Genomic DNA, 130608 nt, shown 5'->3' on the forward strand with positions numbered 1-130608 from the left:
TAATGTTAGAAAGCACTATCAGAGCTATAGGGTTAACACCTAAATATGAGTTGTGTACAAATAAAAGTTACAAAAAAACGAAAATGGTGCAGCCATTCTATTAAGATAACATGGTAACAAGACATAAGAGTATTACTTATTCTGATTGGTTGTTGATACCAGATACCTCATGGATTTTCAGATTAATGAAAAACAAAAATTAAAATGTTCTCATTCCTTTAGAAAACTATTTAGCATTTTTCTATTACCATACTAGTAATTGAAAAACATATTACCAGGCAAGGGATATATGGGTAGATAAATTTCTTTGCCAAATCTTAACTCTTACTTTTGCTATATGACTAATTTCAAATTCTTACTGAATGTCATCGCAAGGGTTTGAACATAGCTTTTTCTTAATTATTTTGGCATTTTGGAATGTACTACCAACCTCAAGCAAGATTAATACACCTTTTCATCTTCTAGGGATGTAAGCCAATCAGGGAATATGTGAGCCAATCAGGGAATATCAACCTCATTTTAGGTTATAGTTATTATAGTGTATTTAAAGATATTTAAACCAATCAGAACCTCGATCATGTAACCAATCATGTAATAATGAAAGGTGCTTACATTTAATTGTATAGTTTGTCCATTTTTTTTTTTATAAAAGAGAGATAGATGAATTCACTTAAAATGGATTTAAATGGTACATTCTGAAAAATGGGTTTACATAAATGAAAGCAACCCAATACACAATAAAACAAAACAAAAATATCTACAGGTTATTTTATGGTCTTCAAAGACAGACCAGTGTCCATACAAAAGAAAACATCCATTTTCAATAGCAGATTTTATTTTGTTCAAATCTAGTTTTCAAACACGACTGAAATCGTCTATTTTATAGAGATATATAATTAACCAAAGTAATTTGTGATATTTCAAACTTCCAGCTTAATATGTTCAAATTGTATACAACTGAAATAATTATGCTTAACTTGAAGAATATGTAGAAAAATTCAGCTGTGCAAAACCTATGTTAAGATGTGAAGATTTTAACGAGTGGAATGGTTCAAACAATGTATTATTTATTAATTCAAATATAGTATTCAAATGTATTAAGTCTTATTATTCTACAATAAGGCAGTATTAATAAATGTATAAAAAGATTAATTCAAATTAAACATTATAATTAGTGACGGATTACTATATAAATCAAATGATTTTGACGGATTATACATATATATTTATATTGCAATACATCTGGTTTGTTCTATACATATATAGCACTTTAACATAATTCATGGTGAATGACGAAAAATTCAATGAAGGATGAAAAACTTGATTTAACATCAATTTAAAAAAAAAAAAATTACATTTATTTTTTTTATTTTTTTTTTATCAGTCCAATTTGATGTCTTATTTGGAAACATAAAACGTCAAAAACAATCAGTTAGTCCAAATAAAAGATTTTTTTTTTTTTAACAAAACGATCATCATTTCTCACGATTTCAACTTTATAGCAACTTTGCAAAAAATGAAGTGATTTTCTTTTAGCAAAAACTTAATTAACATCATTTTTATAATTATTAAGCAGATAAACAATGTCAGGGACATACCATATGGTGTTACCCACATATGAGAGGGTCTGCATGGGGTTTATAGAACAGATAATGTGCAAAAGGTGCTTAATAAAGAGCAAAAAGAAAAGTAACTGTAGAGGGAACTAGACATAAATAAGAAAGAATAGAGAATAATGGGGGAAAAAAATAAAGAATTGGGAAAAAAGTACAAAAAATAAAAGAAAGAAAAGAAAAGGACCCCATCAAAACCCCCCTATGACAGAACATGTTCATGCATTGTAACTGATTATCCGTATGATCTTTTATTGTGTTCCTCCAAATTATGCTAATCAAGTTTTTCATCCGGTTTTAAATGAAAAGCAACTACTCCTGGATAACACTATATATCAATAATAATAAACAAAAAACAAAAACACTTACGACAATATACAGATTGCATCAGATCATACAAACAACCAATACAAAAGGTAGGAAATATACTTATCACACGATCGGAGCACCATCTAACATTTAATCAAAATCATGAGTATAATCTAACTGGCGCCAGTATTTTCTGATTAAATTGTACAATGTTCCTTATGAAGAACGTACCATGTTCCTTATGAAGAACATTGTAACAATATGCGAATCAATACAGTTTCACCTGGATTGGATCATGAAATTTTTTTTCTATGAGCACATGTCCACCAGGAGAATAGAGAGTCTACAGTGTCATTTCTCAATACTTATCTGATTATATTACTTAAAATATGACCAGAAAACACCTAAGTGCATTGACACAAGAAACAATTATTCCTACTTATGGTACTTTCCGATGGTGAAGAATTTTTAATTTACATTGTACTTTTGCATTTGAAAATTAAGTTTCAATTTGTTAAATCGTCAAATTTGCTCTCATTTTCGAACATCTGGAAACAAATTGATAAACATTATTTTACTGTCAATTTTAACTGATTTCAATTATTTTTTGCAGTAAAACAAAAGATTTCGAAGACTTTCACATAACAGTGCATAGAGACAGAATGTTCTACATTAAACACGGGAAGTAGAAAAGTATAAATTTGAACACGGAATACAAACATTTTTACATTATAACACAAATACAAACTAATTCTTACTGAATATTTCTATAATACTAATAACATAAAATTATTGGTTAATATTGTCTCAAGTGGAATATGTTATTGCACAAGCTTCTTGGTGCAATAAATATTGCATTACAGATAATATTTGCCAATATTCTTGCATCAAACCTTTTAACTATTTGACAAAAATTTTAAAATGACAGAAACTCTCTACACTAAACATCAGTCACCCTTTTCAAGCTATTTTAGCACTGGTGCAATAACTTGGAATATCGCATATTACATTTTGGTTACATTTGACATGGTATATAAGTTTCCTATACACAAAATTATGTGATATTACTATATTGGTCAATGAATATATTCATAATTTATTTTAGGCACAAATTGATAGAAAACAAAGATTTGTTGCAATATATCATTTTTCCAAAAAAATATTTATTGCATTATGTTTGTCCCTGAATCTTTTTCCTAATGCAATGTCTGTTATTCAATGTAACATCAAATCAAGCAATTTGATCACTGAATATTTTCAAGGGGGATAACACCCTTTTAGGATGTGGGATTTAAGGGCAAAGGGGGTTGTCAGATATAGGGGATACAAAAAAAAAGAGGTTCTGGGGAAAAAAAGGAAAAACGTTGGAAGTTGGAAAAAAACAAAGAATAGGGGATTTTAGAATTAAGTACCCCACGTCATCCCACAATATATACTATCTTACAGTAATGCAGGTATAGCTACTGAAATGACTCATCCCACAATATATACTATCTTACAGTAATGCAGGTATAGCTACTGAAATGACTAATTTTGTCATTGATTATTTTCATAAATATTTATTCAAATCTTATACATTTGGCAATTAAATATATGTATAATGTATATAAAGTTTTATCAGAGCTTTCCAAACCCAAATGTTAGCAAGCCAGCTGCCTAGAATGAGAATTGTAAAGATTTTTATTGACATTGTTAAAAATTATTATTATCAAAAATTTAAATTAAGTAAAACTAATTTAATAAATGACACCAAAAAGTCATGATAACTGTTCAAGGAGCCCAGTAGGGACCTGTCAATGATGTTGTCATCTTCAAAAGGTCATATAAAGGTCTATACACACACTGACAACAGATATTTTGAAAAACTATGATATCACAGAAAAACACAGAAATGGTAATGCTCCATGATATAAAACTCAATTTCACAGCCAAGTTAACACATTAGTTTATAAAATAGTATACATACAAATAAAGTGAAGGTAAAGATGGAAATTCAACAATTATGAAAGTTTTTTTTTCCAAGTGGAGAGCTTCCAAATGAAGAATAATTAAAGAGGTTCAAAATGCATAGGTTTTATAACAGCTGGACAAAGTAGAAAGTGACCAGACAAGACAGCATTTTTTTTTTTAAATAAAGGTGACCGTCATCACAGTTTAGACTGTTATTCAAAATCCATTGACCATCAGACAAGACAAGGTTTTCTTTTAATAAAGATGACCTTCATTACATGTTAAGAATGTTATTCAAAATCCACTGACCATTGCATTCATTGTGCCATATGCCATTGTATCACGGTTTTATTGTGCATATCACACAGAGGCAATGATTACCATGGTAACAGCACAGACATTTAAAAACCATTACATAAAAAGTTGCTAATTACATAATAGGTCACATGGTTTAGAGTGTTTATCACATGGTTCCATCTATTTTTACAACACATTAAAAAACAGTTATTTGTAGGTTAACATGAGATCAGGTACCAATGTCACATGATTGTTGTCATGGTAATGACATGCATATAGTATGACAGGAATGTAGAAAAGTGAACGGAATGTTTTATAAAGGTGTATTCTCAGATTCTTTGGCAAAACCAACATCACGGAACTGTTCCGTTAGTCTTCGACACTTCTCCTCATACTGTTCTTGTAAACATTTACGCATCTGAAATTAAAACAATATGTCTATCAATACCTATGAAACTGATAAAAACAAGAATGTGTCCATAGTACACTGATACCCCTCTGGCACTATCATTTTCTATGTTCAGTGGACCATGAAATAGGGATCTAATCTATAATTTGGCATGAAAATTAGAAAGATCATATCATAGGAAACATGTGCACTAAGTTTCAAGTTGATTGGAGTTCAACTCCTTCAAAAATACCATGACCAAAAACTTTAACCTGTCAGTATAAAAGTGTATTGTACTGCCAAATGGAAAGTCAGATGCTATTACTTGAGCATGAAGAAGCTTGTGCCCCATATTTTGTAACATCCCACGAAGGCCTAATGCAAATTTTAATCAGTGTTCTATTAACCTTTTTGACAACTCATGCAAGCTTCTGAAACATTTGTAAGCAGTAACAATTCATGAAAAAAACTCAACAAAGATACCTGGCTTATAATTTATGATTTATCATGCCAAAATGTTTTAAAATATTGGTTTAGTATTTCCTATTTTTCTAGCAAACCTTCATAATATTTGATCAAACTAGGACTGAAGCTTTTTTTTATATTTAAAAGATAACAGATTTTTTATTTTTCCCCATAACACTGATCATAGATGGCCTATTCATTAAGTATTTTCCTCCAAACACCTTTTTACATAATGTGGGTTCATTTATTTTCATGGTTTCTAATTTTAGTGGATTGAGGAAACTTGCTTTTTCATGGATATTTGATTTCATGGTCTGGTCAATGTATACATACAAAAAAATAGAAAATTTGTAAATCTTTGAACATTTAAATTCATGGTTCACCTGTTCCCATGAAACCCACAGAAATTGGTATCCAACAAATAATAATTAATCAAAAGTAGTCCATTCAACATACCTCATCTTTTTCCCTTTCTAATTCTTGTCTAACTCTGCCTAAAATTGGTGTTAATTCTTCTTGCTTTGAATTTAGTATTTCTTTCAACTGAAGAAAAAAGTGTCAAAACACAATCATCAAACATGCTAACCATTTTTCAGAAATTTACAAAAAGCAAGTCCTTTTTCAAATTGATATACATTTATATCATATGTGTAACTTGAATATTTATAGATTATCGTTGATCATGTCAATGAGATTGATTTTCTCACTTGAGCCAGAACAGCAAATGTGAGAAAAACAATCAAATTGAGATGAACAAAGATAATCTGTTTATCGATATTTTACCTATGACTACTTTATCATTTTCATGGCAATATCATTAGCAACGCCATGTGCCCCCTTAGTTTCTAGCAATAATTTTTCATATCGCTGGACTCTGCTTAGAAAGGAAATTATCAGTCAGCAAGATAAAAGGAAAATTTTGTAAATAAGTGATAAATCTAACATGTCTAATTATAATATATCATTAATAATAAATTGCATGACATTGTTTTGATAGGTTCTAAGGAATGATCACTTTATAATCATTTTTAACTATCAAGTGTTAAACCTTGAAAGATTAAGATATCTGATCATGCAATCTTTACCCAAAAATTACTAAGGAAGAATTTCTCTCCATTGGTATCAATGTTCATGGTTTTTAGAACATCTTTGTTTTGTTGGTCCCTTATTTAGTTTTAACACATTCAAACTGGATGGGAAAAAAGTGTAAAAGTGTATTGAATTCATAACAGAAGGAAAGGAAGAGCCATGCAAATAAGTAACTTAAATACAAGAATACTTCACAAGTACAATATTAACTGAATTATTTTTTAGTGTTACAAGGAAGTAAGCCCTGTTACAGCCGATTGTATTGAGTGTGTAGGTAAAGGTAATATCTTTGGTTAGCTTGCTTGCTAGCTGAACCGTGAAGTCAATATTAGGTAAGGTTTGCTACCCTCGTTTAGAAGTAGCATAGTCCTACAGACAGATAGATTGGTTATCTGTCAGACTAGTCTACTTTTAAAGAAGGGTGGTTTACCTAACCAAATAATGACTTCATGGCAAGCTTTTCAAATATATTACCTTTACCTTCACACTCAATGCAATTGGCTGTAATGATGGGAAACAAATCCCAGAAATTTGATTCACTACTTCTTACCTTTTCTATTTCATTAACAACCATTTTTATGTGTTTTGATTGAGATTCTCTTTTTGTTCTGTAAAAAAATAAATCAAAATTAATTATATTTTCAACTTTTTAGATACAATTATTACAGTAAAAAACTCACATATTCAACAATTTGGCAGTTGTTAATTTCTCATTATGGAAACTGTTTTACCAAATATTAAAACTATATATATATCTAAAACAGGTTGTAAAGAATTTTTTAGTTCTAACAGCATATAACAAAGGAGTTTTGATACTTACAGCAGATTCCATTGAGTGTGTAGGCAAAGGAAATATCGTTGATTAGCTTGCTTGCTAGCTGAACTGTGAAGTCATTATTAGGTCAATACCCTCCTTTAAAAGTAGAAGTCCAACAGATAACCAATCTATATGTCTGTAGGACTAGGCTACTTCGAGAGGAGGGTAGTATACCTTACCTTATAATGACTTCACAGTTCAGCTAGCAAGCAAGCTAACCAAAGAAATTACCTTTACCTACACATTCAATGGAATTGACTCTAATCGAATCATTTTCATAACATTTCTTGGCCTTTTTGCCAGGTGAGCTAAAATTGATTCTGACCTTTATCCACTTTTGACTTAGACTTTATATACTGAGGATTCATTATTATTCATTGGATACCAATTTTCGTGGATTTTGTGGGTACAGGAAAACCATGAAATTAAGTGTTCAACGAATGACGATTTTACTATAGGTTTGTATGCAGACTTCAGCAAAACTACAAAATCAAATATCCACGAATATGCAAGTTTTCCTTAATCCAAGAAAATTGGTAACCACGAAAATAAATGAATCATTATCCATAGTATACTGACCTTGATAATTCATTTTTGTCCTTGATGGTCTTGGCTAATCTCTTCATCTCCAATTTACTCCTGGTTTCCATTTCTTTCTTCAATTCATCAGAATCCATTTCAAATGTTTCGATAATCTGCTCCACATGATTTTTATGGTTGATATCTAAAAGCATCCTCAATGTGTCATAGATGGGTGTATGATATTTCAAATGAATGTCTAACTCGGCTTTGAACTGGTCTTTACACATATCTACAAAAATTTCTCCTTGTGTCTGTTTTAATTCTTTATGCTGTTGAGAAAAACAAAATTATAAAAAGTATATCAACTATTTCATATCACTACAGTATGTATATTGAAGATAAGGTTATAAAAAGTACTCCTACTTCTAGCCCACCCTAATTTTTCCAAGCCAAAAAAAACATTTTATTTTGTTTTCTGGCTTTTTTCTCTTATAGTTTGCTTTTAGATTTATAGAATACATGTAATAGAAAAAAGAATCAAATATGTATTAAAAATAACAGATCCTTAAGAATCCTAGATTAAATATATATTTGTAGATTTAACCACTGCATCAAGTATGTTAGAGTATGTCTTCACTCGAGACAATTTAATTCTAAAATTCAAACGCCAGTATTGCCAAGCTTTTTGAATATTCCAAATCAAATTGTTAAAAGTGGAGAAATATCATAAAACACAAGATATAGTGGAGGAATCTGTTTCTCTAATGAGTTTTAGACAACAAGTTTTATCTTTCTTTATCAAAGATTTGCAGAAAGTTATGGTCATCTGATGACATCACAAAAAATAATTTATTAGAAATCATGAAAATTTTATGTCATTATTGAATTTGGACCAATCATTTGCCGAGAACAAAGTTTTCTCAAGACATAAGAAATATTTTTTCACATCGATTGAGAAATGTACAAATAGCATGAAAATTAGAGAAAAATAACTAAACATTGCCTAGCCATGAAGCACAGGATTGCATTTATATACAGAAATTACTATACTGTCTTAATAGTTTTATTGATCTTATGAAATTAGTTTTGACACAGCAATTGAATGTTAAACTTTCACAGTCACAATTACAAGTTTTAAGAACAAACCTATAAAAGCATTATACAATCTATACGTTATAAGTTATATAACCTGTGTTTACATAAATATATGTTAGTAAAAGCTCTGGTACTATAGACTAGTAGACACAGCAAAAGTGAACGCTTTCATCTGGGAGAAACTAAATATCACTACAGAATAACTTTACTTTAGGTCAGGGAGAAACTAAATATCACTACTGAATAACTTTACTTTCCATCAGGGAGGAACTAAATATCACTATCGAATATTTTTTTTACTTTATCTTTTTAAATGTCATTTAAACTTGAACTTTCCATGTAACAGATTAACTGCTTACCCTTTCAGAGCAACTGAGTTTTACCTGTGGCAAATCCAGCCCTAACCCTTCCAGAGCACTCAAGTTTTCAAAGTTGATATTCTCAATCTTTAGTTTTCTGTTCAGTATTTGGTGTTTTGACAGTTCCTCTTGTGTATTTTTTTTCATTTTACAATTGTCTTTTCAACTTATTGTTCTGATGGTCACAATACATTTAGCATTTTTTTGTTTTTTTTACATTTGCAAATTATTTGGGTTATTTTTCGTATAAAAAGAAACATAACAATACGGTAATCAATTTTGTTCTTTCTATTCTACAATAAATCTACAGATTCTGAAGTTTTATTAATCTAGGTTGCAATGCCTCATAGTTTTTAAGACAGGTGTTCATAATGTAGAATTGGAACTCAACACTTACATGAAAACTGGTAGACAAGTATAAGTCTGGATATATATTTATAATTTACATACTTATATAGGAAATATATATAAATATGCTGCAGAAAGATAGAAGTATACAGTGAAGTATCAGGGGCGGATCCAGCCATTTTAAAAAGGGGGGGTTCCCAACCCAGAGTAAAGGAGGGGTTCCAGCTATATGCTCCCATTCAAATGCATTGATCGGCCAAAAAAAAGGGGGGTTCCAACCCCCGGAACCCCCCCTCTGGATCCGCGCCTGAGTATGATGATTGTGTCAGAAAGTATCAAATATGTTTGTGTGATCTTTTACAAAATAATCTTTAAACCAAAAACTGTTTCCTGTTAACTATCTGTTAAAGGGTATGGGTGATCTTTTTATAAATAGAAGTACAAGTATAAAAAATTCATTTCTGTCAGAATTGAATGGTGAAATACAGGTATCTCCTCATATATATTACAACCAAAACCATACACATGTTAATTACAAGTCTTCTTGCAATGGTAAATTCAATTTCAATTTTATGTTAGAACCTTTTCAACAATTGTTTAGAGCCAACCTTATCATTGAATAAGATAATATAGAATTTTAGAAAAGTAATTGGCTTCGTTATACATTATTTCTCTAACAAAAATCATTGCTGACACGGATTAGGGCTGCACAACTCCCATGTTATATCAAAGCAAGTATTTTATTGTAACAGTTTCAATTTCAATTTGCCTTTTTGTTTTTCTCTCTCATTTTAATGAGAAACAACAACTAGTTATAACTGGCTTTCATTCTTAATCATGTATATTTCAATTAAAAAATCAAATAAAATATGCATGCAAGACATTCTTTTATATGTTGCATACTGAAGACAAAAAAGGAAACAAATTTTCACTGCATTCAAAGAATTTAAAAAATCTGCCAGCTGCATTCAAAGAAATGAAAAATTCTGTCTGATGCATTCAAAGAATTGATATAAATCTGTCGTCTGCATTCAAAGAATCAAAATAATCTGTAATCTGCATTCCAAAAATTGAAAAAAGAATTCCATCAGTATTCTAAGTTAAACACTCTCAAATTTCAAGCATACAAAAACTTGTAACAAACCATTGAAAACTGATTTAAAAAGCAAGGGGTATGATGGATAGATAGTATATACTATAAAAGAACAGAATAGATATACTATATCTTGGATGATAAATTTATATTCTGAATAAAATCTATATGATTCTCTTTCATGAACTAGATTGTGCATATCTATTTGAAAGTAAAAATGATATTGCATAGATTAGAACTGTTTACCTGTGATTTAAAATTTAGTTTTGATTGTCCCTTATGTATCATTTGCCTCTTTTTTACAAAGTGTCTTGTATTTTTATTGAAATTTGAAATGTAAATCCATTACTTTAAAAGTAGAATTACAAGTATGTGAATCATACATGTGAGCCTATAGTCTTATTTTTGAATCTTCAAATTTTGAAAGGTTCCTTAGACTAAATTTCATAGAACTCTAGCATAAATTTGGATACAAACTTTTTAAAAATTGAAACTCTTCAAAGTTACATATAACCAGAAAACTGTTTAGTCTACAAAAAGATTCATTGGTGACTCTCAAAATTTCCAAAGAAAACATGTTACAATAAAATAATCTCAAATTGAGGAATTGGATCTTCAAAATGAATATTTACATATCAAAAGTTTTACACCCAAAGCAGCTCAATATAATGACGGCTGTAAAATGTCTACATTTTTTAAAAAGTTTTGATTTTCATTCATGTCTATACATTGAATTTAAAACGATCTTTCAGTATCTTACATTAATTTGATCACTACTGGAAACAACTAAATATGCACCAATCATAGTTCATGAGAGAATCCTTAAAAGGTTATAATCAACTGTTATATCTGCTGCAGTAGGTAAAAATCTTCAAGCTAAATATAGGTTTATTTGCTAAAATAAGCCAATCAAAAATCAGGTCAAAGATCAAATTTAGAAAGCTATCACCGTAGAACCTCTGGGTCATTACCTTGCCTTTACGCTGTAAAAGAAAACAAAACAGAGTCAACTCCACATGCATAAACACTAATATATATATATATGTATATATAGCAACGACCTTCAATTTACTCTCCTGAAGGTCATTACAAAGTTTACCTTATAATTATGTTCTTGGACAAGTTTACCATACTGTAAACGATTATTAGTTTCTGCTTCGTCCACAGAAGTGCCCCGTCGTAATGCCTTCTTTACGGACTTGGCATGAGATTTTTCCATTGTATCTTTAGCTTTAACCTGAGATATCATCAATCGCTCCTCTTGTAACTCATGTATTTCTTTCAAGTTTTGTCTGGCCTGTAAGTAATATGCTTTTTATGATTATCTTCCCTTCTTTATTCCCACCACCAGGTTTTAAAGGCATGGAAAAGGATGAAAATGGAGTTTCCTTTATTTTCATATACATTAAACATACTCTTTTCACTTCGACTAGTATAATATTGAGCCAATTATTCAACACCATTTGTCAAACTAAGTTTTTTTTAGCAGTCATTAGAATACTTTTGAAATAGTTATATCATATCCAATGTTTGAAAATCTATAATGGGTAACAAAAGTGTGGTACAAATATATAGCCAAATGTAATTTATCTTGAATCATATATATAAAGAATACTAAAATATTTTGCATTGGGCTCATATTTCATTTAAAAGTTCCTCCTCCTTTAAATCTGATGTTAGCTCTGTATATAGTCCACTAGCCACAGATCACACAAGAGTGCATGTTTGCCTCCAACATCTAAGTTCATAAAACTTAAACTGAAATCCATAAATGTCTGGAAGATTGGCCATTGGTTTGAAGATTGATAGATGAACGAAATCAATGAAAAAATTTGATTGAAATCTTCCATTAAACACAGACATGATCTGTTAACTTACTCACTTTATCTCTGGTTTACATAGGGTGTTTAAAACTGCTCCAATTATCCAGGAGATATGGCAGGAGTTATATTTCAGGATCAGCAAGCTCATACATATATATAACATTATATGACACAAATTTTATATCATTAATTTACTAATCATGTGGCATACTCATAAGATTTACATCACAGGATATTTTTTCATTCATTATACATGATCATATGGGTATTTTTGGTTTTCATTTTTAGAATTTAGTTTTAACCTGCGCCAAATTTAACATATTCCTTTTTCTATTCAAGCTTTTATCTGATTAGATGTAAATTTTGGGTTAAAAATTTCTTTTAAACATAGTTTAATATTTGAAAACTATTTTAGATTAATAATGAACAGTAAGTTACTATTAGATAAGACTTCAAATTGTCACAACTTATCTAATCATTACAATTTATAAGAGATCCCAACAATATAAACATTATGTTGACGTACTAACCTTTTCATTTTTACGATTTAATGCCTCCAATTCTTTATCCCGCTTAGATGTAATTTTCAAGTAAGGCTTTAATGTCTTGAGTTTTTCTATAGAAGTAGGCTCAATTATGGATGGATCTGTAATATTGAACCAATAGTTAAAATACAAAAAGAACACAATAATATTGAAATAATATTCAGTAAAAATGCGAGTGAACTAACACCTTATAATGGTACAAGCTGGTACAGTAATCAGGATGGATATCCAGAAGTATGCTGAGGTTGTCTTAAAACCTTGGAAAAATAATGATACACAAAGACAACAATATCCTGGATTACTGCAAGTAAATTATTTTATTCTGGTCTACATGCTTCACCACTTGCGATGACATCTTCAGTACAATTTAATGTCAATAATGATAGGTAAAAATACTGAAGTATATGACAGTAGCGGATTCAGAACTTTTTGTAAGGGGGGGCTCCAGTCACACTTCAGTGATTCCCTATATAATCAACCAAATGTTCCAGCAAAAAGAGGGGGGCCTGAGCCTCCCAGGCCCCCCTGGAACCGCCTATGCACAAAATGCAGTGCATATGGGGTTACAAAGGTTAATAAGACATTACGTCACAATAATAAGCTAATAATGGAGTTGAGCAGTTTATATAGACCTTCTTTCCCCATTGACAATGATAACAAGAGACTTACCATTGAGTTTACATTTGAACTGCAATCCATTCTCGCTGTTTATACTGGTCATTTGATGTATCGTAACACCTTCTCTTCCTGGAAAACAATAAATACTTTTTTACTTACTAGACAATATTTCTCATCTGAATATTATACAATTACTGTCTTTTGATGAGGTAAATATGCTGTTTTATGACTTGAAAAACTGATATTCACTGAGGTTGAGGGCCGAAGTGAATATCAGTTTTTCAAAAGTCAATTAAACCACATATTTACCGAAACAAAAGACAGTAATTGTTTAATTCCATATCTAAAGAGATTGTGATCAAATTTTTGATATAATATAGGTTTTTGTCACAAAATTAATGTGGTCAAAGATCTAACAAATCTATTGCACAAAAATGTGCAATTGAAGATTTCTTCTTGAAACTTTTCGAAATTCGAAATTTGAATTTTGAAAAAAAAGGAAGCCCTTTGTATTTGTTTGGCTTTTTGAACTATTTTGATCTGAGCGTCACTGATGAGTCTTATGTAGACGAAACGCGCGTCTGGCGTATAAAATTATAATCCTGGTACTTTTGATAACTATTTACACCACTGGGTCGATGCCACTGCTGGTGGACGTTTCGTCCCCGAGGGTATCACCAGCCCAGTAGTCAGCACTTCGGTGTTGACATGAATATCAATTATATGGTCATTTTTATAAATTTTCTGTTTACAAAACTTAGAATTTTTCGAAAAACTAAGGATTTTCTTACCCCAGGAGTAGATTACCTTAGCCGTATTTGGCACAACTTTTTGGAATTTTGGGTCCTTAATGCTCTTCAACTTTGTATTTGATTGGCTTTTTGAACTATTTTGATCTGAGCGTCACTGATGAGTCTTATGTAGACGAGATGCGCGTCTGGCGTATAAAATTATAATCCTGGTACTTTTGATAACTATTTACACCACTGGGTCGATGCCACTGCTGGTGGACGTTTCGTCCCCGAGGGTATCACCAGCCCAGTAGTCAGCACTTCGGTGTTTACATGAATATCAATTATATGGTCATTTTTATAAATTTTCTGTTGACAAAACTTAGAATTTTCGAAAAACTCAGGATTTTCTTACCCCAGGAGTAGATTACCTTAGCCGTATTTGGCACAACTTTTTGGAATTTTGGGTCCTCAATGCTCTTCAACTTTGTATTTGTTTGGCTTTTTGAACTATTTTGATCTGAGTGTCACTGATGAGTCTTATGTAGACGAAACGCGCGTCTGGCGTATAAAATTATAATCCTGGTACTTTTGATAACTATTAAACAAATGGTAAACAAAAAATCCCCCCCCCCCCCCCCCACTTTTTGAAACCCCCTTGGAGCAATAACGTTTACCCTTAAACTCAATTCCATGCTTTCCTTTGTAGTATTGAACCTTGTAGAACAATTTCAGAGAGATCCATACACTTAAACACAAGTTATTGTCATGGTTGTTTGGAAACTAGAAACATGCTTCTTTTTGTCCCTTTTTTGTCCCCTAATTCCTACATATTTTGGGCAATTAACCCAAAACTTAATCCAAGCCTCTCCATTGTTATATAGTACATTGTGGTACAATTTCAGAGAGATCCATACAATTACACACAAGTTATTGTCTGGAAACTAGAGAATGCTTGTTTTGGCCCCTTTTTGGCCCTTAATTTCTAAACTTTGGCCCCATAACCCCTAACATGAATCCTAACCTTCTACTTGTGGTTTTAAACATTGCGGTATAATTTCAGAGCAATTAAAATTCTTGTAATCAAGTTATTATCCTGAAACTAGAAAAATGCTTGTTTTGGGCCCCTAATTCCTAATCGGTTGGGACCATCATTTCCAAAATCAATCCCAACCTTCCTTTTGTGGTATTGAACCTTCTGAAAAAATTTCAAAAAGATCTTTTCACTTAAACTAAAGTTATTATCCAGAAACCGATGTGTCTTCGGACGACGACGACGACAACATCATACCATCCAAAAATTTGTTGGGGTTGTATAAAAAACCTACTAAAATAATACTATTGATATGGAAAAACAGATTTTATCCAAGGATGTAAATTGAGAACGAGAATAATGGGGATATCCAAAATCATGATAGGTTAGTCAGTTATATTATTTTGACTTCTGATTGTATATACCAACTGCTTCCACATGAAACTGAGAAAACATAACATACTCTCTAAGCAAGCATATGATTATTTTTTATGATGTTATTGTCATAAGGTTAAAATAATCTTCACAAAAAAAATTGAAGTGACCTTTTCATACAGTCTTTATGGTAGGAAAAGAATCTTTTAACAAAAGTTCTTAATTTTTTTTTTATTCACACAATTCATTTTTTTAAATTGAAATCAAAGAAAGTGCAACCTTAATTCTAACAAACTATACTGGTACCTGTACTTCCATCACTGTTTATACTGATTTTGGTTGACACTTGCTGGTGATCACCACCACTGAAACGTTTTGCTGTTGGTTCTTTTTTAATGGGGCTACTAGAATTTGTGACAACTTTGGTTGGTGAGGAGGCATTTCCGTTTGACTTAACAACTTCTTCTTTTTCTCCTTCATCATTTGACCCCTAAAAATTATTTTACATAACTTTTTAACTACATTTCTGGTTCTACATAAATTTTATTATATATCAATCTTATATAAGAATCAATCTCCACAAATTCAAAACTGCATACCTGCATCAAGTTAAATATGAATGGAATTCTAAATTATTCCAGTAGAGAGAGATATGATTTGGACAAGATGTCCTTCAACAGTTCAGAGTATTTCTCACAATCTGTTTAGAGGACCACAAACTTATCTTATCCATATAAATTGAGATCAATCTTTCACTGAATTTTACAGCTTTCCTCTATCAAGTTAGAAACTTAAAAAAAAAAAAAATGTTGCTGCCCTGTTTAATACAAAACCTGCAGAATTTAAAGAAAAAATTCATTGAAAGATTGATAACTGTTCATATTCAATGTAGCATTTTCAATTGTATTTGGAACTCAAATTTTGAGAACTATATTACAATATTAAGATGGTACCTAACACTACAGGGAGATAGCTCTGTAAAATCAGCAAAACGTTTTAATTACGTTATGTTGTTAAGGGAATATCAAGCTTCTCAATGATCAAAATAAGTGTTTGTCAAACTGCTATATAACCAGTGTAATTTTTCTGATAAAACGATTGGTTCAAATTTGTTGAAATTTTTATATTTTTGTAGAAGAGTCAAAGTAAATACTTTGTCAAAATTTTAAGAAAATTAAACAAGCCAATTTATTTTAGTCAAAGTGTTGGGTACCACCTTAAAGGTATACAATTTTCCTCTTTGAGACCACCTGTCACAAAGCTTACTTCACAGGTGGTCTCAAAATTTTCTTTTGTTTCACAGTAAGTTTCAATTCTCATTACAAATGATTTTAAACATGCTACATATAACAAGAGGAGGCAGACTTAGAAATAAAGATACAAATGGACTTTATATATAAAAGTGTGTACTGGTACAGATCTGTACATCAGGGTCCTCGGTCATAAAACTTCACTCAGAACTTGGAGTACAAAATTAGTGCTCGAAACACAAAATCCAGTATTTTGATTGGTTGATTTTCGAGTCTGAGTATGGAAATCGTGCTCGAAAGTTTTATGACCGCAAGACCTGGCCTTGAAGGCATAAAACTTTGCCTGGCCTCACGGTCATAAAACTTTCGAGCATGATTTTTGTACTCAGACTCGAAAATCAACCAATCAAATTGCAGGATTTCATGTTTCGAGCATGATTTTTGTGCTCCGAGCACTGAGCAAAGTTTTATGCCTTCAAGGCCTGGTGTATATGATTACATTACAATTGAGTAGCATACAAAATGTGACAGTATTTAACTGTAGTAAGAAGTGATGAATTTCAAATATCATTAGTTAATATCATAGTGAATCAAGAAATACTATAAGGTAGAATACTATACCATATATCTGGATATTTTTCCATCAGGTTTGGTTTTCCAATCAGGGCCTTCAAAGGGCCAGTCAAAATTTTGCCGTGTTCAGAACTTTTGTATAATACAGTTAAATGGATAGTGAAGAAATATTTGTGTAAGATAAAAAGGAAAAATTTGTCAAACATGAAAATTTCCAGATATTCAGCATTTAGATTTCTTCATGATCATGTGATAACATACCTCGTCCAATTCATCAAAGATGGCCAGTTGTTTAGTATGTCTATCAAGTTCTGACAAGTAAGCAATAGGATTTATTAAAGCTGCTGCCAGTACTGTAAAAACGGAAAATAGATCTTCATGCTCATTCCAAATTCAGATATATAAAGTATTGAGGATTCAATTATTTTCATGGGTATCAATTTTTGTGGACTGACAAAATTGTGTTTTTCTGGATACTTGGTTTCATAGATTTGTCAAGGTATGCAAACAAGAGATAAAAAATAAATAATTCATTGAAATCTTAATTTAATGTTAACCTCTACACACAAGTCCAAAAAATTGGTACCCCATGAATATTATTTAATCCACAGTATCTTGAACTTCAGACAGTATCATATATATATATACAAAGGTAATGCATAAGAATTCATAGGAAAATTAAGCTTATTTGCATCAATAGTTTAATGACTTGTTCATACACATGCTGTAGTGAGATTGAGAAAGAGGAGGAATACTATCACTTACTATAATGTCATCATCTAGGTATCTTGATAACATTTTTGTCCTGTTTGTTTTTTTGGATTTAAGCCTTGTAATTGGTGGCGGTGTCTTTGATAAAGGATTGGTTATCCGCATTGCAAAGGCTAAAATACCAGTCAAAACAGCAATATTTTATATTCACAGACAATATATTTATCAAAATCTAATTTAATGGTTTTCACAAACAATTCAGGATTGTAAGGGGTAATCGGCTACAATAACTGATACTTATTATTGTGTATAGATTTTTCATCAAATTAGAGCCTTGCTGAATTATATTTAACAATCAGGAAGGGAAAAAATACAGCCACTTTTAAAGATTCAAAGTAAATCATCTTTGGTGATCTACAATCACAGGGATCTTTCTGCCTGAAATCTTGTCTTGAATGGAAACTTTTATCGGTCAAAATATGTAAATTAAAGGATGGCAAGGAAATTGTGATTGCGACACAAGGTCAATCAGTGTCAATCAGTATTAACCATGTCATTGAACAATCTGATCTTACTGTGACCTAATAACATTAACCTTGTGACATAGGAAGTTTATGGGAAAGTGCACAAATTTGAAAGATCAATGGATCAAATATATTTTATGTACAGCTGCAAAGGGAAATAACTTACATTCCATATCATCAGGAACAAAATCTTTGACACAAATATGTACGAATAATGTTTGCAAATTCAATGGTAAATTAAACTCATTCCTAAGTGGTATATGTCGGTAACCTGCAAAAGAAATAATTTGAATTAAGTCATAATTTTTTCAATAGCGAATATGTTGTCAATAAAAATTGTGAAAAGGTTTTGCTTTCTATTGCAGAGGCAATCCACTATTTTTTATATAGATTAGACCGTTGGTTTTCCCGTTTGAATGGTTTTACACTAGTAATTTTGGGGCCCTTTATAGCTTTTTGTTCGGTGTGAGCCAAGGCTCCGTGTTGAAGGCTGTATCTTGACCTATAATGGTTTACTTTTATAAATTGTTATTTGGATGGAGAGTTGTCTCATTGGCACTCACACCACATCTTCCTAAATCTATAAACAAGAAATACTTGTACATTTTGCATATGGAAATACATTTCAAACTTAACGCATTAAGGAAACTTAACTATTCTCTGAACATAAAATAGCACATAGTTTCTAAATTGCTAGAAAAGATAGCAAAATGTGTTTTTTTTTATTACACAGAAATAATCACAAATATGGATTACCTGGTCTTAGACCTTGTACCGTTAACACTCGGTGTCCCAACATTTTTCCATTCTCTTCATAAACGGCAAGACGTATCACAGCTAAATTTGGTAAGACAACCTGTGAAATAAGATAAATATACAGCTTAGAATAAGCTTTGCAGTGGATTTAGACTTGAAAATATCAAATACTCTGTTCAATTACATTGAAGAGTAACAATTTTAATGCACCAGATGCCAATTTCTACAAGTAATGTCTGTTCTGTGATGCTCATGATCAAATCTTTAGAAATTTAAAACTTTATTCTTCAGCTTAAGAGCTGATATAACCCAAAAGGATCAAAATCCTGGACAAGGAGTAAAAACTAGCAATGCATGAAGGAGGTACAATCCCCAGTTGCAAATGATTTAATGAAGTTCTATCAATGCGAATTTTAACTCTCTGAAACAGAAATATAACAACTGTTTTTAACTAAAAACGTTTAAGATTTTAGAGAAAACCAGATGCTCCACAGGGCGCAGCTTTATACGACCACAGAGGTCGAACCCTGAACAGTTGGGGTAAGTAGGGACACAACATTTAAGCTTGACACAGCTCTGAATTTTGATTGTAATTAAATAGTTGACACAACATAGGTTTCTGACACAGAATGAATGTGGTCTAAGAACTTAAACTTAAAAAACTTAAAATTTTTAAATTGGACATTTACCTATTATGGTCCAATATCCAAAATCTAAATACTTGGTAAGATTCAGCATATCAGAGAACCCCAATTATTCATTTTTTGATAAATCAAACAAAGTTTAATTGTGGACCCTTTTGGCCCCTAATTCCTAAACTGTTTTGACCAAAATCCCAAAATCAATCCAAACCTTCCTTTTGTGGTCATAAGCCTTGTGTTAAAATTTTATAGATTTCTATTTTCTTATACTAAAGTTATCGTGCAAAAACCAAGAAAAATGCTTATTTGGGCCCTTAATTCCTAAACTGTTGGGAACAAAACTCCAAAAATCAATCCCAACCTTCCTTTTATGGTCATAAACCTTGTGTTTAAATTTCATAGATTTCTATTTACTAAAGTTATAGTGCGAAAACCAAATGTCTTCGGCAGACGACGCCAACGTCATACCATAATACGACCAAAAATTGAAAATTTTTGCAGTCGTATAAAAAGAAAAATAGACAAAGTCATCTCTAAGTCTTAATTTCTTACCTTAGAAATATCTTACTTACTTTTTTAAATATAAAAGGGTCTTCATCATACACAGGATTAATTCCATTATTCATAATAGTTTTTGTTTTATATTTTTTCCTGACAGTATCTGTAGGTAAACCATACATATCAACTTCCACATATGTATTTATCTTCTTGTCTGATAACATCTGACCTGATATCACCTACAATGAAAATTATTCAACAGCTAAATTAAGATTGCTGAAACTGTCCCTAAACAATATCAGGGGGGCAAGTGGTTTTAGTAGTCAATCTGTATCACTATACCTGTCAACACTGAGGTTACGAACCCCATATGTGGCAGGTGCATTCAACTCCATTCTTAATTGACAAAGGTTGTCAGTTTTCATGCTGAATGGTTGGCAGTTCCCTCTGCACTCCAACTTCCTCAAATAATAAAATCTAACAGCCAGATGATAGCCAATATGACCAATAGTGCTGAAATTAGCTTAAAACAATTAATAATTCAATATCATCCAAAATCTAAAATTTACCTTAACATAAACTGTTCCTGCCACAATACCATCCACTGTAGACTCAGCAAACGGATCAAACCTTCTATCATGACGTCTCATAAAATCTGGTTTCAATACGTATCCTGACCTATTATTGTATTCAAATATTCCCTGGTTCAATTGCATTGCTAAATCTGTTAAAAGATAAATTTGTATACATTCATCATTAAAGAACAAATAAATAATAATTACAAAATAACCACAGTAATTAAAGCGGGAAAATTAGTGTTTTTCACTGTTTAAGTTTGCTTCTTTTTTTCCGCAGGAGAAATTCTTTCTTATTACTTTTTCAATCATTATTCCACAAATTATATTTTCCAATAATCATACAATAACCCTTATTGTTTCAACATTCTTTCAAATGATGAGAATGCTAGATTTTCCACAACTAAATGACAGCATTTCCTAGGCACATTTCAGATTGCAATACAACTATTCAACAAGATAACACATTGCCACATAAAACAATCTCAAACTCATAATTGAACATATGAGAAAAAGAAGTAGGTGTCTGATAGACTCTAAAAGTGCACACACGTAATGACTCATCACTGTTTAGCTGCTGGCCAAGTATGAAACGTTCTGTCCGAAAATGTGTATACTTTTTCATGTTCATTCTGTATTTGAATATTTGAAGTATTGGCAAAATGGATGTTGGTATGTAAGTAAATTGACATCTTTGATAATATCAACTGGACTAAAATACTCAAAATTTCACTCTCAGATTTATTCCAAACTGAACAGACAAAACTTTGATAAAACAAGAATGTGTCCATAGTACACGGATGCCCCACTTGCACTATAGTTTTCCATGTTCAGTGGACCATGAAATTGGGGTCAAAACTTTAATTTGGAATTAAAATTAGAAAGATCATATCATGGGGAACATGTGTACTAAGTTTGAAGTTGATTGGACTTCAACTTCATCAAAAACTACCTTGACCAAAAACTTAAACCTGAAGTGGGACGAACGGACGCACAGACGAACAAATGGACGGACGGACGGACGGACGGACGGACGAACGAAAGGAGGCACAGATCAGAAAACATAATGCCCCTCTACTATCGTAGGTGGGGCATAAAAAACTTCAAAAAGGTGTCTGGTTTCTTCTATTATAGAACTAAGTTCTCAAAGTTGATGAGAAATAATTTTTTTAATTGTTTCAGGTTAATTGTTTTCAAGTTTATCTTTATTGTGCATATGCTGAATAAGACATACCTAAGGTCTGGAAGTTGAGGGCTACCATTTGACAACCAGCATTCCAAAATATCTGTAATGGTGAATTTTGGTTTATATTTGCTATACATGATATAATCATTTGGTTATACACATAAATGTAATGTTGGCAGTATGATCTAGTGTAGTTTTTATAATGTTAGGTATTCATTCTGAATATTTAAGGCTATAGAATTAATGCATTTATTCCTTTTTTATCCAAAACATATAAAAAAAAAGTCAAAAGCATGTTTAGTGCTGTCAACATCTTTGAACGGTAGACAAATACATAGATTTCTGTGAAAGGGAAATTTTACACACAAGACCATCTATAGGATTGTAATGTTTATGCTAGTTGAATAGTGTTTAATGTTGTGTCGTTGTTCTCCTCTTATATTTAATGCGTTTCCCTCAGTTTTAGTTTGTTACCCCGATTTTGTTTTTTGTCCATGGATTATGAGTTTTGAACAGGGGTATACTACTGTTGCCTTTATTTAATGGTCCAAGTTGTACATTTACAGTGGTCACTAGTTTGCCAACCCTAAAAGTTGTAGGTTTTGTTCCCAACTTGTAACAAGTTTTACTCTGAGCTTAATTGACAAGGAATACAAATTTTCCTGTGATTCTATCTGGGTACTCTGGATTCCAATACAAATAAAAGTTATGGCTATGATCGATATAGCCAAGGGAGCTGAAAGTTGTCTAACACACCAACTAACAAGCATAAACCTTCATAAAAATTGGTTTTGCTGGTCTTGATCTTTTCCACACACATAAATAAAATCATTTGAGATGAACTTTGAGGGATAACTAAATTCAAGTTTACAGGCAAACTACTGTTTTTGTTCATGTTGTAATGTATTATGTTGTAACTGAGTAGCGTTTTGTATTTAATTGTTTTCATTTTCTTTCTTTATGCCCATGGTTTTGTGTTTTTCTCAAAGTGTCTAAGGTATTTACTGTTTCTTTTTTACCTAGACCATTTTGCCATTGAAATAAGATTTTAATTTGACATCTTCATCAGTGTAACTGTCCTAAAATGATGTCATCTAAAACAAAAACAAGGCCTAAAAGTACATTAACTAACATAGAGAAAAACTTACCTGAGGTAAAAAGTTACTGGAGTCTACTCTAGTTCCACGTGGATAAATTCTACTTAACTGACGTTTGTTGTAACTAGTACACAGTTAAGGAAAACAGATGTTTCATAAAATCATCCATGAGACCAAGAGAAGGAACTTGGAAGTCTCAACTATGGATGAATGTCAAATACGGTTTGTACAGTCAAAATGTATATGAAATTCCAATTTGAACTTTTAAAGAATGCAATAATATAAACATACTGCCCTTGGATGAAGATGTTAGGGAAGATTAAAACACAAGAAAAATTATCACCAAAAGACAAAGTTGCACGTCATAATTTTTTCACTGAGTGTGTTTAATCACCCTAACACCTTCATCCAACGGCCTAGGAAACAGAAACCAAAATACAAAATACAGTGATTGGTTAAAAATGTCCTTAACAATAATTATTCAACCAATGTGATGTTGTTTTCATTTTGGTGTATGAACAATGAAATTACCCATTCTTCTTCAGATTATGAAATGGCCAATTATCAAATAATTGTTCTGTGAAATAAATAGAAAAAGTTGAGTATCTGAGTTGAACAGATTAAAGTTCTATGGTGTCATTGTATAATAAGATGCAAAGAAATGATTTCTATGATTTCTATGATTTCAAATTCATTGTAGTATAAGCCTGTTCATGTAAATAGGATACTTGACAAAATCTACAGGGTTTTCTTTCAGTAAACTGGTGGCTTGGGTTTCCACAAATGATGATATCTCATAACTCTTTTGTTTCTCTGGAAAAAATAATTGCGAAATGACACATATGCAAACATATCTGAAAAAACAGTTAACAAGAAAGAAGATAAACCTGATGACACCTAGAACATGTATTAGATTGTCATTAGGGAGGAGATTTTCCTATACTGGTTTAGAGGATTTTGGCAGTCATTGGAACTACTATGTTGCCATGGAAACTACACCAAAAATTTCAAAAATTTCAAATTGCTCCAAATTTAACGAAACTTTACAGTAATGAAGAGCAACATTAGTAGATGTGGAATTTGGCATTAGAATTTCAAAAAATGTCTGCTGTTACCATGGAAACAATGCAAAACAGGTCAAAATGGTTCAAAAACCTTAAAGTGGCATTTACTTTCTTAAAATGGTAGGTCAAATTGATCGAAACTTTGATGGTATGATCCCTCCAATGTACAAATGCGGTATATATATGCCATTAACTTTTGGGAATGGTCTCTGTTGCCATAGGAACCATCAAAAATTTCAAAATGCTCAAAATTTTATGAAACTTTATATGATTGTAGACTGACAAGTCTGGATGAGACTTTTGACGATGGAATTTCCAAAATGGCCACCGTTGCCATGGAAACTGCAAAAATGTAAAAAAAAATTCAAAATGCTTTGGACTTAATGAAACTTGATATTATTGTTAACTGGCATGTATAGATGAGACTTATGACTTTGAAAACTTCAAAATGGCTGCCGTTGCCATGGAAAAGGCAGAAATTAAATTTGTTTTAAAATGCTCTAAATGAACTAAAAAATGTACAGAAAGATGTATAGCCATGTATATTTGTGCATTCAATTTTAAACGTTTTTTTAAATGGCTGCCGCTTAGTGGCAATAGGGGGAAGGGTGACATGCGCTATTGCTTGCAATGGCAATTCTAGTTATTTTTAGAATTAAATGTTGATGGCAAATCTTTCACATTTTTTAGACATGACAATTTAGATTTAGACATATTGTATAGTCACCAGTATATTGTGGAAGACTTCATGTTCACCTCTAGACGTATTTGGTTTATTTTTGTCATTGGGTTGCTGTCTTATTAACATTTGCTTATTTTTTTAAAACATTGTCAAAAACTTGGTTTGATTTTGATGAAATTTTTAATGTTGAACTCATCATTGCCTTCAGTTTTTTTTTATGGTTATTATGAAATATTTTATGACATCTCAGTGGCGGGTCCAGAACTTCCAACGAGAGGGGGGCCCAGGCCCCCCCCCCCCTAGATCCGCCTATGCATCTCATTATTATTTTTGTTTTACTCACTTTCGGATGTATCAAATGAGTGGAAATGAACTGGCTGTATGTAATTAACAAGTTCTGACATTTCTAATCCGGCTTCAGCTTCTCTACCTGCTGTACCCTATGGTAAACAAAAGAAAAATATATATTCAAAGGTTTATATATATTCAAATTATAAATTGTTGACATAGTAATCAAGAAAATTTGTAAGGGTTCCACGGAACCCAGTGTCTCGCCTACTTTTGCTGTTAATTTATAATCACATACTCAACAAAAATGATGAAAAAAATCAATAAAAATATTCCTCTCGATACTATCTTTTGATTGTCAGAAGCTTCTGTCCAAGTTTGGTAAAAATCCAGGCTAGTTCAAGAATCTTAAAAATGTTTTAAAAACTTTAACTGCAGACTGTATGTAATGTTAACTGATAGAAAGTCCATTTATAAGTAAAATACGGAAAAAATTTAATTATTAAAAAAAAAAATTACTTCTGGATACTATCTTATGATTAGAAACATGCTCCTGTCCAAGTTTGGTAAAAATCCAGGATAGTTTAAGAGAGTTATCAAAATTTAAAAAACTTTAACCACAAAGTGAATGTAATAAATGTTTCCTGGCAGAAAAACTAAGTCCATTTATAAGTAAAATACGGAAAAATGCAATTTTATTTTTACAAAATTTACTCCTGGATACTATCTTATAAACATAAACAAGCTTCTGTCAAAGTTTGGTAGAAATCCAGGATAGTTCAATAAAGTTATTAAAATTTCAAAAACTTTAACCACAGAGTGAATATTTGTGGCTGCCGCCGCTGGAATGTAGGATCACTATGTCTCCCCTTAAGCTGACCTATATCCTTGATTTACCATTAGTGGTTCTTAAAGTATTTGAACTATCAAATTATAATATAAAGAAGTTCTAAGATCTACAGGTAAATAAAACAGTACAGCTAAGTCATCTCAATTAACTCACCTTTTCTTCTATATATTTTGCAATTTTTCCGTCCCTTTCACTTTTTACTCCTTCTTCCTCATCAGAATCATATTCACTGTGGTCTGTATCAGACTCCTCCTCAACAGGTCCAATGAATTCATTAGTTGTATCTTGGTCTGGACTTTCTACGCTATTTTCTGGACTCAAACTTGAGTTCCGTCGTCGTTGTTCTTTTTCTTCTCCCTCTTCATATTTTGTTGTACTGTTCTGTTTGCTCACGCGTTCACGTTGTGCTAAAAAAAATTCAGAAATAATTATATGACAGTGAATCAACGTCTGGTGAATCTTCAACAAGATAGATGGTAAATATTGAATATGATAGAATCCTTTAAATGGATGCCTCAGGTATGCAGGGTTATTACCATAAAAAACACAAAATGTGAAAGCTGTTATAAAAACTATACTTTAGGAATCACTGCAGTAATCTAATGAGATCAACATGTTTGGATGCCTAGGTCACTGTCATCACATGTGCAGGATAAAGACAATACAGAAAATTGCTTGAAGTACATACCCCCCCCCCCCCCCCCCCCCCCAAATACAAATTGTAAGAGCAATTTTGTCCACTATTCTAAAGAAAACAATTAATTTAACAATGGCTATGAGCTTGATAAAGCAGGAAAGAAACCAAAAAACCACATTAGAATATATTTGAAGGCCCCTTTGAAGGTTTTGTAGGACTATAAGAACCATCTTTCACGTAAAACCCCCATGGGCATTTTGAAAAGTTGGCAGGTATGGAAGTACAAAATCAGGTAGGTATAAGTTATGTCCCAGTAAAACCATAGTGAGTATAAACAGAAAGTGAAAGTATACATGCATGGAACTTGAACAAGAATGTTGAATAAAATATGAATGTCATTGAAACTAAAATATTGTTGATATTTTTCTACCGGTCTTTTACTTGCCAAAAAAAAAAAGAAGGAACATGTGTTTGTCATCTTGGTTAATGGAACTCCAATATTCAATAAGTTATTATCTAACTGTGTCTTGTTTGTTTTTTTATCCAAATTTATACAGCACTTGATTTGCAATTCCATATCATTGGATAAAACATCAAATGAACAAAATGAAAAAAGCTTAAATGGCCCTTTGTTGCTTAAAATCATAAACTTACCTTTATTATGATGGAAATGTTTCTTCTTATTTTTCACAATAATTTTTCTCATCATCGCACAAGGTGGGGGTAATCCTTCTCCTAACTCAAGCTGAATAAATAAATGCAATATTAGTCACATTCAATAAAGATATAAGTAACAGTATTCAACAGTAAAAAAATATCATATGTTTTATATAAGTTAATAGTCAAGAAATGTGAGTCCAGTCAACAAAATTTTAAGTAATATGAAATAAAAAAAGAAGATGCGGTATGATTGCCAACAAGACAACTAAGACCAAATGACACAGAAATTAATAACTATAGGTCATGGTACAGTCTTCCACAATGAGAAAAGCACATACTGCATAATCAGCTATAAAAGGCCCAAAAACGACAAATGTAAAACAATTCAAACTAGAAAAATTATGTGAGACAACCAGCGATATATAAGCAATATGAAAGGACAACAGCCAATACTGTAAACTTAGACCCCTATACATTATATTATTTATGTTACCCTATCATGGTCATTAAATAACCTATGCTTTCAGTATTTGACCTGTTAGCACCCAAATTCTAGTTCTACAAGTGATTAGACATATAAATAGCAAACTTTTCCTCTACACATGATTCTGAAGGAGGCTAGAGACATAAATTCTACCTATAACTTACAGGATACGCGTCAAGACATTCTGTTAACAACAGGTCTCCAAAAATGTTCCTACAATGGGAAGCCATTTTCGCTTGTTGTTTTGGTCTGTAATGTAGAAAATTAGCCATTAATAATACAGATATTTAAATAGAATCTTTTTTCTAGTTTCTAAAAGTGTCTACTTGAAAATTGTATTTGATATAGTAAAAAACAGGGGGGAAAATCAAGATTTAACTTGCTAATAAACAAATGAACAAACAAACTTTCCTTTTATCATTAAAATTGAAGTCCGCCAACACTAATTGTATATATCTGTCTTTCCTGTATCACCTGACTAGATCTTACTGAAATCAAAACTTAGTGATGACACTTAATGTTTTTTAGATCACAAATCAAATATACTTGTTGAAAAATATCAGTTGTTCAAAACAATCTGAAGCTTTTCAAAGTTTTTTGCTGTGCTCACTCCTTAAAAATATAATACAGCCGCATTTTTGCCTTGTCCCAAGTCGGGAGCCTCTGGCCTCTGGCCTTTGTATTTTATATTTTACATTTATATTTTTCCAAGTTAATTATCACTGGAAAAGTACTCATTTTTGTTCAGAGACCAAATGAAGCACGTCTCCAGGTGGGGGATTTTCTAGCTGTATTGAAGACCCACTGGTGGCCTTCTGCTGTTCTCTGCTCATTGGTTGATTAGTTGTCTCTTTGAAAAATTCCTTGTTTTCATTCTCAATTTTACACTGTGACTTTCCGGCAATTTTTTACAATGCAGAAAACATGATCATCACCCCTTACCACTTCTCTAACAACTTACGAGCAATGATTTTCAAATGATAGTATGACTGGATATTCTGATGTTTTAAAGGCACTTTCAGCTATGGCTTCTATTACTTCCTAGAAAATAAAAGTCATTGCAATCATGAAAATTTGTTTTAAATATATGTCATAAACTTTTATGCTTGAACATGCTTTTAGAATTGACCCTTATAAATTATGCATGTTTTGAACTTTAAGCCGTTATGTATATTTATGTAACCTCCCTAATATTCTTCAGTATTCCACGGACAAACACACTGACAATCAAACTTTCATGGCCATATTATGCATTACACATAAATCTTACAAGATAAACTTGACCTGGTTACAGACTCTTAATATAAACTTGACCTGGTTACAGACTCTTAAGACAATCAATAAGAATTATTTTTTGTTTGTTGTACATGTCATACTGTGTGCATATTCATTATTTATCAGTCATGCTTCTTCAATAATTCCACATTATGTTAAGACATACCTTAAAATAGATTTCTGTGCACATTGTATAGCCATGGGTTATAATTGGTTCCTCATCATTGTTCCTCCCATCCCAACAGTCCAGCTCTATACAGCGACACCCACTCAGTAACACCTGTCGGTACATCTCAGTGGAAGATCTACCAGTCAACTGATGACCTGCACAATATATAAAGATAGCTTTAAATTGAAAGTTTTACTAAATTTTCATTATAAAATGCATTCAAAAAGTAGACTCACAAAGGAACTGTAAAAAGTTACACTTAATGATGTACAGAGATGAAGCTTAGAGCCATTTCTCAAAAATGTGACAGAAATGTGTTATACAGTTATGAACCAGCATACCACTCCTTTTTGAAAGGAGGGAGAGGGATATAAAAAAAAGGGTGCATAGTTTACTCTAGTTGCTCATTACCATGTTCCATGAACCTTGAAATCTTGATGAAAATCTAAATTTTGGTATTTGAATTTTATTAACTTTCCAAAAAAAGATAGATAAATTGTGTATAATTAATTATATTTCTTTTTAAATAAATCCTAAATCCTAAAATCTATTTTATATTACAGCGGATTCCATTGAGTGTGTAGCTAAAGGTAATATAGTTGGTTAGCTTGCTTGTTAGCTGAACCGTGAAGTCATTGTTAGGTTAGGTAAACTACCCTACACTAAGAATAGACAAGTCCAATAGATAACTAATCAACTGTCTGTTGGACTATGCTCCTTTGAAAGGAGGGTAGTATACCTGACCTAATAATGACTTCACGGTTCAGCTTACAAGCAAGCTAACCAAAGATATTACCTTTCCCTAAACGCTCATTGGAATCTGCTGTAATGTTTTTTAATAATTAAACATTGAATAAATTGATCGAAACAGGGATTTCATTATCTTTTATGTTGACTGTCACTTTTCCATTTGTAGGTAGTACTTTACATTATAGTCCATGAAAATCTTGCATAATAATTCAATTCAAGCCCCTACCATTTAGCAGTAAGGGACATATTTTTTGTTCTTCATCATTAAATACCTGTTAAGTACGTATTATGGCTAGAATTGATGAAGTAGTGAGCTAAGGGATGTGTCATTTCTTGACTCAGATCCAACAGTTCTGGAGCTACCACATTGTTCTCTTCTCCCATCAGAAACTTCAGAAATCCCTCTTGGGTCACATTGCCTGTAACCAGAAAAAAAGAAATATGTCAGAGTGAGTTGTCATTTTCATGAATATTTAACATGAAAAATCACTCCTTTTTCATGATCAAGTTAGTATTACTAATGATAACAATATAATAGTAGGAAGAAAGTTGTGAAACAAGCTCTAGGTAGAGAATAATTATGAATATATTGTATTTCTAGATTGTTAATTCAATACATCTGTCAAGAAAAAAAATAAAATCTTAGTGATAATATTATTGCAAATTCTATGTTGCTTAAATGGTGGTCCCTTTCATCTTTTTATAAGTATAAGTTGCAATGGTCATCCTCTTTTTTTAACAGAGAACAACTTAAGAATATGAGACCAAATAAATCCACATCTTTTATAAAAAGAAAAGAATTTAGTGGTTTGAAGTGTAAAATTGCTTGGATTTTTTGGGGGTATTTCCAAAACTTACTAACGCAATTTTACCCTGACTAAACATTCTCCTTTTCAAACCAATAAACCCATAAAACTATTTTATTATAAGATAAATAATTTTTTCGTTACTCCATTTCATGACCTTCATAGGGTTAAAAGATCTGGATTCCAATGTTGCATCTATGTGCAGCCTGTACAGTTAGGTATTTGATCTAAATTCAATATTTTTATCTAACTTGAAAATGCAACTTCCTTATAAAGGCATGGAATATCAAAAATGGATAGTGAAATGCAAGTCCTTCCAAATTCTTGATAGATAATAATAGTCCATCAAAAGTATTCAAAAATTGAAGTGAAGTGTAAGAGGAATAGAGTAGGATTGGGTTTTATCACAAATTGCAGAGAAAATAATTGCAAGTACATTGTAATAGAATTCCGGTGAAAACAATGTGTTTATTCTCACATCACACTTTAATTAAATCCAGAGTTCTTGCTGATTTAACTGGCTTGTCACTTATAAGTTCCTGCAATATTAAACAACCCAATTCAAATTCAAGAAGAAAATTCTTTGACCCCTCTCTATTAAAAGGACCAACAGATTTTTCCATTTGTTGTTTTACTGCTAATTAAAATATGAATCCTTAACTAAATATAACTAAATCCTGACATTCATCAGAAAGGTTAATTTTGAACAGTCCTTGATTGATAGAGAGAATACACAGATTATCAAATTTAATAATACATTGACTTATCCCAAGGCAATATTTCATACTGGACATTAAAATTGCATGACTTTGATAATTCCCTCAAGGCCTTAATCATGCTAACAGATCAATATCTCCCATAATTATTCATCTCTTGCAAACAATGTTTGAAATTTTAGTATATACAGTGAAACCTGACTAAACTGAACCCTTTCGGGACTTGAGATTTTGTTCGGTTTTGGCAGGTATTCGGTTTCATCAGGTTCACAATGCATAAAATGTGATATGATTGGTCTTCAGAACAAGTTTGGATTAGACAGGTTTCTGGTTTATTCAGGGTTCGCTTTAATCAGGTTTCACTGTATACTTTACCTGACGTTGAAGTAGTAATAGCAGATTATATTCAAAGACATTTTACTGGGAAAGCAAGTGGACAAAAAGGATGTGATTTTTTTTTATCTAATCAAGAAAGTTGTTCTTTATTGTTGGGTTGCTATCTCATTGATGCATTCCACATATTTTTAGGGTATTCATTACAACTTAAGTACCAAAATTTGTCAGGTAAAAATGACCATAAGATAGTCAGCTATTGTTTCTGGCCTCTTTGGGTTTCAAGAATAACAGTTGAAGTTTTAATCCAGGAAACCATTAAAATGTTTTAAATTCCAATACAGACCAATTTGCTAAAAATTTATATTTAAATAATAATGACCGCTGTTTGCTACCTGAATTAAATGCACAAAAGTACATGTGTGTCCTCTTTTTTATTGGTAATACAAATCAGACAATAGGATAGTTGGTTAGCATTTCTTTGAATTCTTTTTACACCAATTTTTTACCAGAGAGAAACCATTCCAAAATCATCTTGTCAATAAATGGTAAATAAACCAGTTAGTCACATTTGTGGACCACACAAAAAAAATCTATTTGACCTTGTACCCTTAAACTACAAAGTAATAAACTATTATAACATCCCACTGATATTTGATATCATTTAATATCAAATACTTGTTTTTAAATAATCTACTGATACAGGTCCATTTGTTTTTCTTTCTAAATCTATGATAACAAAAAGAATGATATATAGTGTGTAGAATGTAAATAAAAATATCTAATATTCTTTTTAATAAAGAACCATAAAAATAACTAATCTATAAAAAAAAACCATGAAAATAAAATATGGCAAAATAAAAATGTTATTTATGATGAAAATGAGGAATAAGACCATGCTCCGGTGCTGTATTAAATTCTATACTAATATATGGTGACATTTGACCTTTCAACTTAAAAATTAGATAGAAATTATGAACATTGATAATCAATGCGAATTATTTATCAAACTCACAGCTTACAATACACCCATTTGTCACCATGTATCGCAACTTTCACACACTTAGGTTATGGATATAAGAAGATGTGGTATGAGTGCCAATGACAACTATAAATTCAAGTCACAATTTGTAAAAGAAAGAAAAACCATTACAGGTCAAAGTACAGCCTTTAACAAAGAGCCTTGGCTCACACTGGACAGCAAGCTATAAATGGCCCCAAAATAACTAGTGTAAGACCATTCAAACAGGAAAACTATTGAGAAAGACTTATGAACCATGTTAAATGACAACCACTAAACAACAGGTTCCTTAGGACACTATATGCCTTATAAGACAACAATCCTGCTGTTAATGTGGATGCAATGGGATATCCCATAAAAATGAGGACTGTCATAATTGATTCATAGGAGTATGTTACAAGTCTAAAACTGGTATTGCCTCTTTTTACATTGTTTGAATGTTGTTTGCTTAACTTCCAGTGGCAAATATTTCATGCTTAACAAACTATATAGGAATAAACACAAGAATTGGTAGACTTGGCTGTAAGGTGACCTATAGTTCTGAGTCATTTGGTCTAATGTGGAAAGTTGTCTCATGGCCAATCATACCACTTCATTTAGACTGTACCTCTTATCTAGCATATCAAATATTATAATTTGTTTCTTAATCTAATACAAAGTTTGATTCACAGAGTTCAAACTCAAGACCTTGTAAAATCAGTGTTATTCAAAGTCACGGAAATGGTTGCAAAAGTCTGGTAATATCATCTTAGTTTTGAACAGCTTTTTCGGGGAATGGACTTTTTCAGGGTTTATAGCGATAACTCATGATGGCAAAAATACTATGTATTCAAGAATATGGTGAGGATCAAAGACTGTTCATAGCTTCAAGGAAGAAGGGCTTAAATTGTCCTCAATATCAAGACATTTATTAACCAGATAAAAAAGTGAGGATTGTGACTTCCTGTGAGGTAGGGCAGGATGTATTAAACACAAATTTTTCATCTATTCTAGATGGACAAATCGGGAATGCAGACTATCCTTTAAACCAGATGAGCAAACAGGATGGTGTATTGTAAGACTGTCTAGTCTAAACTCATGCCACATTTAAACATGCCTCTTACCTTCCTCGGCTAAACAATAAATATGATGATGTGAGAAAAAGTGCATAAAAATGAGGTGAATATAAGACAGATTGCACTAAAAAATGAAATGTAAAGATTCACTTTCTTTACAAAAGTTTTTTGATTGAATAACTACAAAGATATAACTTCCAATAAGTGGTTTAAATATGAGAAAAAGATTATTTATTTGTTATATTTATGTTATAAGAAATAGATTTGTATGTCTAGGTTATCCTACATCAGCATCAACTGCACTTTTACAAATAATTTATTTTGTATGCTAATTTTATTTATTTTGTTGTTGTTGACATTACCGATGGCTGTGCATCAAAACTCAAGGACAATTTTTTAGTCATTACTTTTAAGGAAAACTCATAATCTGTTTCAAAATCAAATAAAAAAGTAAAGTACATCATGTGAATTTTAACATAACTCTGTATCATTTCATATGTATCTACCTGAACATTGTTTTCATAATATAAAGTTCCTTCTTTTTGTTTGAGATTTTTAGGCAGAATTATAACAAATAGCATAATATCTTGTTAGTTTTTTCAGAGACCAAATTGCAAATCTTATACTGTACTAGTGTTAATCAACTAAGTTCAATTAATTTGAACCAGATATTATAAATATTTATGTATGGACATTCAAAATATAATTTACAAATTTCTAAAATTTGGTTAAAATTTACATAATTTTAGTTGTAAAATAACTAAAAAACATTAAAATAAATGTAATGCATTAGACAATACTTAAAACTTTAAACACTTATCTGTCAAAATCTAACTCAGCAAATGTTCACAAAATTTAAGGAGACTATATAATACATGTATGCATCTGAATTTATATGAAGTTTAAAAAGGCAATTACTAGACAAATTCAGAATTTTCCTAACCCTGTATAGTCAACATTTCCAATAAACTGCATCTATGCAAAAAATAACATGAGCAGAAAAGACGATTAAAATATGCAATGTAAAATTCACAATGGCATGAAAATTAATAATGATTATTTTCTGTTAGGTAACTTCACATTGGCTTAAAAGTCGCTTTAGCACACAATTCAGTAGTTCTACAAACTATTTTAAAGCTGAATACACACTCAAGATTAGACATCTAACTGCTTCTGTGTAGATTCTATATGTGTAAAACATCAAATCACTACTGCTGAGCAAATCAAAATATTTGTTGAGTCTACTTAATTAACACATGTGCTCAATGTAAATGTACTACTCTTGTACATAATAGATAAATGTGCTATCATGAACCTTTTTTGCATAAAATGTATAGATGTGCTTTAATAAACTGCTTTTGCATAAATGTATGAATGTGCTATTGTGAATTGTTTTTGCATAAACATGTGCTATCATGAATTGCTTTCGCATAATATGTATAAATATGCTATAATGAACTGCTTTTGCATAAAATGTATAAATAACTTTTATGTGCAATTATGAATTGCTTTTTCACAAAATTTATAAATGTGTTATATAATAACTTTTTCACAAAATGTTTAAATGTGTTATAAGGAATTACACATGTACTATCCAAGAAAAATGTATATATGTGCAATTGTAAACTGCTTTTGCACAAAATGTATACAAATGCTATTATGAATTGTGTTTGCATTAAATACATGAATGTGCTATAACAAACTGCTTTTGCACAAAATGTATTAATGTGCTAGAATGAACTGTCTTTGCATGAAATGTATACATATAGATTCTACCACTGCATTGAGTGTGATACGATATTTATCCACTCGAGACAGTTAAATTTTCAAATTTAAAATTTAACTGTCGAGAGTGGATAAATATCGTATTACACGAGATTTGGTGGTAGAATCTGTTTCTCTAATGATTTTCAAACAATACGCAGGCAAACTTATTCCTTCTTTGCGATTGATCTGCAAAAAGATGTGTTCTTTCTATGTGACGTCATCAGGTATGGTCGCCTTTTTTCATGCCGTCATATTAGGAAATTCAGAGGAAAACAAGAAAAGTCGACGTCACAATCGGATTTTAACCAATGAAAAACTGAGATCAAACGAACCACACGTTAATTAAATTTTTTTATACAATGGGTGCAGAAAGGGATAAATTGACGAAGAAGTAGAGAAATATGATATATATATATATATATGCACAAAATGTATAAATGTACCAAAATGAATTGCTTTTATTTTAATTCATACATATGATATAATGAACAACTTTTGCATAAAATGTATCAATGTGCTACATGTATGATGAACTGTCTTTACACAAAGAGTATGAATGTGCTATAATGAACAGCTTTTGCACAAAATGATCAAAAATTCTATTTGAAACTGCTTATCTACTCAGCATGATCTACAGAAGGCTTTTTAAATATTCACGTAAAAATTCACATATATGATATACGGTACTATATACACAAATTTACATTTCACAACTTCACGACTAAACAAACTTTATTGTCTATATATATGATTATTTGTACTATATAGATATAAAATCCATAATGCCATCTCAAAATGACTGCACTTTCAGCTAATACATGTATGTGTATATACCGAACCTATATGCATTTATGATGGAATCAACTAAACTGCTAATCCACATAACAAACATACAAGGTCTATAATAATAACTTTAGCTAAACAGTTGTTTCTAAATATGCTTTCTGGTCAAGTATTTTCAAAAACACAAAGTATATGCTTTTATAAAAATATGTAAATAAGAATTTTCTTACCTCTTTCTGCCATTCCTACTTTTGTTTCATACTTAGATATGTATTCCTGAGCCATTGCCGGTGTACAATGCGGGTACAGAATTTCATTTAGTCTAGGATCCCTTTGTTCTCTATTTAAAAACTGCCAAAACTGATTCACTGTTAAAATTGGCTTTTTCTTTGCACCACTAAAAATGAACAATATAAAAGTTTAATACAAATTCTTATTTGAAAAAGGTTCAATTTTAATAGATAACATGAACCAGTATAAAATAAAAAATGTACTTTTCCAGTTTCAAGCAATTCCTTCGGAGAAAATTCACAAAATTGCAGATGCATTTAAAAAAAAAAATGTATCCTTGTACCCTAATTAAGATTTTGATAAATGTAATTGTGTAGAAGCATGCCTCGTGTGTAAGAGAACAATTCTGTAAAAAAAAATCTTCCAGAATGAAAAGCAATGATAATCAGTACATCATGTTTAAAGGTACTGTGGATTCATTTATTTTTGTGGGTATAAATTTTCATGGTCTGAGGAAAAATTGTATTTCGGTGCTGAGCTGATTTTGTGGTTTTCCAAAAGTCTGCATATAAGCCAAAAGAAATTTTGTATTAAAAATTGGTATTCAACTAATATTCATAAATCCACAGTATATGACATAGGAACCTGTTGATTTGCTTCATAAGTGTTTCTCATATATTGGAAAGATGAGACCTTTGGTGTTCCTGACTGAATTGTCATTTTGGGGCTCCTTAGAGCTTGCTGTTCCGTGTGAGCCAAGGCTATGCGTTAAAGGATGTACTTTGATCTGTAATGGTTTACTTTTTACAAATTGTGACTTGGATGGAGAGTCGTCTCATTGGCACTCATACCACATTTCCTTATTTCTATGTAACAGCATTATAAGTAAAAAAAAAAAAAAAGATCAGCTCAAAATCTATATCTCCCTTTATTCACTCAGGCATAACTGAAAACATGAACTTTTTGATGTGGAATGGGATTGTAATTCATTTCAAAAGGATGGAATGATACCAGAACATAGGTTACACACACTTTAGGCGCGGATCCAGAGGGGAGATTCCTGAGGAATGGAACCCCCCCTTATTTTTGGACGATCAATGCATTTGAATGGAGACATGTAGTTGGTACCCCCCCTTTTGTCCTGGGTTAGGAACCCCCTTTTTAAAATGGCTGGATCTGCCCCTGCACTTAGTGCCCTAGCCACTTAACAGTGGTGCATAAACATAAACATAGATGTCCCACAAATTTTCACTTAAATTTTATGTGTCATAAACACTCTAACTTCATATAAGTAATGTTGTTTTCAAATAAACAATCACATTGATGGACAGTTAATAACTTCAATTTGACCTTGAGTTTATACTGGTTCATGATTTTATCAGATTGTATAACTATATAAACAAGAGAATAAACGAAGAAACATTGTAAATTTATGTAATATATTTTATAATGTATATCAATTTATTTTGAGAAAAGTTTATAACATATACAAAATAGTTTAATATTATGAAATTAAATAAAAGCAACATTTCAGGATCCTGTATTAAAAAAATTAAAACATCTTGAATCAAATAACAGTGGAGTCCAGTTATCAACTTAAACAGGATTTCTTTTTATTATTATATATATTTTTTCTTTATTATCAAAAATGTAATCGTGATCAAGAAATCCCAAAGCAATCATAGATTACTTGTGATAGTGTGATTGTTCACAAAACTATCATGATTACTGGTGATATTGCCACCTTTCACAAAGCTATGATTACTGGTGATATTCTTCACAAAACTATAACAATCTATAATGATTACTCAGGTGATATTTTGGGTGCCCTTCACAAAATAATCTTGATAACAGGTGATATTGTGGCCCTTCATATAACTATAATGATTACTGATGATATTATGGCCCTTCACAAAACTTTCATCATTACTGGTGATGTTGTGATCCTTCACAAACTATCCTTATTACTTGTGATATTGTGATCCTTCACAAACTTTCATGATTACTGGTGATATTGTGACCCTTCACAAACTTTCATGATAACTGGTGATATTGTGACCCTTTACAATACAATCACGATTACTGGTGATATTGTGACCCTTTACAATACAATCATGTTTACTGGTGATATTGTGATCCTTCACAAACTATCCTTATTACTTGTGATATTGTGACCCTTCACAAAATTTTCATGATTACTGGTGATATTGTGACCCTTTACAATACAATCATGATTACTGGTGATATTGTGACCCTTTACAATACAATCATGATTACTGGTGATATTGTGACCCTTCACAAAATTTTCATGATTACTGGTGATATTGTGACCCTTTACAATACAATCATGATTACTGGTGATATTGTGACCCTTTACAATACAATCATGATTACTGGTGATATTGTGACCCTTTACAATACAATCATATTTACTGGTGATATTGTGATCCTTCACAAACTATCCTTATTACTTCTGATATTGTGACCCTTCACAAAATTTTCATGATTACTGGTGATATTGTGACCCTTTACAATACAATCATGATTACTGGTGATATTGTGACCCGTTACAATAAAATCATGATTACTGGTGATATTGTGACCCTTTACAATACAATCATGATTACTGGTGATATTGTGACCCTTTACAATAAAATCATGATTACTGGTGATATTGTGACCCTTTACAATACAATCATGATTACTGGTGATATTGTGACCCTTTACAATACAATCATGATTACTGGTGATATTGTGACCCTTTACAATAAAATCATGATTACTGGTGATATTGTGACCATTCACAAAATTTTCATGATAACAGGTGACATTTTCTTCACAAAACTAATACTAGTGATTCTGATTCTAATGGATTGAATGTTGGTGTTTAACCTCACTTGAACCACTATTGCCTATATAGTTATGGTCAGATTGTATTGGTGGAGAAAGAAACAGAGAGATCACTGACATAAGGCTGTAAAACTGATAAACCTGATATGTGTAGGGTTCAAACTCAGAACCTCATAGTTTACAGGCTAGTGAAACTTTTTTTAAAATTAGCTCTCTCAACTCTCCACCATTTTTACCTTTACAAATTATGACCCCCACCTCCCTTTTCCTAGAATTATGGATCTCCCCACATGACACCAACATTATGACCATCAATCATATCTTAGCCATTTAACATACCTTTCATCAAACACTTTATCAACTTCAGTTCGTCCCACCAATTGTCGGTAAAAGTGAAAGAACATGTCAAAGCTGAATGTATTGGGATCTATCGTTTCGTGCTGCAAAGAGATACATAAAATCATACTTTAGACATTAATCGAGGGCAGGTATATCAACATTATATTACACAATATGAAATTATCACTAACTATTGACGAAAATTATATTGCAGTGTTAATTCATGCAAAAATAAGTTTTGTGAAAATTGTTACAGAAATTAGCATTGTTCTATATTATGTGTCATTTAACTGAAACTGAACTAAAAGTAGGTCAAGTAAAAGTTCAAATCAATGATGATAAACTGAAGAATCTAAATAATTAAACGCTACAGAACAACATATAAAGGATTAGCAGGAGTTGGTCACAGGGGAATCGTTAGGTCCTGACAAATCTGATCCTTTCTAAAAATAACCAGACCTAAAAATGTAGTCACCAGAAAATATAGGATTTTCTTTTTTCTTTCCATAAATTCAGTAAAAGACAATTCAGTTCCTTTGCATTATTTTGCTGCAAATGGTCCACAAATGTGTAAAAAATAATTTGAATTTACTTCAATTTAAAGACAGTGCCTAAAATAAAAACACATTGTTTAATCTGGATCAAAGAATTTCTTTGGATATATTTGAAATTCTTATATGACACTTCAATACATAGATAAAAATACTGTTATTTCAACCCTTGGTTGATACGGTATTTGGCATATCAAGTATTTATAGGTTTTCATATGTCCCCTAAAATTTAGATTTTCTTTCTGTGAGAGGTACAAGATAACAGGATTTTTTCTCAACCCTGTTATCTGACATTTACCTGCTTTGCAAATTCTCCTCCCACCCTTTTGAAAGTATATTTATTTTCAAATAAAAAAGAGACATTCCAGTAGAATGACATGCAAATATTAAAGCAAAAAAATACAAATATTTAAATTAAAAAAACATCACAGAATGTTAACCTGTATATTAAAAGAGAAAAATGAAAAAAAGTTTAGTAGATCAAAGAATATTCAATAAGAGATCGTATGTTTAGACATGCATTAAAACTGAAGTTCTTGTTTGACAAAATAAGATAACCTGGAATCTATTTGTTACAACAAGGATTATTGGACAATAAATTTGTTACGAAAAGGATTATTGGATAATAAAATATAAACGATTTCTAGTTATTACTTCACCTATTATTAAATATACATATGGTTTATTGGTATTTCTCCTGCCAATTAAGGACCTAATGAGTTACAATTACTAAGGATATCCTATATATTATTTCTCTCATGTTTAATACAGCTGAAATTGATATCTCATTTAGACATTGTTGTATTGTAGTAAAATCGTTTTGACATTTACTGGCTTGTAAGCCATGAGTAGGTTTTTAATCAAATCTTTTGTAAGAATACACTTTCGGCAAATAACAAGTTCACGATTGAATGTATTACAGAAATTTTAATATCATTCTTTTGTTTACTTTTCTGAAATCTAACCCTGAGAAAAATCGTAACACTCAGGTCATCGCCATCCAAAAATGCAATACTTAACTCTATTATGTTACCTTGAAGAAAATTGAAAAAAATATTAAAGTTGAAATATTAAAACTTTAATATCATACCAAAGTATCTCAAAGCTTTATGTTGAAATAATCTTCGATATTTACTCTATGTCAAATATGACAACATAGAGCCTTCTCTTAAATTCACATCAAAAGTATTTGCGATAAATTCATGTCCAGCTTTTTGACTAACTATTTCAGTGTACTACAACTGGGATTTCATGAAATTTTTTGTACTTTCCAATGAATTTACTCCTACATTTAAAACAGACAGGAAGATGGTCGCTGACTAAAGTCATGTGACAATATTACTTCTAATGGTGATATCCAAGAGTATTATCAATGTTTACAATTCGATGATATTTCTACGTTTATTTTACTTAGGACAGCAAAAGTTTATGAAAGGCTTTACCATATTTTCGCATATTCTTTCTTAACTTTTTTCTTAGAAACCAACTGTTAAATCATTACATGGTAGCCTTGAATGCATAACACCTTTTCCAAAATTGAACTTTTCTGAAATTATGTTGTATTATGGGAAATTTACATATACTATCTAATTGGTTCAAAAGTTATTTTTCAAAGCTGCTAAGGTAACACAATGCAAATTACATATCAAGGACAGAAGTTGAATTTTGAAATGGTTCAAGGGTGAATAGCATAATCTCATTGTATGGTGGGTCAAAGTGGACATTAAATATAGGGGTAGTAGATTACATTCGTGCAATAAGGTTGCCTGTTACTAAGGTACTTAAGTGTTCTTTCTAAAAGGTTGATATATACCATAGATATATACCATAGTTTGTGGAAATGGATAGTTGGGCAATATGTTTGCATAAAAATATTTTCCCTAAATCATGAAATTTCCTTTTACCCGGTGTCATATGGTATTTTGAACCCCCTAAAAATTGAACCCGGGGTCAAAATACCATGCGGTAAAATGACCCCGGGGTCATTATACCGCATGGTATTTTGACCCCGGGGTCATTTTTCACATATGGTATTTTGAACCCCCCTGCGGTATATTGAACCCCCCTGTTTTTGATAAATAATATTGCAGATAATCTAATTTAAAATTTATTGGCTATTAATTTTTTTAATTTGAGGTCTTTGGTAGGGGGTTCAATATACCGCAGGGGGGTCAAAATACCATGGCTAAGTAAAATTTTCTAAATATCTTTTCCAGCATATTTAATACATACAAACTACTCATTGGAGTATTATAACCATCTTAAGGAGTTAGAATAGCTAGAATGTTTGAAATTTAAGGTCTATAGTAGGGGGTTCAATATACCGTAGGGGGGTCAACATACCATGGCTAAGTAAAATTTTCAAAATATCTTTTCCAGCATATTTAATACATACAAACTACTCATTGGAGTATTATAACCATGTTAAGGAGTTAGAAAAGCTAGAATTTTTGAAATTCAAGGTCTATAGTAGGGGGTTCAATATACCGCAGGGGGGGGCAAAATACCATGGCTAAGTAAAATTTTTAAAATATATTTTTCCAGCATATTTAATACATACAAACTAGTCATTGGAGTATTATAACTATGTTAAAGAGCTAGAATAGCTAGAATTTTTGAAATTCAAGGTCTATAGTAGGGGGTTCAAGATACCGTAGGGGGGTCAAAATACCATAGCTAAGTAAAATTTTCAAAATATATTTTCCAGCATATTTAATACATAAAAACTACTTATTGGAGTATTATAACTATCTTCAGGAGTTAGAATAGATTGAATTTTTGAAATTTAAGGTCTATAGTAGGGGTTTACAATATACCGCAGGGGGGTCAAAATACCATGGCAAGGTAAAATTTTCAAAATATCTTTTCCAGCATATTTAATACATATATACAAACTACTCATTGGAGTATTATAACCATGTTAAGGAGTTAGAATAGCTAGAATTTTTCAAATTCAAGGTCTATAGTAGGGGGTTCAATATACCCCAGGGGGTCAAAATACCATGGCTAAGTAAAATTTTTAAAATATATTTTCCAGCATATTTAATACATACAAACTACTCATTGGAGTATTATAACCATGTTTAGGAGTTAGAAAAGCTAGAATTTTTGAAATTCAAGGTCTATAGTAGGGGGTTCAATATATCGCAGGGGGGTCAAAATACCATGGCTAAGTAAAATTTTTAAAATATATTTACCAGCATATTTAATACATACAAACTACTCATTGGAGTATTATAACTATGTTAAAGAGCTAGAATAGCTAGAATTTTTGAAATTCAAGGTCTATAGTAGGGGGTTCAATATACCGCAGGGGGGTCAAAATACCATAGCTAAGTAAAATTTTCAAAATATATTTTCCAGCATATTTAATACATACAAACTACTTATTGGAGTATTATAACTATCTTCAGGAGTTAGAATAGCTAGAATTTTTCAAATTCAAGGTCTATAGTAGGGGGTTCAATATACCGCAGGGGTGTCAAAATACCATGGCTAAGTAAAATTTTTAAAATATATTTTCCAGCATATTAAATACATACAAACTACTTATTGGAGTATTATAACTATCTTCAGGAGTTAGAATAGATTGAATTTTTGAAATTTAAGGTCTATAGTAGGGGTTTCAATATACCGCAGGGGGGTCAAAATACCATGGCAAGGTAAACTTTTCAAAATATCTTTTCCAGCATATTTAATACATACAAACTACTCATTGGAGTATTATAACCATGTTAAGGAGTTAGAATAGCTAGAATTTTTCAAATTCAAGGTCTATAGTAGGGGGTTCAATATACCGCAGGGGGGTCAAAATACCATGGCTAAGTAAAATTTTTAAAATATATTTTCCAGCATATTTAATACATACAAACTACTTATTGGAGTATTATAACTATCTTCAGGAGTTAGAATAGATTAAATTTTTGAAATTCAAGGTCTATTGTAGGGGGTTCAATATACCGCAGGGGGGTCAAAATACCATGGCTAAGTAAAATTTTCAAAATATCTTTTCCAGCATATTTAATACATACAAACTACTTAATGGAGTATTAAGGAGTTAGAAAAGCTAGAATTTTTGAAATTCAAGGTCTATAGTAGGGGGTTCAATATACCGCAGGGGGGTCAAAATACCATAGCTAAGTAAAATTTTCAAAATATATTTTCCAGCATATTTAATACATACTAACTACTTATTGGAGTATTATAACTATCTTCAGGAGTTAGAATAGATTGAATTTTTGAAATTCAAGGTCTATAGTAGGGGTTTCAATATACTGCAGGGGGGTCAAAATACCATGGCAAGGTAAAATTTTCAAAATATATTTTCCAGCATATTAAATACATACAAACTACTCATTGGAGTATTATAACCATGTTAAGGAGTTAGAAAAGCTAGAATTTTTGAAATTCAAGGTCTATAGTAGGGGGTTCAATATACCGCAGGGGGGTCAAAATACCATGGCTAAGTAAAATTTTTAAAATATATTTTCCAGCATATTTAATACATACAAACTACTCATTGGAGTATTATAACTATGTTAAAGAGCTAGAATAGCTAGAATTTTTGAAATTCAAGGTCTATAGTAGGGGGTTCAATATACCGCAGGGGGGTCAAAATACCATAGCTAAGTAAAATTTTCAAAATATATTTTCCAGCATATTTAATACATACAAACTACTTATTGGAGTATTATAACTATCTTCAGGAGTTAGAATAGATTGAATTTTTGAAATTTAAGGTCTATAGTAGGGGTTTTAATATACCGCAGGGGGGTCAAAATACCATGGCAAGGTAAAATTTTCAAAATATCTTTTCCAGCATATTTAATACATACAAACTACTTATTGGAGTATTATAACCATGTTAAGGAGTTAGAATAGCTAGAATTTTTCAAATTCAAGGTCTATAGTAGGGGGTTCAATATACCGCAGGGGGGGTCAAAATACCATAGCTAAGTAAAATTTTCAAAATATATTTTCCAGCATATTTAATACATACTAACTACTTATTGGAGTATTATAACTATCTTCAGGAGTTAGAATAGATTGAATTTTTGAAATTCAAGGTCTATAGTAGGGGTTTCAATATACTGCAGGGGGGTCAAAATACCATGGCAAGGTAAAATTTTCAAAATATCTTTTCCAGCATATTAAATACATACAAACTACTCATTGGAGTAGTTTAACCATGTTAAGGAGTTAGAAAAGCTAGAATTTTTGAAATTCAAGGTCTATAGTAGGGGTTCAATATACCGCAGGGGGGTCAAAATACCATGGCTAAGTAAAATTTTTAAAATATATTTTCCAGCATATTTAATACATACAAACTACTCATTGGAGTATTATAACTATGTTAAAGAGCTAGAATAGCTAGAATTTTTGAAATTTAAGGTCTATAGTAGGGGTTTCAATATACCGCAGGGGGGTCAAAATACCATGGCAAGGTAAAATTTTCAAAATATCTTTTCCAGCATATTTAATGCATACAAACTACTTATTGGAGTATTATAACTATGTTAAAGAGCTAGAATAGCTAGAATTTTTGAAATTTAAGGTCTATAGTAGGGGTTTCAATATACCGCAGGGGGGTCAAAATACCATGGCTAAGTAAAATTTTAAAATATATTTTCCAGCATATTTGATACATACAAACTACTTATTGGAGTATTATAACTATCTTCAGGAGTTAGAATAGATTGATTTTTTGAAATTCAAGGTCTATAGTGGGGGGTTCAATATACCGCAGGGGGGTCAAAATACCATGGCTTAGTAAAATTTCAAAATTTCTTTTCTATCATGTTTAATACATACAAACTACTTATTGGAGTATTATAACTATGTTAAGGAGTTAGAATAGCTAGAATTTTTGAAATTCAAGGTCTATGGTAGGGGGGTCAATATACAGCAAGGGGGTCAAAATACCATGGCTAAGTAAAATTTTCAAAATATCTTTTCCAGTATGTTAAATACATGCAAACTACTAATTGGAGTATGATTACTATGTTAAGGAATAAGAATAGCTTGAATTTTTCAAATTCAAGGTCTATAGTAGGGGGTTCAATATACCGCAGGGGGGTCAAAATACCATGGCTAAGTAAAATTTTCAAAATATCTTTTCCAGTATGTTTAATACATGCAAACTACTAATTGGAGTATGATTATTATGTCAAGGAGACATAACAGCTAAAATTTTGAAATTTAAGGTCTATAGTAGGGGTTCAATATACTGCAGGGGGGTCAAAATACCATGGCTAAGTAAAATTTTCAAAATTTCTTTTCCAGCATGTTTAATACATACAAACTACTTATTGGAGTATTATAACTATGTTCAGGAGCTAGAATAGATGGAATTTTTGAAATTCAAGGTCTATAGTAGGGGGTTCAATATACCGCAGTGGGTCAAAATACCATGGCTAAGTTAAATTTTCAAAATATATTTTCCAGCATATTTAATACATACAAACTACTCATTGGAGTATTATTACCATGTTAAGGAGAAAGAATAGCTAGAATTTTTGAAATTTAAGGTCTATAGTAGGGGGTTCAATATACAGCAGGGGGGTCAAACAAAATACCATGGCAAAGTAAAATTTTCAAAATATCTTTTCCAGCATATTTAATACATACAAACTACTTATTGGAGTATTTTAACTATGTTAAAGAGCTAGAATAGCTAGAATTTTTGAAATTCAAGGTCTATAGTAGGGGGTTCAATATACTGCAGGGGGGTCAAAATACCATAGCTAAGTAAAATTTTCAAAATAAATTTTCCAGCATATTTAATACATACAAACTACTTATTGGCGTATTATAACTATGTTTAAGAGCTAGAATACTATGTTAAGGAATTAGAATAGCTTGAATTTTTGAAATTCAAAGTCTATGGTAGTGGGTCAAATATACTGCAGTGGGGTCAAAATACCATGGCTAAGTAAAATTTTCAAAATTTATTTTCCAGCATGTTTAATACATACAAACTACTCATTGGAGTATTATTACCATGTTAAGGAGTTAGAATGTCTAGAATTTTCTAACTCCTTTACATAGTAATAATACTCCAATAAGTAGTTTGTATGTATTAAACATGATGGAAAATAAATTTTGAAAATTTTACTTAGCCATGGTATTTTGACCCCACTGCAGTATATTGAACCCCCTACCATAGACCTTGAATTTCAAAAATTCAAGCTATTCTAATTCTTTAACATAGTAATCATACTCCAATAAGTAGTTTGCATGTATTTAACATACTGGAAAAGATATTTTGAAAATTTTACTTAGCCATGGTATTTTGACCCCCCTGCGGTATATTGAACCCCCTACTATAGACCTTGAATTTCAAAAATTCAAGCTATTCTAATTCCTTAACATAGTAATCATACTCCAATAAGTAGTTTGCATGTATTTAACATACTGGAAAAGATATTTTGAAAATTTTACTTAGCCATGGTATTTTGACCCCCCTGCAGTATATTGAACCCCCTACTATAGACCTTGAATTTCAAAAATTCAATCTATTCTAACTCCTTAACATAGTTATAATACTCCAATAAGTAGTTTGTATGTATTAAACATGATAGAAAAGAAATTTTGAAATTTTACTTAGCCATGGTATTTTGACCCCCCTGCGGTATATTGTACCCCCTACTATAGACCTTGAATTTCAAAAATTCAATCTATTCTAGCTCCTTAACATAGTTATAATACTCCAATAAGTAGTTTGTATGTATTAAACATGCTAAAAAATAAATTTTGAAAATTTTACTTAGCCATGGTATTTTGACCCCCTTGCTGTATATTGAACCCCCTACCATATATAGACCTTGAATTTCAAAAATTCTAGCTATTCTAACTCCTTAACATAGTTATAATACTCCAATAAGTAGTTTGTATGTATTAAACATGATAGAAAAGAAATTTTGAAATTTTACTAAGCCATGGTATTTTGACCCCCCCTGCAGTATATTGAACCCCCTACTATAGACCTTGAATTTCAAAAATTCAATCTATTCTAGCTCCTTAACATAGTTATAATACTCCAATAAGTAGTTTGTATGTATTAAACATGCTGGAAAAGAAATTTTGAAAATTTTACTTAGCCATGGTATTTTGACCCCCCTGCAGTATATTGAACCCCTACTATAGACCTTAAATTTCAAAATTTTAGCTGTTATGTCTCCTTGACATAATAATCATACTCCAATTAGTAGTTTGCATGTATTAAACATACTGGAAAAGATATTTTGAAAATTTTACTTAGCCATGGTATTTTGACCCCCCTGCGGTATATTGAACCCCATACTATAGACCTTGAATTTCAAAAATTCAAGCTATTCTAATTCCTTAACATAGTAATCATACTCCAATAAGTAGTTTGCATGTATTTAACATACTGGAAAAGATATTTTGAAAATTTTACTTAGCCATGGTATTTTGACCCCCTTGCTGTATATTGAACCCCCTACCATAGACCTTGAATTTCAAAAATTCTAGCTATTCTAACTCCTTAACATAGTTATAATACTCCAATAAGTAGTTTGTATGTATTAAACATGATAGAAAAGAAATTTTGAAATTTTACTTAGCCATGGTATTTTGACCCCCCTGCGGTATATTGAACCCCCTACTATAGACCTTGAATTTCAAAAATTCAATCTATTCTAGCTCCTTAACATAGTTATAATACTCCAATAAGTAGTTTGCATGTATTTAACATACTGGAAAAGAAATTTTGAAATTACTTAGCCATGGTATTTTGACCCCCCCTGCGGTATATTGAACCCCCTACTATAGACCTTGAATTTCAAAAATTCAAGCTATTCTTATTCCTTAACATAGTAATCATACTCCAATAAGTAGTTTGCATGTATTTAACATACTGGAAAAGATATTTTGAAAATTTTACTTAGCCATGGTATTTTGACCCCCTTGCTGTATATTGAACCCCCTACCATAGACCTTGAATTTCAAAAATTCTAGCTATTCTAGCTCCTTATCATAGTTATAATATTTCAATAAGTAGTTTGTATGTATTAAACATGCTGGAAAAGAAATTTTGAAAATTTTACTTAGCCATGGTATTTTGACCCCCCTGCAGTTTATTGAACCCCCTACTATAGACCTTGAATTTCAAAAATTCAATCTATTCTAGCTCCTTAACATAGTTATCATACTCCAATAAGTAGTTTGCATGTATTTAACATACTGGAAAAGATATTTTGAAAATTTTACTTAGCCATGGTATTTTGACCCCCCTGCGGTATATTGAACCCCCTACTATAGACCTTGAATTTCAAAAATTCAAGCTATTCTTATTCCTTAACATAGTAATCATACTCCAATAAGTAGTTTGCATGTATTTAACATACTGGAAAAGATATTTTGAAAATTTTACTTAGCCATGGTATTTTGATCCCCCTGCGGTATATTGAACCCCCTACTATAGACCTTGAATTTCAAAAATTCAATCTATTCTAGCTCCTTAACATAGTTATAATACTCCAATAAGTAGTTTGTATGTATTAAACATGCTGGAAAAGAAATTTTGAAAATTTTACTAAGCCATGGTATTTTGACCCCCCTGCAGTATATTGAACCCCCTACTATAGACCTTGAATTTCAAAAATTCTAGCTGTTATGACTCCTTGACATAATATTCATACTCCAATTAGTAGTTTGCATGTATTTAACATACTGGAAAATATATTTTGAAAATTTTACTTAGCCATGGTATTTTGACCCCCCTGCGGTATATTGAACCCCCTACTATAGACCTTGAATTTCAAAAATTCTAGCTGTTATGACTCCTTAACATAGTTATAATACTCCAATTAGTAGTTTGCATGTATTTAACATACTGGAAAAGATATTTTGAAAATTTTACTTAGCCATGGTATTTTGACCCCCCTGCGGTATATTGAACCCCCTACTATAGACCTTGAATTTCATAAATTCAAGCTATTCTAATTCCTTAACATAGCAATCATACTTCAATAAGTAGTTTGTATGTATTTAACATACTGGAAAAGATATTTTGAAAATTTTACTTAGCCATGGTATTTTGACCCCCTTGCTGTATATTGAACCCCCTACCATAGACCTTGAATTTCAAAAATTCTAGCTATTCTAACTCCTTAACATAGTTATAATACTCCAATAAGTAGTTTGTATGTATTAAACATGATAGAAAAGAAATTTTGAAATTTTACTTAGCCATGGTATTTTGACCCCCCTGTGGTATATTGAACCCCCTATAGTTTGACTGTCCCTTTGGTATCTTTCGTCCCTCTTCTACTATAGACCTTGAATTTCAAAAGTTCAATCTATTCTTGCTCCTTAACATAGTTATAATACTCCAATAAGTAGTTTGTATGTATTAAACATGCTGGAAAAGAAATTTTGAAAATTTTACTTAGCCATGGTATTTTGACAGTATATTGAACCCCCTACTATAGACCTTGAATTTCAAAAATTCTAGCTGTTATGACTCCTTGACATAATAATCATACTCCAATCAGTAGTTTGCATGTATTTAACATACTGGAAAAGATATTTTGAAAATTTTACTTAGCCATGGTATTTTGACCCCCCTGCGGTATATTGAATCCCCTACTATAGACCTTGAATTTCAAAAATTCAATCTATTCTAGCTCCTTAGTAACATAGTTATAATACTCCAATAAGTAGTTTGTATGTATTAAACATGCTGGAAAAGAAATTTTGAAAATTTTACTCAGTATATTGAACCCCCTACTATAGACCTTGAATTTCAAAAATTCTAGCTTTTCTAACTCCTTAATACTCCATTAAGTAGTTTGTATGTATTAAACATGCTGGAAAAGAAATTTTGAAAATTTTACTTAGCCATGGTATTTTGACCCCCTTCCATGGTATATTGAACCCCCTACTATAGACCTTGAATTTCAAAATTTTAGCTGTTATGTCTCCTTTACATGGTTATTATACTCCAAATAGTAGTTTGAATGTATTAAACATGCTGGAAAAGATGTTTAGAAAATTTCACTTTGCCATGTTATTTTGACCCCCCTACTATACATCTATTGACCTTTAATGCTAAAATATCTAGCTACTGTAACTCTTTTACATATTTATTATACTCCAATAAGTAGAGTGTATTTATCTTAGTAGCTTGAAAAGATGTTTTGAAAATTTTACTTTTTAGATTAACTGAGCCATGGAAATTTGACCCCCTCCCCCTTTTTTACCATGGAGAATTAAAACTTATAATGTCCATCATTCTATATAAATTTTTCAAATTTCAAAGAATTAAAGTGTCCAAGCTACATGGTCTAGTTATAATGCTTTAAGAAGTTTTTTTTATTGAAGTTTTGTTAGTTAAGACTTCAGAGCACTTACTTAAATACCCAGCAAATATTTTTCTTTTAACCAATCATTGAAAATTGACCTCCCCTTCTTGTATTAATGATTTTTAATATTTGATTAGCGTTTATATAATGTTAAATGTTTTATTAATCATCTAGAATGAAAAAAACAGGGGGGTTCAATTTACCATGGGGGTTCAATTTTCCATACAGGGGGGGTTCAATTTACCATGGGGGGGTTCAATATACCATAGCGGTATTTTGACCCCGGGGTCATTTTACCATGGGGTTCAAAATACCATATGACACCGGTACTTCATTACTTGGTTGTAACTACCTGATACCTAAAAAAGTTTGCAAATGAATTCAATATAAAAGGAACAGATATTCGGGTATGTGCAACCCTTATAGGCTTATCATTGACACAGAACCTTGGATGTTATAAATTGTGTTCTTTTTAGTGTTTTACATATAGTGAACCAATGCCTAGAAGATCTTCAATACGATACGGATTCCTAAAGTCTTTACATCTTAATTATTTTGTTGAACAATTAAAACAACATCAAGTCATATCGATGAAACATTATAAAAGTTAATACACAATGTTGGTCAGGAGTACAACACGAAAACGCATTACAATAAACTCCCTTCTCTACAAGGGTGAAATATTCCTTCTGACGGCACAGTTTACATGTCACACAATATGTTAAATGTTTTCTTGTTCTCACACTCTGTTCACAAAAATTCTTATAATAAAAATTTATCGTAAGTTATACAGAAATGTTCATAACTTACAAATATTTTTCTCGTAAGATTTTTTGTGAACTTAGTCGCTGATAAGTAAAACAAACTTACCTTTAGATAAGGAATTTGAAGAAATTTCACAAAAAAGGGGACAAATTTTGTACAATGGAAAATACTCTGATACAAGGATGCATATTGACGCGGGAACGGTACACTAATTAAGGGAATCACATTATGGTCAATAAATAACGAAATACTAATTAAAACAAACTGCATGCTTAGTCAGAGCTACATGGCAGCAATCCCCGTTAAATTTTCTAACACTATCCATAATCTCACTATCAAATACTCTCAGATTTAATGTAATAATTAAAGTAAGATTGAAAGTCTTCCATGCTGACATGCAGTTAGTTTTTTGTTACCTTTATTAATTCGCTATCCATCTGTTAGAGAATAACTAAGTACTATAGAATTATGAGGAGTTTCACATAAATTAAAGGTTACTCCAAAAACCATAAAAATATATCTAATATTACCTAAATACATGTATGAAACTTGTTTTCCCCAAAAAAAAATCATGACAACTAATATTTCTAAGGGGTACACACTTTTTTCACAACAGATTGCTACATAAGCATCACCACAATTGTAAATAACACACCATAACAACCTAATCTAAATATAAAATTCTTTAAAAATTGTTGATGAAGCATGAAATTAAGACCATCATGTCTTTACTTTTTGGCAGGGTAGAAAAAATGCCTTGAATATATTTTCATGCAAAAAATATAACATCAACTTACAAAACATTATTGATAAATTTACATAAAAAGGCCACAATGATTCATATGCCTGATTTATTTATGTCTCCTACAACTTTTCGTGTTTCCAGTTTTTCTAGGTTTACTCACTGTTGAAAGCTATACAATGGTCTGTAGTTGTCAATTTCTTGAGTCATTGTAGAGTTGACACATTGGCAATCATACCACATCTTCTAATTTTAATATTAAGTCTTTCATCTTAAACAAAATTTTATCCTCAAAATTCCTTTGTAATAAGTATAGTGAGCTTTGAGTTATTATTATAGAACAAACAGAATTCAATTAAATTTTTAGTATAAATTTTTAAATATTTAGTAAGAGAGAGAGAAATTCTAAAATTCTAAAACTCTGAACTACATGTATAAGTTTATCACATGTACTCAGTGTCATTATTGCAAAATAGAGAAGGAAGGTTCTGACAAAAATATTTATATCATACTGCAGATTGTTTTGCTCAAGTTTGCATATTTAACCCCTTAAAAGTTAAAACCCTTGGCAGGTAGGTAGGGGTATGTAAAAAAAAGATGAAAAAAAAGTCTGCACACAAAGCCATGGAAAATGTGTACTTAGTTGACCATTTAAATCCGTGGACTAGTTATTCCCTCGAAATCCGCAAAAATTGATACCTCACGAATATGATCAGAAATCTTGATGTCATGTTGAAAAGTATTATATTGATATACCAGGTGTTATTATTTTATCTATATTCAGTTATAATACACTGACATTTCAAATACTCTAGAAAATTGTTTATACTATATGTTCTTCAAACCAAATGCACTTTTGAAAAACTATATAAATAGTGCTTATTTGTTTAATTTACCTGTACTGTTTTAAACATGTGCATATATCTGAATTGATTGGCTGGAAGTTCTTTAAGGTCGAAATATTATCTCAATACAAAAACTTAGGTTCATATAAATCTGCCAAGAAATTATTGGAATAATCTGTGGACACAGATATATGTCTTACCTGCATGATGAAATGATAAAAGATGAGAGTAGAAGAAAAGATAGAAATATTGGTATAAATATTATGGAGAAAAAATAAATAAAAAAATTTGACCTAGAAAATATATTTGTAATTGTTATTGGACAATCAAGTCATTAAATGTTAATTATACTGCACAGCTTAGGTGCATGACCCTACTTGACCTTCACTACACCAGGAAGTTACGGATATTCATATTACAATTGTTGAGTAATCATCATTAGGTATGCTTGATAGAAAAAGTTTGGACAGCAAAAAAAAAAGAATATATTACTTGAACCTACAATGTTGAACCATTAAGAATGTTGAGTCGGTTAATAAAAGTGATGGGTTTTTTTTCTATAAAAATTCAACCTGAAATTATATTGAGTTGATGTCAGAATCAAAAGAAAATTTGCTTAATTTATTTCAGAATGCTAACATTTTGCAGATACAACACATACTCAACATTTATTTCATTTCTTTATTTTTGAGACAGAAGTTATTCAAAAGACTGTAAAAGGTAACTAGATATATGACATTTTTTTAGCGTTTCAAACACAGCTGCTCTGGCTGTCTCAGAGTTCGATGTAATCATAATTTATAAAAGCCAAAACCTCTTTTTTGTCTAGATAGTTTGTTCAACTGCTGAAAATGGTGAAAAAATGAATTCACTTTGGTTTCTGTAAAAACTTCTAGATGGAAATACAACCTTGAATAACAGTTTCAACTAAACATCAACCAAAATACATAAACATTCATGTGTGCTTTGCTACAAACTATACTATACTATACTTTAAATTAGTTATTTCTGGAAGCATTATTAACAGGTGTAAATAAAATGTGTAAATAAAGTATAATAACTATTCTAAGTATGTGATTAAACTATTCTACACATGTAATTGTCAATATTAAAAGCCATACTATGTTAAAGACAAAAGCAATTATGGACATTTGTATAGTCAAATAATAGTAGCACTTATCATGATTTAATTTTCTAATTTTCTATTTTACTCTAAAAATCTATAAATAACTCTTTATCATGTGATTAACTGAAATCATGTGACTACCCATACCTTGCCTGTCTGTATATTAATGGATTCTAAGGCCTTTTCTACTCTTCTCTTGTCATCTCTGTGAGTGGCAAACATTTTCACAATGCTGAAAATGAAATTGTTTTTTTCATAACTATAGTTCACCATGACATAACCAAGAGTTTTTTTTATGACTATAGTTCACCATGACATAACCAAGAGTTTTTTTTATGACTATAGTTCACCATGACATAACCAAGAGTTTTTTTCATAACTATAGTTCACCATGACATAACCAAGAGTTTTTTTCATGACTATAGTTCACCATGACATAACCAAGAGTTTTTTTCATGACTATAGTTCACCATGACATACCAAGAGTTTTTTTTATGACTATAGTTCACCATGACATAACCAAGAGTTTTTGTCATAACTATAGTTCACCATGACATAACCAAGAGTTTTTTTCATGACTATAGTTCACCATGACATAACCAAGAGTTTTTTTATGACTATAGTTCACCATGACATAACCAAGAGTTTTTTTCATAACTATAGTTCACCATGACATAACCAAGAGTTTTTTTCATGACTATAGTTCACCATGACATAACCAAGAGTTTTTTTATGACTATAGTTCACCATGACATAACCAAGAGTTTTTTTCATAACTATAGTTCACCATGACATAACCAAGAGTTTTTTTCATGACTATAGTTCACCATGACATAACCAAGAGTTTTTTTATGACTATAGTTCACCATGACATAACCAAGAGTTTTTTTTATGACTATAGTTCACCATGACATAACCAAGAGTTTTTTTCATGACTATAGTTCACCATGACATAACCAAGAGTTTTTTTCATGACTATAGTTCACCATGACATAACCAAGAGTTTTTTTCATGACTATAGTTCACCATGACATAACCAAGAGTTTTTTTCATGACTATAGTTCACCATGACATAACCAAGAGTTTTTTTCATGACTATAGTTCACCATGACATAACCAAGAGTTTTTTTCATAACTATAGTTCACCATGACATAACCAAGAGTTTTTTTCATGACTATAGTTCACCATGACATAGCCAAGAGTTTTTTCATGACTATAGTTCACCATGACATAGCCAAGAGTTTTGACTGTGGTGGTCAACACCACCAATCTATCAATCAATCATATTCACTATGATAAACATGCTTTCAGGATTCTTTGTAGTGTTGATTTAGTCAACAATCTTGATGGCCTGAGGCATTTACCACTGGCAGATCCAGAAATTTTCATAAGTGGGGGCCCACTGACTGCCTAAGAGGGGGCCCGCTCCAGTCACGCTTCAGTGATTCCCTATATAGGCAACCAAATGTTTTCCTAAAAAGGGGGGGGGGGGGCCCAGGCCCCCTGCCCCTTACCCTAAATCCTCATCTGTTTACATTAGTCTGATTGAGGCATTTCATCTTCTTGACCATGAAAAAAGGTTTTTGCATGATATTGATAAGTCATTTACAGTCAATTGAATTGAGTGTGTAGGTAATGGTAATATATTTGGTTAGCTTGCTTACTAGCTGAACTGTGAAGTCATTTTTAGGTCAGGTAAACTTCCGTCCTTTAATAGTAGACTAGTCCGGCAGATAAACCAATCTATTTGTCTGGACCAGCTACTTCAAAAGGAGGGTAGCATACCTTACCTAATAATGACTTCACGGTTCAGCTGGCAAGCAAGCTAACCAAAGATATTACCTTTACCTTCACATTCAATTCAATCGGCTGTAAATATAGATAATATTAAAATGTACTTACTTTTTAACAGGTATCCTGCCATTAACATCAAGTACATGAGTAATTTTAGTGTGAGCCTTCTCCAAGAATGTTAAAACATTGCAATTGGCTGCTAACAGGTTATAGGCATATAATAACAGTTCATCGCACCAGAGCTAGTCAAAAAATAAAAATTTAAAATTAAAAGAAATGCTTAAGAAAAGAAACTACACAAAATAAAAACATAACATCAGACAGTTAGTTTCCTGGTTTGAATTGTTTTATATTTATCATTAAAGGCCTTTTATAGCATGCTGTAAGGTATGGGATTTGCTCATCGTTGAAGGCAGTACAGATAGTGACCTATAGTTGCTTACTTCATCATTTGATGTCTGCTTGAGAATGTCCTACTCACAATTGTACCAAATCTTCTTTATCTTTATACAATATATAAAACAATATACATGATATAACAAATGAAACCTACAACTATAAAATTTCTCTTATGTGCTATATACTAAAATCATGTTGGCCTTTCAAATGAGAAAGGATAAAAGGTAGATTGTTTTCTGCATCACTTTTATTAAGTTCATGTTGGCTGATAAGAACTATTAATTCTTCCCCAGTATAAAACAGAACTTTTTTGTCATAAGGAGTCATATTAGCAAGCTGTTTATTTAGCGAAAACACAATCACAGAAAGCTTCCATCTTAAAATAAAACAATCATCTTATGGCATAAGCAAGTTGGGTCCGTCTTATAATCTAACTATCATATTATCTCATGAGAGAGTAGTTTCATCTTAGATTCTAACAATTATAATATCTCATGAGTGAGTCCTCTCTATCTTAGAATGTAAGAATCATATTATTTCATGAGAACTGTGTGTTCATCTTATAATTTAACTATCACATTATCTCATGAGAGAGTAGTTTCATCTTAGATTCTAACAATTATTATCACAAGAGGGAGTCATCTCTATCTTAGAATTTGATCATCAGATTATTGCAAAAGAAATCAGTTTCCATGCTAAAATCTGACAATCATATTATCACATGAGAGTCACATTTTTCAAGTAATGCTGAAATTTCTGTATAATGAGCATGATATGAGACTAATATCTTAAAACTCTAAATTTACCTTTGCAGTATCTCTAGATGAACATACAAAGTTGATAAATGAAATACCGGTCATCTCTGATCCATAAGCTACTGTCACAGTCTTATCTTCCACCGGAACATCAGATTGACCGATCATACAAGTATCTTTTAATTTACCCTCCTGCAAAACAATTTTATGACATGTTAATACTTATCTATGGCATTGCAGAAGAAACATTTAAAAGAGGAAACTGGTAGTCCTATGTTCCTAGACATAAGACTCACTGTTGATTCTCTTTTTACATATCATTAATATATACTGAGAACCAAAAATAGGACGGACTGAAAGACAGAAAGAAGGGCAGTCAAGGAAGACATTTAATGCCCCTGCCCCTATTGCTTACAGCATGGGCATAAAAAAATCCACATTGAAGATGATAATGCACATTTGTTGTGAGTTCTACATTGTCTTGCTTGAGTCCCTCTCTCGTCTTTTTACCTCTACAAATAATTATGAAAAGAAATATTCCAATCTCTTTTCACAGCTGCATTACATTTTTTATGAGGAGAAAAAAAAATCTGTATTATTAGCTGAGTATTTTAGGATGTTCCTTGCTTTCAGGAGGGTAAAACATTACTAACAAACCATGAGCATAAATGGAAAATCCAACCTCTTTTAATTATCTTAATTCAAAATTAAAACCTTGAAAGTATGAATAACACGTTTTTTATTGGATTATAATATTCAGCCACAATACCTGTTGTGAGCACCTGAATCTATTAAAAATCATTACAGATACATACTATTGACTATTATACCCTAAAACTCATTCTACCTTTAAATTTCATATCAAATGATGTCTTTTAAGAAAAAAAATTATATTCCAGTCGACTTCGATGTACATTGATAAACATTTTGCTAAATCTTTTCTAAATTGATTTTTCTTAACATTAATAAGACCAAGTGAATGACATAGTTAATCTATAAGATGTAAACTTGAAAGATCTAAGGCAGCCAGAATTTACCGGATTGACTTGCTTGAGCATTACGCTCAACTGCATGTAATATTTACAATGATTAAAAGACAGCATTTAGCGATGTTCTAGAATAAGACTAACTAATAAGCAAAGAAAGACTCAGAATTACTGAAGAACTGCCATTTTTATACAGGTAAAAGTAATAAACTTATAGCTAAGGAATAAGGCGAAGATTTCTGTAAAATGATTCTTAAGAGTGTGATGGATTTACATGAAATTTTCTGACAATGACATTACAATTATATCAAAGTGGGTTTAACTACGAGATATAAAACTAGATGTGTCAAAGCGACACAAATGGCCCCTTCTCAAAAAGTTGAAAAATCTGCAATTTCAATATAAACACATGTGGACAAAAAAAATGATGGTAGTCTCACAAAGCCCGTAATTTCAGCTAAAATTAGCGGAGCAGAAAGAAACTTAAACTTGACCTGTAACTCATCATGTAAACTCACATACCAAAAAACAGCCCAATATCTGAAGGCATTTAGAAAAAAAGTCCGTATAACTTTGATTTTCAGCAATTTCTCATAGTCCAAAGCCCGTAATTTCCACAAAAAATAGTGGAGCGGAACGAAACTAAAACTTGACCTGTAACTCATCATGGTTAACTCACATACCAAAAATCAGCCCAACATCTTAAGGCGTTCAGAAAAAAAGTATGTATAACTGTGATTTTCATCAATTTCTCATAGTCCAAAGCCCGTAATTTCCACAAAAAATAGTGGAGCGGAACGAAACTAAAACTTGACCTGTAACTCATCATGGTTAACTCCAAAGCCCTAAGTCCAAAGCCCATAATTTCGGCAAAAATTAGCAGATCTGTAACTCATCATGGTTAACTCACATACCAAAAATCAGCCCAATATCTGAAGGCGTTTAGATAAAAACTCTGTATAATGGTTTGTTGCGGAATGCCGTAATGACGGAATGACAGAATTACGGAATTACGGAATTACGGAATAACAGAATTTCGGAATTTCGGACAAGGGTTAAACTATATGGCACCGACAACTTCGTTGCGGGGCCATAAAAATATTAAAATAATTATGATGTTTTTTGTTCAATAATTATTGAAAGTGAAACAGTGAAAATAATTCACCAGTTGAAGGACTCCTCCAGGTGCGGGAGTTTTTGCTGCATTAAAGAACCATAGGTGGCCTTCGGCTGTTGTCTGCTCTATGGTCTTGTTGAAGTAAACATTGCTGATTATTCACTTGTAAGGGAATAATTGGACCTCATAGAATCCATATAAATGTTACTTTCAAATTAACCCCTGAGCTAGAGATGGGTTAAGTATACATAAGAATGTTCACTTATAAAAAGAAATATAATGCCACATTTTCACACTTTGAATATTTGATTTTTACTTCAGATTTTTACTTCAGATTTAACTTTGATATGTTAATAAGCAGGCAAACTAACTTTTTCCTAGAATCAGTTTACCTGTTCATTTGAATTTTTGCAAAGTGTATTGTCAAAATGGGGAAAAAAAACAATTCAGGGGAAAGGTTTGATTCCCTTTGCAATAAGACAATTAAGGTTTTTGTTCTCTCCATTGCTTTATATTTTGGCTCTCAAAATTTTGGTAATCTGCCAAGATATGGGTATTTATTAATGAGGAGAAAGTGTAAATAAGACAGCAATCCAACAATACAATTACATTACAAGAGTGCACACGCTGAAATGTCTGTCTCGCCTTCTATACTAACCATTGATATTATGTTGATAGTCCTAAGTATAAATTAAGCTAAGCTTTATTACAACTGTCACATAAACTTAACATTAACCAAGATAACTAAACAAAGACCAATGAACCTTGAAAATGAGGTCAAGGTCAGATGAACCATGCCACGCAGACAAGTACAGCTAACAATGCTTCTATACAACATATATAGTTGACCCATTACTGATAGTTTAAGAAAAATAGACCAAAACACAAAAACTTAACACTGTGCAATGAACCGTGAAAATGAGGTCACGGTCAAATAAAACCTGCGCGACTGACATAAAGATCATAAAATATTTTCATACACCAAATATAGTTGACCTATATATGGTATATGGTATTAGATAAAAAGACCAAAACTCAAAAACTTAACTTTGACCACTGAACCATGAAAATGAGGTCAAGGTCACATGACATCTGCCTGCTAGACATGTATAGCTTACAATCATTCCATACAACAAATATAGTAGACCTATTGCATATAGTATGAGAAAAACAGACCAAAACACAAAAATTTAACTATAACCACTGAACCATGAAAATGAGGTCAAGGCAGGGGTTAAAAAATCCACTAGCCCGACGCCCGGGACTAGATCATTTACGCCTCGGGCAATTAAAATGTGTAATTCGATATGCCCGACGAACTAGTAACAAAAAATATTGACGTTTCCAAAATAGAAAGTGAAAAATCCTTTCATCACTTTTTTATGTTAGCCATTTCGAATCAATTAAGTCATCCAGGATTCCAAGAATTTGATCTGGTTTGTACAGGTCCTGTTGTACATATTTTAAAACTGGAAGAAATAACTCTGGCATGTCTGGGTGGCCTGGTATCATGTGTTGATTGCTATTCTCGTACTTTAAATATCGATTTCTCATACCATGGCTTGGGGTATTGTACATTGCTTATCGTGCCGAGATTTTCAATTAACGGTATTTGGGGGTATGATGTATTGATTGGTATTGACCTGTCTTGTTGCACAGCTCTTGAGCACAAAACCATGCAACAAAGTATTTCTTAATATTTTAGTACGGGAACCCCAGGAATTTCGTCAGTTTCAACACGAAAAACGGTAGATGAAGGGAGTAACGAGGCTGAAAATTCATCCCCCAAAAATGCTAAATACGATAGGGAAAAGCCACGGAAAAAAATAATAGTGTCCAGGACAGCAGAGCTGTCAAGTCTTTAGCGTGAGACTCACACACATGTTCATGCTTATTTTGTGGCATTTTCCTTTGATCTATTGTTTTTTCTCTTTGATCTTTACAATTTGGCCAAAAAATCACGCATTCACTTCCTGAAAAGTTGGCAGAACTGGGACACAATGATTCCCATGGCAAGGTTGGCTGTTGCTGATGTTGCTCTGTGAATATTGCCGTTAGTTGCCCCAAGCACGCCAATAAAAAGTCTGCTTTGAATGTGGGAACAACTAAGTTAGGTTAAGCAACAAAAGAATAAATAACAGATCAACAAAAATTATCAAATACAGTGTATAATGTCTCCTTCAAAACAACGGACACCCACTTTGTATTATGCAACAAACTCTTGATTTTAAAGGCATACTAGGGCTAGCAGGTCAGTTTTGATGGACTAGCAGTTCTTCCAACAGGGCTAGTAAAATCCTGCTGCCAATAAGTCCTGGGCTAGTTAGCTGTAACAAATTTTTTTAACCCCTGCAAGGTCAGATGACACCTGCCAGTTGGACATGTACACCTTACAGTCCTTCCATAGACTGAATATGCTAGCCCTATTGCTTATAGTATCTGAGATATGGACTTGACCACCAAAACTTAACCTTGTTCACTGATCCATGAAATGAGGTCGAGGTCAAGTTAAAACTGTCTGACAGACATGAGGACCTTGCAAGGTACGCACATATCAAATATAGTTATCCTATTACTTATAATAAGAGAGAATTCAACATTACAAAAAATTTGAACTTTTTTTTCAAGTAGTCACTGAACCATGAAAATGAGGTCAAGGTTATTGGACATGTGACTGACGGAAACTTTGTAACATGAAGCATCTATATACAAAGTATGAAGCATCCAGGTCTTCCACCTTCTAAAATATAAAGCTTTTAAGAAGTGAGCTAACACCGCCGGCGCCGCCGCCGCCGCCGCCGGATCACTATCCCTATGTCGAGCTTTCTGCAACAAAAGTTGCAGGCTCGACAAAAAACCCCTATAACGGTCATCTCTGTCTAACGAAAAAACTTCCCTTGTCAAGTCACCCTTTTTTTGTTCCATTGTAGTAATACCTCTGCAATTTTGAACCTCAACTCAACGTTCACCTCTGTACTTAGGTCATTTATCTCTGGTCATGAAATTGACCTTTACATACTGATTGGAACATGCAATGTAAATAAGACATAAAAAAATCACTATTTCTACGGTCATCAACATGAACTAGCTAGTAACACACTGTATTGAAAAAATTAGAATGTCCGCAGTCTAGACAAAAATGAATAATTTAATGGATATGACCAAATATTTGCCATCAACACCATATTCCCTAACTGATATATATCGTGAAGAAAGAGCTGGTGTTGTAACGATTATTTATGATGATCAATTATCTTTCTTTATATGCTAAATGATGCTTGCAATCAATTACATCCTCAATGATTGAGCTAAATGGAAAATTGATGGCTCAAAGTTAAATAATTTGAACTTATTTATTTCTAATTTTCGTCATATTTGTTTATTTTACCGTCTTTTGAGGACAGTTTCAAATTTATAACAGGTACAAATATACAAGCAAATATGAAAACTTTTTTTTTTAATTTTTAGTAGAACTCAACCTTACTGATTCTCATGGACAAATACAATACTTGGTAACCATAAAAAGTACAACTCTATATATTTTTCATGTTTTAGTGGTATTTGACCTGTAAACATGTGACCGGACAATTTTGTACAAATATACACTCTATATTTTCATTTTTTAGTCATGCAATGTATTTGGCAAATATTTAAAATGAAATATAGTTGATTACACAACCATTATCTACTTCACATATTACAAATGAAATCCTGCTAATCGATTATGGCTTTGTCCGAATACCCAACACAAGAGTCAACGACAGCCACTGACAAACTTCCTGAGATAGGACAGGCACTCAGACATCAATTATTAATTCATACATTCCTACATAATTGAAAATAACACTTTATATAAATTGTATGTATCTGAAAGCATCTGGATCTGGAACACTCAAACCAAACGCTTGAAGGGAAAAAACTATGTGAATTCAGTTTTTTTATCCTACATTGAACTTTTGATGTCGTCTCTTAACCTGCATGCATGGCTAAGGTTACTTTTACTTTCACAGATATTTCAGTATGAACTAACTAATACAAAAAAGAAGATTTGGTATGATTGCCAATGAGACAACTATCCACAAAAGACCAAAATGACACAGACATTAACAACTATAGGTCACCGTACGGCCTTCAACAATGAGCGAAACCCTTTATCCATGCATGTTTAAGTTAGCTCAATTCATACAAATACTTAAATATCTATTATTTGCTGAAAGATGCATGATTTGTTTTTGTCATTTGCTTTAATTTCGTATGAAAACAAACTATGTCAAATGCAAGCAACCCAAGATAAAGAATTGAGAGCTGTGGTGTAGTGGTAAGTGCATCGGACAACTTACAGAAAAGTTCCTGGTTCGATTCCCATTCCGGGATGAAAATTTCAAGGACTGAATTTTCAGCTCTCCTTTGACACCATTTGCGAGTATGGTCTTGAGGAAACGATGATCGTCTGTCGGATAAATGGCTGACCCGTGTTAAGAGAGAGCCATATCTCTTGCTTGTTGAAGACACCCTTGTAGATTTCGAAAAAGAGAAGGCTAATGCCGCTACAAGGCAGCACCCGCAAAGTGGAAAGGGGTGCAAAACTTGTTTCCCAATCCACTCTAAATAAATATATTTAAACTAAGATAAAAGAATTATTAGCTCTACCTTCTTAAAGGGGCACTGAGTGAGTAGCTGTCAAATTCATGGTCACAGATTTGACTCAAATTCTCATAGTTGATTTATAACAATGTAAAACATTTATCCAAACTACCAAAAGTCCAAAAGAAACAGTTTACAGAGCATGGGGTAGAGAATATGTAGGTTCGTTTCGTGTGAATTTTAGTCCAGACGCATCTAATTAACTATCGATTTGACCTCAAATGACCATATAAGCGATGTTAACATAATAAAGATATGAATAGATTAAACCAACACGTGCAATTGGATTTTTATAGGTCTGTTTGATTTTATTTTATAGATTAAACATAAATGTTTCTCATTGTTTTTAACCGTATAAGAATGATTTTATATGGATCGAATAAGTAATCAAATGATTAACCGTAGTTTCACTTTCTTTGTTGACATTCTTTTTCTTTAAATAACCAGTACACGTACAATGCATGCGTTGTCAATCTCTAGCTAGGGGTTAACTGAAGTTCACATGAATACGGATTTAATGAGGTCGACTGATTCACTTGCAAGTGAATTAGAAAATATCAATGTTTCTTCGAAATTGAACTATTTTGGTTGCTAAAAGCGAATTATTATTTCACTATTTCACTTTCATTATTGATTTAACAAAAAAAATCTTACTTTAGATTTTTTTATAATCTCGTAGCTAGTACCCCTTTAACAAATCAAAACCATTTTTTTATGGCACGATTATGCTTTAAACTATAGAATATTTTACATTTGAATAAAGTAGTTGACAATATACATCGAAGGATGGATAATTGATATAAATATATAACAGTAAATTATTACTTTATGATAAACACATAGAATAATCATTGAAATTTGATCAATATTTTACGAGCTATCTTTCTTTGAAATTGACGTCTTCACATGCCAGTTTCACTTCTGTGACGTATTATAATTGATTTTACATGAAATGATACTGCTTTCATCTCACTTGACAATTACTGTTGAAGTTTTTACTTTCAGATTTATAATGTCACATTATGTGAACAACATTTATTTTGAAATTATTTAAACATTACAATTGAATACTGCGCTTTATGCAAAATATGACGGTCACTTACTTTCATTTGTAAACTATCAAAAAGCAGCATTCAATAATTCAATTCTATGTTTAAAAGGCCATTGTTTTTTTTGGAGAAAAATAAATAAATAAAAGAAGATGCATGAGATAATCTTAAGTATGTGTTTAGATCAAATTCAGATGATTTGATTGATTGATTTGCTTAATGTAAATGAGGAATCTAAAACCAAGTACTGTATTGAATATATAAGATGCTTAAATTAAAGGATATTAGTGCTATTGGATATTTCTTGTGGATTTTTTTATTTATCTATTTTCGATGATTTGTTTTACTTTTACAACTGATGTTTTAATACTTAGTTTGTGTGTATGTTTAAATGGTTTTTAATTACCATAGTTCATGACAAGGATTTTTACATGAGTATAAAACAAATAGAACTTTAGTTAACACAATGTACAAAAGATTGATTGCTTGTTGGTTGCTTAACGTCCAGTGGCAAATATTTCATGCATATTCAGGACGAGAACAAGTTCACAATAAATACAATAGGTAGGTTGTTGTAATAGAGGCCATCTAGGATGATGGTCGGGGAAATTTGGACTGCCACTGGAAAATGAGGGTATATTGGATAGGAACAGAAATTTTGCCTTGCAACAGGTCACCTACGGACCCCTCAAAGAGTTGTTGCAAGGGTTCTTAACGTGCAAATCGCGTGGCACTCTCTTTACACGAGGCATCGGATTTAACGTCCCCCTTCTGACCGGACGTGACTGCGAACTTGATACATCCTGCACAGCCAAACGGACACCCCACTTCAGCAAGCGTTTTACTGCCGGTCGGGAGAAGACCAAGTGACCATATTTCTATACCCCAGTCACCCTTGGGATGATGTACAAAAGAAGTCAGGTCAATTTCTGACTATGAATTTTGATAAACATCTATCCCAACCTAACTTATGGTGCATATTTGTCTATGTACAATATAATTCATAAATTTAAATCAAAATCGGAAAAATATCATTTCAATACTTTCCAAGGTCGCTTTTAATACATGTCAACATGTAGGTTTTATTTATAAATTTTGACAGGTATTATTTGAGATCAACTGAAACAGTAGACATCAATGTACTATAATTCTTATATGATTTGCATATCTGCAAATACTTGAATTGGATTGGTCAATAAGAATTTTTCTCTTCGTTTACACTTCGATAAACCATGTTTCAGAAACTACTTTCGTAATCTATTCATGCGCGATACACATTCTTGCAGGGATACTGGGATTTTCAGCAAATGAGATAAAAAAACAAATGCATAACAGTTGTTTCTATTCTTATGCATATATAACAAAAAAGAAATAAAATAGACGCACTAAAGTTTCGAAAAATGTATAAAAATAATAATTCCGCGAAAATTCATGAATGATTTGGCAAATTTACGTCATGGCAAAACAAGACGTCATACCAATAAAAACTTTCAAGGGAAATATTATTTCGTTATGTGTACACTTCAAATTCGGATAATATCTCATTGAAATGAAATTTTGGAGGTAGGTGTGATTTTATTTTAATTTCCGTTGCATTTATAGAACATTTTTGGATTTTAGAAAGGCAATATGGCGGCTAACTCCTTAATAAAAAATATTTGGCTAAAGAATTATAAGGATTAAACACATTTTTTCTAGAGGTTATTGATGTGTAAACCAGGCCTCTTACTCACAAACTTTACTTCAGTTTGTGAGTTAATCGCCCCGGTTTACACATCAATAACCTCTAGAAAAAATTTTTGCAATCGTATAAAAATGTGTTTAATCCTATAATAACAGAAATGAGTGTTAATTTTCATATGAAAATGAGTTGAATACACTTTTTGACCTAGGAAATAAGAGTAAAAGGTGTGAAACGGTATAATGCCATCTTTATAATATATATGCCTTACATGGATATTGTATGCCTTACATGGATATTGTGAAAAATAATGTATAATAATTAAAGCAATCCCCACGGCTATTACTGACAAACATTCTATCTACTTAACCAAAGGTTTTTCTAACGATCAATATTGTGTACACATAGACAAAACATTTATTAGTTAATAAGGGTGTGTCATGAACAACAAAAAAGACAAATAATTAAAAACTTCTTTGATACAAAAAATATAATCATCGCTTCCCGAGTCTAAATCAAAATGTAACCATTGATTTCTATTGATATCAAAGATTAAACTCCAGGAATTTTTTCAATATCATAAAATCCTTGATTCCACAACAGTATAAATCATGATCTATCATCACCGTTAATTATATCAATGAACTTGTCTTAGATTTTCAAGATGAGGCAATTTTGGACAAAACTGGGTTATGGACACAATCAATATGACCGAAGACAAAACAAAAAATAATAAATAATAAGTTTAGGCAAAAAAAGAATATAACTTTAACCAAGATTAACAAATTCTACCCACCCGGCATTTTTCAAAAGCGCATTAGTATTATAAGTCATGATCTTTTCCTCGATTTGAAAATTGTATATGTTTTTGAAAAATATATTTTGTCTATAGTTTGTAATAGGAAGGATAAATTTAATTTTGGTCTTTACCACAAACCTCTTCTCTCACCAGCAGGAGTGGGGAAAATGATTTGATCCATTACAAATCTCAATTGAAACAAGGAGGTTTGATGCCTTATACTTGCTAACATCTACGTCAATTGGTCTCATAGGCAATCATACCACATTTTCTTATTTCATAATCCAAAGGTTTTGCATATACAATACATTAACAATGCCCCCTATAGACTGAAATGTTTATATTGGACAAGTTTACACCTAAATTGGATGGAACATATATTGAGCTGGGACTAATGTACAAATGATGAAGATGAAAATATAAAAAAGAAAATGTGTTATGATTGCAAATGAGACAACTCTCCACAAGCATAACAAGAGACCAAATGACACAGAAATTAACAACTATAGGTCACCATACAGCCATTAACAATTAGCAAAGCCCATACTTCATAGTCAGCTATAAAAGGCCCCAATCTTATCCTCAATAGGGCAGAATTTTAATTTTGAGATGCTGATATTATTACAATGTAACAACTGCAGACCATACCAGTCACTAAAGCATAAGGTTTAAATTTCTGCATATGGTTAAATTTAATAGGAATTTTGTTCATCTCCAAGGACACCTGATCCAAATGGATTTTTCCAAACATTAGAAAAAAGGGACAGAGATCTGATATTTTCTATGTCCAATGACCAGATCCCTAAAAATCTTGTATAACGATTAAAATCAAAATTCAATCTATAACTTTGTCCAATATGACCTTTTAACATATATTTTATCAGTTGATCTAGCCATTATAGGTTGTATTTCTGTAAATATTGACAATGCAATTTCCCATAGGAACTCCTTTTACGGCTAAAACTATACCACTTTTACTATGAAGTTTTGAAAAAAATCTTATCCTAGAATTGAAAGTTCATAAACACTACAATTTTTTTCAAAGGTCAGAATATAGGGCTGTGCTGCATATTTTCAATGTGTATATGCCCTGAACTTCTAAGATTTTAAACTAACACTAATGTTCTTAACTACCCCTACCTCGAATGTATTGTTACCACAGATTTCAATATAAACAATATGCCTATGTATATTTACTGGTAACAGTCCCAAGTTATGTCTCTGTGAGATGCAACACAGAGAGCATAACTGGAACCAGTATGTAAACGAAATTAATTTTCTATGAATATTCTATATCTCCCAAAAAGAGCTGTGGTTTGAGAAACAGTTGTATTTACAAAGTACAACCTATAGAAACTAGAGGCTCTTAAGAGCCTGTGTCGCTCACCTTGGTCTATGTGCATATTAAACAAAGGAAACACATGGATTCATGACAAAACTGTGTTTTGGTGATGGTGATGTGTTTGTAGATTTTACTTTACTGAAAATTCTTGCTTTGGGTCAGGTGAGCTAAACTAAAGGCTCTTAAGAGCCTGTGTCGCTCACCTTGGTCTATATGCATATTAAACAAAAGACACAGATGGACTAATGACAAAATTTGTGTTTTGGTGATGAACCATCATGGTGTTGTGTTTGTAGATCTTACTTTACTGAACATTCTTGCTACTTACAACTATATCTATCTATAATGAACTTTGCCCATTAGTTATAGAGGATAATATTTTATTAAAATTAACAAAAATTTACAAAATTTATGAAAATTGTTAAAAATTGACTGTAAAGGGCAATAAAGCTCCTTAAGGGGTCAACTGGCCAATTTGGTCATGTTTGACTTATTTGTAGATCTTACTTTGTTGAACATTATTGCTGTTTACAGTTTATCTCTATCTATATATAATAATATTCAAGATAATAACCAAAAACGGCAAAATTTCTTTAAAAATTACCAATTCAGGGGCAGCAACCCTACAACCAGTTGTCAGATTCATCTAACAATTTCAGGGCAGATAGATCAACAATTTTACTTCCTGTCAGATTTGCTCTAACTGCTTCGGTTTCAGGGTTATAAGCCAAAATCTACATTTTACTCCTATGTTCTATTGTTAGCCATGGCGGCCATCTTAGTTGGTTGGCCGGGTCACCAGACACCTTTTTTAAACTAGATACCCCAATGATGATTGTGGCCAAGTTTGGTAGAAATCCAGTATAGTTTAAGAAAGATATTAAAATTTCAAAAACTTTAACCACAGAGTGAATATTTGTGGACGCCGCCGCTGAAGACGACTAAGGAATGTAGGATTGCTTAGTCTCGCTTTTTCAACTATAGTCAAAGGCTAGACAAAAATGTTTGGGAGTGCAAACCTTATAGTCTTCAAATCAAGGATGATTTTGTCATGATATTCCTTTATCTAAACTTTAAATCTAAACACTTTCAGACCAATCCCAGTCAAAAGTGTCATTTTCTACATTTTAAGTACGAAGTTTATCAATTTTTCAAGGAGCAAAATGATAAAAATCATTTCAATAACAAATAAACAACCATCATTGTTAAAAATGACATGCAGATGTACTAATGTACAATAAAAGATAACCTATATAGAGTATAAAAAAGTAAAATAAAATAGGAGAATAAAAGATTTCATATGACTGTGGCGTCATCATTATTTGTTGGATAAACAATTTTCGTCAATTTTGTGGGTAAAGACAAGCAACAAATTTAAATGTTGAACGAAGTTCAAACTTTCTATAGGCTTGTAAGCTGTAAAGGAAAACACGTGAAATCAAGAATACACAAAAATACAATTTTTCCTCATTCCACAAAAATTGGTACTGATGAAAATAACTTAATCCGCAGTAGATATTCAGAGTATTTGGTCGGCAGAGGCCATTTTAGCGCATTGATAGGACATGTGAGCGAAAAAAAATTGGACGCTTTAGCACCAAAGTAGAACCCATTTTAGTGCCTGATTTTTAACCCATTTTAGCGAAAATTAAATTGTCAATGTCCATTGTAGCGAAATATTTTTTAAACCCATTATAATATATAATAAATTAAAAAAAACTTTAATAGACTCAAATCAGCACAATATAAAACATATGATGTCCATCAAAATATAGCACTAAAGGTCTAAAAGACTTAATCAAATGTTAAAAGTTTGTTCTAGCCTGGAATTTATATCCTAGAGAATGTAGGTACTGGGCTCGTAAAAATGTATACAATGTAAACTTTGCTCCTAATGAACAAACTAAATATGTCATAGCAAAAATAAATAGGTAATTTGGTTTAGTTTTTATTCATAATTAACAAGTGATTTTTCATTTATTCTCAAGATAGATCATTATTGTAATCTACCATAAATTATTATTAAACATTGTACTTCTTAAGTCAATTGAATATTTTATTACTGATCATATTTACAAATGATTTAAAAGTCAATGAGGCAACAAAAAAAACAACCTTCAAACATTCTTATCGTATTTTAAACTGGCTAAGCAAAATAACTGTGAACAATTTATAAATTCAGTAGCAATGTAATAATTGTATCAATTTATTTTCATTAACCTTAATCTTCCTCATATTTAAGGAAGCAATTTGACCCTAGAAGGAAACCCAAAATCTTTTTCAGGGTGTATAAACAGCATACACTAGCCTGTCAACACTGAGGTTGTGATCTTCAACCAAACATTTACCACCTCCACAATACAAGGCATTTCATATTTTTGCCAATCTAAAAATTAAAATGGTTTATGATAAAAAGAAAAAGTTATGGGTTTAATTTACCCACTATGAGTATTGATCTTAGAACAGAAAACACATCGAATGGTCATTTTGGCCGTGGTCGTAACATTTTTTAAACAAACCTTCGGTACTTTTGCATATTTTCCAGTTCGAGTATCACGAATCAATGACATGTCTAAGGATTCCATCTCCTAAAACAAAAAGAGAATAATTATTAACTTTAATGTTATAAAAACATCTGTAATATTGCACTTGTTTCTTGGTCAGCAGAGTCCATAGACAAAAATTGTCTTTTTTTTAATTTAGATCTAAACATATCAGTAACTGCTGGTAGTCCTTTGTTAATTTATATGTCATTGTCATTTTGCTATGTTTCTTTTGTTATCTTTTCTGACATTGGACTCAGACTAATTTTAAACTAAGTTTAACTGTGTGTTTTGCTGTGTGAATGTTTGTCCCAAGTCAGGAGCCTCTGGCCTTTGTTAGTCTTGTATTATTTTAATTTTAGTTTCTTGTGTACAATTTGGAAATTAGTATGGCGTTCATTATCACTGAACTAGTATATATTTGTTTAGGGGCCAGTTGAAGGACGCCTCCGGGTGCGGGAATTTCTCGCTACATTGAAGACCTGTTGGTGACCTTCTGCTGTTGTTGTTTTTTTCTATGGTCGGGTTGTTGTCTCTTTGGCACATTCCCCATTTCCATTCTCAATTTTATTTAGAGGTAATGGGGAGAGTTGAGATCTCACAAACCATGTTTAACACCACCTTGTTGTGCATGTCCCATGTCAGGACCCTCTTGCTTATGTTAGTCTTAAATAATGTTTTTAATTTTAGTTTATTTACATTGTTTGGAGTTAGTGTGACACTCATTTTCACTGAACTAGTACACATTTCTGTTTAGGGACCAGCTGAAGACAAATTCCAGGTGCAGGATTTCCAGGTTGTGTTGAAGACCCCTTTGACTATTTCTGTCCTTTGGTCAGGTTTATGTCTATTTGATACATTCCCTATTTCCATTCTCGATTTCATTTTATGACATTGGTATCACATTTCGGATTAGAAGAAAATCTGTCTCACTAAGGTTCTTATTAGACAGTTTTGATAACTTGATTTGTTTGTTTGTTACTTCATGTCAAGTACATTAAATTTAATCCAGAATCAAAACAAATGAGAATGTTCTAAATTCAGTATATATATTGTTAATCAGATATAAATTTGTCATTCAAGTTTTTAAACTTTTATATAAAATGTTGATTTGATATACATAAGGCATTATTATTGGTTGACAGTTTTATGAATGAATGTTTTTTTAATCAAATACATCTCATATTTAGACATTTTCAGGAACTACTTTTGATCAACCTTTTATATTGAATACACAAACATTTATCTCCCCTTTTTACATGTAAAATAATAGAAAGTGGTAAACCAATTTACACACCATTAACCTACAAAACAACCTCTTTAATTCTTTAATAAATACTAATCGTAAAATAAAACAGAAATCGTGCAATAGTTGACCCCAAAAAACTATCTTAGTTCCCTCTTGACAAGTTAAGTGTGGGTTAAGAATTTTCATTTCCTGCACTTCTCATGTTAAGTTGACAAATTGAACAGTTCCTTTATAGCACTGTGTCAAAAATGACTTTAGATGACAATTGCTAGTTGTTTACATCTGCGTCTGTTGGTCTTTGATGGATTGTTGTCTCATTGGCAATTACACCTCTTTAACTTATTTACATCAATACATATACAATTGTTTATTTTATAAAGGAAAATACAATAAGGCTTAAATTAAAATATTGTTTGTTTGCAGTTTACCGACCGACCCTTGAAAATCCTCCCGACTGTTAAAATTTTATTGCTTTAAATTTGAAGAAATTTTTTTTAATACTTCTATTGACGCGATCCGGAACTTTGGGTCCTTTCCGGAAATGATTTAAAGTCTGGGTCAATTACGCATTTCAAGTTCGGTTTTAGCTTCCCGTCAAGCATCCCAGTGTTCTCCCCAGGCCGTTTTAGCGTCGCGGTACCGCGACGCTATAATTTTTCACCGTGATGCTATAATAATTCCCGCGACGCTATAATTATTTTGAAGATGCTATTTTACTTGTCCTCAATTTTGAACTTTCATCTATTATCGATTATGATCATAAAAATTATATCACCTTTAATTGTAATCCCTTAAAGTCGACACTAAAGGCAATCAAGGACGTATATTAGTATATGTTAGTTATACGTCCTTGAGGCAATTAAGAGATTAAATAGCCAGGTGTTAATTACCCTCAGGGTTTTGTCATTTTAAAAAAAATTTTAAGTTAAGGGAAAACTCCATATATATTTGGAGGTGCTCCTAATTAAAGGAGGCTTATACCAAGAAGAAGAAGAAGAAGATAACTGTTTGGATGCAAATATCCCAAGCTGACACTTGTGACATAACTATTAATACCACGTGTCTGCAATCACCAATTTCGACATGGAAAAATGCAATCACAAAACAATTCGAAATCTACGTTTTGTATTACGAAATTTCAAAGATTGAAACGATTTTAAAAGGTCGTTTATTTGTGCAACTCTCCAAAAAATATTTTCTTTCTCTTCCAGTAATACGAGAGGGAGAATTTTGGTTTTGAGCTAAAATAAGTTTTATACTTCTTTAAAAAGTAATCATAATTGGCTTAAGTTTATGTTTAATCCATTTAATGCTTTAAAAGCGTCTTATTCATTCTCAATCTCTTGGCAAACAATGTTTATTCTCGAACTCATTTTCGTAATTTTTTCTACGCCCGCCATTGCACATTTTTGTGTTAACTACGGATCGGAACCGGACCAGATATGACAAAAATCCGCATTTTAAAAATACATATCATTTTGATGTAAAGATTAGAAACAACTGGGACTAATTCATTGAGTGCCATGAAACAATTAATTTCATAAACATGATAAAAAAAAGTTTTTAAATTGATTTTATTTGCTACTTTTGCTGCTTTATCTTTACTTAATATAATATAAAAATAGTTAATTTTGTGTACTAGATATTTAGTTTTGTATATATACAGGTTGCACTATAATGAACCATTCATTCATTTGACTTATTGTTGGGTAACTGAAACCACATATTTATTTTTATTTGGCACAAGAGGAAAACAATAATTCTGTAACTATAAATGAATAAAGGAAACATAAACTGAACACAACTGATTTTGTGGTTATAATATAATTGTATTCTCAGTTATGAATTGAACAATATAAACTAAAACATAACCAGATGCTCCGCAGGGCGCAGCTTTATACGACCGCAGAGGTTGAACCCTGAACGGTTGGGGCAAGTATGGACACAACATTCAAGCTGGATTCAGCTCTAAATTTGGATTGTGATTAAATAGTTGACAAAGCATAGGTTTCTGACACAGAATGAATGTGGGTCTAATGAACTTAAAAAAAATATGTTTGCCTTTGAACAATTCACTATGCTGTTGAATATTAATCCTCTCAAAAAAATGTTTGAAGAAATTTTCTTTTTATTTATGAAATCTGAAATGAAAAAAATTGACCCCCAAATTTTTTTTTCACATCCCCCTTTCCCTTATTTCAAAACTGATCTCAATTCAAATTTCTAATGAAGTTTGCAACAATAACTACTCATTTAAATACATCATAAAATATTAAAATGTAAAAAAAGTGCTTGTTTTTACTAAATGGTAAAGATTGTTTTAATCTATCAGTTGGTAGTAAAAGTGAATAAACATTGTATATTGTATAAAACAATGATTTAAGTTGATTCAACTACTATTCTGGACAAAGAAAGATAACTCCAATTGAAATCCAATTGGAATTTCTTGCTATTGCACAATATTTTGCAATTATATATTTCTTGCTATTGTGCAATACTGTGCAATTGAAAATATTTGCTATTGCACAATACTGTGCAATTGAAGATTTCTTGCTATTGCACAATACTGTGCAATTGAAGATTTCTTGCTATTGCTGAATACTGTGCAATTGAAAATTTCTTGCTATTGCACAATACTTAATATAATAATTTTGGATCCTGATTTGGACCAACTTGAAAACTGGGCCTATAATCAAAAATCTAAGTACATGTTTAGATTCAGCATATCAAAGAGTCCCAAGAATTCAATTTTTGTTAAAATCAAAATTAGTTTAATTTTGGACCCTTTGGACTTTAATGAAGACCAATTTTAAAACGGGACCAAAAATTAAGAATCTACATACACAGTTAAATTTGGCATATCAAAGAACCCCAATTATTCAATTTTTGATGAAATCAAACAAAGTTTAATTTTGGACCCCGATTTGGACCAACTTGAAAACTGGGCCAATAATAAAAAATCTAAGTACATTTTTAGATTCAGCATATCAAAGAACCCCAAGGATTCAATTTTTGTTAAAATCAAACCAAGTTTAATTTTGGACCCTTTGGACCTTAATGTAGACCAATTTGAAAACGGGACCAAAAATTAAGAATCTACATACACAGTTAGATTCGGCATATCAAAGAACCCCAATTATTCAATTTTTGATGAAATCAAACAAAGTTTAATTTTGGACCCCGATTTGGACCAACTTGAAAACTGGGCCAATAATAAAAAATCTAAGTACATTTTTAGATTCAGCATATCAAAGAACCCCAAGGATTCAATTTTTGTTAAAATCAAACCAAGTTTAATTTTGGACCCTTTGGACCTTAATGTAGACCAATTTGAAAACGGGACCAAAAATTAAGAATCTACATACACAGTTAGATTCGGCATATCAAAGAACCCCAATTATTCAATTTTTGATGAAATCAAACAAAGTTTAATTTTGGACCCTTTGGGCCCTTTATTCCTAAACTGTTGGGACCAAAACTCCCAAAATCAATACCAACCTTCCTTTTGTGGTCATAAACATTGTGTTTAAATTTCATTGATTTCTATTTACTTAAACTAAAGTTATTGTGCAAAAACCAAGGTTATAATGCTTATTTGGGCCCTTTTTTGGCCCCTAATTCCTAAACTGTTGGAACCAAAACTCCCAAAATCAATCCCAACCTTTCTTTAGTGGTCATAAACCTTGTGTCAAAATTTCATAGATTTCTATTAACTTCAACTAAAGTTATAGTGCGAAAACCAAGAAAATGCTTATTTGGGCCCTTTTTGGCCCCTAATTCCTAAAATGTTGGGACCAAAACTCCCAAAATCAATCCCAACCTTCCTTTTGTGGTCATAAACCTTGTGTTTAAATTTCATAGATTTCTATTCACTTTTACTAAAGTTAGAGTGCGAAAACTAAAAGTATTCGGACGCAGGACGACGACGACGACGCAGACGCCAACGTGATAGCAATATACGACGAAAAATTTTTCAAATTTTGCGGTCATATAAAAAGGAAATAGAGCATTAACGCAACGCGACAAATGACATTAAAAAAAAAATACAGTTAATTTTTTTTACGCAAAATGTGATGCTATCCAAAATTTCTGGGGAGAACACTGCATGATCCATGTGACCATTTAATGATAAAGCACATGGAAATTGTTTACAGGTATCCATGAAGTCACGGAGGAGTACTTTACGCTGTAGTCTCGTGTCAATTTTAAGACAAAATAACAAACAAAAAAGTTTATTAGTAAACTGTTTATACAGATTCAGGCACATGTAATGATGTGTGATGATATCATTTACGATGATGCAGCGGATATTCATAACTGACACGATAACCATTCTGTCTCAAACAAATCGGGTACAGAATCTGTGGAGCCTGACTTTATGGAACCAATTTCAGTGGTTAAATAATTCGACAGCTGCTTGAAGTATGGCATATTTTCTACAAATCGTTGTGAAGACGACAAAGATGAAACCACTCCTCTGTGACTTAAATCTTCATGGATATCTCTTAACACGCCTGTACAGAGGAAGGGCTCATTTGAAATGTTAATGGATATAGATCATGCCAAATCAATTAAAGCAACCCTAACTACACAAAGATGTAGAGAAAATGAATGGTTAGCTTGAAAAATAAATATACTCTCTCTATATTAAATCTATTTTCGATTGCAATGAGTATGCTCCTTTAGGATAAGGGGGGCTGCCCCACTCATTGCAATTATTCTCTTTCTTACAATATTAAATATACCCAAACTGTGTGGCCTGTGTGAATTCAATTTAAACATGTCCTTAGGAGCTATGCTGCCAATTTTTTTTATGCATTAAAAACATTTCAGTACAGACCATTTACTTTTAATGGTATGGATTTCACCCAAACTTTAGATTTCTTTGGTTTTCATTAAAGCCTGGCAAAAATATAACCTTATCACATATATATAATTAAATATTGTTAGAAATATGAAAACAGTCGAATGTCTTATTACTTTTTTTTTCAAGTTGCCTTTTTTTTTCAATTGAGGAAGATTCAATGGTTATTTTTTTTTTTTTTTATTAAAAATACACTCTTTAATACATTGTCTTATAAATCTTTAATATCTACATTTATCTGATGAAAATACTCTACTCATGAAAACCTTCTAGGAAATACATGTCTGAATATATTTCTTTAAAACATTTCTAGTCATAATGACATTCCTTGTTTATAAGTGTTCCAGTATTTAATAATTATACCATATTTTATGTCATAAATTGGATAATGACACTATGTTAAAGTTTCAGTTTTGGTTAAAAAGTTTTTTATCTGAAAATGTCTGTTCATTTGATGTTGGTTTTCAGCATGTCCAGTGTTTGTTGTTTTAAAATGGTTTTTTTCTTCACAAGAAACTTGGTTTAGTGAAACTGCTTGTTTAAACTGTATTTTGGCTGATAAAATAAAATATTTTTCCTACCTACCAACCCTTCAGTCTGAAGGTACAGTCAGAAAACTGCAAACAAACATATTTTTAAGGTTGGCCTAAAGTAAATTAATTGATGGAAGACTGGCCCATGTACATTTATAAACTAGAAGGAGACCAGTTAATTAGTAAAGTACAAACAAAAATAGTCCCCCTAAGCATTCAGGATCTTTTTAATCTGATTATTTTGTAACCAGAGGTTAAATATATATTAGTTAATCAATGTGGTAGAAGACAAACTTTTATATTCCAAATAATTGGTTGTAATTTTGAGATGGTTATGAAATTACATAAATAAAGTAAAAAGTCCAACTTTCACTTTGATTTCAAAAGTCAGAAAGGTAAACAATCTTTTTATTAAGATTTTTTTTTAATAAATTAAGAAGAACTGATAGCCCTGTGTGAACAGTGTGGTGAAATATCTGGAATCCATATTCTGGATCCCTGTTCCTGATTTTGATATAGTCTCAACATTTAAAATAATGGGCCAGGTGCAGAATTTTTGGTAGGGGTAAACTAACATGTATTACCATACCTTATTTTGATCTTTCCAGAACAGGATATAGCCATTGGGATCCACTTTCAATGTCACTGGGACCCCAATTGCACTGCTCTGAAAATATAAAAACGAAAACAGTTATGCTAGGAAACATAGCATAAGGTGGCCAAACCTTAAACATTCAATACAATTATTTGAATAAAGTGTATAACAAATAAATATATGGTACAAATGATTCAATAAGGTGCAAAAAGGGAAAATATATTGTATAAGCCTGTTGTTCAGTGGTTAGACCATCAGTTTTCCAGTTTTAATTGTTTGACATTAGTCATTATGGGGCCCTTTAAAGGTTGCTGTTCAGAGTGAGCCAATTCAAGGCCCCATGTTGACAGCCGCACTTTGACTGACATGTATAATTGTTTACTTTTTATACATTGTGACATGGCTGGAGAGTTGTCTCATTTGGCACTGTAGAAATGTTTCAATTAACTGTACTAACTCTTCAGAAAAAAGTATTTAATACAAATTAAAGGATTTCTAACTGGATTACATGTATCATACTAGTCTTTATTACCTCTTTTTAACCAGGTGCTCCGCAGGGCGCAGCCTTATACAACCACAGAGGTCCAACCCTGAACAGTTGGGACAAGTATGGACACAACTTTCAAGCTTGATACAGCTCTGAATTTGGATTGTGATCAAATTTTTGACATAATATGAGTTTCTGACACAAAACAAATGTCAAGATCTTACAAATCTATTGTGCAATATTGTTAAATTAAATGTTTTTGAATTACCTCCCTTACACTGCTTTTAAATTGTCTTTTAAATTGTCCATTGACCAGAAAAACCTGGTGTTCCCCCTTTTTTGGCCCTTTTGCCCCTAATTCCAAAATTGAGCAATAGCCCCCAAAGTCAATTCTTACCATCCCTTCATGGTATGGAAACTTCTGGTATAATTTCAAAGAGATTCATACAAACAAAAATGCTTATTTTTGGCCCATTTTTTGGCTTGATACTGTTGGGACCACAACCCCCAAAATCAATTCCAACCATCCTTTAGTTGTTTTGAACCTTCTGGTAAAAAATTATAGAGATCCATTACTAAAACAAAAGTTATTGTCAGGAAACAAAATGTGTCTTCGGACGACGCAGACGACGACAACATGATACCATTATACAACGCCAAATTTTTTGTTTGCGGTCGTATAAAAACAAATGCAATGACAAAAGACACAGCAATAGAACATTCAAATGAGCTCAAATAACAATCCTCTCGTAGAGAAAAAGCCATGGTAAATACATCTTATTAAAATAACTTCTTAGTTTTCCATTCTAAAGATATCCACATGTATTATTATTTCAATAAGATTGAGAAAAATACTAAAGCTTTATTATGATTGTCTTCATAAGGAAACATTCTCATGGGGAATATCTTATCAAAAATATTATCTTTTTATATCATTGTTAGTGTTATCTTATCATACATTTAGCCTCAAATTGAGGAGATTATATTTTTTTTTAAATTCTGTCCTGTTATGTCAACTGATTGAGTAAGCTAGCTTAAACTAGAAGAAATCTTTTACAGCTGATTGCATTGAGTGTGTAGGTTATGGTAATATCTTTTATTAGCTTGCTTGCTAGCCTTCAGACTAGTCTACTCTTAAAGGAACGTTACCTAATAATGACTTCACGGTTCAGCTAGCAAGCAAGCCAACCAAAGATATTACCTTTACCTACACACTCAGTACAATCGGCTGTAAAATAAAAGAAGAATGTATCTAAGGATACGAATGCCCCAACTCACGTTTGCTTAAATGTGAATATACTATTGGAATGGAGGGAAGGAAGGACAGGATAGAGTGGAAGAAAGAAGATGGAGGGACAGTCAAGGGTAACACTCAATGCCCCCTTTGCATATGGTGACTGGGCATACCAGGTGCTCCACAGGGCGCAGCTTTATACGACCGCAGTGGTCGAACCCTGAACAGTTGGGCAAATTTGGTCACATTATGTTCAAGCTTGATATTGTCTGAATTTGGACTGTGATAAAATTTTTGACATTATATAGGTTTTTGTCACAATATAAATGAGGTCAAAGATCTACCAAATCTATTGCACAATACTGTGCAATTGAAGATTTCTTTTTTAAACTTTTGAAAACAAGCAGTGTAAGGGAGGTAATCAAGTAATCAAACATATATATAATAGTATTCTTTAAATTTTAATTGCATAATTACCTCCCTTACACTGCTTTTAACCTTTAACCAGAAAAACTCTTGTTTTCCCCCTTTTTGCCCCCAATTGATTAATGGTTTGAGCCATACCTCCCCCCCTCCCAATAACCATCCCTTTGTAGTATGAAAACTTGTGGTATAATTTATTTCAGGAAGATTTACAAAAATGCTGTATTTGGACCCCTTTTTTTACCCCTCATTTATTGAAACCCCCCTCCCACCTTGGAGCAAGAACCCTGAAACTCAATTCCAGCCTTTCCTTTATAGTTAGAAACCTTGTAGCATAATTTCAGAGAGATCCATTCACTTAAATCCAAGTTATTGCCTGTAATCTAGAAAAATGCTTCTTTTTTCCCCTTATTCCTATATGTTGTGGAATATTAACACCAAACTAAATGAAAGCCTTCCCTTTGTTATATGGAACCTTGTGGTACAATGTCAGAGAGATCCATACAGTTATTCATGAGTTATTGTCCCGAAACTACAAAAATGCTTGTTTTTGGCCCCTTTTTGGCCCTTAATTCCTAGATTGTTTGCCCCATAACCCTTAAAATAAATCTCAACATTCTACTATATGGTGTGAACATTGTGGTACAATATCAGAGCAATTGAAATACTTATACACAACTTATTGTCCTGAAACTAGATAAATACTTTGGGCTCCTAATTTCTAAACCGTTGGGACCATAACCCCCAAAATCAATCCCAACCTTCCTTTTGTTGTTACAAACATTGTGTAGAAATTTTATCAATTTGTATTTACTTATACTAAAGTTATTATCCGGAAACCATCCGTCTTTGGACAACGCTGACAATGACGACGCCGGACAACAACGACCCAGATGTGATACCAATATACAACCAAAAAGTTTTTAATTTTTGCAGTCGAATAAAAAAGTTAAAACTTGCTACAACTTTAAGCGCAATTCTCATGTGAGGAACTTTATGTCAGTGGTTCTCTTTTGTCACATCTTTATGTTATTTGCCATTTAGTTTGATTGGCAGAACTTTGATAGTGTCAGTTAAATTTATTACAACATTATAGGCTCAGCATTAGAAATTATGTATGAACAACTGCAGTGACTATAGAATTGAAGTCTTGCCAATGTACTTATGACCAACAAGAAGTGCAGCAAATCAAAATCACCGTGAAGGGATCAATAGTTAGGCAGTGTTCTCACCAGGGTCTAATAGCACCATTTTTGTGGTGCTCTCTGAATAGATTATATAATAGAATGTAGTATAAACATGGTGCTATAGATAAATAAATGGAAACAGTTTATCCCAGGCCTAATAGCACCATTGGTGTGTTGCTATCTGAATAGATTATATATAATAGAATGTAGTACACATATTAAGGTGGTGCTATAATTAAAAGGAAACAGTTCTATTTCGAAATCCAATGCATGATACAATTTGACAATACTCTGAGTTAACACCTCCCACTGAATATATACCAATAGTATTTATGACAGTTTATATGAGTAGACACAATGCCGATATCATTACTAATAATTATGAAATCGAATACTATTCTTATATATTTATTAACAATGAACCTCCTTCAGGGCCCAAATAAATCTATATTGATATTTTTTTCCCCGTAACTGATGCTGTTCATGTTACCACTGCTAGAATATATATATTATAAAATAGAGGCCCAAAGGAAGCTGATCCACTTAAAAGATGCTAACCTTACAAAAATTGAGCATTCAAGTGTATATGTGAATGATGTATTGTTTAACCTGTGTTATCCGACACACCGAGGTAGGGACCAGAAAAAATATCAGATTTAGCAGGGTGTTGGAATACTGAAGATTTTTTCTGCAAGGATAGGCAAACTTTGGGACCAGGGAAATGTGTCAGTTAAAGCAGGATGTTGGAATACTCAGGTCAAAAACAGTGGGATTAGGCAGGTTACACTGTATTTCAGTAAGAATCAGAGAGCCTCAGTGGCCTAGAGGTCTTCAGTGATCACTAGCCTCTCTGAATATAAACCCCAAGGTTACAAGTTTGAACCCTGCTTGTAACAAGGTGCATTTGACTCTAATCTTTAAATAAATTGAATTACCAGTTCACAGAAGTTATGTGGTTTTTTAAGGTTCTATTATAATCCTATGTGTTAAGGTTTCAGCAACTACAGAGGCTGTAGTATACAAAATGACTTTAGAATGAATGACCAGATTTTGTGTAACGGTAATCAAGAGATGAATACAGGAGTCCATGCACATTTTAGAAGAAATGAACACAGATACATTTCAATTGTGTATTTTTAAGTCAAATCAACATGACATGAGCGAGAAGATTTGTGAAATTTTATAAACATTGAATAACAACAAACTAACAGTTCAATGGATTTTTAACATTTCTGGTGTTAAAAAAACTTACTCTAAGACAGTCTGATAAACTTTGGTATACTTGTCACTCATAGCATTCTAAAACATACCATAATAAATGGAGATGTGTCTATTACTCAATGGGCAACAGATGCCCAAGGGTGTAAGTATGCTCGATTCAACTTCCATAAAGGGGCATAATTCAAGAACAATTAAAGTGACGCCACCACATCTCAAACTTGATCTATGTTTTGTGGTAATAAGCATTGTGTAAAGTTTTATAACATGATGTGGAGGCAAACTTAAGTTAGAGAACAGAATCCAATTTTGAGACAGAAAGGATAAACAGACAAGGGTAACATTAAATCCCCCCCTAAAGCGGGAGCATTGTAGGATTTGTTGAATATTGTAAGTGTTGAATAAAACAGCAAGAGAGCCGTGGTGTAGTGGTTAGTGCATCGGCCTACTAACACAAAGGTTCCTGGCTCGATTCCCGGTTGGGATGAAAATTTCAGGAACTCAATTTTTGGCTCTCCCTTGACACCATCTGCGAGTATGGTCTTGAGGAAACAATGATCGTCCGTCGGAAGGGGACGATGAATCGCTGACCCGTGTTAAGAGAGAGCCATATCTCTTGCACATTAAAGACACCCTTGTAGATTTCGAAAAAGAGTAGGCTAATGCCGCTACAAGGCAGCACTCGTACCTGCAAAGTGGAAAGGGATTAATATAAGTTGCAAAACCCCAATCCACTATAAATAAATATGTTTAAACTAGAGAGAGAGAGAGAGAGAGAGAAAATGTAATAATACAAACTGATTGATAATGGTACATTATACATGTATATGTACATAGGAAAAGATAATGAGGTAGATTCCCTCTGTGCAACACAGGAAGAGATCAGGAATCAATAAAAAAAAATATCCCCTTGTTTTATCCAAAAAACTATATATGAAATGACTGTATAAATGTCAACTTATGACATATATTTCAATACTAATCATCAAGGCTGTTTGACATTTAACTAATGAAGTAAAACCAATTATCCAAATAATTGTTCTTGTATATATGTCACAAGGCTTGTTTGATTTTATACCTTCTTTTTTTTTGTGTTCTAAATTATTGCAGATGTAATCATGTTTACTAGTTTTTGCAGTCAACTTAACAAAATCTGTTCATGACTCCAGTGGTGTTTGAGGTTTCAAATTAAAGCCAAATCTGCATGAAGTTAAGCCCTTAATTAACTATTGCTTCAGAATATATAGTCATTACCAGTACTACATTTCAAAATCTATACTATGGTAGACTGAGGACTATCACATTATCAAGTTAAGCGAATCTGGGTCAAAACCCTAATTTGATAATCATATATACATGAATTTCAAAAATATAATGAACATGTGTACCAAGTTTCAAGTTGATGTGACCACTTTATTCTACCTTCAACCAAAACTTTTACCCAATATGTGAAGGACTAAGGCTCAGAAAAACAAAAGGATGAAAGGATGGATGCATACAGGAAAACATAACCCCTTGCTATTGAAGGAATGTAGGAAAAAAAGTCACAGAAAAAAGTCACGGAAAAAAAGTCACAAGAAAAAAAGTCTCGGGGAAAAAAATCACAATAAATATTTTGTATGAAAACTGTCATATGATCTGCACATATATATTGGTGAAAAAAAGTCATACATTTTGTATATATTCGTATCTGTACATGTTCATTTGCTTATTGTCTGTGTGTGGGTTTTTTTTCTGCTGTTCATGTGCAAGTATGGTTTTGTGTTTTTTGTACCCCATATATCCTTTTTTTTTATTATAAAATTTAGAATGGAAATAGGGAATGTGTCAAAGAGACAACAACCCGACCATAGAACAGACAACAGCAGAAGTTCACCAACAGGTCTTCAATGTCATTGTAGAGGATTTTTTTTTGTAATGTTACTGATACATGTTTTGTTGTAATTATTTTTGTTTCATATCTTTTTAAATTAGAAGCGAATTAGACAGCTTAGCATATGTTTCTACAAAAGCAAAAAAAACCTGTACAAGCTCGTGAACTGATACATGTTTTGTTGTAATTAGTTTTGTTTCATATCTTTCTTGAATGATGCTAGTTAGACAGCTAAACATATTTTTCTACAAGTCTTATGCTCTTTTGCTTTGGAAATTACACTTAAAATCGCAAAGCAAAAGAAAACCTGTACAATTTCGTGTATTGATATAAAAAAAGAAGATGTGGTATGATTGCCAATGACCCAACTGTCCACAAGAGACCAAAATGACACAGAAATTAACAAATATAGGTCACCTGTACAAGCTTGTGTACTGATACATGTTGAAGTTCTTTTTGTTTCATATCTTTTTTTTTTTATGTATGACCTGTTGATAAGATGGGGCATAAATCTACATTTGGATAAAGAAAAATTTCTGCATATAAGAGATAATGTAAAATATAACTCGCCCAAAAATCTATGTGCAAAAAACTTTTTGATAAATGTGGTTTAAAAACTGGCTCACTCACTGTGAGTTCAAATAATTTAAACAAAACTACAAGATAATATAACTACTGGACAATGTATTATTGGTGATCCTTAAAATATGCATGGGTAACCGTGTATACTGTTATGTAGAAATTTTTACACTTGGGTAATTTCATTTGTTTTGAACTAAATTACATAACATGCATGAAGTCATGCATTTTTCTTTATTTTTTACACAATTACGAAAAAATGCAGACAGCTATTGATTAAGTGGAATTAAATTTGTAAAGGCAAAAAGATAATACAAAGACAGGTAGACCAGTTTAGGAGTACATGTAAAAAAAAGTCAGCTATTCAACTAAGTCATTCAAAGTTCAGACACTGTTATTTTAAACTGATCTTTCCTTTACTCTTACATTTTTGTATACAAGAACAAAAGAATAACACGGATAAAAACCGTGTTATTGTATGGTCTGGATTTAATAAATAAAACCTTCCTGGGGGAGACTCATGTTTAAATTATCAAAATGTTTTCTTTAAACAAGTTTTTGACAAACTTTCTACAAAGAGTCAATGTTTTATCTTTCAATGAAAAACTTAATAGCATAATTTGTAATCTTACTAAGATCACATGTAGACTTTAAAATTTAAAAGCAAGCCAACGGGTAAATAAGCTTTCCATGTGCCGCAAGCTAATTATAACAATCACTCAAGTAGAACCTGTATTAGTAAATATTCATCTTCAAATATGTAAATAATCATTTTAAGAATTAACTGTTTATTTCAAATGTCTGGTGTCGGGAGGAATTTTCTGATTTGTGAGAAAACAAATAATATAAAGTTTAGAACAAATAACTCATTTTCTTCTACAAAAAATATTTTATGGATTCCGTTAACACTTTTGATAGTACCTCTCTGAACCTCCTATAATTTTGATGCAGCACAAACAACATTAAACAACAGGTGCATAAAGCAGTCAGCAAAAAGACTGAACAAAGACCGCAGGCAATATCTATGTTATATTTACATCATCAAACAAATCAATTTTCTCTCTGTTAAGCTTTTATTCAATTTTTTTCATTTAATCCACAATTAGTCTTCTGCACTGATTTTTATTAATGATCTAATGAATTAAGTTGAAGATCATGTTTATATCAGTTATTTCAATTTAATGGCTTGTAATGGCACATAACAAAAAAATGGTGTGATTGCCAATGATATAGCTATACACCAAAGACCAAAGGAAAAAGGATGTAAACAACCATAGGTCGCTGTATATATACGGCCTCCAACAATGAGATACATAATACTCTATATATTTAGTTTATACATGTCAAAAGGCCCTTGGATAACCAAATGTGAGGCAATCAAAATAGAATTACCTGGTGTAATGCAGTTAGATCAAATTTGTAACTGTTACCAATTCATCACTGTAGTTTATTCAAAAGGCAGAAACACTACAAATTGTTCATGTATTATAAGCCAGTCAAGGTCGTTAAAAACTGCCATTTGTTGATTTATTCATGCAGTCAGGATGTAAATGAATAAAAAAACATGCATGTAAAGAGTAGGTTCTACAAAATGCATTGGCGGATCCAGGGGGGGTGTGTGTTCCGGGGGTTGGAACCCCCCCTTTTTTTGGCCGATCAATGCATTTGAATGGGGACATATAGTTGGAACCCTCCCTTTGTCCTGTGCCCTTTTCAAATTGGCTGGATCCGCCACTGAAATGGGTTGACTTAAATGAAGACAGCATACAACAAGGCCTCAGATTTAATGGCCCTTAATAACACTTAGCTCACTCAGTTGGGTTGACGGAAAAAGACAAGATAACTATTATTTTCTACTTCCATTCACCAATGGAGTCAATGCAATAATAAAGAGAACATTGAAATGGATGAACAAGTTTTAGAACTGTGTTTTACTACACAATATATTCTACATGGAATTTAACATGAATGTAGCTGTAAATGTAGTGCCCAATTGTAATGAGAAATACAGCAAAGGGACATAACTCAGAAAATCAAGATGTTGAAAAGACTAATTTATCCGCAAGCTGCAAATCATACAGCAGTCCGTGAATTCGCCGTTTCAGAATCTAATGCATCCTGGGTAATATTTTCAAAAGTGTACACCAAAAAGTCCTGATTGGTTAAAAATGTCATAAACAATGGAAATTTAACCAATGACGTGACGTTATTTTCATTTTGGTGTACGAACAATGAGATTACCCATAGTCCTCTAGTTTCTGAAAAGGCGAATTTATCAGATTTTTAAAACTAACCCATAAACTGCACTTGAATATTTTAAATTGTGTCTTCAATAATTAGCTCATGTGCTATTTGCATTTTGCTTTATTTACACTGATAAAACAGGTAGTACAGTTAGAGCAACAGTCAAACTACTAGCTGTTCAAAGACAAAGAAATACCATTCATCTTCCTAGATAGACAATCATAAACATCGAAAAAAAAATAATCCCCAAATGGTTGAATTAATACTGGCTTTGGTCTCAATTAAAATTGCTATTGATTTTTTTTCTATTTGTGAGCATAAAAATCATATAAACTGAGAAAAAATAGAAAAGTATTGTCTTTCAAATGTCAAATCATCACTGCCAAGGTTAACCATACATAATTCTGTTTGTTATAGTTCAATATCAAAATTTGATCTATGAGTAAACCTAACAACTGTTTAAGTAACAAAATAAATTTACTACACATACTTCGAGATGTCTTGCTTCACTTTGAGAGTCCTCTCAATATTTTTTCAGATTTACCAAAGTAACCACCCATGAACTTTTTGATACAGCAGGTGACAATTTTTTTAAACTTTTAATAAAACAATGAAATACCAAAATATTGGTTAACATGAGTTTGGTATTTGTGGTAACTTGATGCTGATGCTATCATTGAAATTAATTTACTAATGTTTCTCCAAACTATAGGTTAATTTGAAGTTGTCTATAACCCATATATACCACATAGTAAGCTTTAAAAAATACCAAATGTAAAACAATTCAAAGAAAATTAACAGCCTAATTTAAGTATGAAACAATAAAAAAAATTATGGCATACATCAACAAAAGACAATCACTGAATTACATGCTCTCGACTTGGGACAGGCACATACAGAATGTGGCAGGGTACACATATATGCTGGTGGTAGCACAACCTCTCCCAACTGTTACCTGCGACTGTGCATTTGTCATGCAAATATATATATATATATATATATATATATATATATATACAAACAAGTCTAAACAAGTGACAAACCATACAATATATATGCCCACTGGATCTCAGAGTGATAGAGATACATGGTTAATACAAATATTTATATAAGTCTGAAAATTACTCCAAACAGTGTTAGAGTTAGATTTACATACATCTACACACGCTTAAAAAAACATGTGTCTCATGTCTATCTCTAGATTAGCCTTCCGTGACAAGGTAACACTACGACTATTGAAGTTATATTTTAAATATAGCGGATGTGGTCGAGTGGTCTAGAGCGCTGGACATGAGGCTAAGCGATTGGTGCTGTAGTGTATCAAAGGTGTGAGTTCGAATCCCGCTGAGGGACGAACAAAAAATTGTCAGTAGAAAATCTAACTCTAACACTGTTTGGAGTAATTTTCAGACTTATATATATATATATATAGATGTATTATATGTTTGCTTGGTTGTTTTCATTCATACATTTTGTATTTACCAACTCCAAGCCAATAATTCTTGAAAGTGGCTCTGGCTAATGCTAATTTGAATTCTTTAATTGTGATTTATTGATCATTACATTTAGATATATTGATAGAAAGATCATCATTGTAGATGTGATATGATTGCCAACGAGACAACTATCCACCAGATACCAAACGAAGAGGAAGTTTTCAGGAATAGATGAATGTATTGCCCTTCAACAATGAACAACCATTCATTGTAATAATGATGAAAAAAGCTATAAATGTATGACCCTTTCCAGATGGATAATTTGTAATTGTGGGGGCTGAGAGGGTCAGTTGTGATTCAAATAGCATTTTTCTTTAAATAACATGTGGTTTTCAATTTGAGCAACCTGTATTTCTCAAACTTTACAGGTGTAAACAAAATTTCCTGGAAATATATATATAAGAGAAATCATAACTCTTTTACAATTACAACAATAATGAATTATACATACAAATGTATATCATATTTTCATGTTCTCATTCTATTGTCAGGAAACCTTCTATGATGATATGTATCAACTGATTCTTTTCATTTATTAAAAGGGTTTTGTGTTTCAGATTTTCTGTTGTAGTAGTCCTTTTGTCCTTTATTAAAATATTTTTGTTTCTTTCTACAACTGATTCATCAGGCCATTATATTTTCCTGGTGTTGTTGGGAGATCTTCCTGATCTTTTTAAAAAAATGATGACATGCATGTATGTATAATGCTTTTGAATTTGCTGGTCCTATTACATTTGTTGCAAATCTTCCTGTAAGACTGGGGTCCATGGATATTGGATCAAAACAAACTTATTGTAATAAACTTTGTTCATTGTTGAAGGCCATTCAGTGACCTATTGTTGTCAATTTCTGTGTCATTTGGTCTCTTGTGAAGAGTTGTGGCATTGCCAATCACACCACATCTTCTTGTTTATAAATAATTATTTATTCTGACATAATGGATGTTGTGAACATTGATTGTTCTAAAATTCAGTTCCTTTCAAATGTAAAAAGGGTGTTTGTCACTAAAATCAGCCTTATAATTTCCATTGACATCAAGCTTTTGTACATGTACAACACAGATTGTTAAAATCTGGATTTTTCTTTCATGATTAATTTGACCTGTAACTGATTTTTTTTATGTATGAATATTCGAAGTCGCCAATGAATTAGCACCTTATACAATAAGATTTGACAATGTTAATATCATCTACAAGTAGTGTTCTTTTTTTTAATTAAAAACACCAAGCAGTTATCTCCCCTGGGCATAATAGATGCACAGTTATATGATGCTGTATTGCTTAATGTGATGCCATCCGATTTTCTTAAAGATTGTGTTATGAATGTAATGTGTTCATTTCTAGGGAAAAAGATAGTATTTCAAAATTCTTGTTTACCAGGATGCTTTATAAAATTTGTTCAAGGAAAATGAATCTACAGTAACCTTATTAATATTGCAATTGCATGTATATGTATCTTTGAATCAAAAACAATTATATTGTCCCAATTAAAGAACCTTAGTGAGCACGCTCACATACCCCACGTCCCCACATTGTCATTGGAGAAATTAAATAAGTATAAGAAAAAAAAATTGTATAAGAAAAAATATTGAATAATAATTTCCTGTCAATATACACATCTAAATAGTATGTCCTTATTATCTACAAAATTTCATGAAATTCTGTTGTGTGTTTTCAGAGGAGTTGAGATGACAAACTTGCAGAAGTACATTGAAGCAAATAAGTTCAAAGGGGCGTAACTCCTAGAAATAAAATTGAATCGTAATTTCCCGTCGATATGCACAACTACATAGTATGTCCTTATTATCTGAAAAGGTTTCATGAAATTCTGTTGTGTAGTTTCAGAGGAGTTGCAGTAGTACATTGAAGCAAATAAGTTCAAATGGCGTAACTCCTAGTAATAAAATTGAATCGTAATTTCCCGTCGATATGCACAACTACATAATATGTCCTTTTAATATAAAAAGATTTCGTGAAATTCTGTTGTGTGGTTTGAGAGGAGTTGCGATGACAAACTGTTGCAGTAGTACATTAAGTAAATAAGTTTCAAAGGGGCGTAACTCCTAGAAAAAAAATTGAATCGCAATTTCCCATCGATATGCACAACTACATAGTATGTCCTTATTATCTGAAAAGGTTTCGTGAAATTCTGTTGTGTGGTTTGAGAGGAGTTGCGATGACAAGAAACAGGACTGACGGACGGACGGGTCAAAAACATTATACCCTCCGCAACTTCGTTGCGTGGGGTATAATTAACTTCAAATGATTTAATAATGGGCCAGGTTATTATTTGATTTATATTTTTCACAAATTGCTTTTTCTTGTGGTTCATAAAAATAATCTTGTGACCTGATCTCTTGAACATGGATTTGAACAAATAGTTGCTTGAATTATCATGATTATGTCATTTGGTCGCTGGTGGATTGTTTTCTCATTGGTAATTATTCAACAACGATTTATCATTACACTGTATATCAAAAAGCAATTATGATCAATGAATTACAATTAAAGAATTCATATTAGGTTTCTCACGAATAACTATCAAGAAATCCTTCTTGAAGTTGGTAAATTTAATATATCAATTTTTTTTTTATTTTTTACTTTCTATTGATTACTTTTCTTGGTTTTAAAATGCATTTCTTGTACATGTGATTGTCTTTCCTTCATTGAAAAAAAAGATTTTGTTGGAGGCTGGCTATTATATTATGGCTCCATGGTAAGAATGAAGTATAACAACTCTTGATGGCGTCAGGAAAATTAACAAAGGGATAATTTCAACTTCACCGCTTTGAACTCATGGTTTAATAGCTTCCTTACGAGCGGCAACCCTCTATCAAGGATATCATCATAGGAAATACAAGCCTTGTAATATCCCATCAACAGGGCGATATATACACCATGTTAATGGGCTGCTGGAATGTTGCTACATAGACACATAGAAATGGAAAGTTCACAATTTGGAAGCTTAAAATCATCTTTTTTGTCTTAAAACAGTTTGTTTTCAAGAGACCCTCATTGTCAATTTCTAGAGTTAAGTCTAGAGATGAGGCAGACTTTACCGCATCTGTTGTATCCTTTATCTCAAGCTAGTTGGGATAGATGCGTTCAAAATACAAAAAAGTAGTCAACAACTATTGAATTATTTAACAAGTCAGAGTGAACATCTATATAGCAGAAAGTAAAGTTGAGGGATCCATACTGTTTATTTTTACTATTCATTTTTCCAACGAAATTCTTGTATGAAGTCAGTCTGATAAGAATAAAGGAATAAGTCGGCAAGTCCTCAAAAAGAAGTGTCATCTCTAATAAACATATATAGAAAAGAAGAAAAAAAGAAAGCTCTCAAACTAGAGATGTACATCAGTTAGCACTACCTTATTAATTTTATATAAATAAAAAGCAAAACCAATTGAAGAAAAATACTAATACTACATGTACTAGGCAGATGTTTTCATAAAGAAAGGTAAAAGATAGATTGTAAACAATTTTATCCTATTTATCACATATATACATGCATGTATGTTGTCTTTAAATCAAATAATTAGCAATAGCAAATAGAAATGTATCCTTTTAGCTGATGACCATATTTGGAAATTACTTATACATGTATCAGATAAATGCTTGTTAACTGATTTTTGCTAGAAGAATTAAACATTTGTTTAAATACTATGATGGATGCAAAGAATACCTCAAAAATGTAATAGTTTGTCAATTTAAGCACTTCAGAATATCAATAAATGAAAAATGTACATAGTCCATGAGACAGCAACCAAATGACACCTACATGTATAATTTGACTACAATAAGACAACTGATGAGCGAGGGGGTGGGTTGTAGGGGCTAGTGATAACCAAGTTATCAATTCATGTAAGTTAAAGTACAAACAATGTTCACCCTTTGTAAACTCTACATTGATGTATAGACAAAAATACTGAAAACTAAATCAAACAGACACATTTTAAGGTTTCAATTAACCTTTTAATCTGTAATCATCATTTCTGATGACAAACATTTAATGTCAATGTCAGTGTATGTAATTAGTAAATCCTCAGGGCAAAAAAATCACTGAACTGGTAGTACCAGTTGGTAGTCAGACAGACCCTATGATAATTTCTCCACTTTGATGACCCTTAAATCTTATTTCTATTTATTTGATGTCATTTCACTTCTTTAAATGATAGATATGTTATATTTCCAATAATTTAACAAACAGTGGCAATCCCCACCTAAACATTATCAGTCGGAGGCGTGGATACCGAGCACTTAGCATCTTCATCACTGATAACAGTCACTTGTCGGATAACAGACTTACCTCATCCCATTTTATAAATTTGTTGCCCTTAATCAAACATTCTGGGACGATAATTGGTCTCAGCTGAACTACATGGACACCTGGTTTGGCTCCCGCCATCTCTCTTGTTTACAAAATCCTTCTGTCCATTTATTTCCTACACATGACACGCTTATTTTCTCGGTCAGGGTAAAATAGGTAGTTCCTGTTTACGTTCAATTAAAATTAGCCTCCAACAGATTAAGAAGTAACGACAAATAAGATAGTCCAATATTTATTCTCCAAAATGTGACATAACATCGAATTGTTTAGTCTAACGATCTAATTAGTATCATTCAACTAATGGTTCATTCCATTTTCCGATTCAGATGTCACATGACGTGTGTTTATTAACAAGTAGCAGGTGCGCGAAAATTAAACGGGATATGTGTTATCACACGGCCAAAACTCGGCTAACCGAGAGATTGGTCGATTAATCTATATTGAATATGCGGCTATATCGGCGGTTGGTGTTAATCGGGTTGGCTTAAGTCTGTTAATCAGGTGTTATCGAGAAAATCATTGAAAGTTCAGCATGTTTCATTGTATAACTTTTAAAATATATTGTTATCATAAAAATTCATGTCTAACAAAACAGTTCAATGTACTGAATACAGTGGTGTGATTATTATTTTTTTAGCTTCGATGTACGATCAATGAAAAGGCGGGTAACTCATCAATAAATTTAAACACATTTTACACACACATAAGTACACAAAATGACACGTTGGTTGAATTTACTTGCATGCAATAATTTGAACATCGAAAAAAGACAGGCATTATGTTTGTTAACCATATTGATATCATTGTGTGAAAAATCTACACGAAAATCTGTATTTTTGGTAACATAAATCAATCTTCATTTAAAATCTGGTCTGTTAATGGATCGGATGTATAAAACCCGGTCTGTTAAGAGTTATGAATGGCAATAAAGTATAATTTTATTGCTATATTGGGTGTGATCGGATCAAATGGGTAGGCTCAAGACGAGCGGCTCAAATATACGGAAACAGTACATGGGCAATGAAACATAAAATATACGGAAACAACACATGAACAATGAACAATTTAGACAATGGAAATTGAAAATTGATAAAAATGGTTTCAAAAAGTGTAATATTGTAGTAATAATAATTTCATCCAAGAATGGTCGCATATATATCATGTGGATTCTGTTTAATTGTCATGAATGCCACCAATTTGTCATCTACATTGGTAACCAGTATATAAATCAGAGATAAACGTCGTAATGTAACTCAACATCAGTAAGTAAAATATATTGGGATGCTAAAATATGAAGAATAGAGAAAGAATAATGAGTAAGATAAATAAAATGGAAAGAAAAGTGACATAAAAATTTAAATAGCACAGAAATAAACAACACCCCGATCCGGACCCTCGTGGTATACACGAGAATGTGGATGGAGACGCAGAATATAGAATAATAGATAAGAACAGTAGAGACTGATGCATTGCTAAAAAAAGAGAGAACAAATAATAATTGTTTAAGAATACAGACACGAAACCACTGAGTGTTGAAACAGTAACGGATTGCGATGTACTCATATTGGTGACAAATGCTAGAAGTTTACATGTGTAGTTCTCCTCTGCACTTCTATAGAAAGGAACTAAATGGAATGGAATGAGTTAAAACTTAAGATAACCATATGTAGCTACATTCGCTCCTTTCCATTTACTTCTTTAGAATGATTTGTAAACAACATATGATTAAGTAATAGAAGAAAAGAATCAATTGGATGATTCTGACGAATTAGGATTTAACGTCCAGTGAAATATCATGTGCATATGAGAAGACAACACATTATATGTACCCTGTGCTGTATTAGAAAGACACTTTCAGTCGGATTTGCCTGAGAACGTGCTACTCTGAACAGACACGCACAAAAAAGGCTGATTGAAAACGTTAATAATAAATGCATGCATATTACAGCGGCCAATCCATAGACACATCCTTCAATAAAATGCAAAGAAAGTCAAAATAAAAATGCTCTTACTATAGAAGGATACTGTTGCACCGTATTCAGTGTCAATTTTTTTTACTCAAGAACATCTCATTCTTAACTTTTTCAATGGGAAAATATAATGGTAGCAAAACTATTGTCGTGGCTAAATAACTCTTAACTGACACAATTTCATCAATTGTCCAACCCATTAACAGACTTTATTCCCATAATTTTCACTAAAACGTGGTATAATTCATGTTATATTACAATTATGAAATATTTACTAATGTCAATTTATTTTTTAGAACCAAAGTACTATTTTGTGTCCTTTAAATGATATCTAAAATTGTTTGTTTCGCCTTTTATTAAAAATAATTGCTATGCGTATAAGCATACATAAAACATACTTGCGCGACGCCTTTTAGTTTTGCTGAAAACTGCGCAGACTATGAAATGTTTTACAGGTGGAAAATGTTCTATGATAGATATCATTTTGTCAGACACTTCTCTTTTTTTTTGATTTGGTTCTTATAATATGTCAAAAATCTGTATATTAAATAGAGTTTAACATTAAATTGTGCGTTTTACTATTAACAGACGTATAACCAACCCGATTAACAGACCAATTGCCCATATAGCCACATACTCAATATAGATTAACCGGCCAATCTCTCGCGGGTTAACCGAGTGCCGGCCGTGTACTAGTAGTATGATATAAGAGTCCAATATTTTATAATCATATAAAACCAGTGACATATATTCTGGTATAACTTTCTGTCCTATCGGAGACTTCTATAACACAGATGTTATAGTAGCGTTCAGGTCCTATAGCTCAAAAAGTTTTATGTACCGTGAAGGATTGTTTTACAGTTGAGATCAATATAGTCCAAGGATATCATGGCAAGAAACGATTTTTTTTCGAATATTCCAAGAACAACGTCTGTCTTGTACTGAAAGATGTATAGTTTAAATTGTGCTGAAATTGTTCTGTTGAATTAGCATATCTGCTCTTCATTTCTTTTATATATACAGTACGATTGAACAAGCCAAGTCAGGACGATCTTCAACACGGAAAACAAACTTGATTTAAGTGGCGATGCTTAAATATAGGAGTGTTGAGTATATAGGAATGGGAAATTCAACGCTCTGCATCCGTCCCAAAAACATGAACTTTGAAGTACAATGGAGTCTATGCTACGGGGATTAGGCAACATAAAGTGAACATTTAAATTCTGATGTTTCAATCGAAGGCAACTAAATTCTTCAACAAAAAGTGAACCCTAATCTTACCACATTTACAAATAATTTGGAACTGATTTCACAAGAATCTGTTCATCTTTGTTGACCTTTTTTGGGGAAATATATATTTAAATTTCGTTACTCTGTCCTGTAAGGGCGGTTTGTATGTGTCCCCTGCCGCATCTATATATTTGTCTGCCTGGAATCAATAGAACAAGAATTGTCTGCCTAGAATCAATAGAACAAGAAGTTCGTGGGAGTAAATCTACAATCAAGAAACTTTCAAAACTGTTATTACTATAGTACTTTATGGCGAGAAAAATGCTTATCGGTCACTTGGAATATAACTACGTGAGCCTTACTGTCGATTAAACGTCCAACTGTATGCAAAAGGTTCATAGAATTGAACACGTTTAACATTATAAATTAAAATGTCGAGGAAGGGACACAATACAAATTGGAACTTATATTTTGACTGCCATTGAAAAAAGGTAGCCATTAGTTTACTTAAAACATGCGAAATTTCCCCTGCATGTGTACCATTATCTTCATGGTGCGACATCCAAAGTGGGTAAAAGGTATATAGAGTTGTAATATCAAATTGCGTTAGGAAGTGTCCACAGCAAAACACGTGGCAAAGTTTCAAAATGGGAGTAACCATGCAAGGAAAGAAATATCAGGCAGGATCCAACGGGACACGGATAAAGAAGCTTCAATTACATGCAACCCAGAGCTTGATAAACGTTTATCCTATCGGTTTTTGGTGCATATCGTTCATGGGGTTCTTGTTGCTCAATCTTTTTTTTATTTTTTTTTTATGTAGTATTTCATTGACTTGTAAGTTTTTTTTGCCTTTCGTTTTGTTGCCATGACGTTGCTTTTCTCGATTTATGGCTGAGTTGGTATCCTTATTTATTTTGCCTTTTCGTATATACTTTAATTATACGGTATGGATGGGTTTGTTCACTGTCAAAGGCCGTATGGTTGCATATAATTGCTTAATTAAAATCGAACACTGTTGGATAGTTGTCTCATTTGCTATCATACCACATCTCATTATTTTTATAAAAACGTTACAGTCGTGAATGGGGTTTTACAGAATAGAGGATAATTGACAAAAAATATAGAGAATAGAGAAAACTTGAAAAGAAAATAAAGAAAAGAGAATAATGTAGTGCAAAAATTAGAAAAAAAAGAAAAGGGAATAATGGACTAAAGTATAAAGAATATGTATAGAAAATGGTCTATTAGAGAATGTAGAAACGAGGGACACACATGCGTATTGTTATGCGTTTACTTTACTACATTGGCTGGGGGTATAGGTGGAGGGTTGAGATCTCATAAACATGTTTAACCCAGCCGCATTTTTGCGCCTGTCCCAAGTCAGGAGCCTCGGACCTTTGTTAGTCTTTGTATTATTTTTAGTTTTAGTTTCTTGTGTATAATTTGGAGTTTAGTATGGCGATCATTATCACTGAACTAGTATATATATTTGTTTAGGGGCCAGCTGAAGGATGCCTCCGGGTGTGGGAATTTCTCGCTGCATTGAAGACCTATTGGTGACCTTCTGGTGTTGTCTGTCCTATGGTCGGGTTGTTGTCTCTTTGACACATTCCCCATTTCCACTCTCAATTTTAGAATATATAAATTCTGTTGGAACATCTGTGTGATACTAAGAAGATTTTGGCCCACACCACAGATGTATTGTTCATTGTTAGAGCTTTCTAGTGCATACATCAAATACGAGAACTGACTAACTAGCAATTTTGAAAAACTTAATTTTTCGTCGGAAAAAGAACGATAACTCATTTCTACTGCGCGTGGCTCTTGTACGAATGAAACTGTGAACAAAATCGTTAACCGTTACAATCAGTTGTTATAAGGACAATTTTGGTACATTTTTACAAATCCTGCATGTAGAAGAGAGTGATTGCTGAAATTGGTATTGACCGACATCAGGAACTTCCGAGAAAACCAATGAATTGGTTTGCATCTCAAAGGTATATATTTAGTTTGGTTTGGATTGTCCAATATTAATTTATTTTGGGGGAACTGATGATAAAAAATAATAAAACCTATCGGAATTGCCGTTTACCTTCTTAACTGGGGAAGAGCAAGCGGTGTTACTGAAAAGAAAATGACGATAAGTTTCAAAGATTCTCAGGAAACATAATCTTTATTTTAGTTCGCCTCCACGATTTATGAAGGGTGGTAAAGGATTAGCTTTTTTGTTATTATCATAAAAATAAATGAACAAGAATACAAGCAGAAAGCGCGTACCAATAAGATAGTTTTGATATCTATAATACAAAGGCACTATTCATGTTATTAAAGAAAATAAGGTATCAGAAAAAGTTTTGTTTTCTCCCAACGTTTTCAATCATGTTTATGAAATAAAGTTTAATCTCAGATCTGTACTTAGTGTCTTTTTATTGTTGAGATATACAAGTACCAGGCCACGTCCACTCTATGTAGTATTTGTATTCGTATCCATCTGATGAGTTAAGCTTTTTAAAACTGATTTATATAGTTCGTTCTTATGTTTGTATTGTTACACCAATATCCCAGGTATGGGGATGGTTGGGATCCCGCTAACATGTTTAACCCCGCCACATTCTGTATGTATATGTGCCTGTCCCAAGTCATATGGTCTCTTGTTGAGACTTGTCTTATTGGCAATCATACCACATCTCCTTTTTTTTATATATATATTTAACCAATTTGTTCACTTTTTTAATAACAGAGGTGGGAAATATTATAAGGATGTTCAAACCCATAATCTGAAGACTAACTGACAATGCCACGGCAAAAAAGAAAATACCAACAACATGGATATAAAAATAAGGAGATGTGGTAATGATTGCAAATGAGAGAACTATCTGACAAAGTTAAAATAAACTGGATGTAAGCAATTATAGGCAACAGTATAGCCTTCAACAAAATACAGCATAGAAAACCTATACAATAGCGGTCAACACAAACCCCACAAAATACCTAGGGTGAATGAAGGTGCTCCGGAAGATGAACCGGATCCTGCCTCACATGTGGCACCCGTTGTGATGCTCATACAAGTACACAATCGGTGGCTTCACATTTGAAATAAGTGCATGTCTTGTAACGAAGAATATGCGAGTTAAGGACAGATAAGTCAAATGTTTGGAACTATCTATATACACGCTCTTTTTCCTTCTCTCTATTACTAGGTACCATCAGAAGACCCGTCAACAATGCCCTGCTGGGCTACATTATAATTAATTGACTGATTTGTGTTAAATGTCCATCAACAAATATTATTAACACATTCAGGACAACATATAGACATATGTATATCACAAAATTAATTGCATGCTGATTTATACTCGACAAACCCGCAGCACATTTAAAATTCGACCCTTTGATGCGGAGTTGGATTTTAAATACGAAATTTCTATAGAGGTTTACACAGTCGACCTACGCGGACACAAAGTTGTGATTCAGAGTCAAGAACTCCTTAATACAGAGTGATGTAAGGATGTTCGAGCAGATGTTTATAGATTCTGGTACGGGCTCGGAACCGGCTTCGTATCAGGTACATTATGACTAAACTTAAAATGCTTTGCTCTTACATATGAATGTCGAGTTCTTGGTGGAGAAGATAATATGTATATGATGACTGAACTTAAAATGCTTTGCTCTTACATATGAATGTCGAGTTCTTGGTGGAGAAGATAATATGTATATGATGACTGAACTTAAAATGCTTTGCTCTTACATATGAATGTCGAGTTCTTGGTGGAGAAGATAATATGTATATGATGACTGAACTTAAAATGCTTTGCTCTTACATATGAATGTCGAGTTCTTGGTGGAGAAGATAATATGTATATGATGACTGAACTTAAAATGCTTTGCTCTTACATATGAATGTCGAGTTCTTGGTGGAGAAGATAATATGTATATGATGACTGAACTTAAAATGCTTTGCTCTTACATATGAATGTCGAGTTCTTGGTGGAGAAGATAATAGCTATATGCAGGGTCTGATCTGGTTTCGTATCAGGCAAAATATTTTTTACTGAGACGATTAGTATTTGTTCTTAGCCCAAAATGGTGGGTATTACGCTTCCTGAACGGATTGAAATTTGGATGAATTCGTCATGCATGTGTATGCACTGGGTTGTTTGTTATTGCATATTATAGTGATTAAAATTCAAATCACTCGTAACGCTTCTACTTTCTACATAAGAAAATGCCTGTACCAAGTCAGGAATATAGCAGTTGTTATCCATTCGTTTGATGTGTTTGAGCTTTTGATTTTGATAATATTGATTAGGACCTACATCTAGAAATTAACTATGAGGTTCGGTTAAAAAACAAAACTTTATGACGAAAGAGATCATTTCAGCTTCCAAATTGTGACCTTTTCATTTTTAAACCAAGAGTTCAAAATGGTGAAGTTGAAATCCTCACGTCGTAAATTTTACGGACGCCATCATGATCATGAGTTGGTTGACTGTTATGGAATTTTCGTTGTACATATGATATCAGATATGTTCTTTATGTCGTAACTACAATCCCGTTCCCTTTTCACGAATGTGACCTACAGCATAAGACTATTTACCAACTGTTTAATTACATATCAACACGACAGGTGCTACATGTGGAGCAGTATCTGGCTGCTTACCGGTACCCTTCCGGAGCACCTGAAATCACCCCCAGTTCTTGATGGGGTTCGTGTTGTTGTTGTACCCCTATTTGTGCCATTTTGTTCACGCATCGTTGTCAATATAATGGAATTTGATGAGACTGTCGTACAAGTGATAGGTTGAGCGCTATAAAACCATTTGAGAATGCCTGTACCAACTTCTGGAATATGTCATGCAGTTGTTGTCCGTGCATTCGTTTGATATGTTTTATCATTTGATTTTGCCATTTTAAAATTAGGGACTCTCCGTTTTGAATTTTCCTCGGAGTTCACTATTTTTTTATTTTACTTTCTACGTTAAGACATGAGAATCATTAACAAGGTTCTTCACTTAAAAAAGATACATAAACATGATGTGTTGTTAAACTTGTTGAGATGTTAACTCTCTTTCATTTACCAGTGAGCTCGATATACGCAATGCATGCAATTCTACATGTACAGGAACATAACTCTACAACGGTATAACACACAAGAACAAACGGTATGATTCACAAGAACAAACAGTATGATACACATGAACAAACGGTATTATACACAAGAACAAACGTACAAATAATAGCAATACCGTATTAAAGAAGTTTTACAGCTTCTTTATATATAGACCCCCCTTTTTTAAACGAAGAAAAATTATATAGTCACACTGCATGACAATTGTATGAACACATATTTTCTTGACTAAGTCATGATACGAGAAGTGTCCAAAAAAGTATTATCTCGTCATGTTTATTTTATAGTGTGAACGGATTAAAACATCTTCTATCTCACTCAGGCAAATCTATCTCGATTTATACACACATTTTTCAAGTGTCGACAAAAATTATAGAGTATGCAATCATTGATTGTTTATTCTTCCGGTTGGTAAAACCAGATTCGACTATAACATCATAATTCTTTAATATTTTCATCTATATAACTTAAAAAGGAGTATTCCGTCATCTTGGACCATTTATAATGTTCCACAAAATTGTAAATGAAAATATAGCCATTCCATCGCAAAATGTCAGTCTACTACAAGATCCACCAATAAAGAATCCTACAGACAAATTCATTGCAATAAAGACAGCTATAAATTTTCTTTTTTCTGTCAAACCATCAAAGACTGGAACAAACTAACCCCTGAAATTACCCAAAACAGTACTACAGAAAACTTCAAGGATGCACTCACACACGACGTGCTCCTTGGTACTTACCCTCATCTGAAATAAACAGATACTCTTGTTTTTATCTTATACCAAAAAAAAAAAAAAAAAAAATGTAATATTTAAAAACTAAATAAAAAAATTGTATAAATTAACAAGAGGCTCTCAAGAGCCTGAATCGCTCACCTTAATTCTTTTGGTTAAATCTCTCATCAATGATTATTTTGGCTTTTCAATTTATTTAAATGTTTTTTGGATCGTCCTATTTTCTTCAAAAGCCAAAAAAAATAATCATTTTCTCCTATGTTCTATTTTAGCCATAGGAGCTATGTTTCTTGACATACAAGGAAATAAAATATAAAATTTATACTAGATACTCTGAAACTCATTTAGCCTAAGTTTGGCTGAAATTGATACAGCAGTTTCAAAGGAGAAGATTTTTTAAAGTAAGTCAACATGATGAACAAATTGTGAAAAAAGTCTTTAAAGGGCAATAACTCCTTAAGGGGTCAATTGACAATTTTGGTCAAATTGACTTAATTGAAGATCTTACTTTGCTGAACATTATTGCTGTTTACAGTTTATTTCTATCTATAATTATATTCAAGATAATAAACAAAAACAGCAAAATTTCCTTAAAATTATCAATTCAGGGGCAGCAACCCAACAACAGGTTGTCTGATTCATCTGAAAATTTCAGGGCAGATAGAAATTGACCTGATAAACAATATTACACAACGTCAGATTTTCTCTAAATGCTTTGGTTTTTGAGTTATAAGCCAAAAACTGCATTTGACCCCTATGTTCTATTTTTAGCAATGACGACCATGTTTGTTGATAGATCATAACTTCGGATACAATTTACAAACTAGATACCCTAAGGAACATTCAGTTAAAGTTTGGAAGTATTTGGCCCAGTAGTTTCAGAGGAGAAGATTTTTGTAAAAGATTACTAAGATTTACGAAAAATGGTTAAAAATTGACTATAAAGGGCAATAACTCCTAAAGGGGTCAACTGACCATTTCCGTCATGTTGACTTATTTGTAAATCTTACTTTGCTGAACATTATTCCTGTTTACAGTTTATCTCTATCTATAATAATATTCAAGATAATTACCAACAAGAATGTGTCCTCAGTACACGAATGCCCCACTCGCACTATCATTTTCCATGTTCAGTGGACCGTAAAATTGGGGTAAAAACTCTAATTTGGCATTAAAATTAGAAAGATCATATCATAGGGGACATGTGTACTAAGTTTGAAGTCGATTGGACTTAAACTTCATCAAAAACTACCTTGACCAAAAACTTTAACCTGAAGCGGGACAGACGGACGGACGGACGAACGAACGGACAGACGGACGGACGGACGCACAGACCAGAAAACACAATGCCCCTCTACTATCGTAGGTGGGGCATAAAAACAGCAAAATTTCCTTAAAATTACCAATTCAGGGGCAGCAACCCAACAACAGGTTGTCTGATTCATCTGAAAATTTCAGGGCAGATAGATCTTGACCTGTTAACAATATTACCCCATGTCAGATTTGCTCTAAATGCTTTGGTTTTTGAGTTATAAGCCACAAACTGCATTTGACCCTTATGTTCTATTTTTAGCAATGGCGACCATGTTTGTTGATAGATCATAACTTCGGATACAATTTACAAACTAGATACCCTAAGGAACATTCAGTTAAAGTTTGGAAGTATTTGGCCCAGTAGTTTCAGAGGAGAAGATTTTTGTAAAAGATTACTAAGATTTACGAAAAATGGTTAAAAATTGACTATAAAGGGCAATAACTCCTAAAGGGGTCAACTGACCATTTCCGTCATGTTGACTTATTTGTAAATCTTACTTTGCTGAACATTATTCCTATTTACAGTTTATCTCTATCTATAATAATACTCAAGATAATAACCAAAAACAGCAAAATTTCCTTAAAATTACCAATTCAGGGGCAGCAACCCAACAACGGGTTGTCTGATTCATCTGAAAATTTCAGGGCAGATAGATCTTGACCTGATAAACAATATTACCCCATGTCAGATTTGCTCTAAATGCTTTGGTTTTTGAGTTATAAGCCAAAAACTGCATTTGACCCCTATGTTCTATTTTTAGCAATGGCGACCATGTTTGTTGATAGATCAAAACTTCGGATACAATTCATAAATTAGATACCCTAAGAAACATTCAGTTAAAGTTTGAAAGTATTTGGCCATGTAGTTTCAGAGGAGAAGATTCTTGAAATAGTTTACGACGACAGACGACGACAGACAGACGACGGACGACGACGGACGCCAAGTGATGGCATAAGCTCACTTGTCCCTTCGGGACAGGTGAGCTAAAAACAAAGAAAAGTTGTAAAAATTGAAAATACGAAAATATATGACCAAAAACAACTTTGAATAAGAAATACTTTGTTAATTTATATTTTGACAAAAATTATCAACATAAATTTATTAAAAACATTTACCAGGCATGCGCCGGAAAGTAATCATCAGTACCGTTTGATGGTTTTCTGTAACAAAAGAAGAAGAAGATTAATAACATGTGCGATTAAGATTTTGATGAACTTTATACACACCTGCATACATTACATGATCGGTCCAAATTTTCACTACAATAAGCAAACTTGAACGTCTAAATACTGTCATTCTTTCTTTAATATATTTCTATAAACAAGGAATGCAAAAAGATATTATCGTATTGTAATACATTTTCTGGTTCAAAGAGTTTTCGAACAAAAACGTACTGCTTTACCAAAATTTCAACTAATTTTTAGGGGAGATAAATTGGACTACTTACCGTGTTGCTATACAATGTATGTAGTATATAAAGGAGGAGGCAATTGTCACCGACTTTCTTTAACCAGTGTGAAAAAGTGACTCATTCCGTAAAAATTAAGCTTAGTTCCCCTAATTTATCTGTACTAAAACATGATTGCCAAGATGTATAGCCACTCACTTAGTCCCACCCTACATTTTTTTACGAATTAAAATCCTTGAACTAGGACAATTTTGAATTAGCTGCTTATTAAAAAAAATTGTGCCTGATCGTGGACTGCCTTAGAGGGGATCCACTCCAGACATGCTTCAGTGATTCCCTATATATAAATCAACAAAATGTTTCCCACAAAAGGGGATCAGACTCTCTGCCCCCTCCCAAAATCCGCCTCTGGAAACTACCATTTGCTGTAATAATTAAGTGATCCAGGAACTGGCAATATAAACATCTGCATGACCCATCATCATGTCAGGAACCTCGTCAGCAATTGTATCTTGGTTTAAGTTTTACGTTATATTGAAAATTGGGTGTTGATGGCACAGCTGTTTAATTTTTGACAACTTTTATAGTTTCTGTGCGATTAAGATTTTGATGAACTGTATACACACCTGCATATATATTGTTAAATATAAAAATAAGATGATGTGGACGGTATGGTTTTCTACGAGACAATACTCCACAAGAGACTAAATGACACAGAAATTAACGACTATATATCTATAGGTCACCGTACTGCCTTTAACAATGAGCAAAGTCGACATCGTATAGTTGCTGTCTTGAGAATTCACGTATACCTGACATCTATTCATTTTTTTTAATTCACAATGGGCTTCCATATTGGGATGGACGGTCAATCCTTTTTTTATGTTGGTATAGTCGAAGAAAGATTTCTTATCTATTGTATTATTGTAAAGACTGTTTATTTATATCAACAAGATTATGTTGTTATTTTAACTCGCATTTTGATTTTTTTTATATGAATTAAACAGGATTTTTAATATTCCGAAGAATGTCACATTTTAGTCTTAAATGACAAAATCGCAAAAATAAATGTTCGAAAAAAATTTATGAATTAGTAATAAGGTACACCAAGGCCGTAACTAGGCATCTTATTTTAGTGAGGCAAAATAATTGAGCCGAGCGAAGCGAGGCGTTAAATTTTTTTGGAGGGTATGAAATGAATGGTGCAAAATCCTGCGTTCTAGGCATTTTTAGAGAGTTTGATAATATTTTGAATTTGGACAGTTTTTATATAAATTGTTCATATTTAAAGACTTTTACTAATACCAAATTTTTAACAACTTTATTTGAATTTGTATGTAAGATAATCATCCAAATATCAATTTAAATCTGCCGCCAGAACATAGAACAAACATCGATTCAGTAGAGTTTGTCAATTATTTCTATGGTGGGTTCAGTCAATTAAATTGTTTTAGAATCATAACTTTGGTCTGCTGATATCCTTATCGCGATGAACATGGAGCATGGCAAGACCGCACAACCTCTCGCCACTCATGTATGCTCTTTTCCTAGATTTCAGTCGTTTCAGGTCAGTCTGTGTTTCTAAAGGTAGCACATTATCATCAACACAATGATCAATGTCTTCTTCCAATTCCTTCTCCATCAGCAATTCGGTAGCAGCATCGGTAGTAACAGTTTTGTTTGCAAAAGGGAATTAAGCTTTCCTATAAAGGCTAGCATCATCATACAGTCTCAGTTACAAAATATTAAACTCGCTTGTATGCTGACAAAGAGTAAACAAACTAGGGATAGAATGAGATAAGATACATGTATATGATCTATCTATAGAGTATTAAGTATATATGATATGGGTACAGGGGAATTAAAATGGAGTTTGACGTTTACATGTAGGTCCGTAATTTCAAATTATTTCTGGAAATAGTCGGTGGTATTTTAGTTCCAGAATCTATAAATTAAGGGGTTATGGGTTGGGGGTGTCTGATTCCGAAACCCCGAATATAAAGAAATGAAATTCCGTAGTCCCGAATAAGTAAAGACAAAATCCTGTGATAAAGGTTCTATACCATTCCTCAATAATGTCAAATTGGAATATGGGATGTTCTTTCAATTTTTAAGGATAAAGAAACATGGATCATGAAAAACTAATCCATGCATGTTTCATATTATTTATATTTTATTTATCTGTAAAGAGAAAGATTAAAGTTGATGAAACTGAGAAATGAATACACAGACAGGACTGCCCCCTTGCGATGCCCACTACTTGATTTGTCAGTCTACTTATCGTTTTTGGATTGTTCTAATGAAGTTATATGCAATACGCAGACTACGTTCACAAACAAATTAGTTTACTAGAATTATTCCTTCTTTACCTTCAGTGTCGCTTTTCCTTTTTCTGCAAGAGCCTGTTTTTAACCAGAGATCCATGATGATTATCGTTACTAGGTTAATGTAATTGAGAAACATCACCCGTTGAGATGCTGAGTTATATCCAGGAAGAATAGTTTAAAGGAATGATGACAAGTTATAGAAATTAAGGTTGAGACAGAACAACAAAAGACTATTTTATTTGTATATATGTATAAAAAAAAATAATCAGTGTCGAAATTTTAGTGAGGCAATTGCCTCACTTGCCTCAAGGGTAGTTACGGCCTTGTACACATGCAAGTAACTAGTTTTACTTTAGACTTTGAAAAAGATCACCATTGACGTCCAAGTGGTTGATTCATGGCATGTCATACTCGTATTCATATATACGTTTCGTATGTATGGCAATCTCGGTAATCCTTTTATGTCAATTAATTGCATCTGATTTAATGCCCATTATCGGCCCTGTAATTTGGGAAATCATTTTTTTTTATTCTATATTCTGTTCTATTCTATAGTATAGGTAAGTTTTGAATATTCAGTGCCATTTGTATCGAATTCCCAATAGAAGTGAAGCAATCATTTGCGATAAAAATACACCCCCTACAAAAAAACCCCAACAACAACAACAATAAAAAACAAAACAAAAGCAAAAACAAACATAAACATTAAAAACGAAAAAAAAACAACCCCAAACATTATGATTAAAAAAAAGACTTATTTTAAAAAACTTAAAAAAACGACCAAAACTATTTATGTATGTGCCTGTCCCAAGTCAGGAGCCTATAATTCAGTGGTTGTCGTTTGTTAATGTGTTACATATTTGTTTTTCGTTCATTTTTTTTTTTTTTTATATATAAACAAGGCCGTTAGTTTTCTCGTTTGAATTGTATTACATTGTCATTTCGGGGCCTTTTATAGCTGACTATGCGTTCTAGTATGGCTTTGCTCATTGTTGAAGGCCGTACGGTGACCTATAGTTGTTAATTTCTGTGTCATTTTGGTCTGTTGTGGACAGAAACTGTTGTCTCATTGGCAATCATACCACATCTTTATATATATATATAAAATCTATACAAAACAATGTATAATCATTGAATGTTTGCAATGACTAAAAATTCTAAGCTAGTTTTTTTTCAATCATCGGCACGGTTCAAAATGACATGGCAATTTATATATATGTAGACAGAGACATGTCTCTGATGTAGAGTATCAAAAGGTGCATTATATAAACAAAAAGTCCCACTACTAGCGTCATGGCTACTTTTTCACTATGCTAGCAAATATCCAAATGTGCATGTATCTTTTTTTTTAATCTTACCAAATTAAGCCTGAAATAATAGTAACTACTGCCCACCACATCGTTGTACGACTGTCAACTATCTATATAATTTATCTATTTTTCTGTATAGTCTTTCAGATATATCTAATTAGAAATCAGGTATTGCACATGATAAAAAGACAATTATTGTAGTTCCCGCATTCCTAATACACATTATATAAAATTGCAAATAGTGAAAAGTCTATCCCCCTTTTTTCTCTTATACCAAATAACAAACAAACAGACATTTTAATGACGTATTAAGAATGTGGATAATATACAGTAAGATCTGAACGCTGACTGAAGTTTATGATTATACTATCCTTTTAATTATGAATACGATTCAGTCGTATACTTGGCCTGCTTACGTGGTACAAAACATATGTAAATCATTGTGCGTGACTAAACAAGCTATAACAAATCATTTTTTATTTGGCCTAATGATTGATTTTCATTGTATTCAAAATACAGGATTTAAAAAAAGTTAAGTTTAGATAAACAATTAATTAATAGGATTTAGATAATAACAATAATTAAAGTAAATTTCAAATATTCCAATTATTTTCATCGAAAAAAATTATGAACTTTGATACCCTACAAGATATATGTATGTAATCTCTATGAAAGACATCAAAATAGTTCGGAGTGAAAACCAAAGCCGCCGAAGGACGAATGACGTCACGTGTGAAAAGAGGAGGAAGACAGAAAAGCCGAGAAATGGCGACTCCATGAAATGTCGTCTGGGGGTGATACTGACCGGACACTACCCATATTTTATTGATGTATTTTTGTCGGCTTGTTGGACTTTTGGAACACAACTGAGAGAACAACACAATAATTACCAGTCATGGCTGCAAACATGTACAGAGTAGGAGGTACGGAAGAATTATTGGGAAACAGCATGGACGGTCCCCACTCTTCCAACGCGTTGGAATATTGTGTCACCATAATCATGCATTTAAAGAGAAATAAACCGCATTTTTTAGGAAATTTGTTTGTTTACTAGTGAAAATGGATATTCAATCATTTTTGTGAATGTTTTGAAGTGTAATGTGGAAAGGAAGTTCAGTTTGGGGATCTCAAGGGGGAAGTAAAGCGGTCGGAATGACAGAAGGAAGAAGTTTTTCTCCTTTTCTAAAACATGGATTTACGAATGTTTATCTAACAAATCAATGGAAAGATTCGTATATTCAGTTTGTATTACAATTATTTATATTAGAAAAATACTTTAAATTTGAATTCAACTGGTACTTAAGTTCAAGGAAGCTTTTTAAAATGGACTATGTTTTGGCGGAAGGATTATACTACAAATTAATTTTAAACAAAGAATTTTTATTTTCTTATTACAGATTACGTCTATTTTGAGACAAGTTCAACAACTCCATACCAAATTCGACGTATAGAGGAACTAAACAAGGTACAGCATTTTATTTATTTTCTTTTTTATGTCGTAAAATTAGCTGTTTAATAAAAAAGAATGTAAATTGAGGCCGGTAAAGGGCAAAGAGGTACCTATGGGGTGTTAATTTATCACACTGGGTGGTCACGTGTTCAGGTGATCGAAATGGCTTCGATATCAGATGTCTATTTTCATTTTTTCAGACTCCAAATGGCAACGTCGAAGCAAAAGTTATGTGTTTCTACCGAAGAAGGGACATCTCCAGTTCACTTACCCTGCTTGCCGATAAACACCAAAGTAAGTCTGATTCTACTTTTGAAAATTGACTGCACATAAGTTCTGTGTGTTGACAGTGCTTGCTGTGGAAACACAGCATCATAACATTATATTTTCAGAACTTCAAGAGTTTCATATGTGTAAATTGGGAGTATTTACATCAGGAAAACAACATTAGCACGTGGATTTTGTACTACAAACGAAAATAGTCCGGCAATGAGAGAGTTGTGATTGGTTAACTTTAGTTCATTGATGAGATGGGGCTGTACCTTTTCAAAATGTAAACAACACCCATTCCCAGGGCATAATATCAACTTTTGGTCCATATTACTCGCAAATAAAAATATATATGCGAGTCTTCTCTTACATTGATTAGAGGAAAATATATTTTATTTTGAATTAGTTTTATCTTGTGTTGTTGACTACATGTATTTGTTGTCAGCTTTAAAACTGACCCATACATTGTAGGACATTAGACCTACACAAATGTAATTGTTCTTGATTTGTTTAAATTGCTTTAATTGTATAAATAGAATAACGATACATTTTAAACAACTAACAAGGACAAACAAAATTTGGGAAAGTTAGTAATTGTATCCTATTATTAAATATCTAATAACAGCAAGATGTGTTGTATTTTAAGAATTGTTAGTTTCATACAAGGTTTAATTTTTGCTTCGCCAAGCCATTTCTTACCTAGATAACTTTACAAGCACAGTAAAAAATACATAGCAAAACTTTTCATACCTTGAATTTCAAATTTCGTTGTTGATAAAAAATTTGTTTTTTTGACTTTTCAATATTTTACTGAAAGATGGTCATAGAATGTCTTAGACTTTATATTTTGCAGTTGACATTTAAAGACAGTCTGGTCTTGATTTTTTTTCATGAATTTTCATTTTAAAATGATAAGATTAAAAAGACTATCATTTTGATGATTTTTTATGAAACTTGAAAAGAAGCTTATTTCAAGATCAAGAAATGAAATACAAAGTAACACCAAAAGTGCGTATAAATCTAAAAATGGCAAAAGTGATGCAGGGTTTTAATAACAATGTTTTTGTGTGGAATTTCAGAAAGCCTCTAAATTATGTATCAGTACAATTATTTTTAATTTAAATTTGTCCTGTTATTTAAAACTTTGCTTGGCCTTAAATATATAAAATCTTGTTTCCTGTCTCATGGCATAAATCCGTGGATTGAAACTTTTCCTTGTCTAACAACACAACATTTTTTTATTTTAAAATTTATTGAATGAATGTTGAAAAAAATTAGACATACATTGTACATTTGTACATGTTGGTTTTTCTGTCCCTTTCCATCAGTCCAGCAAATCAATTTTGAAGATATTGATTTGATATTTGAGATATTATTTTATCTTAACAAGTTATAGATCAATATAAAAAAGAAGATGTGGTTTACCGATAAAAGGCTTGTATAGTCTGCGGTTTATTCTCCAAAATTGAACCTACCAGCTGGGGTGCGGACTAAAGAGTACAATAAGCAAGAAATAAGAGAAAAATTCAAATTTCGCACTCTTTATAATTTTTCGAACTAATAATTTTATCTAATCCATATTAATAAGTTATTATTCAATATCAAATTAATATTGAATAATAATATAAATTTAGAAATTAAATGCTTCATAACAAATTTCTAATTTCTTTTCATTGCATTGCTTATAAAATAAACTGGTATCTGCTTGAATGAAGCTGTACCAAAAAAGTAAGAAAGACAATCATAAACCAGCTTACAGTGTGTAAATTAGAAAACGTAATCAGTTATTATACGTTTCTTATTCATGTTTCATGCAGACTAATATGTTATTTATTAGCTTAAAACCCTTCAAACACTAATGTGATAGATATATTTAACACTTATTTACATCAGGATGGAACTATTTTACTTTCAAAGTTGTATTATATTGATATCTAGTCAATTGTATGTACAGATTTTGACTCTCGCCGTATTTTTCTCTGTGCTTGTCAAACTTCCGTTCTAAACTTTAAACATAAACAAGTTTCTTAATTGTTTTTTGTGGGATATAAACTTATTTTAACAACTGTGAAGGGTTTGAGAATGATTTACAAGCAGTTTCAGCTTCTATTTGATGATGGAAAATAGTTTTTTCCAAGAAAATATTGCATACGCCCACATACGATTTGATATTACAGGAGTTTCATTAGACCTTTTCCAACAGTTACAAAAAAGTTTTTTATCAAAAAATTTTGTGGGGAGATGGGGATGTCAACTTTGTACCAGTACGAAGCCCCATTACTGTAATTGCCAATGAGACAACTCCACAAGAGACCAAAGGACACAGAAATTAACAGTTCAAATTTGTTTTGGTCTGTTGATTTTGTTAAGAGTGATGGTCCTTTTTGAAGATATTAGCTTGACATTTGTTTTATAGTTGACACCATGACAATTTAGATAAGTTATCCTTTTCTTCCAGTACAAATTCTACAATGAATTTTGGAACCGGTAGGGAACTATGTTCAAATTGTATTGCCGTGAAATACTCTCAGATTGCTTGTGTAAAGCAAATACAAATGTAGTTGACATTATTGGCTTCTTAGCCTCTATTGATCGTGTTTATTGACAGGTTACAGTGTACAGATTAAAGTGGAGACAGATATTTTGAATTGCATGGAGAAAATGGAGGAAAAAAATTAAAGGGAGATAATTGAAAGTGAAAAAATGTCTGCCCAATGTTATTTTTGGCTTGTACATTTGTACCATGCAAGAAACCGCAGAACATTTTGTAATCATGGTAGCAGAGGTTTTAATTGATATTTTCTAGAAAAAAATGCATATTTTTTCCCTAGAAAATACATGTTGTTTTTGTTGGTGAATAATGAATGCAAGTTTATTCAGTTGTACATGTATTTAATTATTTTATTTCAGATATGCTTGAAGATAGTGAGATTGAAGCCAGGGTAGAAGATGTATCCGAAAAACAAAAGCACCAATTAAAACACAGAGAATTGTTCTTATCAAGACAAGTAGAAACTTTGCCAGCAACACATATTAGAGGGAAATGTGTTGTCACCCTCTTAAATGAAACAGAATCACTGTTGACATATTTAAACAAAGATGTAAGCAAAACTACCTATCTATATTAATGATTAAATGTTGACCTAAAAGAATATTCATTAAATTGCCAGTAACTAGTAAGGCCGAGAAAAAAAAGATCCGTGTTTCCAGTAACCCGACGTTTTTTAGCCCCGACCCTAACTTTTTTATTGGATCTTCCAAAAAAAAAAAAAAAAAAAAATTATCAACCGACCCTGTTTTTGACACAGGCTTCTGATAGATGACATAATATTTTTTCTCTCTTGCTTCCTCTTGCATAGAAAGCCAGTAAAACATTTTATTAATGTCGAAAGGTATTCCAAATAGGTTAAAATCCAAGAAATTTGCACAGCAGGTGCTTCAAAAACATTGCAAATGGCACACTTCCGGTTTTTGAAACTAATTACGGATCCGGACTTGGAAAAAACATGATAATTTTCCGGATTTCATTTACGATGTCAAAAAAAAAAAAAAAAAAAAAAAAAAGAATTCCGACCTACCGACCCTATTTTTCAAAATGATGTTACCGGAAACACATATCTTTTTTTTTTAGGCCTAACTAAATTTAATGACAATTGTAAAAAAAAATTGATCAAGAAATTGAAAATGTTGCAATTATTTAAATATTTTTTATTTTGTCTTTCACATTTTCAAAGCAGTATTGTACATTATACAAATTATGATTTATGAATGAAGATAGTGACTTAAAATTTATATATATGTATGATTTCAGGACACATTTTTTTATTCACTGGTCTATGACCCTTCACAAAGGACTTTATTAGCAGATAAAGGGGAGATAAGAGTAGGATCTAGATTTCAGGCTGAAAGTTTACCATATGTACTGCCAGGTAAGTTTAGACGATTTAAGATCTGTTTAGTAGGAAGTTTTATTGGTCTGTCTATTTTATATTTAAAGATATACAGATATTATATGGATTATAGTGTTAATTCATTTACAAATGAAATCTGTAAAAAAGAGTCAATTCTGAGTAAGCAATTTAAAAAGTTAATACAAATATTATAAAACTTGTCTTAAATTTTTACATGCATACTTTCTTATAGTGTCATTTTAAAGGTAAAAAAGTCAATTGTCAGGTAGGCTCTAAATAACCTTTTATTTCCTGCTTTAAAATGGGGTGGACTTTAATATGAAAAGATAAAATTTGAATTCAATACATGAAACTTAAAAATTGTTTTACTAATCAATCATCATATGTATTATAGAAGGTGAAGATGATTGCCGAAAAATGGAAGAATTGGAAGAACTTATATGGACACCAGAGCATGGCCTGTCTGATAGACAAGTTGACCAGTTCCTCATTATAGCCAGGTAATTATTGTAATATTATCTTTGAACTTATTTTCTTTTCCAACATTATATGAGAATTTAGCAGTATTCTAACCCCTGATAAAACATATTTCACTTCTCTTAAGCTGGATAAGTTCAGATCTATTATTTTACTTAATAAACATAAAAGTCATTTGAATTAGACAGTTTGTGGGTGTTTAAATATAAGAACAGTTAGGGCTGTTCCAAAAAATACTATGTCCCACCCAGGGACGGCACTTTTTTTTAACCCCCACCACCCACAGAAAAAAATTTAATTAGAACAGCACTCCCTTTGCATTTTGGTATTTCAAATACAACCACCCACATAATATTTAAAAAAATTGCCTTCCCTGGGGGGGACATAGTATTTTCTGGAACAGCCCTTATTATAGTGTATTGTGAATATTGTTAATAGTGTAATGTTTTTGACAGATCTGTTGGAACCTTTGCTAGAGCATTAGATTGTACAAGTACTGTCAGACAACCAAGTCTACACATGAGTGCAGCTGCTGCTTCAAGAGATATTACACTGGTAAGGTTAAAAATATTTTTGGCAATAACTTTCAATAACTTTTAATGGGAATTTATTCACGCATATAAAAAAGAAGATGTGATAAGATAAGAAAACTTTATTTTGATACGTCATAAGTACAAATAAGCAACACAAGCTCTAAGGAGCTTTTGACCGAATATAAAAACATATATAAACAAGAATGTGTCCTCAGTACACGAATGCCCCACTCGCACTATCATTTTCTATGTTCAGTGGACCGTGAAATTGGGGTTAAATCTCTAATTTGGCATTAAAATTAGAAAGATCATATCATAGGGAACATGTGTACCAAGTTTGAAGTTGATTGGACTTCAACTTCATCAAAAACTACCTTGACCAAAAACTTTAACCTGAAGCGGGACAGACAGACGAACGAACAACCGGACGGACGAACGGATGCACAGACCAGAAAACATAATGCCCCTCTACTATCGTAGGTGGGGCATAATAACATAAAAACAGTGCATTTAGACATATAAAAAAACCTGTAATACAAAGTTGAAATCTCACATACATAGCATGCAATAAAAATAAGCAACAAATTTTCGATTGAAGTAAAAACATGCTAGACCAGAGCAACCAAAAGCAGCATAAATAATAAACAGCTCAAGAATTATCTGCAAGCAGAACAGCGACATTCCAAACAGTTCCAGGACTGAACAAGACTTTTAAAATGTGAAAAACTGTTTTCAGTCCTGAAATGGTTTGGAAGGCTGTTCCATAAAGTAGCAGCAGCAAATTTGAACGATTTTTTACCGTAACTGGTTGACTTTACCTGTGGAACTTCAAGAATATTTACATACCTTTATTAAAATTGAAATTACTAAGAATAAAAGTATGAAATATAGTAAGTTTACTAAGTCTATCCAAAACTGAGCCTAAATGTTATAAAACATTTAATTATTGTGATGCCTTCCTACAGATTGAGCTGATATGAACATCAAAATTTAGCTGGTAGTCTATTTCTATGCCTAATAATTTTACTGTTTTTTCACATGTAAGGTTCGAATTTTGAATATGTATAGAAAGGTTCTTTTCAAAAGTCTTTTTACCAACAGCCAAAACTTGAAATTTGTCAGGATTTGATTGCATTTTATTCACCCTGAACCACTTAATAAGTATTTTTGAATCAGATTCCAAAGTTGAAATTAATAAATCGAAATCTATAGTACAGAAAGACAAAGTATTGTCATCTGCATAGTTATATAAAACTACCATTTTTAACAAAAAGAAAAATATCATTTATAAATATGTTAAACAACAATGGCCCTAGTATCGAACCCTGTGGTACGCCTTTATGGATGTCAGCCCAACCACTCAGAACATTGTTGACTTTAATTTGCTGTTTTCGATTAGATAAATAGGACTTTAAAAGAGAAACTGCATTGGGGGTATGTGGTATGATTGCCAAGGAGACGGCTCTTCTCAAGAGACAAAATGACACAGAAATAGACAGCTATAGGTCACTGTACCACCTTCAACAATTAGCAAAGCCCATACTGCACAGTCAGCAATAAAAGGCCCTTATTTAAAACAATTCAATTGAGAAAACTAACAGGCTGATTATTGAACAAAAAAAGCTATATAAACATTTCATTAACACAACAGACGTTGCAACTGCCAACTTTATACTTTTCCAAAATACCGAGCATAATTGATCTTTTGTACATTGACAGATTATAGAAAATATCTTAACAACATACAAACCCTATATATATTTCTATGGCAGGAAATGAAATCATATTTTCCTTATACATCCATAGAAATAAAAAATATGCTTATTTTTTTTCTTAATCATCATTGTATTTTTGATTTCAGTTCCATGCTATGGATACTCTACACAAGGCCACTTACGACACATCAAAAGGTGCTAACAGTTTAGTACCCACTGGTGGTCCAGTCCTCTGCAGAGATGAAATGGAAGAATGGTCTGCATCAGAAGCAAATCTTTTTGAAGAAGCTTTACAAAAATATGGCAAAGATTTTAATGATATAAGACAAGACTTTGTAAGTTTTTAGAGAAGCTTGTGGTTAAAGTTTCATGTTATCTTTATTTAACTAACACATGTTTATATTGATTTAGTGTCAATTTATTGTGAGTGTTCCCTTTCTTATTCTCCAATTATGAGACATCGCATGAAATCAAATGTATTCAGTATCCATTGGAAATATGATAAACCATCATTTGATAAGCTGATCTCTTAGAACATTAACATGCAGTTCAAAATAAAAACCACATACACCAAACACCTTTATTTATAAGCTGATTGGTATTTTTTTAATACAATAGATATAGGAAGATGTGGTGTGAGTGCCAATTAGACAACTCTCCATCCAAATAACAATTTATAAAAGTAAACCATTATAGGTCAAGTATGAATTGTTTGTATATATTTACAAATGGAACTTTTATATAATTATTTTATACATGTTTGTTATATTTGTACATTAACCTTATTACAGTTACCATGGAAATCTTTAAAGTGTATAATAGAGTATTATTACATGTGGAAAACTACAGACAGATATGTTCAACAGGTATGTTTAACTTTATTGTAAGGAATGATACAAAACATCCACTTTACCCAGACACATTTTTCTGATTCAAAACTTACCTATTTTGTACTTATTTGTAAATGCTGTCAACTTGGCCTCAATGCTCATCAATTTGAAGTATGGTTGGACCTGGTCTGAGATCAAAGTCTTGACCTCCCTCTTGTAATTCAAATAAAAAAAAGTGTATTGATGTAAAATGTCTATAACTAGACAAAAGTACATCGAGAAATGCCTCTCCTGTTTTGCTGCATATAGCAATAAAATTAATGCATCTTAAATTTTCCAGTGTAATAAGACACAATACTATTTCATATGTTTTTATTTCAGAAAAGAATCAAAGCAGCAGAAGCAGAAAGTAAATTAAAGCAGGTCTACATTCCAAACTAGTAAGTAGGAGGTTCACTATATTGAGGAATAAACAATATAGAAATTCTACTAATTTCCCCTTTAATTATGTTATGTCAATATTTAGTTTTGCTGTCTCAATATGCAATCGAAAGACTATTATGTTTGTTAGTAAGTAATCCTTTAAAAAACCAAGCATTTTTATTTCCTTACTGATTCAGATAAATAGATTTATTTCTAGCTTCTTCAAATGATTTGGTCTTCTTATATACTATACTTAGAGTTAGAGTTCATTCATGGTTATGGTTAGATTTGGGGATGTTTTATGTTAGGGTTAGTGTGTGATTTCGGTATGGGTTAGGGATGGGTTTGGGGTTTAGGGATAATTAAGTATAGATCTATATGAGTTGGGACCCCTAAAGTAAAAGAAGGCCAATGAATTTGTGTTGTATTGTTTAAGATATTGATGTGAGCTATACTATGTGACACATGTTGAGATATGTTAGGTATCTACTGCCTGTTTGACTGAATACATGCATTTTTATACGACCCCTAAAAAAAATTGGGATCGTATAGTGGTATGATGTCTGCGTCGTCGTCGTCCGAAGACACATTGGTTTCCAGATAATAACTTTAGTTTAAGTAAATAGATCTTCATGAAATTTTTTCAGAAGGTTCAATACCACAAAAGAAAGGTTGGGATTGATTTAGGGGATGATGGTCCCAACCGATTAGGAATTAGGGGCCCAAAACAAGCATTTTTCTAGTTTCAGGATAACCTGGTCTTTGAATGTAATGTGTACATTTTATTTACTTTCAGTAACAAACCTAACCCAGCAGCTATTGATGGTAAAACTAATGGTTTGGATGGCCAAGTATCAGGCAGAGCATGTGAAAGTTGTTACGGTAAATCATCATTTAACATTTCAAGAATTATGAATAATATAATGCATGAGGTTCCAACTAGAATTTCTACACAAAAATACAAATATTGATCAATTCATGCTGTTGATAAAACAAAACTAAACTTGTATGTTGTAATTAGTCTATTCAAATAACATGTCCATTTTGGGCAGCAAATTTAAAATGAAGATGTTCAAATTTATAACAGCAATGAAACAAAAGGGTGTGAAAACTGTTAGTTTGTCAGTGAGATTTCAACCTATTTTAATAGACATTAACTGTTTTACATAGGAGTGAGAAAATGCTAAAGTTCAGGTTCTATTGATATACACATTTTATGAAAGATTTCTTTGAACAGTTATTTAATAATAGCAATATCTTTCATGTCTTTTAGGATTGTTCTCCTAGAGATAATAAGTAAATTTGTATTGTTTTATTTCAGCTGCCCATTCAAGTCAATGGTACTCATGGGGTCCAACTCACATGCAATGCAGATTGTGTTCTTCATGTTGGATTTACTGGAAAAAATATGGTGGTCTCAAAATGCCTACTAGATTAGGTAAGTTGGGGAAAAAAGCATAAAGTAGTGTGAAATTAGTAACATTTGGGACTTGTTTGGTAATTTCAATAAAACGAAAGCAGTAAATTAATGCAAAAAAAACCTCCCCCAAGACTTGCATGTGTAAGGGGAATGGGTCCTTATACAAGTTAATAAAGTAATAAAATTGCTGATATTTTTCTTCCATCTATTTAAAAGTAATTTTATGACTACTGACATTTTTAGCTGTCAGTAATTTCCTAATTTTTTTCTATGGAATTGTTTTGTTTTAGATGGAGAGAGGCCAGCACCAACCCAAAGACAAGGTATTGTCGCTCAAAGACAAGGTATTATTACGTGAAGTGTTTCACTTCACTTTTATTTATTTATAAAGACCATTTACTGAGAAACTTGTTGAAAAAGGTTATCCGCTATGATACTGTTGAACGATACAAGCAAATTTTCTATATTCTTGCTATGTCTATGTCTTACAAATTATTTAGAAATAATCATGGGGTTCATATTTAAACAATTGGAAAATTACACATTAAAAAAATTTTGGTTGCAAAAACAATAGAATCTAACAGACAACTTCAAAGAGCAATATCTTGGATAGTTTTTATATTCAGGACAATAACATGTTAATACAATACTAGTTAGTAATTTCGTTTGTCCCTTAAGTGTGTTCATTTAAGGTTAATGAGATGACTGAACTTGTAGGGCAAACGAAATTATCAGACTTGATGATAAACACTACTTTGTACTAGACAGACAAACCAATTGGGATTTTTAACTTGTAGCCAACAAGGTAACAGTCTACAGGATTACGTATCTCCCTACTCTTGACTCTTAAGCCTTCCTGTCTTTGCCCTTATTGCCAAACTGCTGCATGCTTTGCATTTGTCTATTTTCTTATGGACCAACAGAAATGGTTTTGTTGCGAATATCCATTCCGTGAATGTAAAAAATACCAAACGCATGTTTTAGAGAAAACTAAAAACTGGAGAAGTATTTTTAAATAAGAAATAAGTTACAACTTTGTTTTCAGAACGAATAGCACAGTTTAATTCAATGAGAATGCAGAAGTGTACAATAGCGGGATGTGGGAAGGTAAGTGATTTTGTTAATTGCTTTTGCTTTATTATTTTTCCAGCATTCTTGATCTTGTAGTTCTATGATGCTTGTTCATATGATGTTAATATTTTACTTGGGTATAAAATGAAAGTAGATGATATGAACTATTGCAGATTCATTAATATTTGTGTGTACCAATTTTCTTTGATTGGGGGGAATTTTATTTTTTTGATGGATATTGGATTTCTTGCTTTTTATCAAAGTCTGCATGCAAAGCTTATAAAAAAATTGCACTTTGTTAACTGTATGATTGATATAAACTTTTTCTTATTTGTAATCCTGATTAAAATACCAAACAAACTAATGTAACTTAAAGAAGACAATGGATTAAACAGATTATAACACAACAATGGTGGTCAAAAATTAAATGCAACTAAGCAAAGGCCAAATAAAAATATATGTGTGGTTCCAGTAACCCGACCGACCCTAGTTTAAACCCCCCGACCCTAGAACTTTTTTTTCATTTCGGAAAAATAAATTTTCAAACGATCAAATATGATTGTGAATTAAAATAATAAAATTCGTAGATTTCTGTCATCTGAATTTCCATCAGAAGTATCTGTTATTGTTAAAATGCAAGAATTCATAACAATTTGTTGTCAAAATGCAACAAAATTAACTAAAAAGGTAAATGACTGTCTTTATTTTGCAACCAAACACTTTTAAAATGGCCGACTTCCGGTATTGACGTGTATATTACCGGAAACAATTTTGGTAGTTACGATTTTTTTCCGGATTTTGACAATCCAAAATAAAAATGTGAAAATAAATAAAATAAAATTTGCCGACCTACCGAACCTATTTTTTTAAAAGTATGTAACTGGAACCACACATATATTTTTATTTGGCCAAAGAATAAGTTAGCTCACTTTTTAGCCTATTTCTGTCATTGCTAATCTGGATACGTCAATTACAATTTCTCTATTTTACATAGTAAATTGCCTTCTGGCACAGTCATTTTCATTTTTGTATTTAAAAAATCATATCCCATGTAGGTTGGATGCTTTAAGCTACTGCAGAACAAAATTGGATTATTTTGATGGTAAAGTTCTCTATGAAAGGGGAAATATATTTAAAGCTTTCCATTGCTTGATGCATGTTTTATAGGAACTGCCTTTTGAAATGTAAGTTCATTAGCTCAGAACTGCTGAAATGGCATATTATTAACATACCTACAAAATTGCTATTTGACAATGTTTTTATTTTTCCTAGGAATTTCGGTTAAAGGCACACCTTGCCAGACATCTTGCTACAGCTCATGGTTTAATGGTCCGATCCGGTAGTCCTCGACCAGTGATGAAAACACGAGCTGCATTCTGTCTTGTAACGACTTCGTTAACTAGAATCTCCAGAAGGTTGTGTAATGATATACTTAATCCACGTAGGGCAGCAAGATCTCCGTTCATTCCTATCAATATAGCAGCCATCAAACAAGAATGTAAGTATTCAGTCAAATCTGCTTAATTCATCTGTGATGGGGAACAAGTAGAAATTAAATTCTTTAAATTGGTATCAAGCTTCTTGTAAGCTATGAAATATATCCATCCCTCATCAACTGGTTTCTGCTTAATTATAAGGGGGGGAGGATCATTTGTGAGGAAAGGCTATAAGTACATCTTGTTATATTAAATTTATTATAATAATTAAGAAAAAAGATTTTTTTTCTTGCTTTATTGTGTTTCAGAATAAGCATAAAAATGTACTATTTAGTATTAAAAAAATGACATATATTGTATTGATTTTAAAGAGTTAATCTTTTTGATTTTAGGTCAGCTCAGATTAGCTGAAGAGGGCAAATATGTACCACAGATTCGACCTAGGGGCACGGCTACTCTAGATCCAGTTGTAGCTAAATTAGGAATAGATACCAGCATGGAAAAACCAGCTCTGCTCCTTAAAGGAGAAAATGATCACAAGAAACCTGAGCGGTATGCTTTCCCTAGAATTCCTTCGCAACCTCGTAAGTACCAGCAGTATTCTCAGAATCACAACACGGTCAATTTTATTGTCCTGAACATGCATGAAATATTTGCCACTGAACATTAGGCAACCAACAATCTATCAATCAGTAAATTTTAAGTGCACAGTAGAAAATAAGCTACAAATCAAGTCTGTCCAATGTCCTGTTTCTGCAACATGTATAAGTTGAGTTTTGCATCAATTATATCAATGTTCAAAAGCTGTATTGATAGTGCACAGTTAAACTGCAGTTAGTATTATTTTACCGTATAGCAGGTTATTTTCGCTGGTGTAAAATTTCGCGATTTACATTGAATAAGGTATACGAAATATTTTGGTGGTTATTATTTTGGCCGATTCAAAACTTTTATCAATACCCTTGCATATGCTCTTTTAAATTGGCGGCATTTGTTTTGACGATTTTGATATAACTTTGAACATAACCTGCTATACAGTATTCCTGATAAATATCAAAAGTAAAGTGAGGGTACAATGTTCTTAGCAAAAAATAACATTGTCAGCAATGCAAATAGAGGGGCATGAATATGATTTTTTTTACATCCGCCCCTTTTTTATGTCCCATTTATGGGCATTATGTTTTCTGGTCTGTTTGTACATCTATTCGTTCGTTTGTCTGTCCTGCTTCAGATTAAAGTTTTTGGTCAAGGTAGTTTTTGATGAAGTTGAAGTCCAATCAACATAAAACTTAGTAAACATGTTCCCTATGATATGATTTTTCTCATTTTAATGCCAAATTAGAGATTTTATTCCATTTTCAAGGTCCACTAAACATAGAAAATGATAGTGCAGATGGGCATCCATGTACTTGGGACACATTTTTGTTTTAGTCTAATTTCATAAAACTATAGCAGGAATTAGTTTTAAATATGTTGAAATTTCAAATGAAAAAGGAGTATTTGATTTTTGTTTAATATTACTGTCATTAATGAAATATTTTATTTGTTTTTACAGAACAATGGTTTAATGAGAGGTACCAAGAAGCTAAGTTGAATAGTGCAGCAAATAATGCATCATCTATGTCACCATCCATAATGAAAAAGCGGGGATATGAACAGACAAATGGCATAGATGGTCAGTATAATTTCAATTACAGTTCATGATTAACACATGTATATATTAACAAAAGAGCAAACTCTTGGTAGTGGAATTGTCTTGATTAAGAGAGGTTATGGGTCTGAATCTTTGTAAGTCCTTTTTAATTGGTATCTGCTGCTTCTCCAAGCATATGCCATTTATGAGAAACCACAAAGACAGGTTGGCTTCAGAATAAAGTTTGCAGGTTATTCTGTAGACTGTTACCTTGTGAACATGTTAAAATACTGACTTTATCTGTCTGTCTAGTACACATCAGTGTGTTGGCCAGTCTTGTTTAGTAAAAGCCACTGTTTATTGGCTTGTTTGTCTAGCACAAAAATTGTGTTTTTTACCTATCTTGTCTAGCACAAAGCTATTTTTATTTGTCTGTCTGTCTGCTTAATACACAGCACTGTGTATTGACCCTGGTCTGTCTAGTACAAAGCATTGTGTATTAGCCTGTCTGTCTAGTTCATGGCACTGTATAAATCATATCATATTAACATGTTCTGATCCTAAATATTTTTGAAAGATTACAGCTGAATGTAAAACATCCATCTATCCACCAGTAATCACAGTGCAATGTATGTATTAATAAACCATATTCCGCATTATAAATTCCACAACAAAAAAATTTCATATCACAAAGCACGATTTAAACAATAGCAAATCCATGAAAATGCAGCTTGGGGGAACCTTTGACTTTTGAATAAACAAAATTTTACCATAACGAAAACTAAGTCTACCTGAACATCAGTAATGATCCTTTCTTGTCTTCTTTTATAGGTCCACCTTCAAAGCGACCTAGCATGGGTGTTATCAGACAAATTGGATCTGTTATGAGGCATGGCATGGTAAGTCTATATCATGATAGCTAAACTACCAAATGTGATATCTGGAGACTTTTTCTAAGTTTCGCTTGAGACATAAGATACTCCAAGCATAAATAACACAATTAGAAATTTTAATGTGATATGCCTAATACTCTATTTATGAAAGAGACCAATGTGTTGCATACAGTAAAACACTGGACCAAATTATGTGGGATAGCAAATGCAATGGTGTAATTTTCTATATTTTTTATTGAAGCATTCATATTGCTTGATAAAGGGTAAATTATTAAGGGCTATTCCATTAAAATGTATGGGGGGGGGGGGGGGGGGTACAAAGGGACTTTAATTAGTGAATGTAGGTCATGGGTCAAGATGGTTGTTGGTTGTAGGGATATTTTGAAAGTCCCTTCCTCATACATTTTAATGGAATAGCCCTTTCCTTCTTATAAAAATTTGTTACATTTAAAGTGAGACAATAGATGTCTTATTTTATCTGTAGAAATAATTTTTATTTAACCAAATATTTATTTAGTAACAAGTTACCAATATTTGAACAAAATTTTAATGTTAGTGGTTTTAATTTTCAGAGGGGTAATGTTATGAATCATCATATGAATGGGCGCGGTAGAATGCAGATGATAAATTGGATAGACGCTCCAGATGATGTTTACTTTGTTGCTACGGAAGCTACCAGGTAATCTAAGGATTAAATTATTTGAAATAAAAAGCTGCGCCATATTTCAATTAAATCTGTTTTTGAAATATTTGATACACTTTGGGGACCTAAATGCTGGAAAATAGCAGATCTGATCCCTTTTCAAAATCTTCACATTCACATTCTTCAGCTGTTTTCTGCTCTTTGGTCAGGTTGTTATCTGTCATATTCCCAATTACCATTCTCAATTTTATACATCAGGACTGGTGCAACATCTGTTGGAACTTTATTAATCTATGCTCCACTGTCTTGGGCATAGGTATAATAGAATTCCACCTGCATAAGTCTCATACAACATAATAGAAGATTATGCATAACAAAACATTTGTTTGATTATTCATAGAATTACTTTGAATCTATCAAACCTGAAATTGCTTCTTAAATAATTTAGTTACTTATAGTCATTTATAATTATGTACAAACATTTAAAAAAAAAAGGCTTTCAGATCCTAGTAAGGAAAATTAATTATGTATCCAAATTGATATTTAATATGTGTATACGAAGAAAAAATATTTACATTCTATTTTTTTTCTAGGAAAATTAGGAGACAGGTAAATCCACATGATTTCAAAAGAACCGCTAGAAACCCATGGCGATTGCTACCAATTAAACCATCGCTTCATTCAGATGTTGTGGTATTAGACTGAGAGACTTGTGTGTGTGTTCTGGGTGTTTCTAATCAACGCAATAACTTGTCAGCCATCACAGTGGTACAATTCTCTGGGAGAGGAAGGCCAAACTTGACTGATCAAAATTCTGGAACACAAATAGACAGAAAAGAAACCAACGGAATAGAAAACCAAACCATAAAACCATGTGTAAAAGATATCATTATTTTTGTACTTCATTCTCTAACTCAGGAAGTGGGACTTCATACCAAGTTCTGACCTTTCCTGACAAGCTATCATCTTTTGTTATTTTGTATGATATGAAAAAAAGAAATATACAAATGGATAATTTTATTCAAATTTTTTTGTTTCTAAAACATGCATATTCTACACTTTTTATCATAACATGTCATTTAGTTTTCAAATTTCAAGTTTCGTGCAGCTATTAGTCTTTGTTTGTGTGTAGTCATTATCATAGTGTGAATGTTTAGCATTTAGCTCTTTATTTGTATTTTTGTTTGTTAATTTTGTTTACTGTAGCCTCATTTGAATATTACCATGGTTATATGAAACTGTTGCAACATGAACACACTTGACAAAACTACATGTTTTCGTACTCATTAGAATCAAAGAATTGTTTGTTGGTCATCATCAGGGAAGTTTGTAGCCTTTGGCTGTTGAATACTGTCAATTGGTTGTTGGTCATATTGAACCATATTCTAGCATGTGTGTATAATATTTCAATTATTCATTTAACTTTCATCATCTCAATCATTACAGAAATCTGTTCACAGTTGTGAAATCTATCAGTGATATTCACTATAACTCAACAACATTTCTTAATCATGATTATTAGTCCAGGGTTGCTGTAATCATGATTGTAAACATGATTATTATTATCCATTTGTATATTAATGTGGTCTGTGACCTGGATTATATGTACAGATTTTTATAGCATTGACTGACTATATATCTAACTTATTGACTCAATCAAGTTGAATAAAAATTCAAAATCATTTAGTGTCAGTTTATCAAGGATATCTCAAGTATATATGTAAATAAACCAGTTGTGCTGTTGCCAACTCTTTGTGTCTGTCTATTATGCATGTGTTTTTTTACAAAGTTGACACATTTTATCTCTAAAATGTGAAGGTCAATCTCAAAAGATCTTTTCAGGAATCTATCTGAATGTCTGAAAATTTAGCATAGATGTGGTATGATAGCAAACGAGACAACTCTTCACAAGAGACCAAATGAGAGAAATTAACATCTATAGGAAACTGTCCGGCCTTCAACAATGAGCAAAGCCCTTTGTTTGTCTTGCCTACAACAAATCATCTCCAAAATTGGTAGGCAAAACTCAAAGATCTTTATACCTAATTTCAATAGTTTAATGACTGACAAAATGTTTTATATTCACATATTTTCAGATACGTTGAATAATAGGACAACCACATTTGGTTTATCAAATGATATTAAAGTATAAATGTCCCGGATATGTTCATGGGTAAATGATCAATGATTATTTTAAAAGATGAAGTTTTACTACTCGTATCACAATAACATAAAATGATATCCATGAAAATGAGGTCACAGTCACACACCTAGATATCCTTCCTTTCACCAATGAAAGATGACATAGTGCTTATAATAAACTTATTAATAACCATAAACCATGAAAACAAGGTCATGGTCAAATGGACATATACACAACTTGCAATCATTTTACTTTATTGCTTATAGTATCTTAGGAAACAAACTTAACCAGGAAAACTTTCTTTTGGAAGATGAACTATTAAAATGACTTGTCAAATGAGCCCTGCCAGATCAATATATACACATTAGAATCATTCCATTCACCAAATATAGCATTATAAGAAAAACAACAAATAACATAAAGACCAATTGCATATAGTATCTAACAATACACCAAATATGGTAGACTTATTGTTTATAGTATACAAGAAACGGACCAAATCCTGAGAACTTTATGTTGACCAATGAACCATGAAAATTGAGATCAAGGTCAACTGAGCCCTGCCAGACAGACCTGTACACCTTACATCATTCAATGCACCACATGTAGTTGATATTATGCTTCTAGTATGATAAGAAAAACAGACAAAAAACTCAACTTAAAGCAATGAACCACAAAAATAAGGTCCAGGTCAAATAAAACCTGCCAGACTGACATGGACACCATTAAATATTTCCATACACTACATATAATTGACCTATTGTATACAGTATTTGACAAAAACATGTCAAACACAAACCACTGAAACATAAAAATGAGGTCAAGGTCAGATAACACATGCCATTTTATACACCTTGCAATCATTCCATACAACAAATATAGTGGATCTATTGCTTATAGTATCTCAATTATGGACTTGACAACAAAAGCTAAACTTCGTAAACTGATCAATAACATGAGTGAGGTCAAGTAAAAACTGTCTAACAGACATGAGAACCTTATAAATAAGAGAGAAATTAACATAACAAAAAATCTATCTTTTTTTCAAGAAGTCACTGAACCATGAAAATAAGGTAAAGGAAAATGAACATACAACAGACAGAAACTATATTACGAAAAGCGTCTATATACAAAGTATGGAGCCTACAGGTCTTCTACCTTCTGATATATTAACTTTTAAGTAGTTAGTTTACGCTGCAGGATCACTATCCCTATGTTTGGCTTTCTGCAACAGGAGTCGCAGGCTCAACAAAAATTGCTTAGAGGCTACAACTTAACATTATGAAGCTACATACTAAATATTAAACATTGCCCCATGATAGAAGCCAAGAAAAATTTGAAAAAGTCCTGGTACCATGAGTGTTGTAGTATTTCAAACTATCAACAAACAGGAAGAGGTTGCACTGAGGAAGAAAAATGCTCATTTACATCCAAACTAGGTCACAATCTTCCTAAAGAGTATGCAGTTTGAAAATTATGTTCAATTAATCTGCAGGCCAACCAACATCCAA

General features: G+C 32.0%; 2 protein-coding genes across 6 annotated transcripts; one reads left to right on the plus strand and one right to left on the minus strand.

The window, feature by feature from the left end:
- Positions 1-3931: 3931 nt before the first annotated feature.
- Positions 3932-95167, minus strand: LOC139516495 (1-phosphatidylinositol 4,5-bisphosphate phosphodiesterase beta-1-like). Of its 5 annotated transcripts, none has more exons than XM_071306643.1 (32): positions 94801-95165; positions 79743-79820; positions 72484-72552; positions 58398-58538; positions 57301-57434; positions 55545-55629; positions 53101-53121; positions 40042-40142; positions 36852-37018; positions 30413-30559; positions 29388-29545; positions 28908-28987; positions 28111-28195; positions 27457-27547; positions 26319-26572; positions 25371-25467; positions 24010-24094; positions 23333-23405; positions 22233-22284; positions 20993-21147; positions 20498-20662; positions 19285-19384; positions 18695-18799; positions 17555-17646; positions 15777-15960; positions 13383-13460; positions 12699-12814; positions 11445-11642; positions 7508-7779; positions 6662-6719; positions 5479-5565; positions 3932-4587 (listed from the first exon to the last, which is right to left on the minus strand). In XM_071306643.1, the coding sequence occupies exons 1-32, from the start codon at positions 94897-94899 to the stop codon at positions 4483-4485; spliced, it is 3732 nt and encodes a 1243-aa protein (XP_071162744.1). In that variant the 5' UTR covers positions 94900-95165; the 3' UTR covers positions 3932-4482. The 5 variants fall into 5 exon arrangements, with proteins under 5 accessions (XP_071162744.1, XP_071162745.1, XP_071162746.1 ...); XM_071306645.1 differs by lacking the exons at positions 11445-11642; positions 17555-17646 and adding exons at positions 11317-11328; positions 18059-18177 and having other exon boundaries at positions 4337-4587; positions 94801-95167; XM_071306641.1 differs by lacking the exon at positions 17555-17646 and adding an exon at positions 18059-18177 and having other exon boundaries at positions 4337-4587; positions 94801-95167.
- Positions 95168-110739: 15572 nt separating this feature from the next.
- LOC139516461 (metastasis-associated protein MTA3-like) lies at positions 110740-128636 on the plus strand. Its single transcript, XM_071306597.1, has 20 exons — positions 110740-111172; positions 111647-111714; positions 111900-111993; positions 114880-115070; positions 115781-115898; positions 116275-116380; positions 116813-116912; positions 118752-118940; positions 119397-119471; positions 119817-119875; positions 120655-120740; positions 121180-121296; positions 121569-121622; positions 122324-122385; positions 123622-123847; positions 124178-124369; positions 125341-125460; positions 126250-126317; positions 126884-126990; positions 127548-128636. The coding sequence occupies exons 1-20, from the start codon at positions 111145-111147 to the stop codon at positions 127657-127659; spliced, it is 2172 nt and encodes a 723-aa protein (XP_071162698.1). The 5' UTR covers positions 110740-111144; the 3' UTR covers positions 127660-128636.
- The last annotated feature ends 1972 nt before the right edge of the window (positions 128637-130608 follow it).

This window comes from Mytilus edulis, chromosome 3 (assembly GCF_963676685.1).
Source record: "Mytilus edulis chromosome 3, xbMytEdul2.2, whole genome shotgun sequence".
Lineage (NCBI taxonomy): Eukaryota > Metazoa > Mollusca > Bivalvia > Mytilida > Mytilidae > Mytilus > Mytilus edulis.

What these genes read in the sequence shown, in the direction of transcription:
- LOC139516461 (XM_071306597.1), top strand. Translation starts at nt 111,145, where the DNA reads ATGGCTGCAAACATGTACAGAGTAGGAG. An exon ending in CAGACAGATATGTTCAACAG is followed by an intron (nt 119,472 to 119,816) that starts GTATGTTTAACT and finishes TTTTTATTTCAG; the next exon opens with AAAAGAATCAAAGCAGCAGA. An exon ending in CAATAGCGGGATGTGGGAAG is followed by an intron (nt 122,386 to 123,621) that starts GTAAGTGATTTT and finishes TATTTTTCCTAG; the next exon opens with GAATTTCGGTTAAAGGCACA.
- LOC139516495 (XM_071306641.1), bottom strand. Translation starts at nt 94,899, where the DNA reads ATGGCGGGAGCCAAACCAGGTGTCCATGTAGTTCAGCTGAGACCAATT. An exon ending in AAACAGTGATGGAAGTACAG is followed by an intron (nt 13,461 to 15,776) that starts GTACCAGTATAG and finishes ATTGTTTTCCAG; the next exon opens with GAAGAGAAGGTGTTACGATA. An exon ending in TAAATCGTAAAAATGAAAAG is followed by an intron (nt 11,643 to 12,698) that starts GTTAGTACGTCA and finishes TATTACTTACAG; the next exon opens with GCCAGACAAAACTTGAAAGA.